The sequence below is a fragment of the Muntiacus reevesi genome, chromosome 6 (assembly GCF_963930625.1).
Source record: "Muntiacus reevesi chromosome 6, mMunRee1.1, whole genome shotgun sequence".
Lineage (NCBI taxonomy): Eukaryota > Metazoa > Chordata > Mammalia > Artiodactyla > Cervidae > Muntiacus > Muntiacus reevesi.
In genome coordinates, this window is record NC_089254.1 from 61873787 (window position 1) to 61998023 (window position 124237).

Here is a 124237-nt window from a genome sequence, read left to right on the forward strand (position 1 = left end):
AGGTTAATCCAGGAGGGCTCAGAGCAGCTGACAAACAGCATAGGGTCCCCCTTTCAGAGGTCTTCACCCCAGAAAGAGCTCACATCTGTGCGGTTTCTCTTTTACACACCAAGGCATCTCACTTGAACCTCACTCCTGACCTGTGGGTCAGACTGAAAATCAGGTCCTCCCGTTTCTCAGATCAAGAAGCAGAGGCCCAGAGAGGCTCAGCCTTGGAGCACAGAGCATGTGGTGAAGCCAGGCTGGAACACAGGTCTCCCGTCACGACACCGACTCCACGCTCCTCTTGCAGTCTGGAGTCCTGACAACCTCCATAGCCAGAGCCCCTCGCCTGCGCAAGGCTGAATGTTTTCTGGTCAGAAGCTTTATTGTGTGTCTTGTTCTGGCTCACGTGCAGGGCAGGCACACACATCAGCAGGCCCATTTCCCCACTCGGGTTTGTAAAGCATCCTGGGTCCCAACACGGCACAGGCACCACGTTAAGCCCACCTGTCAGTGTTTTCTCAGTAGCCCGAGGGGGAGGCTTGACCTGAAGATTGCCAAGTTTCCTCCCAGCAATAGTGCTCTGTGAGTCTCCCCAGAGATACATGAGGAAGGAGTCCAGGCCAAACAGCAGATCAACGGCAGAGCCAGGAGATGCCCAGGTCCCCTATTCCCGGCTCAGAGCTCTTCCAGCAGGCATCCATGGTCATTGGACCCCAAGCAGGAATTTATGATGATGAAGTACTCCCTGCTTTGATTCTAGGGTGGCCTTGAGTGGGTCAAGAGTACTCAGAGAGTTACAAAGAAAGCCTCTTCAAGCTTTCCTCCTGGGAAGGGAGAGTGTCAGGTGAAGGCGGTGAGTCAGCACTCTTGGTGGGTGATGATGGACTTGGGAGTATTTCGAGCCTTGAGCCTGGCTCCAGCTCTCTGGTCCTGTCCCCCAGGGAAGTTGGTTCAGGGAGAGGTGAGGTTAGAGATGGAATCACTGAGGGCCACTGGGTGTTGCTTAGGGTCACAGAACCACCCACAAAGACGGAGAAGGTGGCTTGGCCTCAGGCATGGTGGAGAGTCATGAAGTCTGTCATGCTGGGAAACACCAGAGAGGCCCTGAACCCCAATCCCCACTCTCCAACCCCTCACAGGCTCCCTGACAGGCTCAGCATCCTTTACTTGGCGACCCATCTCCCCCAGGGCTGGAGTCTCTCTCCTGACACTGCCTTTTCCTTGAGGGGACAGTCATGACTGAGGATGAGAGATTTCTTCATCTCAAGAAAAACAGCCTCCCCTGGACAAGTTCTGTCCTTCAGGATTGCACAGAAAAAAACAGCCCCCTTCTAGAGACATGGAGTCAGATAACTCTGCTCCTCTCCAGCCTGGCCCTTCCCAAGGCCCTTCAGCCCCTCATCCTTCAACATGATCCCTACCTGTTCCAGGCCCAGGCAAACACCGCAGTCTTTGCCTGGAGCCATTCCCAGTAGATAGCTGGTGTTTCGACAAGAATTTCAGAGATCCAGTGGGCTACACAAACTGTCTAGTCTTTTGGCCCATTATACAAATTTGAAAAAAAAAAAAAAGGTCAGAGAGGGAAGGGTTATACCCAGAACTTACACTATCCCCCTACTGCCATGACCCTGAAGGACAGCTGCCTACCCTCCTGGAGCAGTCAAAATACATCAACTGCCTCTGCTCACAAGGCTGGCAGGCATTTGTTCAGAGAGAAAAACCAACCAACAGGAACCTGGAGCCTCTACGAGGATGTGGGCTCAGGGCTCAGGTGGCAGCCTGGCATGGGGATTTGGGGTGAGTTTTGTTTTTGCGGTTTTGTGATGATAGATGTATAAAATCAAAGCCTCCTCTTCATGGTGAAACAGGCCTGCTGGTGGGCATGAGGATGAAGAAACAGGGTCCACACTCAGGGACTGCTCCTAGGATCTGGGGGGAGCTGTTGCCCACCCAGCCATGGCACCCTAGTCCGGCCGGGACACGGAGGAGTCTGCATACAGTGCCACAGGCACCTTCCCGACTGTCCCTGGCCTGAGCCTTCCCTCCGGGCTGCCAGCTTCCACTGTGGCGTCCAAATGTAAGGGACAGGTGTCCCTTTTCTAAGAAAGAGAAAATATACAGAATTCCTCCCTCCCTCCACACGTACACAAACACAGACACGTCAGAACCACAGGCGATACACACAACAGTGATGAGTGCCCTTCTACCCGCCTTGGCTTTGAACCGGAGAATTACAGGAGCACAGTGCCTGGAGAAGCCCTGGGAGCCACCTCATCCCACAAATGCAGAAACTGAGGCCCAGAACAGGGAGCGCTATATCCACCATGTCAGCCGCCTGAGCCCAACCGGGACGGATGCTGTCTCTCTGAACTGAAGCCTGTGAATCCTTCCAACCTGAGAGGAACAGGTCTCCCAACAGGGGCCTAAATGCAAAGTGGCCAGAGAACAGCCCCTCCGGTAATACACGAGGCACTCAGACAGAGGGAAGGGCGTCACGAGGCAGGTGCAGGATGGAAGGGCTGCCACTTACCCCGTGGCCAGCCTGAGTTGCCAAGTATGCCCGGGCAGGGCAAGCAGGCTGGTTCTCCCTCTTTATATGGGGCTCATCTCTAAAGCAAGCACTAAGCCCTTCCCCAGTCACTTCACAGGCATTGAGGAAAAGGTCCCTAGGCCCCTTGGGCCCCTTCCTCTTCATAAAGCCAAGCAAAGCAACATTCCCCATCCTCCCAAACTCTCCAAGCATTTCAGAACACAACCACAAAACAAGCCCAAAACACTTGGACAGCAACACCACAAGCTGATACAAGTGAGGCGGGTCCCACATAGAGGCCACGGCACTCTAGCACTTTCCTCCACCTTCCCTGAACCGGGCTCTGCCCCGTTTTAAATTCTCAGGCCGTGGTCTGGTAACTTGCAGCTAGACAATCAGGACAGGAGTCGGGGTGCAGTCACCCCTCTCATCAGCAGCTTCTGCTAACAGGCATGGTGGGTGGGGTTTCCCAGCTCCCCCTCAAGCCCTAGGACACACTGGCGTCCATGCTGACTCAATGGCCAGAGGGAAGTCTCTGCAGAGGTCTCAAGATTTCAGTAGCTAAACCCAAGTCGGAGGCTAACTGGGACTCCTCATGGTCCATGAGGGTGAGCGGGCATGAAGCGGAGCCCCAGTCCCTGGACTTGGGCACATGGAGGTGTATGGTGCTTCAGAATTCACAGGAAGGCGGCTGGTTCATCCTAGTAATGGCTTGACTTCAAGGGAAATGGGAAAGGGGAGGACTTGGGGGCTCTGTGTGGTAGGTATGGTTGGGGAGCAGATTCTCTGAGGCATCCATCTCTCAAACTTCTGCAAGTGATGCCTGGGGACAGGAAGGGGAGGAGGGAAGCTTCCAGAAGAGCCCTTGCCTACCTGGAGTCGGGGTAAAATAATGAAGGTGGGGAATGTCTTCTTTCATGGATCCCTCCAAGCTCTTTGCAGCTAAATCCCACTCACATCCACTTTTCTGGATCTTGGCAATTTTTTCTTGGGCCAAATGAAAAGCACCAGAACTTTTCTCTGGCCTTAGTGCTACATCCAAACTGAAGTCTCTGAATGGTACATCCCTGGAGCTTTCCTACTGTCTGATGCCCAGGAGCTGGGCATCTGGACTGCTGGACACCAAGATGTTGGGTGAGCATGGGTCTGCCGGCACCAAAAAGCTGTCTGGCCACCCAAGCTGGACTTCCGGTAACCTGGGGGACTGGACCAGGCCTGAAAAGGGCCACGGGGTGGCAAGTAGACTCAAAGAGTCCAGACTGAGAATCAGACACTGCAGGAGGGAGCTGTCAGGCAGGCCCAGCCCAAGGCCCCCAAAGCCAGGTCAGCAGCCTCAGCTCATGGGAGGCCTCTCACGCAGGGTCAGGTGATCACTGAGGCTGGTGGGGAGGGGGTGGGGTGGATCTGGGGACCTGCTTGAGGTTAGCAGGGACCCTGAAGAGAGGGGGAGGGATGGGATGACTTTCCCAAAATTAAGGAGTATTTACATGTCTGGGGTCAGGGCCCAGGGGCCCACAGAGGGTGGGGCCAGTGCCAAAACAGGGAGGCTAGACACCCACCTGTGCCCCACATCCTTCTCCCACCTCGGGGGGCCAGGCGCCCAGCCCAGGGCCTGCCCGAAGGGAGAGAAGAGGCACAACATGCGTGGGCTGGCACCCGACCGTAGCCCCAGCCTGTGTACAGAGGAGAGGAGGGGGCAGGGTGGGCTCAGGTGGCCAGGTTGTCGGCCGGGAGGCCAGACATGCGGATCTGGGAGCTGCTCTTGCTCAGGATGGAGAGCTGGGTGCCCCCGTTCACCCCGCTGCTGGCCAGGGACGGGTGCCGGTGCTTGAAGTCCATGGTGAAGTAGCGGTTCACCTTCCAGCTCCGCCACTTCCGCTTGATCTCCGCCTGCACCTGCGGGTGGCAACTCAGGCGGTCACTTCTGGGTGGACACCCTCTCACACCCCACCCACCCATCTGGGCACCCTGGGGCCCTCCCAGGAGGGCACGCCCATTAACAGCAGCTGTGGATGAGGATCTCCTGGAGAGCTTTAACAACTCAGATGCCCAGACCATTCCCCTGAACCGTGACACCCAGATCTCTGGGGTAGGGCTCCCACATGTTTTAAGGCTTTCAAGGGGGTTCCAAAATGATGTTAAGGTTGAGGATGACTAAATAGAGCACCCTTCTGGGTGAACTCCCAACACATTGCTCTTAGCATGGTGCATGCGGGGCATGCCCAGTGTCAGAGTCCACATGCCAACCTCCTCCACCCAGCACCTCTGTGCGGCACCAGTACCCACAGCCTCCAGTTCCAGCTCCCACTTCCACCATTGGCCCTGACAAGCTGTTTGGACTTCTTGTTCCTCGCAGCCACTACCTGTAGGGCCCTGTCTGCCTCTCTTTATCCTTATCTAACCCCTCTGTAGGTTGTCTGAGAAAGTCTTATTTCTCAGATACAAAATCAGGGGAAGCCTGCCATAGTCATGCAGCCAAGACCCAAGCGCTCGGTGCAATGACTTCTGCCCACTCTCCAAAGCCACCCACCCATTCAACGCCCTCTCCCATCTCAGCATCTCTGCTCTGGTTCTGCTCAAAACATCATCCTAACAGGTAAAGCAGGAGGCCTGGCAAGGGAGCATTACTAGAAGATTCCAGGCCTCTCCCCAGGATTAATCAAGTCCACTCTACAGGGGACAGGTCTGAGAAGGCGGGCTGGCGTGCTGGGGCAGTGTCGAGTATTGGACGGCTCCCAACTCAGTACCCCTGCCCAAGAGCAGCTTCATGAACTGTAGGTACCATTTCCTGTGGCCTTGTCCTTCCTCACTTTCAGTTCACCTTTCCTAAGGTTTGTCTTATGGTGAGCCCTCCCAGGCAGGTTTGCCCTCAGAAGTTGATACCTTTATGGGAGGGTCTCTGCTTCTGAGGCTGGGCCTCAGCAAACTGGGAGGGAATCTGGCACCAGGAAAGGTGGTAGGGTTGGGGGGAGGCTGTCATCCTCCTCCTGTAGGTGCTGGGAGTCTGAAGAGCCTTGGTCTGGAGGATCAACCCTGTGTGGCCAGCCAGTCACACTCCTGTCTGCTCCCCAGCAAGCTGCACCTCCACCGCTAAGAAAGCCAGGATCTTACTTACCTCTCCATTCAGAAAACAGTAGAGAACAGCCACCACAAAGCCCTAAGGCGAGAGAACAAACAGAACCTGAGAATGCTAGCAAGGAACCTCCCACGTGGGGTGTGTGGGAGGCAGCAGGAGCGGGGAGCAACACCAGGAGGCAGAAAAATAAGCTGACCGAGATGCAAGCACTTGCCCAGAAGTCTGCAGTAAAACAATCAAAGTTCTCCTCCACGGAGATGGCCACACCCCTGAAGCCAAGTGGCTGGTGGCAGCATTCCCTCTCACCCACAGCCCTGGCTTTGGATCCCACATTCCCTTGCTCAAATCCTTCCCATTCTCAAGGGCCAGCTCTGTCCCACTTTCTGGAAGAGGCCTTTCCCACATACCCCAAAGTGTTCTCCAGGCTCCCAAGCCAGCCTGCAAGCCCCCTGAGGGCAGCACTCCTTCAGGACAGAACAGCCCTGTCTTTATCCTCCACCACCTCCCCACTCTGTTGACCAGACAGCTTCATACATGGAACGCACAGAACACCACGCAGTTCCTGGTACCTAGTAGGTGTTTGGCTCTTCTACATATATTCTTGACTTATATTCTGTGCATTTAGAATTCCTGTGCTAAACAGATAGGAACCCAGGCTCTGACTCCCAGTCTGGGACTTTGCCAATAAACCCCTCAGCCTTGCCAGGCTAAGAACCTGATCAGGTAAAACAACTGAGTTAAAATGGGAGGAGGGAGAGAATCAAATCAGATACACAGAATAACTTTTCAACTATCGAGGTCAACTACTCCTCTAACGAGCTGGGCTTGGGAGAGGCATTGTATCCTAGGGACATTCAAGGGAGCCAACCTTGCCTTCACTGACCCACTCTTGCACCCATCTGTTCACGTACTCACTATGCATCCTTGCACTGACTCACTCTGCTTCACTCACTCATTTACAGCCCTGTCTGCTGATTCCTTCAACAACGGACTTACTAGTCCTCCAGTTTTCTTATTCCCTGGATCACTTATTTACGTAACTGTGTGTCCATCCCCCTGTTCAGCTCATTCAGCTCCCAGGGAACAGATTCTGTGCTGCAGACCTCGACCTGGATAACTCAGAGCTCCAGCACTCAGAAGGGGAAGTCAGATGTGGACAGAGAGGTCTCTTGAGGACACTCCACCCATCCCCAGGGCTAACACTGAGGGAGAGGGAGCTGCTGTCTGCTGTCTCTGATGGCCCAAGGGAGGCCTGGCTCAGGACCCCCAGATCACCAGCAACATGAGAGCACTGGCATGTCTTCTCACGGAAGCCTGGAGGGCAGATCGTACGAAGGGCCCTCCCAGGTCTCTTCTAAGCTAGTACTGTTATTCCAGAAGGGGGAACTCAGAGCTGAGTTAGGTTAACGCCTTAGGACCACCAACAAGGTAGAGGCCAGGGACCTGGCTCCCCACAAGCTCTTCCCTCCACACACACACACACACACACACACACACACACACACACACACACACACACACACACACACACACACACCACGCCTAGGACCTGGCTCCCCACAAGCTCTTCCCTCCACACAAACACACACACACACACACCACGCCTAGGACCTGGCTCCCCACAAGCTCTTCCCTCCACACACACACACACACATACACACACACACACACACACACACACACCACGCCTAGGACCTGGCTCCCCACAAGCTCTTCCCTCCACACACACACACACACACACACCACGCCTAGGACCTGGCTCCCCACAAGCTCTTCCCTCCACACACACACACACACACACACACACACCACGCCTAGGACCTGGCTCCCCACAAGCTCTTCCCTCCACACACACACACACACACACACACACCACGCCTAGGACCTGGCTCCCCACAAGCTCTTCCCTCCACACACACACACACACACACACACACCACGCCTAGGACCTGGCTCCCCACAAGCTCTTCCCTCCACACACACACACACACACACACACACACACACACACACACACACCACGCCTACCTGGAAGGAGCCCAGCCCCAGCTCAAACACGAGTCTCTCCCTCTTGCTGACGTTCTCCGGGGAGAAAGCAAAGACCGTGTAGTGGATTCCAAAGAGTGGGATGAGCAGCAGGGTGGACCTGGCGAGCCGTCTGTCAGGAGAGAGCAAGCCGTCTGCTCCGGGGGCCATCAGGGCTCGGGGCCGGAGCCGTGCAGGGCAGAGAACCACAGTCTCAGCCCCTCCTCTCCCCCAGCACTGGAGCCCCGGCCCGTGGACGCCCTCAGGATTCTCTCCCAGGGCGTGGGTCCTGGGGGAGATGGTGAACAGAGTTCCAGCCTCCAGGGAAGTTCTGGGGATACCTCCCTCAGTCTGTGGGGTCACTATCCCTCTAGGCTACACCAGTCAGTGTCCCATGGAACCACTGAATGTGCACAGGTGAGTATGTGATTGACAGAAACCTCTCTGGGGAGGTGTGAAGCCCTCTGCAAAAATGAAGTCAGGGCAAAATCCTGCAGTGGGATTTGGACAGACAACATGATGCATGCTCAAGCAAAACAAACGTTTTTTAGCTCTGAAAGGAAGCTCTCTGTGCCTGGAAAGAGCAGCCCTAGGGGACCACAGAGACAGTCAGCTTCTCTGAGTCTGGAGTTAGCCAGGGATACTCATGGAGAGTGGTGGGGAGGTGCTGACCACTGGGAGGATATGGGCCCAGAGGGTAGAGCACAGAGGGAGACTCACGGGAGGGATGCTAGGAAGGATTTACTGACTCTGAACGTAAACAACCACCATCTAGCAGGAGGAACCTGCCACCTAGGAAACTGAGTCAGAGGTTGTGAAGAAAGCTTTCTGCAGGGGTGAGAGTGGAACAGGGAAGACAGAAACGGCCCTAGGAACGTCACTACCCGCCTGCGGCCAGCTCTCCTCGGTTCCTCGGACTGCATCTGGCTCCTGGCCCAGTGGGGCGGGACTGTGGTCTGAGAGGGTGGGGTGCAGAAGTCATGGGAAAACATCAAGAGGAGGCATGGTGACGTGTACTCCCGTGGGTCCTGCTCAGGGCAGGGGGGCACCCAGAGGGTCTCCAAGAGGGGGACCTCATCTCCACCCACCCCAGCAGACTGGCTCTCTTTGGGCCTCCTGGAAGAGCCAGCCCCACGCTGCAGGTGCAGTCTGCCTCCTGGGGCCCTCTGAGCTTCAGCCTCACCCTCTCCTGGCAGAGGTCAGTCCATGAGGTGGGCAGCAGGAGATGGGGGCAGCCCTTCAATCTGGGGCAGTTACACCAGGCGCCCGCCCTCTTCCCAACCCCAGCCTTTCTGGGAGAGACTATTCCACTGAATGTGAGGGCTCCAGATTTTCAGAAGAAGCAGAGTCCACAGAGCCTGAGTGATGCCTACTCAGAGGGAAAGGATGGGGAAGGGGAAGAGAGAGGAGCAGAGGGGAGGTACATTAAGAAAGGGGAAGGAACAGTCTCGGGGGACCTCCAGGTGGATCACAGCTCAGTCCTGGAAAAAAGCCCCTCGACCCACCAATTTTCCACATGCTCACAGGTGGCCGGTTCTGCAGGACCTGGGGGTGCCTGGACCAGAGTGGGGGCCAACAGGACCCCACTCAGAGCCCAGCTGTGGTCTCGGAGCACCCTGGCCTCTCACCTCCCCTCTCTTCTCTCTGTGCTCTCTCAGAAGTGGCTCCTTGATGGCACGGGTGGTGCTTCACTTATCTGTCATCTACCCTGGCCAGCGCCTGCCAGGCATGGGGCCCATGCTCAGAAAGTAGGATGATACACCTCAGAGCCCTGGACTGGGCATGACCTGGGAGCCCGGGTCCCACGCGTCTCCAGGCACCCAGAACCTCGCCCCAGAGGACAGCAGGGAGTGTTGGCTAAAGAATGAAAAGCAAAGCGGTCCGGAAACACAGGAGCATGGACATCTTGAGGGCCCCTCTGTGACCCTGACTAAAGAGGTTACTTTAAAGAGCAGCTTAATTGAAGAAGTTGAGGAGGGAAGGCAGCTGGGCCTCCTTTCTCCTCTCCCCAAATGGGTCTGTTTCCAGGGATCTGTCTGTGCAGTGTGACAAGTGAAAGTGTTAGTCGCTCAGTCATATCTGACTCTTGTGACCCCCATGGACTGTAGCCCGCCAGGCTCCTCTGTCCATGAGATTCTCCAGGCAAGAATACTGGAATGGGTTGCCATTCTGTTCTCCAGGGGGACTTGCTGATACAGAAACTGAACCTTGGTCTCCCGTACTGCAGGCAAATCCTTTACCATCTGAGCCACCAGGAAAGCCCTGGAAATCAAAAGGCCAACCCTCTCCAGCATTTGTGGTGGCAGTGGATGGGATGGGTTCAGTATGTGAGAAACAAGCCTTTGGGCACTTCCCAGCCCCTAGCATCCCAGAGGGCAACCCAAGGGCCCTGCCCTCCCTCCCCTGCAGCTCTGCGAAGGCCCAGAAAGAATGAGGGACTTCTGCCAGGGACCCAGGCATCCCAATGACTCCTTCTGACAGATGCAGCAGTGGAGGTGGATGAGGAAGGCACTGAGTCTCAGAGTTTGAGGACCTCTGTCCTTCAGAGTGGGGACCAGAGGAATGGAATGGGGACATATGGTTTGAACCTTAGAACACCTCCTTGGAGAGTCACAGAATCACCCTATGATCTGATTAAGCCAGAGAGACAGTGACACAGGCCCTTAGCCGCTGTCCTCCTGCCCCAAGAAGGTATCGATGGGCAGAAGAGGCCTAAGAAACACAAGGGAGAACGTCCTACAGCCAGAGACACCCAAATGATAGTGGGATACCCCACTTAAAGGGCTTTCCAAATAGGGGCTGAAGCTCCAGCTAGAGATGCCTCGGGGTCTAGTGCTTAGGACTCCCTGGATTCAATTCCTCGCCCTGCCAACTACTGGCCTTGAGTGAGTCATTTCACCTCTGTGCTTCAGTTTCCTCATCTGTAAACAGAGGATAATACAAGTACCCATCTCAAAGGCTTGTGTGGGGAGTAAGTCACTCAGCACGCAAAGTGTGAGTGAGGTGCCTGGGTGAGGGTCCCGGCCCCCGCAAGAGGACAGTCTAAGTGAATTCAAGCTCAAGGTTCTTAGAAATAATCTGACAGCTGCAAAGGCTGAGAACTCAGAGAAGTGGGAGGTTGGAGGAAGACCACGAGTTGAAGCAGCATCGGCAGAGGCTTCCAAGCTGCTTCCTCCTCAGAACCAGCTGCACCCCAGCTGCTCCCATGACGTCCACAGCCCCATCCCCACCACCTCCCCTCACACCCCAGGCCACAGGGTTGCAGAGAACTCACAAGACGCACAGATGTCAACATGCAACAGCCGGGCAAGGGCTCGGGGCTGGAGGCACAGGCTCACTCCCCACTCTCCTCCAGCCTGGGCAGACAGGAGCTCCAGGTGGAGGCAGCAGCAGCATGCGTCCCCCTCCCCTCCAGCACGCCCGGCCACAGCCACGCCACGCACACTTACAGAGTAATGGTGGACAGCTCTGACATCTTGCAAGAGTGCTGCTGAGCCCGCTGTGGCTTGCAGTAGCATTTCTGCACGCAGCTGCTGGGTGTGACAAGATCAGCATTTCTGTCAGCTGGGGGCATTGGGCCATGAGAAACTGAGGTGGGAACTTAGAGCGACATGGTTCACGGGGAGGCTGGAGCGGCTCGGGGTGTAGAGACGGAGCGGGGGCGTCACATGGAGGAAGCTGAGGGCTGAGATGCAGTCAGCTCTGGACATAGAAATACACACACTCCTACATAGACACGTGTGCACACAGACACAGGCGTACGTGAGCATTCACACTGGGAAACCAAAAGGTGGTGGTGGGGTTCACGGGAGAATTTGTGTGTTTAGAAGTGGGGCCTGGCTGGGTCTCAACACAGGACCAGGAGCAGTCTCCAGAGTTAGCTCCAGGCTCGGGGCATAGCCTTGCCAGATATCCCATGGCAAGAGCGGCAGCTGGAAACCGCTGGAATCAGGCCAGTTGTGGGCTTGCTTGTGAAAACCAACTGGAACATTCACTGGTCATCCCCCCACCCTCTCCCTCCTCTGCCAGCACCTTCCTCTGACCGAACCCTGAGCACCTCAGCGTGGGCCTAAGTGGAGAAGAGGTAGGATGGATGGAGCAGATGCATGTGATAAATACTACATATACACCATGTAAGTTGAAATGAAATGAAAAATCCAGTTTCTGAGTGGCCTGAGTCACACCACAGCAGCTCAACAGCCACAGGTGGGTAGTGGTTCCCAGACTGGATGCATTGCCAACACTGCTGAGGGTTCTACTGCACAGCGTTGGCTAGACTTCTTCATAAAAATTCAACGGGCAGGGACTGAGGGCTGAGGGGACACCCTTCGGGCTCTGCTCCACTGATTGCAGAAATGAGTCACCTTAAGGAGCCATCCACAGGTGGTCCTAGGATGCCTGTCCAGCTCTACCTGTCCCCGGGGGAGACACAGACCTCTGTCTCCTCAGAGTCATTTCCTCAGAGAGGCTCAACTTCCATCTCTTCTAGCCCCTCTCAGTCCCGCTTATCCTGGAGCTGGCACAACCCATTTTCTTTCCCCATCCCTGCCAAACATGTAAGAGATGGAGTAAGATCTGTGTCATCTTGTCAGACTGCAAAGGAGAGGCCCATTTCATACACCCTCGTCAGGCACCGTGAGGCAGAGCTCCTAGTAGCTGCTGGTGAACTGACAGACCTGAGGGGGTCTGATGCAAATGAGAACAGATACGCCCAAAAAGCCCAGACCTTTGGTATTCATGGATTTGGAGTGTGTGATCCCAGCTCTGTAAGAGTAAGTCTAAAGGTTCCTCACACATCGTTTTGCTGAGGTGGACATCTGAATCACACACGTCATAGATGAGGCAAGCTGAGGTCCACGCAGCATCCTAGCCTCGGTCAGATGTGTGGTTCTCCTTTAATTAACAACATCTTTCACTTCAGGCCAGATTCTGAGGTGGGTACTACTAGATCCTTCTACAGATGAGGGATGGTATGAAGCTCTGCTATCCAGACCAAGCATCAGTACCACCTGAGAACTTCTTAGAAATGCAGAAAATTCAGTTTCAGACCTACTGCCTCAGAATCTGCATTTCAACAAAATCCTTAGGTAGTCCCCCTGCAAATCAAAGTTCCAGAACACTGTTGTGAGGAAGTCATGGATCTGAGAAGTTCCTTCATGTGCCTCAGTGAATATCAAAGGTCTGTTTCATGTACAAAGAGACAGATGGACACATAAGTATATTTTTCTCAATAATTAAAAGAGCTTAATTGGATATTCAGAAATGGAAACCATTCTAGTCTTTAAGTTTATTCTCTACCTTGCCCAGATTGAAACATTGACTACTCTCTCCTACGGCAAGTGGCCTCACCCCTCAACCTTGGTCTAGCTGAGCCACAAAAATCAGAGTCAGGGAGCCTGAGAGCCCAAACCTCACAGGTCACTTCATACACACCAGGCTTAAACTCTCACCCCAAACTCTAAAGCTTCAGCTGTTCTCCTCCGAGACCTCTTCTCCTTGAGTTTCCAAGTTGTCCCTATTCTTTCTGGGCCCTGCATACAGTAAATATAGGTCCTCTGATTTCTTCAAATGTTGCTAAAGGCCATTTAGCAACAAGTAAGCTGGGAAATCACACCCCAGTAAAGATGAGTGTCTCTACAGGGGAGGCAGGGAGGGTGGATCAAAGGGGACACCTGATGCCTGGGAGAGCTCCCGGGAGAAGGGATGAAGTTAAAGGATCTTCTTCCCAAACACCCTCCTTCCCCCAAACCTCCAGTGACTGTTCAAAAGGATCCAATGAAAAGAAACCTAAAGGAAAGAGGGTGGCAGAAAAGCCAGAGACAGGCATGAGAAAAATGTCCAAATCGCTGAAAAGTCACTACAATTAGTGAAAGAAAAAAAAAAAAAGAAAAGAAATTCAATCAAGAGGAAGAGATTAACCTGGGTGGGCTGATCAGCTCAGTTCTGATTTGGATCCAAGGGAGGATAAGCAACTCAGACAAGGATACCAGGTGGAGGCAGCATAGAGAGCAGCATTGTCGGCCTGAATCAGAAGGCAGCAGACGCCTACAGCGGGTGCAAGGCTGACACCCACATCTGGAGGTCAGGGAGCCCTGGCTCCCAGGCCTGGCTCTGCCACAGCTTTGCTGGGTGTCTGCAGACAGGTCAAGCACTGCCATCTATAACTCAGGGATGTAGCACATGGTTTCTTCTGACCTTGATTTGGTCTCAAGCTAAATAAACTCCACACATGTTGTACTGCCTTTTGTATTTAAGGCTGCCTGGACTGTAGCCCCCAGATATTAGACAGAAACCCCTGCAGGGGAACCTTTTGTAGGCAGGATCCTTGTCTATCTCATCCTACTGATCCTACTGGTCAGCATAACACTAGACACACAGCAGGCCCACAGAACGTCGGGACCTGAAGTGAACATTCTCCATAGGGTCCCTCCTGCTGCTAAGATTCTGTGCCCCCTCAAAGCCTGGCGCAATCCCCAGAGAAGCACTCCCCACCACACTGGCACTCCAACCGGAAGCCCAACTCAGCAGATCTTGGAGTTTCCCTGCCCTCCCTCGTTCCACCCCCCCACAACTGAGGACCTGTCATCCCCCTGTGCCTCATGCCTAACCTATGGTTTGGGGACCTGAGCTCAACAAGGTTTTGTTTGGCCACTGACTTGCTGATCTTAGGTGTTGCCACTTTCCTTCTCTGGACCTCAGTTTCTCCACCTGCGAAATGGGGGCAACCATTCCCTATTGACAATCCATAACAGGACTGTGGTGTTGGAGAAGACTCTTGAGAGTCCCTTGGACTGCAAGGAGATACAACCAGTCCATCCTAAAGTAAATCCTGGGTGTTCACTGGAAGGACTGATGCTGAAGCTGAAACTCCAGTACTTTGGCCAGCTCATGTGAAGAGCTGACTCATTGGAAAAGACCCTGACACTGGGAGGGATTGGGGGCAGGAGAAGAAGGGGATGACAGAAGATGAGATGGCTGGATGGCATCACTGACTCGATGGACATGAGTTTGAGTAAACTCCAGGAGTTGGTGATGGACAGGGAGGCCTGGTGTGCTGCGATTCATGGGGTCACAAGGAGTCAGACATGACTGAGCGACTGAACTGAACTGAACTGAACAGGAGTTGTTAGGATAGGGTACTCCTAGCCAGAGGATGGGGAAAGGGTGTTTTGGAAGAAGACAGAGCCCCATGTGAACTGGGAGCCTCAGGCTGTGGGCTGAGTTCCTGGACTAAGAGCTTCCTGGCTGCACTTCTGCCTAGACAGGGAAGAGTCTGTCTTCAGAGGCGAATGTTGTGCCTCCGACACTGGGTAGGTCACAGCCCTGCTGAGCTATGTACTACATCACAGAGTCTGTCCTCCTTCCCTTACCCCAAGGGGCCATGGAGCTCTGCTCTGTGGGGTCCCTGAGGGGAATAAAGATGAGGTTTCCCTCCCTGACCCAGACTCAAGAGGCGGCTCCAATGCCCATCTGCAATTGGGAGACCGCTGGGAATAAAGCCAGTTCCCCGCAGAGACAGGCCTGAGATGCTCTCAGCACAGAAACCTCACCCTCCTTTTTCTGAGCCAGTCAGCTTCTCACAGAGGTAAACTCTGGTCCCAAGAAAAGGAAGGCTAACCCTGACCCCAGAATGGGGCTGAGCCCTAACCCCTGTCCTCAAACCTTGTTGAGCCTAAGCACAGGCTTAACCTGGACCCAGACCCACACTCCATGCCTGGCCACTGCCCAAGTTCTGAGCCCAGCCACTCCTCCCAGCAGCCAGTGCGCGTGGCGGTGGCTCAGGGCTGCTGCCCCCTGCAGGAACCCCAGCCCCCAACAGGTCCTCTGAGCTGGGCCTGGAGCACCATCTTGGTGTCCAGAGGAGTGCAAACGTCATCATCTGAGCAGCTGGAACAAACCTACAGGAAAAAGAGTGAGTGTGGGTTTGTGGGCATGGGCAGGAGGTGCTCTTGGGTCCTCCTGGGGACTCCCAGGCTTAGATTTGTTCTGGGAACAGAGGGAAAAACCAGAAAATTGTTGTGGGCAGATCTGAAAGGATCTCAGCCCAACACATAACTCTGGGGACCAAGGGGATTCAGACACAGTTCTGAAATCTCCCTCTCCCATCACATCCTGCCCCTTTCTGAATTCCTCCATTGTCTCCTCCTCTCCCCACCCCACAGAAGACACCTCCCAGCTCAAAGCACTCCGGGTAGGGCAGTTTTGTACAAGGCTGGAACCCACTGGGGCCTTTTCTTCCAGGAAGTCTTGTTTAATATCATCATCTTGCCTATAAATTCCTTGAGTGGAGGAATGATGGTGGAAGCAAGCTCGGAGTCAAGGGCCTGCCTGCCTGCACTGTAGCTACGGCTTCATTCTTTCCCACTGGATTCATCCCGCTTCATCGATAACTAGGTCCCTCAGTTGTAAAATGGGGACTATATTTAATCCAGATTTACTGGGTGTCTGTGGGCATTAAATGAATGGCAAGGGTCTTTAAATGTTCCACCATTCTTGGCAGCATGGCCACTTTGATTACCTCTTACGTTCACCAATAGAGTCTCCTTGACCCTGGCAAACATGCAGCTGCACTTAAAACTGATCCTCCTTGTCCTATGTCAGCCATCCCACCTGGCCTCAGACCACATTCTCCTGAGGTTTAATCTTTAGGGCTTGAGATGAGCTCAAGCTTAGATTTCTCTAAAAAAAATTTTTTTAAGAATTTGCTGAAGTTTCACAGGGATTTTTGACACAATAAGAGCAAACCAACTATAAGCATACCCCTGAGATATTGCGGGTTCAGTTCAGACCACCGCAATAAAGCGAATATTGCAATAAAGTCACATCAGTTTTGTGGCTTCCCAGTGCATATAAAGGTTATGTTTATATTATCCTATAGCCTGTTAAGTGTGCAATAGCAAAATGTCTAAGAAAATGTACATCCCTTAATTTAAAAACATCTTATTGCTAAAAAACACTAATGATCTGAACCTTCCGTGAGTCACAGCAGTAACAAAGATCAATGATCACCATAACAAATACAATTTTTAAAAAAGCTTCAATTATTGCGAGCATTACCAAAATATAACACAGAGATGCCAAGTAAGAAAATGCTATTGGAAAGATGGGGCCGACAGACTTGTTCAACACAGACCCAGGTTGCCACAGGCCTTTAATCTGTAATAAAGGCAGTATCTGTGAAGCACAGTAAATAAAGTGAGGCACAATAAAATGAGGTATGCTTGCAGCTGGTTCTTTAAGCATTTGTACTTAAGTGTATAAATCCTGTGTTAGTTATAGACTGTTCTGATCTATGCATTCGGAAGGTCTTATAGGACTCCACGGCTCCCAGTCTACAATACACCTTCAAAACCCTGGGTAAAGAATGTTCTGGGGTCAGCAGAGTGTCCTTATTCAGGCTGCAGCTGAGTCCCTGTGTGTCCCCGTACAGACAGAGAGGAAGCTAGGGGAGCCCCAGGAGGACAAGTCCCAGGGACCTCAGAAGAAGAAACAGATCCTACTAGGAATCAAGAAGGCAGGGAGGCAAGGAGGGGAGCCAAGGTTGCTTAGAGCTCAAAGGAGAGATGACGCTGACTTAGGTACCTGCCAGCTTCAGAGGACATTTGAGATAACTAACTGCTAATGCTGGAGCAAAACCACCCTCAAGTGGGAGAAACAGGCCAGACACATGGACGTGGTTTCTGACGCAGGACAAGAAGGTAGGGGGAGCAGCAGGGCCCTGTTCTGTGGCTCCAGGAGATAAGGGCAGTTATCTCTAACAGACCTTCCAGGTCAGTTATCTGCAGAGAGCTGGCCCCTGCAGTGCCTCAGTGCAGGGCACTTTATGTGGATGAACAATTTTCTACTACATAACACACACATATAAGCAAAGGTTGGTAAATGTTCACAAAAACATGAAAAATAAAAGACAATGAATGGATAGCCAGAAAAAGGAGAGGAAGCAGCTGTCAGTGTAATTATCCTACATGCAGGGAAAACAAGCCTGACCGAGTCAGGCCCTGCGCTGATCCCCACTCCCAGGAAGGGCTGCCACAGAAGAGGTCCCGGACTGACCGCAGGGACCAAGGACAAGCTCCACTGACCCAGGGAAGTCTCAAGGAGGCTGAGAGAAGGGTCCGGGGCCAGTTCCCAGGCACTCCTGCCTCTCCTTCTCTCCAGGAGAATGGCTGGGTGGGGGAGCCTCTGTTGGAGTCTCTCTGCTGTCCCACCTGTCCTCTGGGCAGCCATCGAGGTCCTGAACCCCCTGGTTGGGGTCTCTGACAAAGTTCCTTCTAGCCTGCTCTCTTCTCAAACCGAGGAAGCAACACAGAGGGCTTCCACCGCACAGACTGTTCTCAGTCTGCCCCTCTCTGGCCCCTCCAGCCAACCACAGGGGACCAATCTGCCTCCCCAGCATCAGTGCCCCCACAGCCCACACACCAAGCTGGTCATGGTTACAAGGCAAGAAGGGTGAGATGCAAGATGCTTGGTCGGAGTCAGCCTAGGTGGAGGGCTGGGAGAGGGGTGGGACAGAGCTAGCAGGGATAAGCTGTGAGGGACCTGGCTGCAGAGATACTGTGAGGAAAGAAACCGTGAATGTGGAGAAACCCTACACTCAGCGGTAAGAGGCTGCCCCCGAACACCATCAATCCCAAACATGTCAGCTGTTCCTCTGCCCAGGAAGGAGGCAGTTGCAGGAAGATGACCAGACCTAGAAGTAGAGCTGCCCCGAGAGAAGGTGCAAAGAGAAGTTCTCTTCCAGTACCCAGACCAGGGAGACTGTCTGCCCAACTCACTCACTAGTGGGGACTCAGCAACTCGTACCCACTGGGCTGGGAATGGGGACTTCAGGCAACACTGAAGCAATCATGAGCTCCCCCGAGAACCAAGATCCCCAAAACAACTCCAATTTCTAATCCACCAAGACCCACCCTAACTACCTTGAGGAATCTGCCTTTTCCATCTTGATTTTCCTAGCAAGACACAGGATCTGTCCATCTTTTTCTCTCTCATTTCCATGTTATCACTATGAGTATTAGGGGCTCCTGGGTTGGTCGAAGGATAGATGGGCAACTATATTTTCAAGTCACTTTAATCCAAAAGAAGTCCTGCCAATGCCCATGCTAGGGTACCCAATTAGCAATGCCCAGGCCTTCTCCTCCTGTGTCCTGAGTGCAGGGCCCACCCAGCTGTTAGAATTTAACCAAGGCATTCACCCAGTGGTACTTACAAGTAGATGCTGGACTCGTTGCCTCCCATGTCCGGAGACTGAAGTTTCTGCACAAGGATGACAATGATGCCAATGAAGAGCACAAAGTTAACCTGAGAAGCAAAGAAAAAGCAGTGAAAATGGTTCCGAGCAAAGACTTTCCACACCCCCGCCACTACACAGGCTGTTATTCCCTCAACAAGGCCCTCTTCCCATCAGTCAAGATCCCATCTAGACTTATAATGGCAGCATCATAAGTACACAGAAGATGTCAGCATGAGAACATTCATTCACCTCCCCAGCCTCCCTCCATGTCACTGAAACCACAGAAGAGAGGGATAAAAAGAATTCCATGAGAGTACTGAGAAATAACAAAAACGGTCATGAGTGAGCCGGAAAAGCAAGCAATTTCTGGAAAAGACGGAACAAACAGAGTCAGGGTGATGGAAAAACGACAGTGCAAAACAGAGAAGAGGCTATTGCAGAGGTGAGAGCTGTCCTCTGGAGAAACTCCAAGTTCAGAGTCACTGAATACGGACAACCAGAAAGGAGAACAATAAGGATTATTGATTAAAGGACTGCCTTTGAATAGCAATAGCATTTACCTTCGGACAAAGGTCAGGGACGAAAGCTCTCTAAACAAAGTAGGAAGCTGTGTGGATGGTGAGAGAGCAGGAGGGAGGGGAGTAAATAAATAAAGACAAGGCGGGGAGTAAATAAATAGAGACGATGAGCTTCCCTGGTGGCTCAGATGGTAAAGAATCTGCCTGTAAAGAATGTGGGAGACCTGGGTTCAATCTCTGGGTTGCGAAGATCCCCTGGAGAAAGGAATGGCAACCCACTCCAGTATTCTTGCCTGGAAAATCCCCATGGACAGAAGATCGTGGCGGGCTACAGTCCAAGGGATTGCGGAGAGTCAGACATGGCTGAGTGACTAACAGGAACATAACAATGGGGACTGCACAGCAACGCCTGGCTGAAGTGAAGCAGGGCTCAAGGAAAAAAGGTAGAGACCAACACTAACTTATTAAAAGATAAGAAATTTTGAAAATAAAATAATTAAGCATTCAAATCAAAATTTAGGGAAAGAGTACCACAAGTTTAATTTCTATTTCCTTTAAAGAAGGAAGTTAAAGATAAAAATTCATTAAAGAAATAGGAAAAAAATAGATAATCAATAAATATAAAATTTTTGGTTTTATTTTGCTTTCACAGATCAAGCAGAATGATAAAGGGCCTTCCTGGAGGGCAGCTTCTGTCAATTTTGCCTTCTACTACATGCTCAGCGTCTAATCAGTACTTGGAATTTAGCACAGTCAATACTGCTAACTGCATACGTTAGTCCCTCCAAAAGAAGAAAATGCAATTAAACAAATTGAAGGATGAGAAAGAGGACAAGGCAACAGATGTGTAGAGTATTTTGAATCATCACAAGGAAAAAGATCAGACAACATGGTAAAATATAAATTAATCAAGTCAAATCAAGATGTAGAAATCAGAATAGCACAATGACCTCAGGAAAAATTTAAAAAGTAATCAAAGATGTGTGTATTAAAAGGCACCAACCTAGATCATTTGACCAGCCAGTTTCATAAGACCTTTAGGGAAGATAGAATTTACATGCTACATCATTATTTAAAAGGAAATAAAAAGAAAACCTACCAAATTACCTATGAGGTGAGCAAAACCCTGCTACAAAACCCAGACAAGGACAGAAATCATATTCACACACATGATCAGGCACATGTCTAAAACCAGAGAACTTACAAAGAACAATGCAAAAGCTATAAATTGAATAATAACAAACAAAAAATTTAGCAGTGCATTAAAAGGACAAACAGATCAGGGCCATAAAGGTTTTATGTCAAAAGTGCAAAAAAAAGAAAAAATCCAGTAACATTTGTTGTTGCTGTTTATTCACTAAGTCATGTCTGACTCTTTGTCATCCAATGGAGCCTGCCAGGCTCCTCTGTCCATGGAATTTCCCAGACAAGAATCCTGGAGTGGGTTGCCATTTCCTTCTCCAGGGGATCTTCCCAACTCAGGGATCGAACCCACATCTCCTGCACTGGAGGCAGACTCCTTACCACTTAGCCACCAGAGAAGCCCAATATTTGTTACATTAACTGATTAAAACAATGAGCTATCTTTATCCCCATAAGATTGGTGAACAGTTTCATAATCAAAACACCAATGAAAACAGGAGAAATGAGCACTTTTATACTCCACATGTGGAGGGCAATTTGATGTCCATGAAAATATTAAATGTATATATCCTTTGTCCCAGAAATTCTACTCCTGGAGATATATTCTAAAGACACATTCATACATACTCAATAGTATGCACATATATACCCACAGCAGTATTGTTCAACATGAAGATAAACTGGAATATTACCAGTGTTCATCACTAAAGGAATGAGCAATCAATGTCTCCAAAACACATTTGATAAAAGTTGACATCTATCCCTTATTTTAAAAAATACACACTGAAACAAGTCAGAAATAGGAACTTTCCTAATTCAGCGAAGGGCAGCTGCCCAAAAGTGTAGCAAACATCACCCTCAACAAAACCAAGGAATAAACAGTATACATATTGGAAATGAAGAAGAAAAAATATTTTCATTTATAGGTTATATAATTTTCCATGAGAATCAACTGAAAAGGGATAAGAACCAATAAAAGAGCTTCAAAGGTAACCAAGAAAGGAAAAAATACACAAAAACTAATAGGTTCCCTAAACACCAGCACAAATACACCCACTAGAAAATACAACAAATGAATAATTCCTACATACGAGCACAAACTGGTAAGCACCATAAAGGTAAACTTACCAAGACAACTTAAAAAACACTATACAAAATGACTCTGTAAGAAAGACTAAATAAATAGAGAATCGTGCCATATTCTTGAAAAGGAAGATTCAGTATTTTAAGAAAACCACTTCTCCTCCAAATTTGCTTATAAATTCAGTGGCGTTCCTATAAAAAATCTCAACCAGTCTTTTTCCTTCAACTTGACACATGTGCAAGTCCATGTGAAAAAGTAAATGTGCAAGAAAATTTTGAAGGGAAAAAATAAGGAAAGGAATATTAGCCACAGCAGATATCAAAACATGCTGCCAGATTATGGTAACCAGCACTACAGGGTACTCGCCACAAGAATAGCTACATAGATTAGTAACATGGAGTGGGAAGTCTGGAGCTAAACACAAGTAGAGTACATTGAGTGTTTATAATAAAGTTGCAATTCTACATAATGGAGAAAGGATGATCTATTTAATAAAAGTATTTAGAGGGTGGGATGTCTATCCATTGGGGAAAAAAACAACTTGATAAGATTAGATATCATTTCAGATCAGAGAAATAAAATTTCAGATGGATTAAAGATATACATGTAAAGAAAGTGGAAATGTTAGTGACTCAGTTGTGTCCAACTCTTTGTGACCCCATGGACTATAGTCCGCTAGGCTCCTCTGTCCATGGAATTCTCCAGGCAAGAATACTGAAGTGGGTTGCTGTGTCCTCCTCCAGGGGATCTTACCAACCTAGGAATCAAACCCAGGTCTCCAGCATTGGCAGGCAGATTCTTTACCATCTGAGCCACCAGGGAAGCCCATCATACATGTAATAATCCAAATTATAAAATTGTTATAAAACAATTAAGAATACTTTTATATTCTCAGGTTGGGAAAGACTTCCAGAAACAAGAAATAAGCCTCAGAATTCATGATGAAAAGGCCTGATGGTCTGACTGTATAAAACCATGCAATGCTGGAATTATATCTACAATATGTGTAACAAATGAAGCAGTAAGTAAGTATCAAATAGTAAGAAAGACAATAACTGGGCTAGAAAAAATGAGCAAAGAAATAAACAGATAGTAACCAGAAAAAAAGCAAATTGTCAATAAATGTGTTAAAAAAAATTGCTCTGCTGCACAAGCAATGTGGAGAAATTAAAACAATGAGCTACATTATCTCCCACAAAGCTGTGAAAAAATTTAAACGATTGAAACTACAAGTGCAGACAATGATATGGGATACCCTTTTTGACCTGGCAATTCTACTTCTAGGGATTAATTCTAAAGAAATATTCACACATTCTCAAAACTATGCACAGAACTCTTCATGGCAGCATCTTTCATAATGAGGTAAAATGGAATAAAGACAAGCGTCCAACACTAATGGAATAGCTAAAAAACTTGTACATCCATGTTGCAGAATATAATGCAGCCATGATAAAGGAGGTTGGTTTGCATGGTGACCACTTTATTTCTCCTCCCCCAGACCTTTCAGCCCAGACTTCTGTCTCTCTCCTGCTTCTTGTCCCAAGCACACTCACCATTATGGAGCCAACTACAGGGCCTTTGATCACCCACCACAGAGCCGTGTTGTCATTCATATCCCAGCAGCTGTGAGACAGGCAGAAAGAAGAGAGATGATGCTTGGGAGCGGGGAGCCCTGCAAGACGACGGGGTGGCACGTCCCCCCCTGTGGCTCTGAAGGGGGCTGGCTGAAAGGAGTGCTGAGGGCCTGTACCCCCAAGCCCAATCCTGGCCCCAGTGCTTTGGTTCTCTCTTCTGCTCCACTGTCAAGGCAGCGATTGGAGCCCAGGAGTCAGGGCACTGATGGGCTCCTGGGCAAGGGCCACATTCCCCCTTGAGACCTCAGGTTCTTGGGGATGCTATCCCAGCCTCAATGTTCCTCCCCTCCTCCCTGAAAGGAGAGCAGTCACTCAGAGCGGAGCCCAGAGGAAGAGCAGGGCTCTGAAACCTTGTGCACTCCCTCACGGGGCCCCAGTTGAGATGTGGCAGGGTGCGTCCAGCCACAGTGGGCTCAGGGCATAGTCAGTGCCCAGGGCTGGTGGTGTAGCCAGGCCCGGCATCGGATGGTTTGTCTGAGACAGTCAACATGAAGTTCAGGGCGTTAATGACAGGCTGCCTGGGGCCCCAGCCCTGGCTTTGAGCATGTACTCACCCTGTGTCGTCAAAGTAGAGCCTCAGCATAGCCCACACGGACACACACACCGTCGGCGTCCCTGCACAGAAAGGAAAGGAGCCCCATGATAACAGGAAAACTAATAGGCCCAGTATCCGCCTCAGACCTGGGGCTTCTGGGGGCCAGTGGACCCCTCAGACATGGGGTCCATGGGGCGTATCTCCCTCTCAGACCTGGCGTCCTGGGGACCCTAACTGTCCCTCACACCCAGGCCTTCTGGGGGTCCATATCTCCCTCAGACCCTGGGCTACCTTGCCTCCCTGAGCATATCCCCTCCCTCAGCTCTCTACATGTAGAAGAGCAAGAAAGTATTCAAGATTCAGCAGTATGCCATAGCTATGAGGCAGGGCAGCACCTCCCTCTGCTTCCCTCCTCTGACCGATACTCCCGGATGGTGGGACGAAGGACATCCTGGTCATGGGGCCTGAACCTGTCCAGTTCACAATCAGAGACCTACCCCAGCCAATGATGATGTACCAGTAGAAATATCTCCTCTCAGGGAAGAAGGTCTCCACCAGCAGGGTGAAGAGATACAGGCCCTCGATGAACAGCCAGAAGTAGTTGGATACGACGCAGTAGTGGAAAAAAACCATCACGGCCTTGCATTCCACCTGCAGGGCGAGTGGGGAGGAGGAGGGTGGGGTGCAAGTCCCCATCGAACCTGGAAAATCCAGCCCAGCAGGACCAGGGGGAATCCTGAGGGCCCTTAGCTTAGGCATCTCCGGCTTAAACATCCCAAAGGTCTGAAAGACTCAACATTCCTGGATTCAGAATCTAAAACTGCAGCATCCTATGAGTCTGAATCAAAGCTGCCCATGGAGGCAGCTCTGCATATGTAAGAAAAGGATGGGGATGGGGTGGGGTCAAGGGGTGCACACAGAACCCTCTCTTCTCGCCAGGCTCACTCTGCCCTGCTTTTTGCCCCTTCCTCAGCCCCACTTTCTGCCCCTTCCCCAGCCCCCATAGATGAGGAGAATAGAGAGGATACTGAAGAAGCCTCCTTGGTACAATAAAGGGTTCAGATATCACATAGGTAAATAGGGTACCCTTGGCCCTCCCAGAAGTCTCACAGACACTTGCCTCCATGTGTGCCCTTTCAGGCCAAGGCGTTGTGCTCTGGGCTGTTCTCTCATCCTGCCCCCATCAAAGCCTGTCTTTTCTGCTTACTTCCAAAGCTATCAGAACTGGGTAGGTGGTGTGGAGGGAACCCCAGTCAATCAGCCCCTTGGCTCCGTCCTGGGCCAAAGCAGCACTGACCAAGCCAGTCCTCTCTCTGAGTCAAGTCCCCTCCTTAGTCCAGTGGGACTTGACATCTCCACCTGACCTGCCTCAACTGCGCTGCCAAGTACACCCACAGGCCAAGGAACAGGAAGTGACGTCAAGCCGGGGTCTCACCCGCTGCTAGTAACCTCACGGTCATCCCTGGGTTTCTGTGTTCACGGGGGCCAACAACTCAACCTGCAGGAAAACACCTGGACAGCGGGGCACTGCAGGCAGGACCAATCACGGCAGGGTTCAGTGCACTCACAGTGGAGAGGAAACAGTGATTGCTGTCCTGCTCAGCGTAGAGGATCCAGTCTTTGATGAAGACGGAGATGGCCCTCAGCATAAACGACACGAAGAGGTTCATGTGGATGAAGTTGCGGGTGCAGTGCAGCTTCCTACACCCACGGGCGGGGAAGACAGACGCCTTGAGGTCAGGAACCCCGCAGCCTTCCACCCTCCACGCTGGGGTCCACTTCGGGCTGACTCTACAGCTTTGTCTCAAGGGGGCCGTCCACCTAGACCACCCCTTCTTCCCAGCTCCCTAAGCCCTCACTCACTCCCAGACTCCCCACCACCTGCTTCCTCCAGTGAGGGAGGGAGGCCATACTGCTCCCTCCTGTGACCTCTCTCCACCTAGCCCAGGAAGATAAAGCGAGGGGCGTAGGTCTACTGCCCACAGTCTGCCTTGCTGTGTGTGGCCGTGGACAAGTCAGTTGTCCTCTCTGGGGTCAAGTTTCCTCTTATCGTAGGGGTGGGGGAAACGCCTTCCAAGAGACCTCCAGGGCCGACATCCAGGGCAGGAGTTGGGGGTGGGAGGCACAGGGCAAGGGCTCTGTGCTGGGGTGGGCTGCAATCACTTGAAGGCTGTCGGGAATCTCACCGGAAACGACACAGGATGACCATGGCGGTCGTCAGGGTGACGAGGGACGTGCTGTAGCCAACTGTGTACAGGGCCTTCACCGACAGGTAGTAGTAATCCTGGAGCAGAGCACAAGACATGCAGGGCTCCATGCGGGGCCTGCCCCCGGCCCCCGGGCACGGCACCAAGTCTCCCAGGCCAGGCCTGCCCACCTCTGGGCATGCTACCCAGCTCCTCCTTCCCCTCTTCTCTAGTTGATCACCTCTCCTTCCCTCCCCCATCAGCTCCTCCACCATCCCAGGCTCCCCAAGCCCATTCCCACTGAGCCACCTCCTCCTTCTGTCCATCTGCACTGCGCAGAAGCTACATGCTGGTCCAGTGCAGGAGCCAGCCTTTAGCCTGGAGAAGGATCCAGGGGGCCCCCTGCTGGGCCCCACATTAACCCCACAATGGCTGGATCACAGAAAGGCAGGTGTCCTGGAAAAGCCACCAGGGAGATGGTGGACACGCAGTGGGGGCCAGAGGAGTTCAGGCAGCAAGACAGTTGTTTCTCAGCCAAGAATGAGTGAGTGAAAGTCCTGCCCTGCATGCATCTGGCTACACCGCAGGCACTCATGAATGCTGCCTGGGGACTCGAGTTTCTGCAGTTTCATCAGGAGTCAGGGCCCCTGGGAGACACGTGCTTCCACCTGCCTCCTCGGGCCCAGCCCTCCACCTTTAGGAGGGCAGCAGATACTCACCTGGTCCCCAGTCTCAGACTCGTACTCCTCAAACCCACAGGCATCGAAATAATGAGGGAATGGCTCTGACCATCCATCCTCCGTGCAATTCCGGCTCACCACCCTCATGTCTGCAGCAGAACAAAAACGTGGTGAGGCACAGAAATGATGTAAGAGGGGTATAAAATTCTTAATGGCCTGTTACTCCTTAAGTAGAAATTCCTGGAAATCCACATGTCCATCTGAGAAGCATGGCAGCTGCAGGTTCATGAGATCTTCCAGTGTCTGAGTGAAAATAATAATTGCTTAGCCTTTATACTAAGAATGTCGGATGCAGGAGGGTCCAATGAAAGCTGATCTCTAAACAAGGAGTGAAAGGACTGAGCCAGGATGAATCCAGCCTCCTTCCCTCTAGGAAAAGGCCTGACCCTCTCCTGGAGGCCCTGGAATAGCACAAGAATGACCTGGGGTCACAGATGCAGATTCCAGGCCCAGAGTTCCTGGCCCAGAAATCTCCTTGGGCAGTGGTGTGGCAGGAGCTCTCATCATATCTGGAGAAGCTCCAGGTGAGGCTTTCACCGGGAGTTCTGGGCCTTCCAGCAGCTTCGACGGTATCCAGGGGGCACGTGGCTTGCTTAATTAACAAGGACCAGACCTCCATTAACCTAGCATCAGATCTTATTAAGATACATATTCAGGTTAAAAAAAAAAAAAAAAGACTTCTGCCTTTTCAAGTTTAGAGGTCTGTTTCCTATCACTAATGTACTTTCATTTTCTTTAGCTTGACTTTAAAGGCCATTTTGTAGGACACCAGAGGAGGCAGGAGTCATTTGTTGGCTGCAGAGTGGAGTCCAGTCTGGTTTTCACCCTGCCTGGGGCCTTTTAGCCTTTAATGATTACTCATTTTATCCTCTCTGCTCCTGACTGTCTAAGGGTGAACCACGATGTCTAGGGGAGGGGAAAAGGCAGCAGCCCCCTCTGCCTCCAGCCCAGCCCCTGAGTGTGGCCCCAGGCTGACCCCTCTTCCCCGACTGGCTTCCTGGGAGTTTACCTGGTGTATTAGGACACCTGGGGGTGGCTCTTCCTTTCACAGGATTCAGGGACCAGGAAATCATAAACAAGAGACATCTGCATAAAAGGGGCTCCAGCATCCATGCTGCTGGAAGAACCCCTGCTCAGAGGCCAAGGCCATCTGTGGGGAACTTGGACAGGGACAAGGGCAGCAGCCAGCAGAGATGACTCCAACACTTTTCCAACCTCACGTCCTGCTGATTGAGTTGGAAGATCCAAGGCCAGTTCTTTTCAACCAAGAGTCAGAAATGCACTTCCTGGGGCTCTGGGAAGCAGCACAGGGTGGGTGATCCTGCCATAAAGATAGCTCTGCCCAAAGCGGGGAGACTGGTCTCTTACTGTAGCTCAGATTCTGAGTCGTATGTGACCCAGCACAAGGAGGACGTCTAGCAGGCCCAGGGAGACGAGGTCACTTCTGTCCCACAGTTTAATGCCAAATGGTTTTTTCTTCCAGCAAATCTGTTTCAGGTTGCTGCTGGCAACCTCCTTCCAAGTCCCTCTGAACGTTTCTTTCAGAAAGTCTGCACGTCCTAGGGGACCATGGCAGTGGCCAAGCCCTTCCCTTTCCTGGGTCTCCTCTCTGCTCTGCCCACATCAGGGTGGTGGGAAGAGGAAAGGGAAGCTGCGCTGAAAAACATTTTTTAAAAAAAAGTATCCTGGAGATACAAGCCATTTCCTTTCTTTTATTTTCCTTCTTACCCTTTTCAAAATATAGTGTGGGCTCAGAAAAGTATAAACCTTTTTGTTTAGAACTATTCCATGAATCTGCTAGTCTATTGTTCTGATAGAAATCTCCGGAAGATGGAGTACTCTCCAGACTGCCAACACCCTCCAGTGGCTGCGCCTACTTCACTAGGCTGTTTTGCTCCAGCAACTTCATAGAAGCACAGAATCTTAGGGCAGAGGTTCTCAAAGTGGGTGCCCTCCCTAGACGGGCCCATTAGCATCACCAGGGAGACTGGCCAAAATGCACATTCTCAGGCCCCACTCAGACTGCTCTATCAGAGACTCCGGGGGCGAGGTCCAGGAATCTGTTTTAACAAGCCCAATAGGTGACTGTGCTGGAGAAGGGAATGGCAACCCACTCCAATATTCCTGCCTGGAGAATCTCATGGACAGAAGAGCCTAGTGGGCCACAGTCCACAGGGCCACAAAGAGTCAGACACGACTGAAGTGACTTAGCACAGGTGACTGTGATCACAAAGTATGAGAACCACTGTTCTACTTGTGGGAGCTCCAAGCTATCACGGGCCATTTAAACTCCATCAAAGGAGTTCTTTTACTGAGATCTGTCCTTCCCTGAAATTATATGCACAGTGTTCTGTCTGAGCACTTGCATGCAAATTTCCATGGAGAAAATCCACAACTTCATCAGAGAAGGAAAGTGAGCTAACAAAGATCACAGAGCCACAGAGAGGCATAGCCCATCCTGGAAGGGGGTCCCCAAGCTCACAGGTTACCTCCCTGTGACCTTACGGGTTAGACGACCTCCCTCCAGCCAGCCCATGGTCAATATCAGTTCATCTCTTACCTGAGAGATCCAAGGATTTACTGTCTGCAAAACCAAACTCTCCTGCAAAACAGACGTGGGCATGAGTCGGGACACCTGACCATCAGCTTGCCAGGGCTATCCACTCCTTACTCTGCTTCCTAGAAGGTCAAAGCTGCCCCTAGTCTAGAGATGGTGGGCTGGGGGAGGTGGGGTCTCGGCCAAGAGGAAGCATCGCACGTAGCAGCCACATACACACTGCACCTTCCAGGGCCATCCCATTTGCTTTGTGTTTCTATGATGCTAATGGTGGCTCATGACTCAGTTCTCCCCACTGGACGACAGGGTATAGAAATAAGACATTGTCCGGAGGAGGGGAGAACCTCTGGAGTGAGAGAGGACTGGAAGAGGGTGACTGGCCTTTTCTATTTTTTGTCTGTCCTTGTTGTTTGTCTAACTTGTATAAAATAGTGCATATATGTTCGTGGAAAACTCCTAATTTATCTCTACCTCCACCTCCGCTCTCCTCTTTGATAATCATAAGTTTGTTTTCTGTCTCTGAGTCTATTTCTATTTTGTAAAAAAAAAAAAAAAAGCTCATTAACCAGCTCTTTTCAGGAAAAAGGACAAAAAATAGCAATATGGGTTTTGAGCTTGGGTTTTTCGTTTGGTGTTCAACCCTTCATCACAGCCCACAAACCGCTCCCATCAAAGGAACCCCAAAACTCCAAAGATTTCCTCCTCAGGCATATTTTTCTCTTTCTCTTCCAATTCTTTATTTCCACCTCCACCTTTTTTTAGGCTGAATCCTCTGCTAGCAATGAACTCCCATTTCCCTCTACTTTTCAAAATTCTGTTTTCAAGGTCCAACTGACACGTCACCTCCTCCAGGAAGACTTCCCTGACACCATCGTTAGTTTGCCTGCATGTCACCTGGTTAGGTCTCCTCTGCCCCGGAGCCTGCCAAGCATCCCGACTCCATGGCCCTGGGATGTCAGTATCGGCATGGGCTCACACACACAGAAGCTCATGCCAAAGCACACAGATGTCCTTGCTTGCTGAGCCCTCTACAGGTGAGTCCCATCTTCTCAAACAAGCCCATGAGCACCCTGAGACCAAGGAAGGGCTGCATCTCTCCATCTCCCTGTGTCTCCCCAGCCTCCAGATGGCCAAAGGGAGAGGGCAGGGAAAGGAGGGATGAGCCCAGCCCCTGATGAACCTCTCGTTCTACCCCCACCCACTCCTAATAGTCAGCTGGGCTCCTGCTGGATGGGAAGATGGACAGATGGACAGATGATCAGCAGTCTGTCCTCTCCAAGGTTCCTCTTACCGATGGTTTCCGTCTCCCAGACTGAAACAGAGCGAGAGAGAAAACACAGAGGTGAGCAAGGTCGGCTAAAGTCAATCTGCGCTCTGAGCCCTGCTGATGGTGCCCTCCTCTGTCCTGGGGCCCCAGAGGCCTGTGAACTACAAGCTGGGATTCTACTGTTCTACTAGAGACTTCTACCATTCCTGCAAGAACAGGGCACAGTTACTGAGAAAGAGAGGCATTCCAAAGGAGGAGAGAGATTGCCTTCCTGCATCTTCAACAGTTGCAAAGCAGCAACTATTACAACGAGCATGAGATTCAGCCCTGGGAACCAGGAAATAAAACGAAAACTGCGGTTCTCAGCTTTCTAAGTATTTAAGTCAAGTCTAACTTTGTGAATGGAGATGCTAAAAGGCCCTGCCTTAATGAACCATTAAGAGGCAGGTGTAAATAACACATTCATTGTGCAACTGCCAGAGGGAGGCATAGAATCTGAAAGAAAGCATATCTTAAGAAAATTTCATTTTACTGCTGATTCATTTTACCTTTTCTGTGCGTGGTGGAAAAGTAGTCCTGCCACGGTACCTGACCCAGAGTAGATGCTCTGTCAACTTTAAATAAATGACTGAATGAAAGGAGTACGTGAATGGAGGAAGTGATTAAGTTGGTCTCTATAGGAATGAATTAGGAATCGGGGCTGAATCACCGGGCTGCCACCCCGTGACGTCCCACCATTCACACTGTGCCTCTCCTTTCAGCACTTTCTGTTCTACTCTGGGTTGCATCCAGTCCTCACGCCACTGTCAGGATGGGAGAGTTTAACTGGACTGGCCTGGATTGAGATTCTGGAGGTGGGCGGTATGGCTGACGGGCCCAAAGAGAAAGTCAGGGAGGCGAGATGGGGACAGCATAGCTAGACCTTGCCTTCTCTAGTCCTGGGTGGGGAGCCAGAGATGGGGCCAGGCATCCCCAACACACAGCCTCTGCACCACCTCCTCCACGCAGACTCCCCTGCAGGCAGAAACAAGGCTGCTGGGCTTTCAGGTGTGAAAACATTTGCCTCTGCCTCTGGCACATGGGCTAGAGGACAGTGGAGTGAAACGCAGCTTGGAGACTCTCTACTTCTAGAGGGACGCTCACCGAGACCTTCAGCAGGTGAGGGAGGAAGCTGAGGCCCAGATCTCAAGGGACTCATGCATGGCCACACAAGTGTCTCAGACCCTCTTGTCCCTGCAGGGGTCCCTACCCTCCTTCCTCAAACCGAGGCCCCAACCCAGGACTCGGTGGTCCACGTGTGGTTCTCAGTACATCGCCTGCCTAGAGCCCAGTCCCTCCATCTCCCTCTGCCCAGCCTAACTCAGCGCCCCCCAGCTTGCCACCCTGCTTCCTGGGACACCCACAGAGTCGGGGTGGAGGCCCAGTCTGGCTCCAGGCCCCTCCCAGAGTCAATGTTCACTAAAAGCAGACACCAGCCTTCTTTGGGGGGCAAATGAGTCTCTGCCAAGGCAGAAATAGACCTGGAGAACCCACCAGACTCACATCCAAAGGAGAGATCCCTCGGAACCCTTTCCCCTCAGGTCCCTCCCCATGGAGAGCAGTCATCTGGGCCTCCCTGTATGAGTGATCATGGTGATAACATCAGCTCACACTTATAACTGACCATCAGGCTGCACCCAGTTCTCCTAAGGGACTTCCACTTAAATTCTCCCAGTCACCATTCCACATCCCCATCTGATAGACTAGGAAACGGGGGGACAGAGGGGTGACTGCCCTGCTCAAGGTCCCCAGCTGGGTTATGTGATGGAGCCCACATCCGAGCGCCTAGCCTTGCCCCAGCACAATGACGCGCCTCTACGGGGCCTTGCTGTGTGTGAGGGGTGCTTCTGTGTCCCTTTGTGCACGGGGGTCCCTGATTTCCTCTCACCAGCTCAGGGCTCTGAAATGGGAACCACCTCCCCGCAGGGTGCCCCCGGTCTTCGATGCTTGTCCCCCAGAACGCCTGGGGTCTGACTTGGGGGAACAGGCTGGACCGAGTGCAGCCTAAAGAGGCCCGGGGGAACCCACCTTGGTCTGGGTTGAAGATTCGGAAGAGTTCAGGGCAACTGACGAGGACCATCTCACCCACGTGGGCGGGCTTCCAACACGTGATGTTGTCCCACATCCCGGGGCACCCTGTGGGGATGAAAACCATGGTGAGAGCACATCCAGCAGTCCCCCCCACACACACACACAGAGCACACACACTCACAGAGCACACACACAGAGCATACACACACAGAGCACACACACTCACAGAGCGCACACACAGAGCATACACACACAGCACATACACAGAGCATGCACACACTCACAGAGCACACACACAGAGCATACACACACACATCACACACAGAGCACACACACACAGAGCACACACACAGAGCACACACACACAGAGCACACACACTCACAGAGCGCACACACAGAGCATACACACACAGCACACAGAGCATGCACACACTCACAGAGCACACACGCAGAGCATACACACACACAGCATACACAGAGCACGGACACACAAAGCATGCACACACACACAGAGCACACACATACAGAGCACGCACACACACACAGAGCACATACACTCACAGAGCACACACACAGAGCACACTCACAGCACACACACACAGAGCACACACACAGAGCATACACACACACAGCACACACACACAGAGCACACACACTCACAGAGCACACACACAGAGCATACACACACAGTACACACACTCACAGAGCACACACACAGCACACACAGAGCACACACACAGAGCACGGACACACAGAGCACGGACACACACACAGAGCATACACACACTCACAGAGCACACACACAGCACACACAGAGCATGCACACACTCACAGAGCACACACACTCACAGAGCACACACACAGAGCACACACAGAGCATGCACACACTCACAGAGCACACACACTCACAGAGCACACACACAGCACACACACAGCACACACACAGAGCACAGACACACAAGCACGGACATACACAGCATGCACACACACACACAGCATACACACACACAGCACACAAAGAGCATACACACACACAGAGCACACACACACAGCACACACTCACATAGAGCACACACACACACAGCACACACATACACACAGAGCACACATACACAGAGCACACACACTCACAGAGCACAAACACACAGCACACACACACAGAGCACACACACAGGGCATGCACACACAGAGCATGCACACCTAGAGCACACACATATGCAGAGCACACACACTCACAGAGCACACACACTCACATAGAGTGCACACACACACACACAGCACACACACAAACAGAGCATACACAGAGCACACACACTCACAGAGTGCATACACTCACATAGAGCACACACACACATACACAGAGCATGTACACAAACAGCACACACAGCACACACAGAGCACACACACACACAGAGCACACACACACAGAGCATAAACACAGCACATGCACACACAGCACACACACACAGAGCACACACAGAGCACACACAGTCACACAGAGCACACACAGTCACATAGAGCACACACAGTCACATAGAGCACACACAGTCACAGAGCACACACAGAGCACACACAGAGCACACACACACAGAGCACACACACACAGAGCACACACACACAGAGCACACACACACAGAGCATAAACACAGCACATGCACACACAGCACACACACACAGAGCACACACAGCACACAGAGCACACACACACAGAGCATAAACACAGCACATGCACACACAGCACACACACACAGAGCACACACACACACAGAGCACACACACACAGAGCATAAACACAGCACATGCACACACAGCACACACACACAGAGCACACACAGAGCACACACAGTCACACAGAGCACACACAGTCACATAGAGCACACACAGTCACATAGAGCACACACAGTCACAGAGCACACACAGAGCACACACAGAGCACACACACACAGAGCACACACACAGAGCACACACACACAGAGCACACACACACAGAGCACACACACACAGAGCATAAACACAGCACATGCACACACAGCACACACACACAGAGCACACACAGCACACACACACAGAGCACACACAGTCACATAGAGCACACACAGTCACAGAGCACACACACAGAGCACACACAGAGCACACACACACAGAGCACACACACACAGAGCATAAACACAGCACATGCACACACAGCACACACACACAGAGCACACACAGAGCACACACAGTCACACAGAGCACACACAGTCACATAGAGCACACACAGTCACATAGAGCACACACAGTCACAGAGCACACACACAGAGCACACACAGAGCACACACACACAGAGCACACACACACAGAGCATAAACACAGCACATGCACACACAGCACACACACACAGAGCACACACAGAGCACACACAGTCACACAGAGCACACACAGTCACATAGAGCACACACAGTCACATAGAGCACACACAGTCACAGAGCACACACACAGAGCACACACAGAGCACACACACACAGAGCACACACACACAGAGCATAAACACAGCACATGCACACACAGCACACACACACAGAGCACACACAGAGCACACACAGTCACACAGAGCACACACACACAGAGCACACACACACAGAGCATAAACACAGCACATGCACACACAGCACACACACACAGAGCACACACAGTCACACAGAGCACACACAGTCACATAGAGCACACACAGTCACATAGAGCACACACAGAGCACACACACACAGAGCACACACAGAGCACACACACACAGAGCACACACACACAGAGCACACACACATAGAGCACACACACAGAGCACACACACTCACATAGAGCACACACAGTCACACAGAGCACACACAGTCACAGAGCACACACACAGAGCACACACAGAGCACACACACACAGAGCACACACAGAGCACACACACACAGAGCACACACACATAGAGCACACACACAGAGCACACATACACAGAGCACACACAGAGCACACACAGTCACATAGAGCACACACAGTCACAGAGCACACACACACAGAGCGCACACACACAGAGCACACACACAGAGCACACACACTCACATAGAGCACACACACTCACACAGAGCACACACACAGAGCACACACACAGAGCATACACACACACTCACATAGCACACACAGAGCATACACACACACACAGAGCATACACACACAGCACACACACAGAGCACACACACTCACAGAGCACACACACTCACAGAGCACACACAACACACACACAGATAGTACACACAAACACAAAGCACAGACACACACAGAGCACACACACATAGAGCACACACACTCACATAGAGAACACACACACAGAGCACACACAGTCACATAGAGCACACACACTCACATAGAGAACACACACACAGAGCACACACAGTCACATAGAGCACACACAGTCACAGAGCACACATACTCACAGAGCACACACAACACACACACAGATAGTACACACAAACACAAAGCACAGACACACACAGAGCACACACACATAGAGCACACACACTCACATAGAGAACACACACACAGAGCACACACAGTCACATAGAGCACACACAGTCACAGAGCACACATACTCACAGAGCACACACACACAGAGCATACACACACAGATCACATACACATAGAGCACACACACAGAGCACACACACTCACATAGAGGACACACACACAGCATACACACAGAGCATACATACAGAGTGCGCATACACACAGAGCACACACACACAGAGCACACACACATAGAGCACAGACACATACAGAGCACAAATGGAGCACACACACAGCACACACACATAGCACCCTGCATGAGCTCTTCCACACCCCCAGGCTCCACATCACTGTGAGGTCCAGCTTCAGATCAACCTCCTGGGTGGAGGGAGAGGCAGGAACTGGCTGGCCTGAGGATGTTCCATTGCCAACACTACCCCGTGCCCCGGCCACCCACTGCCTTTCAGGACAGGCCTGGAGCAGAGAGATGGAGTGAAAATGAAGGAGGAACCTGAAGGAGGAGCACAAACTGGTCAGATGGGGTTGGGGAGGAGAGCACAGTCAGCCAGATAGAGACCTACACAGCCAAGCCCCCGGACTATGAAAGGACTCGGAGCACAAAGGGACAGGACACAGGGACCCCCTCAGAGGCCACCATGGTGGGGACCCACGCCCAGATCAGGTGAGCACCGAGGGATGGAGAGGAGTAAGGACAAACTCAGAGCTCTTTAGGAATTGTTAAGACAGTGACTCACAGCACGTGAGCTGCCCAGGAGGAGGAAGAAGTCAAGTTTGAAGGCTAGATTTTCAGATTTGGGGCACTCAGTAGATCCTCCTACCCCTGTGCCCACACTCCTTCCAGCCCCTACCAGCCTCCTGGTGTTGTTCTCTGCACTCCTTGTCACTCCATCCTCACATCCCCTTCATGCTTCACCCCTCGTCTGACTTCATCCCTCCTCTCCACTGGGAGGCCTCTTGACCTTACTGACCTCATCACCCTTACTGACTGGGCCCCATCTGACTGAATGCAGGGGCTTGCATCTGTCCTGCCCTCGACCCTTTGCTCCACTCATCTTAGACGAGATCAACAGACTCAAAGCTTTTCTTCCAAGGAGCAAGTAAAATTAAAGAAAGAAAACTTTTCTTCTTGGAAGAAAAGTTATGACAAACCTAGACATCTTATTAAAAAGCAGAGACATTACCGACAAAGGTCTATATAGTCAAAGCTGTGTTTTTTCCAGTAGTCATATACGGATATGCTAAGTCGCTTCAGTCGTATCCGACTCTGTGCAACCCCACAGACGGCAGCCCACCAGGCTCTGCCGTCCCTGGGATTCTCCAGGCAAGAACACTGGAGTGGGCTGCCATTTCCTTCTCCAATGCATGAAAGTGAAAAGTGAAAGTGAAGTTGCTTAGTCGTGTCCGACTCTTCGCAACCCCATGGACTGCAGCCCACCAGGCTCCTCTGCCTATGGGATTTTCCAGGCAAGAGTACTGGAGTGGGGTGCCATTGCCTTCTTTATGAGAGACCATAAAGAAAGCTGAGTGCCAAAGAATTGATGCTTCTGAACGGTGGTGTTGGAGAAGACTCTTGAGAGTCCCTTGGACTGCAAGGAGATCCAATCAGTCCATCCTAAAGGAAATCAATCCTGAATATTCATTGGAAGAACTGATACTGAAGCTGAAGCTCCAATAGTTTGGCCACCTGATACAAAGAACTGACTCATTAGAAAAGACCTGATGCTGGGAAAGATTGAGGGCAGGAGGAGAACGGGACAACAAAGGATGAGATGGTTGGATGGCAACACTGAATCGATGAACATGAGCTTAAGCAAGCTCCAGGAATTGGTGATGGACAGGGAAGCCTGGCATGCTGCAGTCCATGGGGTTGCAAAGAGTGAGACACGGCTGAATCAGTGAAATGAATTGAACTGAACCAGGCTCAAGGGCTTCCTGACAGAATTATACACCCAACTCCCAAGCATGTCTCCTGCACAACCTGAGGACTGCCTGTCACAGCCAGGTGCCTGCTGGATATCCCCACCTTGAAAGGCCCAAGACAATCCACACCCAGCCTGTCTAAGACTCAACTGAGCATCTCCTACAAAACCTGATCTCCTGCCTCAGCCCCAGTTGGAGCCCTGGAATCACTCTCACTTGTCACCTTTTCCTTCGTGCTCCATAGCCAATTGGTCACCAAGTCCTGCTGGTCTGAGAGTCCAATATTTGTGTTCCCTGGTGACTCAGAGGTTAAAGCATCTGCCTCCAATGAAGGAGACCCGGGTTCGATCCCTGGGTCGGGAAGATCCCCTGGAGAAGGAAATGGTAACCCATTCCAGTATTCTTGCCTGGAGAATTCCATGGATGGAGGAGCCTGGTAGGCTACAGTCCACAGGGTCGCAAAGAGTCGTACACGACTGAGTGACTTCACTTTCACTTTTCACTTATCCTACTCTCTATCCTTGCACCTCCACCTGGTCAAGAGCAGACCACTTTTCCCTAGGACCCTGGTTACAGCTTCCCCACTGGTCTCTTCACTCATCCCCACACACCTGTGACCACAAGCTCTTCCAAAGAAAGATCTGACCAGGTCACACAGCCACCACTATGGGTGAGCGCCAGCCAGTGGCCCTATCACCTCAGCTCCTTAGCACAATCCCTGAAGCCTGGTCCTTGCTCTACACCCCAGCACATGGGCATGGGCGAGGCCACGGGGTGAGAGGTCAGTCAGGGAAAGGACACAACATGAGAGGAGCAGGGAACGCCACGTCTTCCAGGTGGGCAGAGGAAGTGCATGTAGTGATATAATCATGACAGAGGGGCAAAGGCACAGATGGGAGGCAATATGTGGTCTGTCCGACGGCAGAGTGCAGACTTCCAGGAAAGGGACCACACCTGGCTGAGCAGGCTCTAAATCAGACTTTGGAGGGCTCCTCTGCCAGGTACAAGACAGCCTGTGCCTGTCCCACCCCCAGGGCTATGGGAAGGATTAATGAGTTCATACATGAAAAGTTGTCGGAAGAAAGGCAGACTCACTCAGTGCCTGGTCACCATTGTTATTACCACTAATCTCATTATTTCACTTAGGTACCCCTGGGAATCATTCCCCTGAGACAGACCTAGGCAGAGAGATGAAATAGAGCCCAAGCAGGTGAGCAAGGCCGGTGGAGGGTCACTGGGCAGACACAGAGGAAGCCTGGCAGGCACTGGGCAGTGGTGGGGGCTTGGGGTGGGCCTCCTGAGCTCACAGCCACTCTGTTGGGGCCGATGGCTGACTTTCGGGTCATGTTGAGATCAGAAAGTGTCCAAGGTTGCCATGTGCAAAAAAACCCCTATCTCTTAGAATTCAGACCTGGCTACTTTAGAATGGTTAGATAGCATCACTGACTCAATGGACATGAGTGTGAGCAAACCCCGGGAGATAGTGGAGGACAGAGGAGCTTGTCGTGCTGCAGTCCGTGGGGTCACAAAGAGTCAGACACGACTTAGTGATTGAACAACAACTTCAGAACTCGCATGCAGTCACATTAGCCCATAGTATACTGCTTCCAGAATGACTGCATTTAGGAGCTAGAAGCATCACAGAAAGCTCTGAGGATGACAAACCAAGATGATGAAGATTCTGAGGGCCACATGAAGGGAGATGGGTCCCAAGCCTGTTACTGATGACTCTTGTCCACCCATTACAGCAGGACTCCCCCCTACACGTGGCTAGTCATGACAACATGTCCTTGGAAGAGACCTAACAGTACATCTTTGGGCAACATGGCCCGTGCTGACCACATGATGGCCATGGAGCGTGGCTGTGTATGGCCCACACCCTGGGAGCCCTCGCCAACAGATGTTCCTTAATGTGGAACACTAGGCCCTGGCACAGCCAGCTGCTTCTGCCAGCTGATGTTCCCAAGGCCCAGAACTTGTTAGATGAGCGAGGGAACATAGTCACAAGGGCCGAGGGGCTCAGGTGTAGGTGGCACAATGGGGGAGGGTTCCCAGGTTGAAGGTCAGAGACATGAAGGCAGTGAGGGATCCATTCTCCCAACAACTGTTTACTGAGCAGCTAGCATGTGCCAGCACTCATTAGGCCCAGGGCTACAGTGGGGGAGAAAACAAATTTGAGAAGTTCTCATTTGAGGGCAGTGGGAGGGAAAGGACAGGCGCCCCCTCCACATCGACAGGGTGTCACAAACTCGAGGTTTGCCAAGGGCTCACAGCATGATTCTGGCAAGTCTCCACACCCTCCAGCCTGACTCAGTTTCACATTTAGCACATCAAGGGCTGGGCGACTGAGCGGTCTCCCAACTCCTTGAATGATTAGCGCTCAGATCTGGAAGAGAGTCACTCAGGACCTGCTGGGATCTGGGAAGGATGGCCAGGAGGCTGGGGCTGCCTTCCCTGGCCCCAATGCCAGGACAGACATCCTCAACAGGACATCTGCCAAGGTCCCCTCACTTGCCCCATGGCCCACCACACTCTACAAGCCCTCCTGGTTCCTGACCTGCCTTCCCTCCGTAGACTGAAGATCCTAGTGGGATAATTCCTGTGGCACCAGAGCATGTAGGAAGCCTAAAAGTAGAACCCAAACCTTAGAGCCCAAGTCCAGTGTCTGGGTTTAGGAGACTATGATATTGTGATAAAATAAATTTGATATTGGGATATAATAAATCACAATGACTCTGATATTGTGAGACTATGATATTGTGATATAATAAGAATTACACATTTGTTCTTCATCCCGGATTCCTGACGGTTTGGTGCTGTTCAGTCACTAAGTTGTGTCCGACTCTTTGTGACGCCATGGACTACAGCACACTAGGCTCCTCTGTCCTTTGCAATCCCCCAGAGTTTGCTCAAACTCATGTCCATTGAGTCAGTGATACTAATCATCTCATCCTCTGCTGGCCCTTTCTCTTTTCGCCTTTAATCTTTCCCAGCATCAGCATCAGGGTCTTTTCCAATGAGTCAGTTATTTGCATCAAGTGGCAAAGTACTGGATTTCAGCTTTAGCATTAGTCCTTCCAATGAATATTCAGCGTTGATTTCCTTTAGGATTGACTGGCTTGATCTCCTTGCCATCCAAGGGACTCTCAAGAGTCTTCTCCAGCACCGTATTTCAAAAGCATCAATTCTCTGGCACTCGGGCATAGAGCTCCTAAAATCCTGGGAATAACCTGAGTGATAGTGTCAGAGGAGCAGCTTTCTAGTCATAAGCCCCTTTCAGCCATACCTGAGTGTATGCTCATGACATTGCTCTTGGAGGATAGGGACTGGTCCACAGGGCAACCAACTGTGGGATTAAGGAACTGGAACTTTCAGCCCCACCTCTCATGTTGGGGCCAAAAATCGAGTTAATCATCAAAGGCCAACGATTTAACCCATTGTGCCTACATAATGGAACATCCATAAACCCCTAAACAATGGGATCTGGAGAGTTTCTGGGTTGGTGAACACATCCACATGCGGGAGAGTGGCACATTCCACAAAGACAGAAGCTCCCGCACTTGGGATTCTATTGGACCTCCCCCTATGGACCTCTTCATCCAGCTGTTCATTTATAAAATCCTGGTTCATTTATTTTAAAAAAAAAAAAACTGGTACACGTGTTCTGTGAGCCATTATAGCAAATTATTGAGTGTGAGAAGGAAGTCATGGGAACCCCTGATCGGTAGCCAAGTCAGACTGAAGTGTGGGTTACCTTAAGTGTGAGGACCCACGATGTGCAACTGGCATCTGAAATGAACCTGAAACTGAACCTTCACCTGTAGGGTCTGTGCTAACTAGATAGTTAGGGTCAGATTTGAATTAAATTGTAGGGACATCCAGTGAGTGTCCATAGAAAACTGGAGAATTGCTTGGTATGGAAAACGCACACGTTTGGTGTCAGAAATGTTGTGAATAGATAAACAGTTTTGCTTTATGGGACAATGTCCCGGATCCATAGGGAGCTCTTAGACGTCCACCCACTGGGGTCAAAAGAGACGCAGGTCTCCTCAGGGCTTCCCAGGATGCCTCGTGCACATTTTTCCTACAGTTATCACCTCTCAGCTGGACCCAGATGAGAAGGGAGATGAGGTCTGTCTTCTCTCCCATTCTCGATGGGTCGGCTCTGGCCTCGGGAGCCTCGGAGCCGAGTGCTCCCAAGAACACTTTCCAGGGAGATGAGAACTGGGTCTGGGCTCCTGTGAGCACCTTTTTTTTTTTTTAAATAAGGACGACAATTCATCTTCCTTCCACACCCACGCAATACGTCCAGCTTCTCTTTCCCCATCTGTTCCAGACTCCAGCCCCAACAAAGCTTAGTGCTGTTGTGGCTGGAAGATTTCAAGATGCCTTTTCTCCTCCTCCCTCTCCTCCTTCCTCTCCTCCTTTTGCCTTTTTTTCATCTTCTCATTTTCTTCTTCCCTCCCTCTTCTTCACTCACGTATTCAAGAAATATTAAGTGTCTATTAAGAGTCAGACACTGAAAAGCAAGAGTGGGATGAATAAGCACCCCTGGTCTTGCCTTGCCCCAGGGCTTATAGTCTATGATCACGGGAGTAACTCTGGATTTAATGCCAAAAGCTGAAGAAGACCTTGGATGGTGTATCACTTTCCCGTTGCTGCTGTAACACAGAAAACTTAGTGGCTTACAATGACCCAATTTCTTGTCTCAAGGTTCTGGAGGTCAGAAGTCAGAAAGGGGCCAAAGTCAAGGTGTCAGTATTTCTTCTGGAGGCTCTAGCGAAGAATCTGTTCTCTTATCTGTTCCAGATTCCAGAGCCCACCCACATCCCTTGCCCTGTGGCCCCTTCCTCCATCTTCCAAGCTAGTAGCATAGCATCTTCAAAACTCTCTCCTCTGACCCTCCTGCTGCCTCCTGTCACTTATAAGGATGCTTGTGATTATACTTAATAATCCAGGCTACTCACCCAACTTAATGTAACTATACCTGCCAAGTCCCTTCTGTCTTTTAAGGCAACACAGTCCACAGGCTTTGGGGGATGAGGACGTGGGCATCTTTGATGGGGGCATTATTCTACCTCTCTCAGACGGGTTTTAAGACAAGGAGGCATGTGGCCTGATTTGGTTGTGTGGGAAGGTAATACACTTCAAGAGCAGGAAAGCAAACATGAAGACACGTCTGTCAGGATGTGGCAGCAGCTGGGAGGAGGGTGGTGGGGCTCGATGAAGAGCGATAGCAGCCGAGATAGAATGGAGTGCTGTGTAGGAAGGTCTGGAGGCAGGACTTGGTGACAGACTGGCTGGACACAACTGGTGAGTGTGCCAGGGGCCCTTCATGCTCATCCATCTCATGTGACTGAGAACTCACTCATGGTGAGTGGGGCGGGGGATGACAAATGGGTCTCAAAAATACCCCTTGCAGACTCCGCAAACTCTCTCTCTTTCCCCTCTCTGCAGCATCCCTGGAGGCCACATATCCAGTGTGGCAGTGTTCCGAGATGGATCTCTGAAGGACCAAGTGGAGTCAAACTCACCTCCCCACTCTGCCCACCACACTGGCCTGTGATGTGCAAGCAATAAACATTACAGTACTAAGTCTCTGAGATGTTAAGGTTCATTTGCTACCACACCATGGTCTAGGCTACCCTGACTTCTGCAGCGAAGGGGAGAGAGGCATCAAGGATGGCACCTGGGTTTGAGTGTCTGGATGGCCAGCTGACTGAGCCACCAGCCACAGTGGGGAGGGCTGGATGAGAGGCAGGTGGTGGAGGGAATCAGCAAGCTGGAACTCAAGAGTGTCACCTGGGGTGTCTTTAGTTTGAGATGATGCAAAGAGCCAAGCAGAACTAGATTTCAAATAGGCAGTTAGATAACATTCTAGTGTTCAGAGGGGAAATTGCCACTGGAGGAAGAGAACAAGAAGCGGTCAGCACAAGGAAGTTATATAGGGCCATGGACCCAGATAATATGTCCAGTGAGAGGGTGTAGATTTGAGAGGGAAAAAAAAAAAGAGAGAAGAGACTAGGGCCTGGCCCCAACAAAAGGAAGGTCACCACTCAGAAGAGAAGTTGGCAAAGAAGACTTGGAGAGGTGGCCAGAAACACAAGGAAAACTGGAATATACTGATGACACAGCGGCAAGGAACTCTGCTTCAAGGAGGAGACGGTAAGTGCATCAGACGTGGTTTCTGGGTCAAGAGAGTTCCCGTCCTCTTCTTCCCCGTGCAGAGGAAGCCAGAACCAGTGTTCTTACTGGGAGAACTCTCCACTCTGACACCCCAAGCCTCCCAATCCTCCATGAAGCCTGCCTACACCTTCCTGGCTCAGTCTATCCCACTAAAAGCCTCGATGGGGACTCGGTGAGAAGAATTCAGGCCCAGGGGGATTTCTGCTGGGGTGGGCGGTGATGGTGGGCACACTCTCTGGAGCTGCTCCCACCGAGACACTAATACGCACAGCGGCCAAGGAGATGCAGTGCCTTGTGACAGCAGGAGGGGGAAAGACCACTTGGGCAGGTTGAATGGAGAGAGAATGCAAGAGCCATTAGCCCCGACTGGAACAAAATAAGGAGCTAATCTCGGGTTGTCATGGCGATGAGTCCGGCCGGTTCCACACAGCGCTCAACACTCGTGAGACCAGGGGGAGTCACACAAAGGCGCAGTCCCCTCTTTTGAAAAGCTGCCCGAGGGTGCCTGGGTATTGTTAGAACAAGTCCCTCATCACAGCGCATGATTCAAGAGTAAAAAATGATTCAACATACTGAAATTTACTTTACAGCCAATGTTGCTGATCCATAAAATGAGGACCAGCTGCGAATTCGGCGCTAGGGGAGTGGAGGGAGGACTAAAGACGCAGCCCTTCTCTGTGGGTGTCAGTGGTCCTCAAAGCGTGGACCCCCAAGCAGGAGCGCCACTGGGAGCTTGCCAGAGGTGCGGATACTCGGGCCCCATCAGATCCACTGGGTCAGCAATCACTGGGCCCAGCAATCCAGGTTTTAACAAACCTTCCAGCAATTTCTGATGCAGGCTTACGTGTGAGAACTACGGGACCAAAAGGAAACAGGTTTGGACAGAAACTGAACCCTGTGTCAGATCTGGGAAGTCAGTTCCTCAGAGGGAGGGCCCCTGCAGACCCCCTTGCTGGGAGTCTGTTCATTCTCAGAGCTGCTGGGAGGCGCAGACAAGAAGCTGATCTTGCTCCAAGGATGGCGAGCCTGGGCCCAGCCTTGCAGAGGTTCCCCCTCCCTCCTTCAGGCCGCTCTCCTGGTGAGGGTGGAAGTGGAGGCTGGGATAAGCACTCTGCACCCTGGACAGGCCTCAGCGGCTGGGTCAGAATAGCAATGAACAGGCTGCTTGTGTCTCCTCCAAGCCGCTTTCGTCCTGCTCATGCCAAAGCCACTGCTGGCCTCCCTCTTCCATATCCTCCAGAGTATGGGGCGGGGGACCCCCAAGGAGAACCACACCTGACCAGCCCACTTAAATGCAGGGAAGGCCTCCAGACTGATGCAAGCCCGCAGCCTCACAAAGAAGAGGTGCTGGCAGGACTCACCGGGGCTGGCAGGGCTGCCTGGGCTGAACAGAGAGAACAAAGCAGCCAGCCCAGCGGGCGGTGCCTTTGCCCTGCGTGGGCCTGGGAACGCTTCAGAGAGGCGACTCTGGTTCCCACGCACAGGAGTCCTTTCTCCTTGTATCTGGTCTCCCTGTCTCCTAGCGCTGCCCGGCTGGGACATCAGACCTGGGGCCAGTCCCAGAGCTGGCTCCGGCCCTCAGTGTGACTTGGCCAGTGACGGCCACCTCTGGCCTCGACCTCTCCGCGCGTCACAACGATGAAGCCGGGCTTGGTGTTGTCGCAAGATCTAGTTCACACGCAGGGGTTTGGAATGAGGGTCAAAACCACTAAATATATCGCCTCAACAACGGTCCCAATAAACATCCTTAAAACCTGCCAAGGATTGTGCGGATGAAACCACCCAGTCAGAAACTTGCTTTCACTCTCCATGATCTTCCCTGTATTTTCTACTCGCTTAAGCCCTCTGCCGAGTTCCAATGCCCCTCCCCAGCCTATCACTGTCCCTCGGCTTCCACTCTGAAGGCCACTATATATATTGCCATCCCATATTCTCTTTGGGGGTAGGGGGTGGGCATCCTGGGATCAGTGAGGAGTAAAGATTTAAGTGGATGCAGATGTCCACCTGGGAGCCCCCCACCTACAGCTACACAGCTACAACATGCCACAGACACATCTCGTCCCCCACAAACCAGTGTCATTCCAATGCACTCACTTTACTGGATATAAAAGATCATGGGGACATACAAGTAATATGCTATGCTGTGCTCAGTCGCTCAGTTGTGTTCAACTCTTTGAGACCCCATGAACTGTAGCCGGCCAGGCTCCTTTGTCCATGGGGATTCTCCAGGCAAGAATGCTGGAGTGGGTTGCCTTGCCCTTCTCTGGGGGATCTTCCCAACCTAGGGATCTAACCTAGGTCTCCCACATTGCATGCAGATTCTGTACCATCTGAGCCACCACGGAAGCCCAAGAATGCTGGAGAGGGTAGCCAATCCCTTCTCCAGGGCATCTTTCTGAACCAGGAATTGAACCAGGGTCTCCTGTATTGCAGGTGGATTCTTTACCAGCTGAGCTACCAAGGAAGCCCACAAGTAGTAAATATATAAATATTAGTACATGCTCACGCTCAATTGCTTAGTCATGTCCAACTTTGTGACCCTTTGGACTGTACCCCACCAGGCTGCTCTGTCCATGGGATTCTCCAGGCAAGAATACTGGAGTGGGTTGCCATTTCCTCCTCCAGGGGATCTTCCTGATCCAGGATTGAACCCACATTTCCTACATTGCAGGCGGATTCTCTACTGCCAAGCCATCAGCATAAAAACATATATAAAAGTGTTGTCATGAATTCACACTCACAGTCATTGGAACAGGCTGACAGATTTCCTTGTTCAGGTGTGTTTCAGTGACACTGGCTGACCCTTAACCAATGTTCCATGCATAGCGCACACACTTGGGACAGAAGGGGCAGGGAAGGTGCAGAGAAGGGGTATAGCAGAAGAGCTGGTCTCTCTCCATTCACCCCAGGCACAGATATCAATACCAGAATACACAACTGCTGGCCCTTGGTTACTGTCAGATTGGACTCTTGGCTCCCAGACGGGTTTGCCTGGACCCTGAGCACTGCTCTCTGGCCTGAGCTGACATGAGCACCCTGGAGGATGGTCTTCTCTGACCGAGCCAGTGGTTCTAAAACTAGGATACACTCTAGAATCATTGAGAGGCTGATGGAGTGAGCAGAGGAGATGGGCAAGATCCCACACCCCACGCTCTGAGTTAACCAGGTGCTCTCTAGCTTGGCCACCAGCAACAGCTGTGTCCCTTCTGCCACGAGACCCAGGCTGCCTGCTAATGAGCTCTCTGACAGCCGTTGGCTGCTCAACCCAGACACCAACTCATTCTCGGCCCCCATGGGAGAGAAGGCGGCCACGTCCAGTCACCTGGAATAGCCCCTTTCAGAGGGAGGCATCCAGGCAGGCCATCCCCAAGGAGGGCAACCCCAGCATCACTGCCCAGAGCAGATCCAGGGTTCCATCGCCCCAAAGGGCTTTCTGAAGGACCCAGGGGCCTGTATCCTCCATCAGTTTCTGTAGGCGGTCAGAGGCGGGGACATCAGTTCTAAGGCTGACCTTAGATGTGCCGGGGGTGATGGCCCTCCCCACCACCATCCTCACCTGGGGAGGAGTCATTCAAGCCCATCAGGTCATTCACCCTCTGGATCTTCTCCAGGCACATGGCTTGTTCCTTCTTGAAGATGCAGTCAGAGTGCATGGCAGTGGCCTGCAGGGGACACAGGGGATAAATGGTGAGGAGCAGGGAGGTTCACTGATAAGCCCGGCTACTTAAGCCTCAGGGGCAGTGGGGGTGGGGAGCAAAAGAAGCAGGAAGAGGACAGTGACTGAGAGATTTCAGAAGCAGCGGTGCCTCCGCTTTGTCACAAATGCCATGAGGACTCTTCCACTTTACCAGCTCAATGTGGGACCCGGGCAGATCCCACCCCCTTCCCTGGCTCTCAGTTTCCACGTTTTATCATAACATTAGCAAATACATAGACAGCACCATACTAAAGTGCGTGCATTACTCTGTCCTATCCATGAATACATACATATCAAGAGTACTACGAAGTAGGCACTATTTTTACCATTTCCCATTCAATAGATGTGAAACCTAAGCACAGAGATGTTAAGAAACTTGCTCAGAGTCACAGAGCTTAGTAGACTGAACAGCCAGAATTCAAACTCATGCAGTCCAGCTCCAGAGACCCTGAGGCTATGACTGCATTTTAGGGGAGCAAGCAGCAGGTGAGAGAGAGGAGAGAGTTGAGTTGCCTGAGAGAGTTCATCCGTCCTCTCCACTGGGGGCCCAGGAGCTGCAGGCAAAGGACAGTGATAGCACTGCATGGCGCTTACTAACCATGCTCATTCACTCCTGCCCCATTTTACAAAAGAGGAAACTGAGGCTCAAAGAAGTTAAAAACAACTCCTGCTCAAGGTCATACTGCCTGCTGGTTAGCGGCAGATACTGGATTTAAGTGTAGGATCAAATAACTTCAAAGCCCATGAATGCTGTCACGACAGCTGCATACTTATGCTGTCACTTCTGCTTAAAACTCCAGGGCAGGGATGGTTTCACAAGGGGATGTTGGCAAGTGTGGAGGCAGGTGTCAGGCATCGCAGGCTGCCAAGAGCAGGGCTCAGGGACCCAGTCTAGCACTGACTGTTCACAGATGTGTAGGGAAAGGGCTGAGCTCATCTGGAGTCACACAGTAAGACAGGCCAGAGGCAGGACTGGCATCCAGGGCTCTGAAGAGAGCTGAATCTACGCTGGTCAGAATTCCCAGGTAGAAGAGCAGGGGGGCAACGCCTGGGAACCGTCCACCCTATCCCTCTTGGTCAGGAAGAGGCTTCTGAGCTCTAGCCTGCCAGAGACTAGTAGGCTGGGAACCAGGATCAAAATTGCCTTCTGCAGCCCTAATGAGGGCCCCTGAATACAGTTGAGCAGGTTGTATACTGCATAACTCTAAAGGCTGCCACAAATGTGTATGTTAGTCACTCAGTCATGTCCGACTCTTTGTGACCCCATGGACTATTAGCCTGCCAGTCTTCTCTGTCCATGGAATTCTCCAGGCAAGAATACTGGAGTGGGTAGCCATTCTCTTCTCCAGAGAATCTTCCTGAACCTGGGTCTTCTGCATTGCAGGCAGATTCTTTACCATCTGAGTCACCAGGGAAGCCCACATATATTACTATCATAATCAATTTGTAAATTATGTAACAATTTCTTGTCAAACTGGTACAAGGTCTTGAGGAAGAAGCACCCTTTTTCATGCACACAATGGTGTGGGATGATCCAGTGGGGGTACAGGCAGAGATACCAGCCATGGGAATTGAGCTTGGCTGAGAGGACACAAAAGACACAGGCTATCTGAGGTGGGGGCTCAAGTGAGCCTGGGGCTCTGGCTGGTCATGGCGGCGGCGGGGGGAGGCAGGCGCGGGGGGCGGCGCGGGTCCCAGGTCCTTACCATAGGCAGCAGGAGGAGAGCAGCCAGGGAGGCCTGCGCGATGCTGGCCATGACGCTGCTCAGCCTGGAAGGCGGCTCAGGCCAGTGCCGCCCGCCTCTCATTCACAGCCGCCACTGCTCAACCCCAGGTGTCTACAGGCTAGAAAGGAAGGAAAAGCATGAGTCCCGCAGGTTCGGGGGCACAGGAGGGGCAGGGACAGTCCCTCTCCCCTAGGCGCAGCAAAGCCTGCAAGGGTACCCCCGTCCATGCCTTTGTATGTGCGGTTCTTTATTCTTCTAACACACAAGCAGCTGCCGAGCACCTGCTCAGTACCAGGCACTGGGGCCACAGCAGGGAACCCGCTGGCCCCAGTGCCCATCGGACTACGAGAATGGTCTGGATGGCTTTTTCCTCCGCAGCAGATGACTGTGTCTCTGGATCTCCCTCCACAGGGGCAAAGTTTTAGCTGGCACATACATGCTCCCCAGAGAGGACACTTCTGGGTCCCTCCTGCTCTTGGGTGCAGGCATGTGATGAATTTCCCACCTATGGAATGTGGATGACATGACACGTGCCACCTCAATACTACCTATCCCTAAGGCAGCACATGCTTGCCCCTGCTGCTCTTCCCCCGCCTCAGACCCAGTTTGGACGGATTAGTCAGGATAACACCTGAGGGATGAGGAACAACTCGCCAGTGGCAGCCAGGATGATGGAGTGGGCCCCGGGGCACTGAGCCTCCCTGCCAGCCTGAAGGCCCACCTAGCTGCCGGCGGTTCCGTGACAGGGAGCTGCTCTTCTCTCCAACTCACTGGCTCATAAAGGGCCGCTTTGTTCCAGCAGCCAAGCCTGGTCCCCAGCAAACATAGCATCCTTTCACCCTGCCTCAGCCCACCCGGCTTCCAGGATAAAACCATCACCAATGCAACAGACAAAACGTGATGCTACGGAGGATGTGCTCAGACCTCGAGGATCTCCTCCTCAAAGCTCCCAGGGACGAGACAGGGCAAAGGGGGTCGAGTGAGGAGGTTGAGGGAGCTCCAGCACCTGCCCAGAGAAAGAGTTTGGTCTGCTTCTAAAATCAATGAGTAATTGATATGCCTCACATGCCAGCAATTCGGCATCTGGGTATCTATCCCAGGGAGATAACTGCACTTGTACAGAAAGAAGCATATGCAAGAATGTTCAGCATCATTTAAAAGAGCATCAACAGCAAAAAAAAAAAAAAAAATGGGGCAGCCAACCATCCATCAGGCAGGCACTGTTAATAGACCCCTGCATAGCCATACAATGAAGTACTAAACAGTAATTAAAAGCTATTATTACTATTAAATTATTACTAAAAATATTGACGAGGCCCATATCAGGGCCACCACTAACCCACAGGTGCTGGGGTTGCATCCATGGGGAGACCCAAAGGGCTGCATCCCAACCATGAGTCCTTGCACACCCCTATCAATGGGCAGAGCAGCAATCACTCCAGGGCCCTCTGTGGCCCCGGAATTTCTACCTCCTCATACCTCCTTCCTCTCCTCACCTCTTCAATCTCAATCTGGTGACAAATAAGCACCCAAAAAGGAGAAAGAAAACCAATTTTAGGAAGGTTCAAGGAAGGGGGGACCTTCTCTACCTACCTGCTGTTCTGCCTTTTGGGGGTCACTTGGAAATACTTGGGGGCCTGGGTATCCCCAAGAGATGCTCTGAGAAGGCCAGAGGGGCCTCAGGGATGCTGGCCCAGTCTCTCCTCTGCAGGTCAAGAAGGACTAGGCAGGCTGGGGAAACACTGGCCCCAGCACCCCAGGCACAGGCTTCAGCCTCTGTACCCCCTCCCAGAACCCTCCATACTCCTGGGGCCACCAGCTGCCTCTGGCACGACGTGGCACTGGTGATCCCCGGGGGGATCCGTCATGTCCACTAACCCTAGGGAGGCCAAAGCCCTGTCTTCAGACAGCTGGTGCTTCCTCCACACCTGGCTGGAAGAGAGGAATGCTGGGCCCACAGTGCCTCAGCAGATGCTGGAGACTAAGGGCTCAGAAAAGCTACTAAGGCAGGAAGACTCCGATATCTGGGCTGAGTCTCCCACACATGCTGCAATGCGGAGCAAAGGCTGATGGGGCCTGGGGTCAGAGAGGCTTCCACCCAGGACAAGGCTGGTGCCCCCCACACCTCCGCCTACCACCCTGGCAGTCCTCAACTTGGGCTGTCCAGCAGAATCACTGAGGAGCATTTAAAAATACTCCTGCCCAACTGAGTCAGATTCCCTCAGGCTGGGCCTAGGTACCAGTGTTGTTTAAATTCTACAGGAGATTCTCATGTAGAGACAGGATTATAAAGCCTCTGCTTTAACCTTAATAGAACCAAAAGTGTTAACCTAGAAGAAGAGCAAGTGGCTGGCCCCATTGTGTTTGTTCTAGGGGGCAAATGGGTGGCAGCAGGCAAGCAGAAGAAATTTGTTTTTGAGGACTGGTGTTCTCTTTCTCTCTCTCTCAGACACACACACACACACACACACACACACACACACACACACACACAGAAACAGGTCTACAGAGAAGAGTATAACGACACATCAATTCCACAGAGACAGACTTTACCCCCAGGGCACCCACCTGAAGGCATCAATACAAACACCCAAGTGTGGAATAATGAAGGTGGAGACTCCTTCGGGGATTGACAGACAACACACACCTTCACAGAAATGCCAAGGCACCCCCACAGAGCACAGAACAAAGGTATGTGCAGATGCATCACCCAGAGATTTACATCTTCAGGTACCTTTATCAAATTATTAACACATATAACCACAGACGCACTCATTCTGCAAAAGCATTCAGATATTTAGAAGCAACAGATTTATCTGGATTCAGATGGAACTGTAGGTACACACACATGAGTATATGAGCATGCACACAAAGACACACAGACAAACACATCCATACACACACATACACACACCCCACACACACACACGATGCCCTGACTTGCAGGATGCTTATCCCTGCAGTGGATTAAAAACAAGCTGAAGCAGAGGCCCCAGCCTAACTGCTTAACCATCCCCCAGCTCTCTGCTTTGTCACCAGGCTGCTCAGACAATGTGAGAACCAAGAGAGCAGTGTAACCCCCACCCCACCCCCACCCTGTGCCGCAGGGTAGAGGGGATACTCTCAATATGAGGCCTCCTCTGCAAGGAGAGCTGGGTTCCTGATTCCCACTTTTGCCCTCTCTAGTCCACCTTCCGCAACTACAGTCTACCCTCTGCCGAACAGGACACAGACATCACTCACCAAGGCATGGAGAGAGGGAACCTGCCGGCTCCCAGGCCTTGATCATCCCCCTCCCCAACCTCAGCTGGGAACCTGGTCTCAAGATGTAATCCCAGGCCCACCTCTTTTCCCAGACCCCCACCCCAAGACCACTGTACAACGCTTAGAGTTTACAATGTGAGGCCACCTGCCCCAAACCTCATATACATCTGGACCACATGGGTGGGGGGGGGGGGTCCTCTGTCCCAGGAAAGCCCTTCCAAATGTAACCCCTGGGTCTGCCACTCCCAGCCCTGTCCCCTGCTCCCTGTCAAGGTTGCCTTCCTCTTCTGGACTCCCCCAAGTTGTCAATAACCTTCATAAGGGCCACGGTCAAGCCTGGCCACTGCAGCCTGGGGTTGGATTCTCCCCTCCCTCAGGATGGATGCTGGGCTCTTTCAGCCCCACCACACATGTGGCTCAGGATAACCAGCTCACCGATATTCCCAGGTTTTGTCTCTTGGGTCCAGGCTCTGCTGAGATAAACCGGCTTTTGAAATTGATCTGAAGGCAATTAAACTACATACTGACATTTAGTATGGTGGACTTGAGAACCATTTTGCTAGAGTTTTAAACTTAAAGACCTCAGGCAAGCCACTTAACTTTTCTGTGCCTTAATTTGATTATATGTTAAATGAGAATAATAATACCTACTTCATAGACATTACTAGGAGGCATCAACCAATTCATGTAAGTTAACTATAGACAGGGCTTCCCTGGTGGCTCAGTGACGAAGAATCCACCTGCACTGGGGACCCGTGTTCAATCCCTGGGTCGGGAAGATCCCCTGGAGAAGGAAACAGCAGGCCACTCCAGTATTCTTGCCTGGGAAATTCCATGGACAGAGGAGCCTGGTGGTCTATAGTCCACGAGGTCCCGAAAGAGTTGAACACAACTTAGCGATTAAACAACAATAAACCATAGACAGTAGAGTATATCCTGGCTCCCAATAAGGACTATCCATATGTTAACTATTATTATCCTACCACCTTGTGTTCAGGGTTTTTTTAACCATCCTACTGTCATCTCTACTCCCATGTTATTCCCTCAGTCGTGTCCGACTCTTTGCAACCCCATGAACTGTAGCCCACCAGGCTCCGCTGTCCATGAAATTCTCCAGACAGGAATACTGGAGCAGGTTGCCATTCCCTTCTCCAGGGGATCTTCCCGATTCAGGGATTGAACCTGGGTCTCCTGCATTGCAGACAGATTCTTTACCATCTGAGCCACCAGGGAAGCCCTCTATCATATTCAAAATGGGAACATCAGGTCTGCTGCACTTTTATTCACTAATGGCTAACATTTATTGAACACTCAGTACATGCCAGGCACTATTCCAAACAATAAATATACATTAACTCATTTCACCTGCCCCAAACCTATGCCGTCATCATCCTCACTCTACGGCTGAGGAGACTGAGGCACAGAGAGGGTAAGTGACTTCCCCAAGGTCACACAGCAAGCATGTGGTAGAACTGGGGAGTGAACCGAAACAGCCTGGCTTCAAAGCTTGTGCACTCCATCCCTATGCTCCCACCACTCTCTGTTATTGCTAAAAGGAAGACCAGCTCAGAATCCATGGGTATCCTAATAGCAATCCCTCTCACAGCCCCTGGGACTAGTGAGGCCGTCTGCTACCCCTCTGCCCACATTTCTGTCTGAAGCACCCTCCTTAGGAAGAGTTCATGACAGACATAGCATTTCAGACGTGAAATGGACTCTGAAGGCCACCTCCCCATGGTACTGAGCCTCCTGTGGGGAAACTGAGTCCAGAGTGGGGGAGACACTTCCCAAGGTCACCCAAAAGAGAGTCCCAGAGCCTTGCCTGGCAGGAATAGATGAGTGACGAATATGCAGACTTCAGGGGAGTCGGCTCCTCCTTCCAGACTTGGGAGGGCCTGCCCTCCTCAGGACCCACAAGCCCGTGACTGGCCTGGGGCAGGAACAGGTGTCCTCCAGCAGCCACTGCGCCAGGCAGTACAGGAAAACGGCATCATCAGTCAGCACACAGGAGCCAGCGGTGACTCACTGGGCTCCGCATGGAGTGGGAGGGGACATGGAGACCCTGCAGCATCTCCCACGATGGCCAACCCTGCATGACCCTCTCTGTAGCCCTCCGTGCTGAGATGGTCCAGTGCCTGGGCTGGGGAGCTCAGCCCTCTTTCGGACCCTCAGGGGAAGCTTTGATGTGTTTCCACCATATCCTTCCAGGCCAGCCCTGAGCAGCACAGGTTCTTCTGCCTCTTGGGAGCACCCACTGGAGGAGGGCAGCATCTCACTCTTCCTCTCCGTGGAGCTGCAGAGCCCTGGGTCCCTCTTCTGTCCTCATGGAGTTGGGGCATCTCCTATTGGCATCTCCTCTGGCCGTTCAGCATCCGTCCCCATCACGGGGCAGTGCCAAGCCTGGACACCAGATCAAAAACGACCCAGAGAAAGTGGACCATTCACCTCCCTTTCTCTACAGAAGCTCCATTTACTCATGAAAGCTGAGCAGCACCCACCCCCCACTTCCTCCTCTCCCTCCTAGTACAGGGGACCAGTGAGGGAAGGCTGGAAGATGAAACACTGCCCCTCCAGCTCACCCCTCAAATGGAAGGAACTTAACTTGTTTCTGGGAAAGAAGAACCTCTTTTCTCACCAATAAGGTCAGAGCTGATAAAGGTCAGTGCCCAATGCTGCAGTGAGGGGTGTCCTGGCAATGGACAGATTAATCATTAATGCGAATGTTCTTCTTTGATGTTCAGATGTTCCCCTTTCTAAGTCTGGTTCCTGGCGGCCTATGCACAGCAGGAGACAGAAGTCATGTCCCTGAAAGGGTCTCCTACTATTCTTACACATAGGGAACCTGGGTTCAGGAAAGGCTGGGCACGCATGGGCACTGGTAGCATGTCTGTGTGTGTGTGTTCGTCACTCAGTCATATCCAACTCTTTGCAACCCCATGGATTGTAGCCCACCAGGCTCTTCTGTCCATGGGATTTACTGGGCAAGAATACTGGAGTGGGTTACCATTTCCTTCTCCAGGGGATCTTCCCAACTCAGGGATTGAACCTGGGTTTTCTGCATTGCAGGTGGATTCTTTACCGTCTGAGGCACCAAGGAAGCCCACCCATTGTTAGTAATGTCCTGTTTCACAGGTGAGGGTTTGAGGCCCAAAGTGACTCAGAGTCTTTCCCAAGGTCACGCTGCCAAACCCTTCCACACTAGCTAGTTCAGGTGCATCTCCTGTCCCTTAAGGGTCCTGGGAATCCTCTCTCAGGGACAGCCCCCCAGGGCCTGGAAGAGGAAGAGAGAAGAATGGAAATAAGGAAGAAGATAAAAGAAAGGAGAAGGCATGAGTAGGGGCGAGAAGTGATGGAAGGCAGTGGGAGGTGGGGGGTGGGGAGGAGAGGGCAGTAGTGGGGGAGCTGGAACAGGAAGCAGGCGCTGGTTTGCGGATGGGTGACTGTGCACCTCCCAGGCAGGGGCTGAGGCTCGGGGCAGGTGGAATGGAGAGCGTGCCATCTGCACTGCCCTTCTTGCTAACCAGCCGTCCCTCTGGAGGGGATGCTGACCCCTGGAAGGGAGGGCCAGCTCTGACTGGCACCCAGCACAAGTCGGGCACTCGGTGGGCACCCTAAAACCCTGAGGGGTGCCTGGTGATGAGCTTAGAAAGGTGACTGAAGAGTGTTGAGGGACCCAGCAAGGTGGGGGGTGGTGAGACGGTGGAGGTCGGTGCCAGTCTGGGATGCCAGGGACGCAGCAGCCTAGTTACAGGAGAAAGGGCTGGGGCACTGAAGAGTTTCACGCAGGGGACTGAGGTGCTAAGCTTCTCATTTAGGGAGTATTCCTCAGAAGGCTGGTGAGCTGAGTGGAAGGAGAAAACACAAGCAGAAAACCTGGAATCCAAGTAGAGGAGATGGGGGTGTGGGCAGGGAAGGGCAGCTGGAATGGGAAGTGGAGGACAGAATCCAGAGACTTGAGAAAGTGGGGAAAGATCTCTCAGGCCCCTCCTCTGGGGAAATAGCAGGAAAGAAATGTCAGAAGGGGACAGGAGGGATAAGAAGAAACTGAATAGGACCCAGTCTACCACACAGCCTTAAATCAGAAGCTGGAACATTCATAGGTATCCGCAAAGGAACTCTTATGTTTTATTCCCCAGCCAGCCCTCTGTGGTGCCCATTCGTCATGGGAGAAAGGTGACAGCTAAGGCAATGCATGGAGCTGGGATGAGAGAGTCCAGGTATTCCACAAGACCAATACAGCCTCCTATCACCACCTCCAGGAAGCCCAGCCTGGCTGCACCCACCTCCACTGGCCTCACTCTCCTCTGACAACTACCAGCCCTAGATGAGGAAACCCCTCACCCCTGCCTGGGCTGTTTCAGGTTTCATCCTTGTCTTTGTGAGTTTGAAGTCTTGTCTGAAAACAAGGGGCATGTCCAGGTCTCCCTGCGGGTTTTCCTCCTGGTGGAGGTGGGCATGTCCTTGGCCAACAGGGTGAATGGGAGAGGGGCTCAGGACCTGTTTGGTGAGTCCACTGACATGATATCCTTTCATTTTCAGGCATGAACACTGTCTCCAGGAGTCCTTAGTGTGGGAGATGTATAACATGAACCCAGCAGAAGCTTGTCTAGGATAGGATGCTGAGGTCAGGTGTTAAATAGATGGGTACCCTGAGCTCCAGGCAGGGTGAAGACAGGCATCCAGGGCCCCCTAGAGCACTGTGGGCTCCCAGGACTAAAGCTCTTCCCTCCTTCCACCTCTTAAACCAAATTCTCTTTGCTAACCTATAGCCCAGGAGATCACAAACCCTTCCAGCTGGTTGGATCCAGCCTGTCACCTATTTTTATACAGTCAGGGAGCCCAAAATGGTTTTTGCATTTTCAAATGGTCAGGAAAAAAAATGAAAAGGCTCATATCTCATGACACAGGAAAACTGTGTGAAAATCAAATTTGTGGCCATAAATAAAGCTCATCAGAGCACAGCTCTGCTCATTTGCATAAGTAGCATCTACGGCTGCTTTTACGTTATGACAGCAGAATGAAGCAGTTGCAACGGAGTGTACAGCCAGCAAAAGCCTAAAATAATTTACTATCTGGCCCTTTGCAGAAAAAGCCTGCCAACCCTCGCTCCAGCCTCACGCAACACACACACTTTCTCCATTCACTGTCAACGCCGTGCACGTGGACACTCATCAAGGAAGACTGTGATCTTCGTGGAGCAGACACCTCTGTCCCCAGGCATGTTCAGATTTGTGTGAGAGGGTGTGTCTCCATGTCCGTGTGTGTGTCCCCATGTCCCTACGTGTGTTGCTCTCTGCTGTTGCAAGCTTGCCCTGGCTTTCTGGCAGGTGTCACAGGAAGCCTTGAAGCCACCCCAGCGGTGTGTCACTGCCTCCCTGTGTGTCACTGTGGGGGTGGCTGCCACCACGTGCCTCTGACGGCATCCAGGGCTCAGTACAAACATGCTGCAGCTGATGAGTTTCCAGACTGCATGTTGCCAGGCAGCCAGACCACTAGCCCCAGCCCATTCAGACCCCAGACTCATAGACTCCTCCATTCAGGGGTAATCAAGGCTTCCAGGGGCTCTAGGCCTACCTGTCTGGGGTATGGAATCTCTGCTCACACTCCTCCCCAGACAGGAAATCCACTGTCATCCCCCAAGTGTCAGCTCCACGCTGGGGTGGCTCTCGGGGAAGAGACGAGGCCTCTCTGGCACCGAGCTGAGCTTGTGCTCTGTGACTGGCACTCCTTGGTTCTGCCCTCCAGCAGACACCACAAGTCCTCCACCTAGTGCCAGCCCTGGTCAGGGAGATCTGTGAGACTGGATACCTGGGACACATAACCTGAGGCCACATCCCCAGGAAGAAAGCCACTCTGTGGCTTGAAGTCTTGACACCCTAGCCTTCCAGGTGTCTGTTGATCTGTAAACCCCCATTTTGTTTTATTTGGATTATTCAACACAAATTGAGGGAGTGTCCCAAAATAGGGGCATGGCAGAGAGGGGTGGCCGCATAAAAGGGGTGGATTCCCGTGTTTCTCCAATCAACTCCCTGCCCACCTGAAACTGACAGAAAACAGCACTTAATGGATCTTTCAGCCTGATTAGTTCCCAGAACGTAGGCAAGGGTCCTTCAGGAATCTCCCCATAGACATTCCCTCTCATCGCAAACAGGAGCAGAGTCATACATCCTGTCCCAGGCACAGAATCATGGACGAATGACCCATGGCAGGGGCAGGAAGGCAGCGGGTTTGCCTCCCTGGTCACCCCACACACACTTGTTGATGAACTGTTTGGAAGATCCGGCCAGGGCCTGCCCCAGTGTGTTCTATTTCTAATTTATAAACTCAAATTTTGACTGGCGTCCAGACTGGCACCTCTGCTTGTCCTCCCCAAGGTCAGAAGGCAGCAGGAGCCCCAGATTCATCTGGGTAAGGGACTAGGGGTTCTGCCAACCCCACCCGCACCCAACACCAACTCAAACTGGCCTTCTGAGATAATCTAAGTGCTGCTCCTCCCCACTTGCCCCTACCCCTCCAAGGCTCATATAGTTTTTTAATCCCTCCAGAGGCCCACAGCCACTCAAAAGCCTCTAGCCTGACCTTCAGAACGCCTTTCTGCCCCTCTCCAGGGAAAGTTGCCCCCCTCTGACTGTGTAGCCCCCTCTCACTCTCCAGCTGCCCCGCCCCCCCAATCCGCAGGGCTGCTCACTGGAAAAGCCAAATGCCATGTCTTTTCTTTTGGTAGTGGGGAGGAGGGTGCTGGAGGAGATAAAGGAGACTGATGCACCTGTACTAAAAGCATAGAAATCCTCTGGAGAATTGGGCAGGGGTCCACCCTCCCTCCCCCAGCAGCTTTCAAAGGGGGTCTCAGCACCTTCTAGGGGCGAGCTTCCACTCCCAGCTCCACATGAAATACACTCAGTTCCTGGCTGGGCTCCCTCCCGAGTGTCTAGCTCCATCCAGTGGCACTCCGGCCGCTTCTAACCCACCACCCCCGCTTCCGCCCCCAGCCCCGCCCCGAACCCCCTCCTGCAAACCTGCAAAGGTCCTGCCAGACCAGGTTGCGAGCCCCTGCCTGCCACAGCTGCAGCGGGAGCCTGTGCCTTTAAGGAAGCGGGCAAGGGTCTCATCTCAGGCGGGCCCACTTCAGCCAGGGGAGACGACTCGTTTCTCCCACAGGCTCCCGGGGACGTTTCCTCGCGGAACCGCAGAAACCCAGGCATCCCGACCCCTGCCTCTGCACCGCGGGAAGCCCAGAGACAACGCTCTTTTGAACCATTGCGAAGGTGTCACTACTCGGGAACGTTATATACGCTGGCCCGTACCTCACCCTCTACACAGCTTGTCCCGAGCCCACCCCTCAAACCCCATGAAGACTGCGGTACCCAGCCCCCAGGGAACCCTCCAGCGTCGCCTTCCCGATCGGATCCGCGTAGCCGCGTCCGTCTGCCTCAGGAGTAGGTAGACAGGTCCCTCTGGGTCCCTCCGGTCGCAGTGCCTTCCCGCCCCGGGTCCTCCCTCCTGGCACGAGGAGGGGCGCCCGGGAGCTAGCCGATCCCACCCCCTGCGGGCTGCAGGGATCGGTCTCTCCGGAGCGCGATCCCAGACACTGGGTGGAGGGGGGGTGGCTCGGGACGGAGGGTGGCAGAGTGTCGCGCAGGAAGGAAGCAGCGGCGGGAGAGGGCTTCATTTCGGTTTCGGGAGGTTGGCCCCGCTCTGGCCCTGGCCCGCTCTCCGTCGGTGAAGGACGCGGCTGGCGGAGACAGCTGAGCTGGAGGAGGGGGTCCCGAGGCCCCGGAGGGGCGAAGGTTCTGGAGTCAGGGGAGGGCGGACGGGGCGTAGGGGGGCAAGGGCGGCGGGGCGGCGCTTACCTGCTCACCCAGGGGCCTCGCGGCGGGGCCGCGGGCTGCGGGTCTGGGCAGGCTCCGCGGGGAGGGCGCGCAGCGGCGAGTCCGCGCCCCGCTCCGCCCAGAGATGGGGAGCTCGTGCGCTGAGTAGCGCGCGTAGAGCCGGATCTCCTCGTCTGTGGGTCCGCCGGGCGCCGGGGTCCGTGGGTCCCTGCGCGGCGGCGTGAGCTTGTGCGCACGCGGGGACCACGCTGGCCTGGAGCCGCCGCCGCCGCCGCCGCTGTCAGTCGCCGCCCGGGGCCCGACCGCGGGGCCCCCGGCCTGCCCTAGCCCGCCCCGCGCCGCTCGTCCGCCCAGCCTCGTCTGCCCTGCCGGAGAGGCGCCGCCTCCACAGCGAAGCCAGGCCGGGGGCTGGAGGGAGGCGACCGACCACCGCCTCCCCCCGTGCTTCGCAGGCTGGGGGGGTGGGGTGCAGGCCAATGGGCGCCCGGGGGAGGGGTTAGGGGAGCCGGACCCCGCCCGCCGCAGGCCAGAGCAGGAGCTTTGGCGCGGAGACCTGGGGGCGAGGATGCGGAGGCGACAATCCCCCTCTGTCGCCCGGCTTCCGGGACTCAGTCCCGGGGTTCACCTCCTTCCTTTCAACCCTCTCGAAATACCCAGAGCGAGAAACCATCAGTCTTCTGCCTCCCACGTCCTTCTGATTCCCTGTCAGAACCAGTTCCTCCTCCTCCAGGAAGCCTTCCTTACAGGGCAAATGCCAGACTCCCCTTGGGATTTTTCTTTGCCCCCACAGCCCTGGCCTGGGAACGTCAGCTAGCTTCCGGGAGCCTGTCCGAATGTCTTCAAATGTGATCCCCTCTAAGGCCAGAAAAGGGAGGTGGGGTGCCTTACAGGGGTGCCCTACAGCAGCTTAAAACAACAGTGCTCTGGGGTCAGATTGCCTGGCTCCCGTCGCGGCTGTGCCAGGGTTAGCTCTGTGAGCTGGGGCAAGTGACTCGGTGTCTCTGAGCCTCAGCTACTTCCCTGTATAGGGGCATCACAGTGCCTTCCCCCCACACCCCCCACCTCCTCACAGCATTAAACAAGACCGGGACTAAGTAGGTTTTCACTGATTTTATTTCCTCACTAATGAGTTAATTACTATTGCTACACGAACTCAATGGACATGAGTTTGAACAAAATCCAGGAGACAGTGAGGGACAGGAAAGCCTGGCTTGCTGCTGTCTGTGGGGTCACAAAGAGTTGGACATGACTTAGAGCCTGAACAACTATTACTGTACTGCTCAACCTCCTCCTGGTACAGATGGATAAGCTGAGGCTTAGTGAGGGGAACTGACTGACTCTTTGCAACGCTAAGGACTACAGCCTGCCAGGCTCTTCTCCATGGCAGTCTCCAGGCAAGAATACTGGAGTAGGTTGCCATGACCTCCTCCAGGGAATCTTCCCAACCCAGGGATAGAACCTGTGCCTCTTGTGTCACCTGCATTGGCAGATGAGTTCTTTACCCCTAGTGCAACCTGGGAAGCCCCAATCAGGTCAAGGTCAGGTAGCCAGTTGGTGGCAAAGCCAAAGCCCAACTGAGAACAGTTAGTTACATACTCCCATGCCAAGCACTTACCCTTTGTCCACCCCCACCAGCCAACCCACTGCTCCTACCTGCCCCTGCTCATGGTTTCTTGGTCTTACCCCAGGTGTCAGCATCTGAAGAGCTCCCTCCATACCCCAGCCCACAGCTCTGCAACCAGGCTCTGGCTTTCCTTATTCCAGTAAGTTACTGCTTGCCTTCCAAGTGGGTTTGAGTTTTGGGTATGCCACCTTGTTGAGGAAGCTTCAAGAAGGAGGAGGCGGGAGAGAGAGACTTGAGCCTTTCCTTGGGAATTCTTGCCCAACTGAAGAGAAGAATGAAGGATGGAGCAGGACTCCATAAGGGTATCTGAGTGTCCAGAAAGTCTGCTTAGTGAGCTGGTGGTTTCTTTCTACAACACAGTGAACCCTGGCCCCCTCTGGTACGCCACACTGTTTGTCTGCATGGATCACATTTCTTTCAGTCCAGGAAAGCTTCCTGGAAGAGGAGGATGTTAGTTCTTATCTGTATCAATAAAGAGTGAGACCCCTCTGGAGAGAAGAGGGCTCGGTGCCTTGGTCAAGTCAGACAGACAAGACCAGCAGAACTTCTCTCCAGACCTGAGTAGACCCATTTCTAGATTGTTGCCTGACCCCTGGCAGCTTCCTTTCATCAATCTTCAACCCAGTTGTTTGAAGATCAAATGAGATGCTGTGTGTGGAAGTGCTCTATAAACTGTGAAATGTGAAGAGAAAAGAGGGGCTACAACAATCTTAGAGTCAGGAGGGAAGCATGGAACTCAGGACATTAGAGGCACGAAGTGTGAGAAAGGTCACCTGCGGCAAGCCAGCTGTCCTTGGAAATGTCCATGGTCAGGCCACTAGATGAGGACCCTTGGCTCAGAGTCAGCCTTTGTTTCAATGTTCACTCTCTTTTCCATACTCCAGGTCCCCCTCTGGGCTCTGGAACACCTGCTCTCTGTCTTGTGTCCCAGATGTGTGTCTTGCTTGGTGTGGGCAGTGAGCAGGTTGAGCATCCCTTCCCCCCTCTGCCTGGGCAGCCAGTGGACAGGAATTAACCTGCAGTCCTCCGCTCACATCCCTTCCCTTCACCTCTTCCCCCTTTGCTGTCAGGCTCCTAGCCAGAGGGCAGGCTTCTAACTGACTACAGCTAGGGGTCAGCCAGGGCTCTGGGTCCCACTGTGCCATCCATGCCCAGCATGGAGCAGGTAGGGGTAGAAATCCAGCTCCTGCTCTGCCTGCTGCCCACTAAGCCAGGCACACAGGGTCCACCATAAGGGACACTTCTTAGAGTTGGCTCTGGACAGGGCACCTCTCTACTCTCTCCAAGGTGTTGCAGTCCTTATAGATGGCCTCTAATCCCTGCTGTACCTAATGACATCAGCTTAGATGAGCCACAGGAATGAGCATCATCGGAGCTGGGATCCAGGAAGGCTGACTAGTCCCCTTCTCTGTGAATGAAGCACCCAAGCCTGGAGGGGCCACAGGACTAACCCAAGGACGCACTTAGACTGGGGACTAAAGTTTGTGTCCATGTGCCCAGTTTGGTGTTGTTTGACCTTGCTAACAGCCCCGATCATTCTGGAGCAGGCTGGCCGCTCATGCTCCGGATTGTTCTCCACACATGCAGGCATACAGCTCTGGTCTCTCCAGACAAGCCTGTTTCTCCTTCAGCAGGAGCTATGCCAATTCTGGTCTCCCAGACTGGGCCTCCCCACGGACAGGACCAGACTTCCTTCTTTTTCCTCCTCACCCGGCCTGCCTGGCTTCATTCAGGGAAACTGGAGGCCGAGCGACCACCCGTGGGACCACCCGCTCCTCCCAGAGGACCCCTGGAGTTTTCTTCTCTCCCCTGGGGTTGGAGGCTGGGGTCTCCTCAACAGTTTTTCCCTCCCCTGAGGTGCTCATTGCCTCAGCTCCCTTCCACAAGCCAGCCAGCCAGGCGGGCAGCAGCCGAAAAAGATGGATTTTAATTCAATTTTCTGAGATGTGGCAGAGGGAGATGGATGCCAGGCTGCCCTACCCAGCATTCATCTCTCCTGAGCACTGGTTCCCTCCGTGACTCTCAGCCCCCACCCAGCCCACCCCACGCCAGCCACACCAGTCCAGCTGCGCAGGCAGGAAGAACAGCGCATTCGAGGACACCGAGGCGTGTTTATTGTACAATAAACAGCTGACATTTGCTGAGGGCTCACCTTATCTGGAGCCAGTGCTTCTCAACCCTCCGGTGCTACAGAATCCTTGGGGAGCTTTAAAAATGTCCCCATGCCTAGGTCTCACCACCGAGATCAGTAGACAGTCTGTGATAAGGCCTGGGCAAACGGGTTTTTTTTTAAAGCTCCCCAGTGGATTGTAATGCGCAGCCAAGGCTCAGAACCACTATCATAAGCCCTCTGTTAAACGCCTTCCTTGTGCACGTCACAAGGTGGCATGCTCACATGTCTGGAACCCTGAGAGGTGTGTCGAGGGACCGTTTCTCAGTGCACTCAGCAACCGTCAGCAGCCTCTTTTACTTCCTCTGGGAACTATTCATATACATATGTTTTTGTTTTCTACATGCTCCAGGCCATGAAAAGGATGGGAAAGTAACTGCCTTCTGTGCATTTGCCCATCTAATTCCTGTCTTGGGAATGTGCTGGGCCTTGCATGGCGGGCTATGGAGTCTGGGTTTCTTTCTATGAAGGAGCAAAATGCTGACCCTGGGCCACTTCTCACACAAGCCAGTGCACAGTTCCGGGGAGAGCTTGATACTGAATGGCCCGTGGTCACCCTCTGCATCTATGCTGGAGTCAGACAGCCAGGGAGGCTCTGAGTCGACCCAAGTGCATCAGGGAGTGGCCCCTGGAAGGCCCAGAGACACAGCGGGGTGAGCAGGGAGGCTCTGGAAGGTCAGTCCCATGATGGTGCGTAGGGCAGGTCCAGTGCCTCTAAAGCTCCCCTCTCCAGCAGATAGGCAGTCTGCAGGGACATCCAGGTACAGGCCTGGGCTCTCCGGGGAGAACATCATTCCAGAAGCAGGCTTGTACCTTCTCACCCAGGGGGCAGCATCCTCGCTGGATAAACCGGTACCCTCCAAAGCCTTTTCAGCTACCCCAAGGACCCTTGAAATTTTCTAAGAAACCAAGGCAATAAACACCAGGCTACTTAGACCTATGGTTTTCAGACTGTTCCCCAGGAACTCTAGAATACTTGAAGCTGCCTCACCAGAAACCTGGAGCACAGACAGGAGGAAGGCATGTTCTCAGAGCCTCCTGGGAGCTCCTCAGAGCTCAGGAGTTCTGCATCCTCTCTGTTCCATGCCCACAGGGCATGGTGATGGATGAGGGTGAGCAAGGGGAGGACTGTCAGAGGAGGAGAAAGAGACCAGGGGTCACTGATTTGGGAATCCTAAATTCTAAGTGCAGACTTGACTGGTTAAGCACCCCATTTCACAGAGAAAGCAAATGAGGCTCAACAGGAATGATTGGCTCAAAGTCATAAAAGCTAATTAGTATCAGAGATGAGGCCACATACCAGGTCTCTGGATTTCAAATCCTGAGTTCTCTCCCCTGAACCATAACTCTAAGAAAGGAAGAGGTGCTTCCTGGGAGGTGGAAAGTGTAGGTAACTGTGAGTAGTCATCAAAAGAGGTAAAATGAAAATGGAATATTACTTGGCCATTAAAAAAATGAAACAATGCCACCTGCAGCAACATAGATGGACCTAGAGACTGTCATGCTGAGTAAAGTCAGTCACACAGAGAAGGAGAAATATTGTATGACTTCTCTTATATGTAGAATCTAAAAGGAAATGATACAAGTGAACTTACAAAACAGAAAGAGACTCTCAGAGGATGAACTTACGGTTGCTGGGAGGGAAGGATGGGGCATGGGATAATTAGGGAGTTTGGGATGGACATGATACAATGCTATATTTAAAATGGATAGCCACCCGGGACCAACTGTGTAGCACATGAACTCTGCTCAATGTTATGTGGCAGCCTGGATGGGAGGGGAGTTTGGGGGAGAATGGATCCATGTATGGAAGAAGGCAATGGCACGCCACTCCAGTACTCTCTCTCTTTTTTTTTTTTTTTTTTCATTTATTTTTATTAGTTGGAGGCTAATTACTTTACAATATTGTACTGGTTTTTGCCATACATTGACATGAATCAGCCATGGATTTACATGTGTTCCCCATCCTGAACCGCCCTCCCACCTCCCTCCCCATCCCATCCCTCTGGGTCGTCCCAGTGCACCAGCCCTGAGCACTTGTCTCATGCATCCAACCTGGACTGGAGATCTGTTTCACATTTGATAATATACATGTTTCGATGCTCTTCTCTCAGATCATCCCACCCTCGCCTTCTCCCATAGAGTCCAAAAGTCTATTCTATACATCTGTGTCTCTTTTTCTGTCTTGCATATAGGGTTATCATTACCATCTTTCTAAATTCCATATATATGCATTAATATACTGTATTGATGTTTATCTTTCTGGCTTACTTCACTCTTGACTGGAAAATCCCATGGATGGAAGAGCCTGGTAGGCTGCAGTCCATGGAGTTGCTAAGAGTCAGACATGGCTGAGCGACTTCACTTTCACCTTTCACTTTCATGCATTGGAGAAGGAAATGGCAACCCACTCCAGTGTTCTTGCCTGGAGAATCCCAGTGACGGGGAAGCCTGGTGGGCTGCCGTCTATGGGGTCGCACAGAGTCGGACACGACTGATGCGACTTAGCAGCAGCAGCAGGATCCGTGTATCTGTATGGCTGAGTCCCTTCACTGTTCACGTGAAACCATCACAATATTGTTAATCAGCTGTATTCCAATACAAAATAAAAAATTTTTTAAAAAGAGGCAAAAGTGAGAGATACATGTGAAGAGCCAAATGTCCTATCTCCATCCCCCATGTACATAAGTACCCAACTGCAGCCTCTGGCCTGGAGAAGGATTCTTTACCAGCTGAGCTCCAAGGGAAGCCTCCCACACACGAAAATACACATACTTATCGCTGCGTGGAGAGGGTGGTTTCCAGGTGGTGCTAGTGGTAAAGAACCTGTCTGCCAATGCAAGAGACATGAGACACGGTTTCGATCTTTGGGTGGGAAGGATGCCCTGGAGAAGAACACAGCAACCCACTCCAGTATTCTTGCTTGAAGATTCCCATGGACAGAGGAGCCTAGCAGGTTACAGTCCATGGGGGTTGCAAAGAGATAGACATGACTGAAGCGACTTAGCACGCATTGCTGCATGGGAGTATTCACGGCACAGGCGCACATGTGCTCCTCTGCCCATGATGTATGCCCAGAGGTGCATTCACTGAGGGTCCAAACATGCTCTCAGGCACACGCATGGGCACTATCCACAGATCTGCCGGGCGAAAGTACACCGTCTCTACCAAGAGAGGCCTTTTCTCTCTTGCAGGATTGAGCCAGGCAGTGGGCCACTCTGCAGAGGCAGAGCTTCATCACTGTCGGGCAGCTCTCTTCGTAAAGCAGAGTTTCCCATTCACCTTCTGTAGTCGCCTCCCCAGGGACTCAGCTGTTTACCCACGAGAGCCGAATACCCTGCGGGAACTCTGGTGAAAGGAGAATGTATATTTCCATTCCATCTCCAATTCTCTATTCACCGGACTTTCTTTTCTTCCCTGCACCTCCATCCTCCCCATCTTCACTGGCACACTCTGGAGTTGGTGTGAGGTCTTCCACTGCGAGAAAGGCCGCCTCCTGGGCACTCTACAAGTGGGCCTCACTGCTGGTGTTCAAGAGCCACGTTGCTCACGCCTTGCCCTCTGCTAGCTGCTTGCTCACTGCCCTCAGTCTGGCTCCAGCTCCTGCTGGGTTGGACACCCACCCACCTCGCTGGCCCTCCCCATCCCCTTGCAGGTCCCACAGAAAAGGCCTGGTCCTGCTTGTTGTTGTTCCAGTTTCCTCGGAGCCTGACTTGGCTGCCTGGAAATTAACAGCGCACCTGGCCCAGCACAAGTCCTGGCTTTCACGCGGGACCCCAGCAAGCAAGCACGGAGGTGTGGAAATGACAGATAATTCATGTGGGAGGAGGCAGCAAGCGTGAGGCATGGATCCAGCCGTTCCCAGAAAAGCAACTCGGGATAATAGGGGGCCTGTGATGGGCTGAGCCCTGACTCGGTGTGGTGCAAACGATGCTGATAATTATATTAAAAGTAGGGCAAATAGAACGTTCTTTGACAACCAACTTTGGGAGCAGGTTGGCAGCTGATGAAACAGTTCTTTGCCATGGCTGATGGGAGCTTTGTCTGCTGGGAATTCACTGGGAGTGCTGGGGGCTCTGGGCCCTGAGTGGGGGCTGGGAAGATAGAGCTGGCAGGGTGACCTTGACCCAAGACCTTGCAGGTACTCAGGGGCGGGCTATGCAGATCAGGCTTCTACTGCAGGGAACAAGTTCCCGCCAACTTGGCAGTTTAAAATAATGCACATTGATTATGTCATGGTTCCCCTAGGGCAGGAGTACAAGTGGGATCCCCTGCTCAGGGTGTCATAAGACTGCAATCAAAGTGTCAGTCAGGTCTGGAGTCTCATCTGAGGCTCAGGGTCTTCTTCCAAGCTCGTCGACAGAATCTATTCCACATGGTTGAGGGGCTGAGCAGTCAGCTTCCGGGACCCCATCTGGTCCTCTCTACAACATGACAGTTTGCTTCTTGAAGGCCAACAGGAGAGAGACTGATGCCTCCGTCTTTGAAGTCTAGACTCGCTCTTAAAGGGCTCTTCTGATTATCTCAAATTGTCTTGGGTTAATCTCCCTTTTGACAAATTTAAAGTCAAAGCATCATGTGTGAGTGCTTAGTCACTCCATCGTGTCTGACTCTCTGCAACCCCATGGACTGTAGCCCGCCAGGCTCCTCTGCCCAGGGAATTCTCCAGGCAAGAATACTGCAGTGGGTAGAGCCATTTCCTTCTCCAAGGGATCTTCCTGAACCAGGGATCTAACCCAAGTCTCCTGCATTGCAGGCGGATTCTTTACCATCTGAGCCACCAGGGAAGCCAACAACCTCTGAAAAATCCTTTCCCCTTTGCCATGTAACTAGCCTAACCAGGAAAGTAACGTCCATTCTATTTCTATGTCCTGTCCGCATCTGAGAGGAGGGGCTTGTGTGGGCTTGTATCCCAGGGAACCTTACAGTCTTGTCTACTGAGGTCCCTGCCATCTAGAGACTGAATGTGAGAGATGGGGTGGGAACAACCGGCTGACCAAAGATCTCTGAGGGAACAACCTGTGTCAGTCTTGTTCCATCCAAGTGTTTGGCATGAAATCAGTGCTCAGGAAATATTTTCCAATTGAATAAGTGTGTCACCATCTCCTACCTCCAATGTGCATGTGGGGAAGCCAAGACTAGAGAAAAGAAAGTACTTTTTCAAGTCATCCAAGGCAACCGATGGCAAAATGGGAACAACAATAAGTCCTGCCATTAATTGAGCAGTTGCTGTGTGCCAGACATCACGTTTGGTTATTTTACCAGCTCCTTGAATTGTCATAAAGCTGTGTGATTAGGAATGATGAATATCCCAGGTTTACAGATGAAGAGACCAAGTCTCAGGGAGGCGAAGTAATTTTTCCAAAGATGCTGCTGGCACCATCACAAATCAGGACTCAAGCTTGCTCAAGTTGATCCCCATGTCCCTGGGGCTCCGTTTTCCATGCTGAGTTGTCTGTGTCTGCAGGTGGGATAGACTGAGAGCAGCACCAGGAGGCCATGTGTGTGGAGATGCTTGAGGATGCTTGGTCACCTTCCCCCGTGACTCTGCCCGCCGCTCCCTCTTCCTTCCCATGGGAATTAAGTTATCACTCTGTTTCACACTGGGCCACCCAGAGCCTGACAAGGCAGGGAGGTCTTTCTAATTACTCATAATTAGCAAGCTGATTAGTCCTGTCACATGGGACTGTCTCTGTTAGCTCTCTCCTTTGTGTTCTGGGGACACTTCTCTGGAAAGGAGGGGACCCGTCTGCATAACCAAGAGAAGAGGATGCAGGGGAATCTGACTGGCATTGGGCAGTCAGGTCATTCATGACCACAGAGATAAGTATCTCACCAAGCCTACCCCTCCCACCAGATCCCCATGGGAGCCTTTTTCTCCCCCAGATCCAGAGCACAGAGAACACGTTGTCCATCGTGGGAGACAGGACCTGCCTTACTCCACAGGGGAGCATCCTTCCCCAGAGGTCCTCACACATCACTGCCTCTCCTCTGTAAGTGAGAGTTGCTCAGTCGTGTCTGACTCTTTGTGACCCCATGGACTATACAGTCCTTGGAATTCTCCAGGCCAGAATACTGGAGTGGATAGTCTTTCCCTTCTCCAGGGAGCTTCCCAACCCAGAGATCAAACCCAGGACTCCTGCATTGCAGGTGGATTCTTTATCAGCTGAGCCACAAGGGAAGCCCCTCCTTCTTAAGGCTCTGGTCAAATGTCACTGCATTTATCACTGTCCGGCTCCTGACCCCGAGTTATAACACAGTGGGTAAGCCCAGATTTTGGAGTCAGACCGCTGGGTTCCTATCCTGGCTCTGCCACTTGGACAAATTATTAACCTTCTGTGCCTCAGTTCCCTCATCTATCAAGTGGGACTAAACAGTAGCATCACATTATTATGATTGTGAATAAGTTAATATATGTAAATCATTAGACTTCCCTGGAGGTCCAGTGGTTAAGACTCCATGCTTCCACTGCAGGGGACCTGGGTTAGACTACTGGTCAAGAAACTAAGATTTCACATGCCACATGATGTGGCCAAAAATAAATAAGAAGAACATTAGAACAGAGTCTAACAGAATAAATACACTAAAGTGTTAATAATTCCTTTGTTCTTCTTTTTCTTTCTAGCACTTTTCACTATCTGCTATGCAACAAATAATATGTTGCATGTTATTTGTCTATTTGTTGAATATTTGTCTCCCCCAAGAGGATGGAAGCTGCTTGAGGGCAGGGCTTTTCTTTGCTCATTGCTTTATTCCAGCAGCTGTTGAATCAGTGAGTGAATCTCACCTTCTCTCTTCTCTGGCAGAGGTTTCATGTCTCTCTGTGTACTTCAGAAATTCTCAAAGAGAATAAAGATGCAACTTCCATCATCTTCTAACCTCTGTCACCCTGATTCATGACCACAGACTTCACTTCTGGAACCACAAGGTGACTCTGTCCCTCAGTAACCAAACTCTACCCTGTGATGAAATGGTCTGAAACCTATGTCATAAAATCCTGGAAGTCTAGAATTCATGGATTCCTAGAATGGACTCCAGGCCTTGGAGAATTCCAGAATGGAACTCTGGAAGCTCAGAATGTAATCTGAGATTTGTTGATAGAGCCTAGGAATCTTGGAGAGGACACCCAGAATTTCAGAAGAGGCTCTCAGAACCGGGTCTTTGAGAGAACCTGGTGAGACCAGGTGGCCCTGCATTGTTGGCGTCTTTGCAGTGATAAAAACAAACGTAAGTTGGGCTGGTGTTCAGAGCTGAGGGGCAGGGAGAGGGGCCAGGACAGCAGTGGGAAAGGGCTCCCCTGTGAGGGTTGCTAGGCGCTGGCACCGGCTGAGACAATGAGGCTGGCCGGGTAGGTGGAGCCTAAGACTGCATCCTAATGAGGACGCAGGAGGAGAAAGGGAGGGAGGGGATTGGAGCAGCAAGCAGGACCTGGGCTTGGCCCCCCCAATCCCATTACAGCTAGCCATCCAGCTGCCAGGGCCGGCAGGGCTCCAGGTCTGGCTCTGCCCTCCCCTCCAAAGGCAGGCTCGGGCTGCACAGTGCTTGGGGTTCAGACAGGTGCCCCATCCTGTTCTGAAGTCCACACCCTAGAGCAGGAGTGTGGTTAGGTTATGAGTCCCAGGAGACCCAGGGCTAAAAGGGGGAAGGTGGCCAAGGGGCAGAGAATGGAGGAATCCCTCAAGAAAATAGATTAACCTAGAGTAGAATGGTAGACCTAGGGTAGACTATATGGTACTTGATGAGAAATTCTGCGTATTAAACAGAGGTTCAATTAATGGGCCCCTGACACTACTTCTACCCTGAATATTGACTCAATCCCAGTCAGCCCTTTGACCTGGGCTAGACACTGAACCGTGAACTTTTCTCAAATTAGGCCCCAGTCCCAGTCCCATAGGAAGCCCCTATCCCAGCTACAGACTAACCTCTAGATTGAGCCCTGATCCCAGCTACGTGCATACATGCTAAATCGCTTCAGTCTTGTCTGATTCTTTGCAACCCTATGGACTGTGGTTCTCCAGGCTTCTCTGTTCATGGGGATGGGCAAGAATACTGGAGTGGGTTGCCATGCCCTCCTCCAGGGGATCTTCCCAACCCAGGGATCGAATCTGAGTCTCTTATTTTGCGTTGGCAGGCGGGTTCTTCACCACTAGTGCCACCGATCCCAGCTACACTTCCCTCCAAACAATGTTTCATGAGTCCACAGATCCCTGAAAATAGAATTCACCTCAAATAGTCCAGAGGCCAGGAGGATTCCTTAAACCGTAAAATAGCCCCACACCTCTAAAGCATGCTGGCTTCAAGAAACAGCTACAAAGACCCGGGCTGATCTCCTTCTCAAAGCCCAGAGCAAGTGGACTCTCCCCTCCCTGCTGTGGGAAGGGCTTCAGTTCAGATGTAGTCCTGCTCCAAGCTGAGCTCTTTCCAACATGAGAAGGTGAACCTGGAAGGAGGTTGGTGGACCAGATCCCATCAAGACACTGCTGGGAATGGAGATGCAAACTGCGGCATGAGAGCCGGAGGAGCATCGGCAGAGGTGGCCCTGGTGGTATTGGAGGTGGAGATAGCTGTGATGATGCTTGCCTGGGTGGTCTTGACAAATGAAGATGGTGGTATCGATGAACATTTGTAAGTCTGGTGATAGACACGTGCTTCATGCAGGTCTCCCAACGTCTCTGCTCTTTCCTCAACTGCACTCCTTTCTGCCCTTCTGCCACTCACCATCTTGGCTTTGATTGGCCTGGTTTTAGTGTCTTGGAATAGGTCACTGTTTTTCCTTAATGAGCCCAGTGCTTTTGGAGGAGGAACTCTGTAATAATTCAAATAAGTTGGAGTCTTTGTGTATTCCCTGCTTCTGCTTTTAGCTTCTCCAAGGTGGAAGGACAGCTGCCTTCTTCCCATCAATATGGTGCGCAGCAGAACTGGAGGCTCCCCGCCTTAGGCACTTTAAAATGTCTGACACGCACACTGCTCACTCCCAGGAAGGTAAGGCAGTGAAAGGACAGATGGACCCACCAACCTGTGGGAGCTGCAGTCAGCTGGACAAAGAAGCAAGAAACCATCACCCATATTCCGGGGGCTGCGGCAGTTCCTCTACTAAGGTCCAGCCTCACTTGGCTCAGATGACCACAAGATATGAGGGTCACAAGGAAAAACCCTCTATCCTCTGGGCCATCTTCCCTGTTCAGTGCTGCACAAAAATCTCTCCACTGAGACTCATTTTCTTCTGGAAGGTAGAGGAAATATGCAGTGCAAAGAACTCTGGTCTGATGAGGAGAGGCCTTGCATTCTAATCTGGATCACAGTACTGCTTCTAACCCATACCTCTGCCACATAACCTCACATGGTGGGCATCCTGGTTAGGCTACTTCTTTGTTGCCAGACTTTGCCTTGCAATGCACACCATTAAGCATTAGTCCAGTCCCCAGTTCTAGATGCTGACAACATTGCGCAGTTATTGTGACATTAAAAACCCTCCACTACCCACTCTCTACCCGCTTGAGAATTATTCAGAGACATTGTCTATGCAGTAACTGCAAAGGGAAGAGCCTCAAACCTATTTAACCAGCATCAGCCCACCACCACCTCCAAGCTATATGAGAGAAGATGAGGAAGACATGTTAAAACTATTGAGGATGTGTTTGTGGTGGGGGCTCCCAAAGGAAGGCACGTAGAAAAGGGCACTTGCCCTCATTCCAGCTCCATGAAAGGAGCTTGAAAAGACTCTTGGAGAGCTTGGCAGTTTTTGCTGAAATTGGATGGCACGGAGACTGACAGCTGATTGCCCAGAGACGTGTCCCAGCCCAATGTGTAGGAAGAATTACACCAAGAGATTGATCTTAATTATGGAGGATATAGAGCCAGGGAAGGGCTTAAAGCAAGGCATGCTAAACAGAATCATTTGGACAGCAGGATAGAGGATGCATGAGAGGCAGGGAAACAGTTAAGAACCTACTGAGATAGTCCTGAGGACAGGTGATGAAGGGCTGAATTGGACTATGACAGTGGACATAGATGTGAAAGGATAGGGGTGGATCTGAGATAAAAAATAAGATGAATCAATAGAAACTGTTTGTGAAGACTCCAAGAGGCAAGACCCATAAGAGGAGCTTTTGTTATCATTATTGTCTTAAAATATAAAACTTTCTGGAGAGGGAATAGCTGAGTGCCATTATCAGTCATTAACACTTTAGTATGAATTAGCCATTCATCCATGGAGCTGTTGACATTTAGCAAAAGCGGGTTTTAAGAAAACCTGGTGGGGAAAGGCAAAAGAAAAATGTACCACCAGGAAAATGAAAGACACAAGAATGAAGCTGGACATCTGGAGAAAGTGATGCAGACAGAACAGACTGCTCCGGACAGAAAGTCTGGGGAACCGAGTTTATGTCTCTAATGGATCCGCAACTTACCAGCCCCACGGTCCTGGCAAGTCACTTAACTTCTTGGAGTCATATGTGCCTCACAGATGATACTATTTATCTCACAGGATTGAGTTCTATAAAGGACCTTTTAAACTGTCAAGCTCTGTGAAGGGTTATTATCCCAGCAGGTTGCTGAAAGTTAGCTTTGCCATGATCACCCTTCACCTTTCACTGAAATGCAGACAGCCCACCAGCTGTCTTCTTAAAACTAGTCTTTTCCTGTTCCAGAGAAAACTTGAGTAGTCATAATGAGTGCAAAAGGGAAAGGGCAAGAGAATGGCAGAGAGAATTAGTACCGCTGGAGAGTGTTACAGCCCCCAGATCTTCTTCCCCATCTACCTAGGGGGAGTGATACTAGCTAGCCTCCCTATATAAGATAATCCCACGTCTCTAAACAAAGGGGCTATAGTTGTTCTTCTTTTTGCCACCAAGTAGCTGTGATCTTGTTTTGACTTTTTTATTGCCTTGGTTTCCCCTGGGTTTCCCAGGTGGCTCAGTGGTAAAGAATCTGCCTACCAATGCAGGAGGCTGTGGGTTCGATCCTTGGGTCAAGAAGATCCCCTGGAGAAGAAAATGGCAACCCACTTCTCTTGCCTGGGAAATCTAATGGACTGAGGAGCCTGGAGGGCTACATTCCGTGGGGTCGCCAAGAGTCAGACACAACTGAGCGATTGAACACGGTTTCCCCAGCTGTACAATGTGAATAATGGCACATGGAGCTGTTTTAAGGATTAAATGTGTTTCTGTGCCTAGCGCCTAGGGTGATGTCTGAAATGAGTGAAGCTCTATAAGAGCAGCTATACTATTCTGCCACTGCCACCATCATGGTTGATCCCCAGGCCTCATGGGGATCCTGCCACCTCACGGATGATCCCACATCCCGTATGTGTTTGCTGAACAAGGCTGCTCATGGGTGTAGAGCGTGGTGAGAAGTGTGCACTATCCCCACCACTCCAGCCCCTCCATGCTCGCTGTGGTTGCTACCCAGACCCTCAGCTTCCCTGACAATCTAAGGCCTCGAACAGGCTCTTTTAAGAATAGAATTCAGTAGAGAAAATTGCATTAAGGAGTTCTTCTGATACCTCTTTCTCAATTCCTCTCGTCTAAAGTTAGACACAAGACCAGGACCCCTATTCTTACCACCCTCCACCCCCGCCAAATGACTGCCTTTGTGGCAGACTTGACCCATGATAACCTTCAACCAAGAGGAGAATCCAATGTCAGTTGATTCAAGTTATACATCTCCCTGGAAGTCCAGGGTCACTATCCAGCAGCCTAGTTGACATCCGTGGCCCACCATTTCCAACACTGCACACGGGGTCCTACTCCAATCTGCACCCACCTCCCTGGGCCCTGACTGCACGTTTGCTATTCAGTGTGAGCCAGAAACCTGGGAGTCATTCTTCACACTTTGCCATGCCTCACAATTCACCCAGGCAGCCAATATTTAGTGAAGACCATTGTGGGCCAGGCAGCATGCCAGGCACGGGGGTCACAACAGTCCCTGCCCCCATGGAGCTGTGGGTCAGATGAGGGGCACTGAAGTTAAGCAATGATCACACAAGTAACATTATCCAACCTGTGACACTGAAATAGAAGAAAACGATACAGTAAGCCTAAGTAACAGGTGGCCTGATCTTATCCACGCAGTCCAAGAGGCTTTCCAGAGAAACGGTCCACTTATCTTGGTTCTAAAGGACAAGGTCTGATGGGACTGGGAGTGGGGGGTTTAGGGGGTCAGGGTGGGGAGAAAATACTACAGCAGAGAAAGCAACAAGAACCAGGACCATGAACAGAGAGACGGAGCCAGCTGCTCTCAACCCACTGGACTGAGACCAGTATGGCTGGAAGACAGACCACAAGGGAGAGAGGCTTGATCTGAGGCCAGAGGACCAGGTGAGATCATGAGGGCCTCTGGGACTTATCCTGAGAGCAATGGGAAGTTGCTGAACAGATGATCCGGTCTTGTTTGCTTTTAAACCTTATCACTCATTTGCATTTAAAACCAGGCTGGAGGATGTGGGGAGACCCACTAGAAGGCTCTTGCAGTAGATGAGGTAGGAGATTATGGGTTGGACTAAGGGGATGGTGGAAGAGGAAGTGGAGGAGCCGGAGACCATCTGAGCAAATGAAATCAATAAGATACATTTCCCACTTTTTCTTGCAGCCAGGTGTGGGCCTGTATCTAGATTTAGGTCAATGGGATATGAGCAAAAGTGATGTGAATGACATCCAACTTGTGCCCTAAAGGGCCGTGACCTCCCCTTCTCCCTTGCCCCTTTCCAATGGCTGGAATTGGGACGTGACAGTGGGAACTAAAGAGACCATCTTGGACAAAGATAAGAAATCTGCTCATGCTGGAGAGCAAAGACATGATTGAGCGGCAGACAGGGCCTCTGGTGATTATGGAGTGGCCATGCCAGCCCTGAATTTTCCACCCACCCTTTTACGTAAGCTTTATTTTGTCTGGGCACTGCTATTTGGGTCTCTCTGTTACAGCTGCGGAATCATATCTTCATAGAACGACAGGTTGGACATGAAGAATACGGACACAAGAGACAGGGCTGCTATCCGGTCACTGGCTTACACCACTGGATGGTGGGAGTCAAGCTCACTAAGACAGAGATCCTGGGGGAGAAACAGGCTTCAAGGTGCACGAGGTGGGATTTGTCCATATTGTGAATGTAACTTGGGCAAGTTTCCTGGAAGGAAACAAAAAGAGATGTCCAGGGAGCAGGTGGGAAACTTAGAAGAAAGATTGGAGTTGGAAGAAAGTATGATCAGAGAACGAATTTGTAGTTCTTAGCCCTTACTGCACAAGGGCATTTAACAAATTCAGATACCCAGGCCCAACCCCAGAGATTCTGATTTGTTCAGTCTGGGACAGGGCTTGGCATCAGCATCTTTAAAAATCCCCTCTGGTGGTACTAACGTGCAGCCAGAGATTAGAACCAGTAGTGTGGATGGTAATGAAGCTGTGCAGATGGATGAGATGGCCAAGGGAAGGAGTAGAGAATGACAAAAGAACCCATCTTCCAGTCCCATCAATTCCAGGCCCTCTCACACCACCTGGACCCACTGGGAGAGGCGAAAAGAGCAGACAACACAGAGCAGCTGCCCAGCCATCTCTACCCCAGTTCTTACATGACGCAAGGCAAGGAGAGGCAAAGAGGCGACGCAATAGCCCTCTCGACGTCACCAGGCTCTGAAGTGACAAAATAGATTCTCCTCTCTCCCTTCCTCCCTCCCTCCTGGGGTTGCTGGCCACCACTCAGGAAGGTGCTCCAGTCCTCACAGCTGTGCTGGCCAGAAGCTGCAAGGGAGGAAATTCCACCTTCCCTGCTGGGGTGGAGGCCCTGCCCCGGGGAACTCCACCAAGGCTGTCGCCATAGCTGGGCTCCCTGTCTGCAGGGCCCAGCTGCCTGTGCTGTGACCTCACACACAGGGAGCCCTCCGGGTGCCTACTGCTCCCTTTCTTTCCAGACATTTTGTTTTTCTGAGCCTCCGATTTCTCTTCTATAAAATAGCCTAGTTCTACTCATTCCTACCAAGACGGTAATTTTTTGGTGAGCATCAAAGTGGCCAGTAATGAAATTATAAGGATTTATGAACACCTTTTATCTCCCCTACCTCTGCTGCTCTCCAGGTTTGGTGGAAGACAGAGGGAGGGAGGGAGACAAAGAGAGGAAATGGACCCCTATGCTTACAGAAGAACGCACCTGACTTCAGTGAAAGCCATGAAGGGGGAAAGCCCTTAGCATTTGCTCAGGAGGAGCCTGCAGTTCAAGAGGGCAGAGGTCATGATAGGAAGTCCCCCAGAAGGATGTCCCAGCTGCAGCATTGTCTTGAAATCAAACATGTTTTTCCTTCATCTGGGTCCCCCACAGCATGTGACCCATGTCTGTCCTGGGAGGTCAAGGTGGAAGGTGGCAAGGAACACCAGACCTATTCGAATATCAGTGCTACCAACCTTTGATTATGTGACACTAAGCAAGTTACGAAGCACTTATCCTTCGGAAGATGCTTCTTCATCTGCAAATCACCTCACATAAAGCTTAGACCATCGCAGTAGCCAGTAGTAAATATTAGCTATGTTTGCTGTTGACAGGATTACACAAAGGAAATTGTGAATGAATCAGGAAAAGGCCTGACCCAGAGTAGCTGCCTATCGGTTCTTTTTCCCTTACATTAATCAAGTGACTGTTCAGTGTGGTACAAATGTAAAATCTGAGGACTATGAGTTCCCTGTAACCAGGAGATTTCTGGCAACATTATGGGCTGGCAGGAAGAGGACTTACGGATCCAGCCCCTGAAATGACCATCTCCAAGGTGAGAAATCAGTTACTCCACCTGGGGTGTCCAGAGAAGATGTGAAAGGTCAGACACACGGCCAGAAAGTATTGTCTGACACAAGGGAGGGTCCACAGGGAATAGCATCGACAGCTCGTGAGTGGGGAAGGAGCCCCCTGGGCAAGAGACAGTGGGGTGAGGGTGGTAGCGGCAAAAGCAGGACAACTAGGAAATGTTCCCCGGATGAGTCAGTGGACAAATGAATGGGATGATGGAGCCCGTGTCTGGCTGGGACTAGAAGACCTGACAGGCGTGGGCAGCTGATGCTGAGCCCCTACCCTGATGTTAACAGGCTGTCTGGCCACCGTCTTTGACCGTAGCTGCACCCCTGGGGCCGGGGTGGCCTGTCCTACCCTGTGGGAGTTGCTCTCCCCATGTCTGGACTGGGCCGCTCCCTGGAACCCTGAGTTGGGAGGCTCTCCCAGGGCCAGCTGCAACCCCAGCCCCCAGTCCCCACACTCAGGCCTGTGGCAGGGCCTGAGTGACTTGAAGGAGGGCTCCCTGCGTCCTACTCCAGATTTTGCTCTGCTGGCCCCCTCCATTCATTGCTCCTCTTTTTGCTCCCAGAGACGGTGAGTTGGGGTCCCGGATGTAGGCTGTGTCTCCTTGCCCTCTGCCTCCACCCTGCAGGGCATCCCCTGCTTCCATCACTCCACACCGAGCCTGCCTTCTCAGTGACCCAGTCTCCTCCTCTGGGTGCCGAGCCCAGCCACAGTGAAGGGCCTTGGTGGAATCTCGGGGGTTCTCAGAGAAGACAACCAATACCCACCTGAGCCCAGTGTCCCTGAGGCCCCCTGGTGTTACAGGCACTTCCAAAGGTCTGGACCAGTGAACTTGGGAGCTGAACGGCAGGTTGAATCTGGTCTTCACGGTAGCCAGACTCAGGAGGGGAGGGGAGACCAATTGACTTGAAGCCCTAGAAGCTGTTGCTTGAGGCTCCTGAAAGTTCTGGCACATGGACAGAGCTCAACTAGCATTTGTTGCATCAATTATATACCCAAAGGACCTTTAACACCATCAATCCAAACTCCCTCATTTTACAGACTGAGCCATGGAGTCACAGAGCAGCGCTAACCCACTGGGACTAGGAAATAGGGCCATGGTCCCCTCGCATCCCTGGACACTCTATACTCAGAGTCACAAAGCTCTCCTCTGGCAGGACATGTTCTTTCCCAGCTGGCCATGGGTAGATCCACTCTAGGTGTGAGCTCTGAAGGTGCCCTGAAGTCTCCCTCCTGCCCAGGACATCCTGCTGACCAGGTGGCCAGCCCTACAGCCCCAGAGGCATGGACGTGGATGGTGGAATCTCAAACAGAGCCCTGCTATCCTGGTGATATCACCTCCTCTGGCCAGGCCCCTTGGGTGTGAGCTCCAACCAAGAGATCCTAGCCACTCAGCAGAAGCCGAAGCAATCAGACTGCAGAGATCTATGAAAAAGAATGGATTTTCTTACTGCACTCGGAGTCTTTAATTTCCTGTGTTTGCCCCCAAAGGAGTTTTTCATCGACAAAGCACTTGGTTCTGTGGGCAATGCGGTTGAAGAGAAGCTGCTGATGAAAAGATTAGTGACTGGGGGCATGCAGGGGCTGATGCACTGGGGAGATGGCTCTGATGAAGCCACAGGAGAGCCCAGACTAGGCATGGGCTCCAGGCGGGGGCTGCCCGAAATGTCCAGGGTGGGTACACTGTAAACAGAAGCCAGGTCGGGCTGTAGTCAGGAGCCAGGTGCCAGCGAGGAGGTTGCCAAAGCAGAAACAAGTGCTCTTGAGAACAGATTCCTGGACACAGAGAACTTTCAAATCAACTGAAAGAGACAGAGGGAAATAAGGTTGGGGGTCAGAAGCTTCTAGAACAAGAGACAGGACACTGGAAGCTCAGATCAGTTTCTACCTACATCTCCCCATGTGCCCTAAATTCCATACTCTGAGCTCTGAGCTAAATTTATGGGTTATTGCAAAGAGGAGCAAAAGAAGCAGTAGTAGCCCGGGAGAGAAGGGCTGATGGATTTATGAGAAGGTGGAGGGGGAAGAAGCATCTTCTGTCTCCAGCCATAAAAAGGATGTGTATGAGGGCATCTGCTCAGCTGAGCTACCAAGAAATGTTAGGCTAACTTTGAAGCCCCTAGGATTACAGTCAGACATAAGGGAGGACTTCCTGGTTGCCAAACAAAATGAACTGTCTGGCTCCCACTCCCACACTCCAGGGCCTGGCTCTCACTTTAGCTGGGGGCACTTGGCGTGGCCCCTCCCTGATCTTTCCAGGAGCCAGGGATGTCTCGCTCTGGAACTCACCATGGGTCTGGCCAGCCTGCAGGGCTCCAGCTCATGGGTGAGCCCAGTGCCCCAGATGTCTTACCTTGGGCCAGCGAGTTCTCCTCCTGTCTTGCTCCAACCATCCAGAGGCTCCCAGGCTCCCAGGTCAGCCTGATTACACTCTCTTTCCTGAGATCGCTTCTTTCCCTGTCTAGTTTTCCTCTTGCCTCACTTGTTTCTCTCTCTCAGCCTCCTGTTGAGGCTCCTTCTCCACATCTTCCCTTCAAATGTTGGTGTGCTCCAGGCTCCATCCTAAGAAACCCTCTCTACGGGGTCACATTGCCCCCTATGGCTTTAAATTCCATTTTTCTACTGCTGACCCCCAGTTGTGTATCTCTACCCTAAATGTCTCCCTGTAAACCCCCTGCCTTCTTGGTGTCTCCGATTGGATGTCTACAGTCATCTCAAGCTTAGCAGGACCACCAGGAAGACGAGTCCTCTCCCATGCCTGCTTCCTCCCCCAACTTCCCCAACTCAGTGATCAGCATCACCCTCCACCCGCTGTTCAAAGCAAACCCAGTGAATCAGCTCTACACTTACTCCCTGTGTGCCCTTGGACAAGATAATTGACCTCTCTGAGCTACAGCTTTCTCACATGGAAAGTGAAAATAATAGCAATATATCCCTGATGAAGTCATTATGAAATTAAGTCAAATGGTGTACATAAAAAAGAATAGTGCTCAGCACATAGGAAGTGATTAATATCATCGCTGTCCAACTCAGCACCGACCAATAGAAACATAATAACCTGAGCTACAAACAGAAGTTGTACATATGATTTAAAATTTTCTACTAGCCACATTATAAAAGATAAAAAGAAGTGGGATTAGTTTTAATGTTTTATTCAACCCACTATATGTAAAATATTATGATTTTAACATATAATCAATTTTAAAAGATGAGTATTTTACATTATTTTTTTGTACTATTTCTTAAATCCAGTGTATGTTTTACACTCCCAGCATATCTCAGCTGGGCCTACCCCATTTCAATGCTCTAAAGCCCCATATGGCCAGTGGCTGCTACCGAGGCCCGTGCAGGTCTAAGTATTCTCAAGGCTTCCACTCTTCCTCTACAGCAGAGTTTTTCAGCCTCTGCACCATAGATATTTTTTGGGCAAGTGGTGGAGACAGAATTTTAACCCAGAGTATATAGAGAAAGTGCTGGAAATGTGAGTACAGGGGCCCTGGATTATCCAAAAAGAACAGCAGCCTGGGGAGCACAACCTCAGCGCTATTGAAATTTTGGGGCAAACAGTTCTTGGTTGTGGGGACTGTCCTGGGCCTTGTGGGATTTTTAACAGTATCCTTGACCTCTACTGGGGCTTCCCCGGTGGCTCCAATGATAAAGAATCTGCCTGGAATGTGGGAGACACAGGTTCAATCCCTGGGTAGGAAAGATCCCCTGGAGAAGGGAATGGCAACCCACACCAGTTCTTGCCTGGAGAATCCCATAGACAGAGGAGCCTGGTGGGCTACAGTCCACGGGGTCGCAGAGTTGGACATGACTAAGCGATTATACTTTCTTTCTTTCCTGACCTCTACTCCCTAGAGGCCAGAAGCAACCCCACTCCCACCTTCCTTCTCGTTACTCAGGCCTCAGTGTACGGCTCTATGGAGACTGTCAGACATCTCTACCCACCTCCAAGCTCCCACTGCTCTTCACTCACTCCCCACTCCTGGAATGTAAGCCTTTGCACGCTGACTGGTGTTTTCCTGGGTTACTGTTGTCTGTTTCTTCACTCTGAAACGTAAGCTTCGGGACCACAGGGACCTTATCTGTCTTGGTGACCACTGTCCTCCCAGCATCCTGAGGGGATCCAGGGCCAGGCAGAGTAAGTTCACTCAGCTCAGACTAAAGGAACCAATGCCCTTTCTCTCCCAGCCTCCAGGCCTCACTCCAAGTCCCCAACCCTTCCCCACACAGCTGTGCCAGGAACCCCCTTTGACTCTCCAGGGGCTTGGTCAAGCGTCACTGCCTCTCCAATTGCTGCTTGGCCAGCAGCTCTGGATGGCAATTCAGGTTCAGCCCTGAGCAATGGCCACCTGCGCACGTGGCAAAGAGAGAAATCCATGTACTGCAGGGCTAGGTCTGCCGAGGCAAGGAGTCTTTCTCTATTTCACACGAAGGGGCCACAGGGGCTGGCAGTATCCTGACCTAATGCTGTCAGCTGCCCAGTCGCAGTGGAACTCTCCATAACAGCGATGGTCCCTTCTAGTGCCCCAAGCCTGGCCCAGGACCCAGGGAACTCAGCCTGGGTGGGGAATGCCTGCCTCTGTGCTCTGAACCTGGCAATCTGCCGGGGGTGGGATGGTACCTCCTTTCCCTGTCCTTGTCTTGTAGATGCTGGGAGGTCTCTGCTCCTGCTGCCAGCTATTCATATACCAAAGCAACCATCTGCAGGAGACTCTCCTCTCTGTCCATCCCCCTCTGGTCCCAACTCCCTGGGCCAGCTCAAACTTCCACACCTCCAAGAACGGGAGTGGGATAGTGGCCTTAATGCAGGAGCGACTCTAAGAAACAAGAATCTGGCCCCCAGAGCCTTCCAGTCCTGGGAGTGGCAGCTAGGAGAAGGCTCGTCACAAGGCGTGTTGAGTGAGGAGCAGAGGGTAGCTTCTGGACCTTGGAGCAAATGCTCCTGGAGACTTTGTCTAGTAAATGCCATGGAGAGATATACCCTCTGATGTCCTGCTGGGGCAGCTAGCTGTCCAGAGACTGTTCAGGGCCCATTCCCTAGACCTCTGACATCCCCACTGGGCTCTTGTCTCAGGCCATTAGTGTCTGCAGGGCTACAGATTGGCCCCCATCCCTTTGATATATGGGGAAACTGAGATTCCAAACGCAGTGTTCTAGAAAGCAGGGGTCACTGAGAGGGCAGTGTTAGGAGGATGAGGCAGGCGGAGGGCAGTGCAGCCTCTGAGTCACTTTCCCAGGCCCCCTGCCCCGGCGCCGCCCCTCTCGACCCCGCTCAGCCTTTGTCCGATTTGCTCCTGTGACAGCTGGGGAGGCTGGGCCTCGCCCTGGCTTCTGCCATCAGCCATCTCGGCGAGGCACTAAAGATGTGTGCGAGAGCCAGCCCTCGGCAGCGAGCTTGGCAGGCGGCTCGGTGTTGCCTTGGAGACCACGGAGAAGGAGAGTTGCTTCACACGGCTACCGAGGGCCAACGGCCGCTGGCCCCAGAGGTACGTCTCCAGGGGGCCACGGCTGCGGGGACGCCATGCAGGTCCCTCCTCCACATGCAGGAGGCAGATGGGGAAACTGAGGCACCGATGGGGGAAGACCTGACAGGTTGACACCCTGAGGGTCACTAGTGGGGGAACCAGGACAGAGCAAGGAGCCCCGCCCCTCAGCCTTGGACTCTACAGACCTCCAGGGCCCACACCCCAAGAACACACAGCCAGGGGGCATACAGGTCTCCACGGCCAGGTCTCCCATTTGCATCCTCCGGAAAGACCTCAGGCTTTGTTAAAGGTCCCCACTAAACCTTGCTCCCTGGGACCACTGGCATGTGCACCCACCGAGTCTGAGGAAATCTCCCAGATCTGGATGCCCTGGAAGTGAATAAGCAAACACTGAGAGATGGACACTGGGCCCCGAGAGGGGAACCAGAGAAGGGGTGCTGAGATGGGGGCAGCGGGACCTTGGAGCCAGTCAAGGCCACCCCCTTCCTTCCACACAGCAGCAAATCAAAGGGTATGTTGGGTTGAGGGGAAAGTGCAAGCCTCTGAGAAAGGCTGTATGGCCAGGTTTGCCTCCTTAAAGCTGGTGAAGCAGCTGTGGGGCCTCCCACAGACCTGCAGAGACGAGGTCGAGGTCGCCGTCCTCAGGGTACATATGGTTGTCTTGCTGAAGGTGATTCTAAGATAGCCGTCCTCGGCCCTGCTGTCTTCAGTACTCAAGCTCTCCAGTCAAGCACTTTGCTGTGCCGAGCAGTTCAAGGGCCTGGAGCCGGCCCTCAAGCAGAAGAGTGGCTCATCCGTGGCCTGCCTATGGAGACCCCAAGGCTGGCAGGTGCCTCCCTTGACCCCTAGTTCATGGGTCCATGAAAATTCCTGTCTGGGCTGGAGTCTGAGGCTGGGCCTCTCAGGGTTGTGGGAGCACATGGGTGGGGCCATCAGCAAGGGATGTCTTCCCAGAGAAGGGGAGGGAGAGGGGGCATCAGGTCCTTCCCTGCAGGAGGTGTGAAAAGACCTGGCATAGCTCCAAGCACAGATCTTGATGGGTGTCTTTTCTTGGAGGAAGGGGTGGCAGGACTCAGGCATGAGACAGCCAGGCAGGCTCTGGGGTTCACGTAAGTCAGCTCATTGCCCTGCAGCCTACTCCTCCGTGGTGCCAAGAGAAATCCCCTCATGCCCCAAGTTGTCACCCAGACAGCAGCATCATTTGGTTCCCTCAGAGCTGCCTGCAGCCCAGGGCCTCCGCCCCCAGCCCCTGCCTGCTGCCTGAGCTGTCAGCCTGACTCCCAAACAAGCTGATTATCCTCATCTGGGGAAAACAGAACTGCCATGCCTGAAAAGAGGCCTGTCTTCTTAGTGAGAAGTAATCTGAGGGAAACTCTCAGCTCTTATATGCAGTACGAAGTAAATGATCATCTGTTTAGCTTGGCTTTCTCCTGACACAAGGGCAGGTTTCCGTATGTATTACCTCCTCCGAGAAGACTTCCAGGCCTAGGCTGACCCTACCCAGGCTCACCACAGCCTTCTCTGGACCCTCCCAAGGCCTGTGATGAACTTGCAGTCCATATTCCCCTGTGCAGTCCTACAGATTTGGTCTGTATATTAAGAAATTCCTCCAGGAAAAATTCTGATCTGGTTGAATACGGTGATCTAAGCAACCAGTAGGGATGGAGCAGAGTTTCAGGCTTGCCTCATTTTGGGGAAGAAAACTTCGCAATTTAGACCTACATTCAGTCTACCAAACACTCTTCATAATTCCCCACCCCTCCCCTTGCCCATGAGCTCCCTGCATCTGGCGTGCCCTTCAACCTACCTGTCCTACCAAAATGTCTTCAATCAAAGCTGTCTGTCAAACCCTAACCAACCAAACCAAAACAAAACCCCTACCCTCTCCGGCTTAAAGGGCCCTCAGCCCCCATTATAGCTACACTTGACATGGTATTCAGTTAAGGGGACATCTTCACCCGGCTTCCTCCAGTCCGGGAGCTCCCATCGGCAGAGATTATATCCGCCCAGGACCCAGCCCAGAAGCCAGACACAGTTCTTGTCCAGTTGCTCAGTGAATGAAAATGAAAGTTTCCAATGTCTCACCAGATGTCTCTACCTGCTCCCATCTCTTTTAGCTCCTGGTGCTGCCACTGCCAACTTCTCCCCAAACTCTAAAGAGAACTCTTGTGTGAAACATTACCCAGGGTTCTCCTACCTGTTTTCTTTGGGAGGGGAACTAATATTTTCCAAATGCCTCTTCCAGAATGCCAGGTAAAGTGACAAGCATTTCACACATTGATCTGATCTAACACTCACAGCACCATGGTGTGGTTGGTATAATGCTCCCCATCTTACAGACGCAAAAACTGAGGCTCAGGAAAGAAACAGACCTGCCCCAGTGGCAGAGTAAGGATCTGAGTTCCAAGCCTCTTGCTTCTGAGGTCAGCACACTTTCCTCTATATTCAATCAAGGTTCTAATGACCAAGCCTCGGGCAAGAAGTGCTGCCTCTGAGACAGCTCACCCCACAGCACCTCCTTCAGGCTAGATGCCCCACCTGAGCCCACAGGAACCGAGTCATATCACCATCATCAGCTGACTGTTAGCAGCATTTACCACCTGCCAAGTGCAGTGCTAAGTGTTTTGCATGAATTGATACATGATACATTTCATAATAGCTCTTTGAGGTTTGTGCTTTTATAATCTTTACACTCAGATGAGGAAACTGAGGTACAAAGATGTGAGCAAACTTCTCTGAGGTCATAGCTATTAAGTGGCAGAATCCACATTCTTAATAGCATTCGGGCCAAAGACACAGGAGCTATGACTATGCCTCTGTTCTGCAGCTAGCCAGAACGATGCCCCGGTGGTGTCTGCCACACTGCCCCCCTCCCCAGCCTGTCTGCAGCTTCTGAGGGTGGACCCAGAGTTTGCCACCCTCTCTCCCCCAACACCCCACCCCGACTGTGAGCTTATCAAGGGCACGGACCAGATTCATCCTTTTATTTCTTCCCACGGGGCAAAAAAAGGAGCATAATGATTTTACATATGCATTGACGACCTTCACTCTGCCTGCTTCCAAAGCAGATGTAAGATGGTTTAGAATATTGAGATGCATAATTAGGACAATAAAATTATTCTTTAAAACAGAGCTGTTGGAATCCAATCAGCAGTCAGGAAGATGGAGTTCTCTCAGGCAGCTGGGAGGCCCCAGGCTGGGATGCAGGAACCGGGGTTCATGTCCTCGGCTTTGCCACAAACAACCTCGTGTAGATCATTCCTCCTCCTCAAGTCTCAGCGTGCCTATCTGTAAACCAGGCAGGCTGAATATATCATGCAGAGATTGAAGCTGATACAGACAACTTTTCAGACTGTGCTACCTGGAGTTGCAGGTGTTAATCACAGACACTCCAGGGGCTGCTGTGGGGTCGACAGGGACCCCAGCCCCTCACCCCCCGCTGCAGTCACTGTGACTACTTTCATGTACTTGAGTCACTGCTAAAAATGTTTGAAAACCCACATTAGGCAAGACACTCTCCAGATCATTCCATATTTAAAGCTCTCGACCTCTCTAAATGTTGCCAGACCACCTACCCACAGCAAGCCTCCATTCTGGGCATAGCTGGGTACATCTGATCTTGTTGAGCTCAGGTTGGGAGATATGAGTGTCCCTTAGGGAAGGAGCTATAGTTTGGAGCTATCTGTCAGGGGTTGCTGAAATAGAAGCAAAGGTACTTTGGATCTCTTTGGATAAGAACTCACCCTGTGTCTCTAAGACCCGAGTCTTGTGTGTTGGTCCTTGACCACGGGTTTCAGGGGCCTCCTCACCCTCTCCGCCCATCTCTGCAAGGCATCCGTGCTGCAGGCCAGTGCCAGGGACACAGTCTCCTCCAAGAGATCACGTCAGACACAGGCCGGCAGCGGGTGGCCCAGATAAGCTCCTGTCCACCAGTGGGCACTGGATGTTCCAGCCACGGCAGCTTCAGAGATGACTCAGCCGCTGCCCAGACCTCCAGGCGCCCCTATGTGGACCTGAGGGACTGTGCATTCAGCTGCCCAACGCCCCCGGTGCTGGCTGTCTCCCTCAGCTATCGGGTGGGTGGCAGAGACCATCCGCTCTCCCAGCCAGGGTCCCGATGGCCAACTTACTAGTACACTTCATCACCTCAGAACTGGCCCAGCCTATGCCTCCCCCCAAAGTCTATCCACTCCCTCACAAGACCAGGAATGGCTTGTTTATGCTATAGGAAGTCAGAACTGCAGCGTAAAATTCGGGTTCAGTCTGCGTGGTACTTCTGCCCCCTTGGAAAGGGGGAGCTCTGGGGCCCCGGAGTGGGGTGCAGGAACTGGTAACACACTCAGGCCCGGGGTGGCCTAGTCTTCTGGCTCTGAAAGTGTGAGGCAGGGAGGAAAGGGACTAGGAGGGCTGAGAAGACAGATGGCCAAGACCTGGGTAAATGGGCTAGGAGAGGGAGAGATGCTGGCTAGTCAGCTGCCTCTTCCCATGAGCACAAGATGGAAGGCATCCCTAGGGCTTTGGGGGCCCACAGTAGTGCACCCTACATTCCTTCCAGAACAATTTGCAGAACCAGTGGGAGCCAGCCACAGTGGGAGTGACTTGGCTTCTGGAACATGGGCTCTGCTGGCCCCATGATGTAACCCACACCTCACTGCACTCCCCTTGGCAACACAGACACCTATGACTAGGATCCTGAACTTCCTTAACCCCTCCTCTCTTAGCCGCTCCTCTCTTAGCCACTACCTCTTAGCCACTCCTCCTCTGCTCCTCCAGTAAACGATGGTGGCCCCAGGCTGTGTCCCCACCCTCTTCCCACTCTGTAGCAGTACTTAAACTGGAGTCATAGCGCAGTCTCTGTGGAAGGGGGTAGAGATGTCCCCCATGGCCTCTGATACTCCTACCATACACCCACGCCCACTCCATTGAGCATCACCCTATATCCCCATCTATTTACCAATGAGAACAAATCCATCATTTGAGCCCCACTCCTCTCTATCCAGTTATCTACTGGGCATCTCCACACTGATGCCTCACATATACTTGGCAGTCAGCCAGTCCAAAATCCAGCTCATCTCTGCATTCTCAGTCCTTGTAAATGACCTAATTGCCCAAATCAGAAACCTAGTTAAGAATTAGCCTCTTTTATGAACATCACTCCTATCCTGTTCTAATCCAACCAGTCCTGTCCCTCATTTACATTAGAAAGGCATTTTGTTTCTCTTTTCTGACCATAAGGAATTGCACAAGCCAGGGACTGTTACCTCCTACCAGTTGCAACATCTTCCCCACAGGTACCAGGCCTCTACCCTCACCCACTGTCCCACCAGGAATTGAATGAGTTTTGCCACCTGCTAATCTGACCAAGCCATTCCCTTGCTCTAAAATCCTCAGTGGCTCCCTATTTCCTATTGCATCACACCTAACTCTCTCTGCCATCAGCTTTCAAGTCTGTTTTCTCTATCCTGATTTACTCTCCATGCCAAACTTTCTTGATCCAATCAGGTGGAGCTTTCCTTCACCTTCCCCCATCCTTTCTTGGTTCATTCTCAACTTTTGCCCCGACTCATGTTGCAAGACGAGAGCCTCCAATGAGGCTCTTCTGCCTCAGTTCCCATGTCCAAGTCTTGAAAGACCAGCTCTATCCAACCTCCTACAGGAGTTTCCCAACAGCCTCAACCCCCATGGGCCCCCCTTCTCTGAAATCCCATTGTCCCAAAGGGCTGAGCTCTCCCTTCCAGACTGGCTCTCACCTCAGCCTGGGCTCTTCTCTGACTGACAAGCTGGTGAGGCTGGTCTCCCCACCAGCCAGGGACTTCCTGAAGGATAGGTCACAGGTCTCCATCCCAGTCTTTCCAGGAGGCCAATAAAGTCAAGACCAGGACTTAGAGGACAGAGTGTAGAGCAGGGTCTCCTTCAACTTTCAGAGGAACCACTCATGCCTTCCACCTTTCCTTGGCCTGGACAACTACATTTACTGTTCTCAGAGGAAAACTCTGGGATCCCAGTGGTCTTGGATGGGTTTTGCACCCCATCTTCTTGGGGGAGCAGTTTGGGAGCTCAGGTCTTACAGCTGAGAGCCTGGGTCTAAGTCCTCTGACTCCTGGCATTTACCTCCTCCCCAAACATGGACTTGGGCCTGGGACTGCTGCCTTCTGAGGCCCTGGCAGTGTGAACATCAATTCAGAGGCTACTCTCTTCCTCCTTGATCCTGATCATCCCTCCCCACCTTACCTACTCCTAAACTGTACGCTGAACGCTCCAGACCATTTTAGTCTGGAGATCTGAGACCTGATGTTCTGAATCAGCAGGGAGCAGTGTGTGGGTCACATGAAGAGGGCTACTGGGCAGGGATGAAGCAGAAGCCCCTCATCTTCCTCCTGCCCTCACCCTAGACACCTCCCCAGGTGGGGATCTAGAGGAGCCCTCCCTGCTCTCCCCAGCAGAGCCTGTGACCCTGGGCAAACCACCTACCTTCCCCAAGCCTCAGTCTCCTCATCTGTATAATGGGCATTTACATCTTCTTCAAAGGATTAGATGAAGATTAGAAATAATATAAAAAAAAACCGAGGAGGAGGCCATTGGAATTATTGGAAATTATTACTTTTCCCATCCATCATCAACTTGAGTTCTCTCACCATCCTTGGCAGGCAGTCTGAGCCAGGGTCATTCTCTCCCTTTTGGTGGATATGATCACCAACATGCGGATGTTAAATGTTTGCCTGTTGTCCCAAATCCATTCTGAGAGCCCCAAATAAAAATAGAGCATATTTATGGAGACCTTATGCTGTCCCAGCCTCAGCATATCTCATTCAGCTACTTGGATTATCTCATTCAGCTTTCATAACACCACCATGAAATAGTCTGATTATTATCTCCAGTTTACAGATGGGCAAACTGAGGCAGATTGTGCTTAAGCAACTGGTCCATAGAGGCACCTAGTGAGCAACTGTCAGGGATTAAAACACAGGACCTCTGATCTCTTAGCATGCCACGCTCTTCACTACCTTGGCCCCCTTGAGTCTAAGGACTAAGAGGGTGAGCCTGAATGGATCCGGTCAGCCACACCCCAGGCATGGATCGGTGCCTTCCTCAGAGCCCACAGCCTACGGAATGCACTGTGGTAGTCCTCACCCGTCTGCAGAGGAGATGGCCAGAGTCAGGGAAACAGGAAGTGGCTCCTGAAGGAGAGACACAAACAAGTAGATTGTGCTTTGTCAGCCCGGGCATGAGGGAATGGGAGAGGAAACCCCTCTGGATCCCCCATCCCTGCTTCAGTCTCCCTCCTTCTGAGTCTCTTTCTCTTCTTCTGGTCTCCACGCCCCCCTGGTCCTCCCTCTGGTTTCCTCCACCTGCCCCCATTTCTCCCCAGAGCAGACCCAGGCAGGCTGAGAGGAGTGGGGCAGAGCTGTCAGTCAGCCTGGGGCAATCCCCACACACTAGAGCAGGAAGCCTTATCCTCAGAGCCCACCACCACCCCCATATTTCCCGCCAGGCAGAAATGAACCCAGCTGGACGGAACTGGCGCTTCCACCCAGCCCTTCCTCCAGGGCTCCCGCCCCTCCCCTCTCTCCTCTGCTCATCCTACCAGATGTATTCACTCATTGAGCAATGAGTGGTCAAATGGCCACTCTGTGCCAGGTAGGAGACCCAGTGCTGGAGTCTAGGGGTGGAAACGGATACAGCCCAGCCCTGGGCCTCAGTGAAGGTGACCGTCCCTAGAGCGCTCGAAGGGCTGGACCAGAGGCACCAGCAGGGAGGCCTGCGGGAGCCTAGGTAACAGGCTGGTCTCTGTTTGGGGCCAAGGTGTCAGGGGACTCTTGTTTCCGGGTTAATCTGACCCACCCCTTCTCATCTGAGAATCCGTGTGACTTTCTGACCTCAATGACACAGCTGTTGAGTCCTGGGGGAGGAGCAGGGACTCCCGGTGATGAAGGTGATGAACCCGCTCCCCTAACCTGACTCTGTGCCCACTCCCCCACCTTACACCCCGGTACCCCACATCCAAGCACTGATTCCTCCATGGCCAGTTTACCGAGAGCAGGGTCTTGGGGCTGGTGACAGGGTGGGGTCAGGAGATGTAGGACAAGGAAGAAGTAGTCCAGAGACCCACCAGGCATCACCTCCTGCCCCTTCCTTACCCCACCGTCAGCAGCTTCTCTTGCTCCGCGGCTGGTACTGGGGAGGAAGTGTGGGTGAGGCCCGGAGCCCAGTGCTTGGAGGGGCAGGGGAGACCTCAGAGATTGGCAGGGGCCCCCCAGGCAGGCAGCGGAGATTCCCGTGGGGACCAGAACTCAGAGTCCTTGTGAAGGGAATGCCCAGTTGGGAGCTAGGAAAAGAGGTTTCCTCTCTCACCCATGCCCCCAGAGGACTCAGCTGCTCCTCACCAGCAGGAAGGCAAGGTATGGACCTTTTTATGTTACAGATGAGGACAACTAAGATCAAAAGAGATTACCCAAGATCTTTAACAAGGTCATACAGTGGGGAAGTGGTCCCGGCATAAAACACTGACACAGACCAAGTTACTGGGGATGGTCCAATTGATTGGGGGACCCCTGTGGCTAGGTGGTGGGCTGTGGGGTGGGCATTGCTACCCACCGTGATTGGTGCCATCTCCTTCCCCAGGCCACAGAGTGGAGATGGCCCCCACCCAGGGACTGCAAAGGAGGAACTGGCTTTAGCCATCTGATGAGCTCAGAGAATACAAGGTCAGTTCATGGTGGTGCCAGCTCCAGCAAGACTTTTCCTCCCCTTGTCAGCCCCACCTCCCTCCTGTCCTCCCACACCCAGGAGGAGTCAGAAACTGGCTAGCAAGCTGGACAGTAGCTGAAGGAGGGGAGAAGCACTAGCAGAAGAACAAATTATCTCTTCCCACGGCACATTCTATACCTGAGTTGGGTCAGGGGTAAAGTGCTGTTAAATCAATTTCAGAGTTTTAATTCATGTCTCCTCTGTGGCCTAAGAGAGAGTGGAAAAGGCATGGGACCAGCCTGAGTTTTCACTGGAGCAAGAGAAAATGTCCTTAAAAATACATTTTAAGATGCTATGAGATACGAAAATAAATTTATTTTCAATAGGTAAGTCCTGCTTGTTCAACATATACATGTAAAGAACCAAGACAGATGCCTGTCCTAATAAATATGAGCTAAAATGATATGGTCCCTAGGTCTTCTCAGCCCATCTGATCCCGACGGGGCCAGGTGCTCATTGAGTGGTCCTGCAGCACATGTATTCCTGGGCTGTCTTTCTGTTTATCCACCTTGAGTACCTCCAGCTGCAGCCCTGCCACTAACCTATTCAGTGCCATTAGCCAGGCAGGTCTCAGCCCTGTTTGGGTCCCAGTTTCTCTGTCTGTAACAGGACAAGGCAAATGAAATCTTTTCTAGAGGCTTGACCCACTTCAACTGTTTAAGAGATCACAGGGGCCTCTTTGTCTATGATCTTCGGAAGTTCTTGATCTAGGTGGGCACAGCACTACAGTGAGGAAAAAGATAAAATTCAGGAAACTTCACATAAAATGGATTTCTGACTTCTGAGCAATTGACCCAGGATTTCCACACAGCAGCAGTCAACCAGAGTGGGCAGGCGCAGGGCCCATCATCCTGAAAAAGGGCTCTCCATTTGGCCATGGTCCCCACCATTCCCCATCGTCCCTTATCCCTAATGCCAGATGCCATTTATCACCAGTCATCTGCTGTTGTTTTCATAGAAAGCTGTTACTCTGTCAATGTGTCACTGTCAGAAGTGGAGAATTGAATGTGAGGGACATATGTTTTAAGAAGAAAATAGCAAAGGAGACAATTTCCTTAGAAAGACATTTAACCATCAAACAACGATTCTGTGCTCTTCTTTGACTTCCTGGCCCAAGGCCTATAGTGATTGAGTTTATGTTCTCCGGCCACCCAGAGGACTTCCTAGCACTGGCCCACCCCATGGCCACTGCCCCAACAGGGTTAAGAGGTCAGCACAAGCTCCCAGGTCCTGGATGTTTCTCTGGGGCTCTCCCTCCCCTTTCTTCACCCCCATTAGGGTATCCTTCTCTAGACCCAGGATGCCATGTGGCAGCGGGGAAGGCCCATGTCGCCCCCAAGAGAAGAAGCGTGGAGAAGTGGTGGTGCAGAAGCCAGCTGGGAGCCAGGCCAGGCAGGGAGACATGGGGGCGCCCAGGGCCTTCCTCTGGCCCCTCAGTCTCCATCCTCAGCAGATCCCCTCTTGCAGAACCAGCTGACAGTGGAATAAATTCGCCTCCCTCAGGCCCTCTCCCTCCTTCCCTCTCCTGGGGTTGCCATGACAACCAGAGTTCACCCTGGATGCCAAAAACACTGCAAAAACAACAACAAAGCCTCCACCCTCAGCTACAAGAAAAGAGGGTAACAGCCGGTGTCAGAACAACAGCCAGGGAGGCTGTGGTCCCGTGTTCTACCCTCTCCACAGCCCCTCCCAGAAGAGTGGGAACCAGGGATCCGCAACCAGCTCCAGGCAGAGTGGGTGGGGCGGAGTTTTCCTCCATTTCCCGTATCCTCCCCCACAACTTGCATCCGTCCCAGAAACTTCTCCACAGTCTCCACCTAGTCCACCTCCATCCTGGGGTAGCAGGCTGAGAACAGAACCGGCGGCCCATGGCCCAGAGGACCACTGTAGGCTCAGGCTCCCGGTCTCAGCCTCGCTCCCGCTGGGTGACCTCCAACAAAAGCATTTTCCTCTCGGGTGCTCTGCATTCCCACTCTCATCATTAACAGCTGAGCTCGGGAAGGCGGGAGGCTCTCATTCACACCGAGAATGACGACTGGTAGGGCTTCGGTCAGGTCTTTCCCAGAACTGAAGCATTTTAGCATGGCCTTACTCTGAGGAGTAGACCCCTGAGAGTGGCATTTATTTCTCAAAGGGCTAGGCTGGGGACTGGATTTCTATCTGAGCTGGAATAGACGAGTGAGGGAGTCCTTGGACTCCTTGACCAATCCTGGGCACCACCCATGTACTCCCTCCAAGGGAGACTCAGGGCAGCCACTGTTGTGTTAACACAACACTGTTTTCCCAGAGTGTGGCCAGATGCCAGAATGGTCACCACTGGAGCTCAGGGCTTCTACCCTCGGAGGCATCCCCTTAGGATGGACCAATTTGTGATAGGCAGCAGTCAATTGCATGAGGGCCTTGAATACCTATGGAGGGAGGAGATGCTGGGGCGAGAAGGTTGGGACTTGATGGATGATGGGAAAAGGGCAGAGGTCAGCAACATGTCCTTTAGCCAACCGTTTCCCCTCCCTCAGCTCCACTTCTTGATTCTGAACAAGACAGGTATGGACAGAAGGATCATGGAGAGCACAGCTTGAGACAGTAGGACATAATATAGTTTTGGGAAAGGAAATGTGGATGGTCCAGCAGTACCTGCCAAGGCAAAGTTGAGAAAGTGGACACGTACATGCCAGTAGAAAAGGAAAACAGCAAGAAGCGAGCCGGATTCTACCTTGATGCTTGGAAAGCCTCAGGACGGAGAGTGGCCAGATGCCTCTGAAAGCAGGAGTGAGGATGAGTGAGAAACAGTGAAAGTCCCTTTAAGAAAGGACTTAGACCCACCCTCTCCCCACTCCAATCTCTGCAATTTTCTTCCCTATTAGCTGAGGATGGAAAGAGAATTTCTTAGTGACCCTGGGACTGAGCAGTGGAGGCAGGAGATGACGTGCCATACTGAAAATGAGGGATTGCCTACAGAATGGTGGATCTCCAGTCCCAGCTGCTACTCCACTGAAAAGACTCTCAGTAGGATAGGAGAGAGCCCCTCTCTGGAGAAACCAATCAGCTCAAGAGGAAAGATCTAGAGACAGTAGCTTAGCTCCTGATTCCCCCAGGAAAGCCCCTCTGAGGACAAGCCCTGCCCACAGAGTCTGCAATCAGATGGTGGGTGCCTCTTTCTTAAACGAACTCCTGCCAAGGATCCCCAGACATATTGGAAATGCCTTCAACATGAAAGGCACTAAACAAGGAGTGAGAAGCAAGAGAGGCATCAGGCAGATAAAGAAAGAAACAGAGAGACATAGATAAGTAGAGAGGAAAAAAACTAAAAGTATAGATAATATCCTCGGAAAACTGATAGAATATATTACATCTATGGGAGAATAAAAAGTATACAATGCTTTTTTTTTTTTAAGGAAACTTTCAAAAAATAAGCAATAGCTCATGGAAAGTAAAAAAGAAAGATATTATAGATAAAATCAGTGGAAGAACTAAAGGAGAGTTTGAAAACATCTTTTCAAAAAATAGACCAAAATGACAAGGTGGAAATTAAGAGATAAAAGATAAGAAATTGCAAGTTCAAGTTATCTTAGTGACAGGAGTTCTAGAAAGAGAAAAGAGAATAAAGGGGGAGAAAAATTTCAAAGATGATACAAGAAGCTTTTCTAGAACTGAAGAATATGAGTCTCTACATTGAAAGCGCTCATGAGAGCCTAGCAGCAAAGAATCATAGAAGATTCATTCATTCAAGGCACAAAGCAGCAGAGACAAAAGAAAAAAAATCCTGAAAAATTTAGGGAAAAGGAGAACAACAAGTCACGTGCAAAGACTTAGAATGGCAATAGACTTCTCAACAGTAATACTGGAAACTAGAAAATAATGAAGAAATGTCTTTAAAACTTAGAGAAAATTTATGTGCAACATAGAATTCCATATCTAGCCCAACTATCCATCATGTAAGTAAAATAAAGAGTAAATAAAAGGTAAAATAAATACATATTCAGACATTCAATGATTCACAAAATTTATCTCCTGTGTACACTTCTTAGGTAGTTACTGGAGAATGTGCTACCCTAAAACAAGGACGTTAGGTAGGAAATAGAAAGGCACTGGATCCAGGACATAGTGAGGTCAACTCAAGAGAGAGAGAAGTAAATCCTCAAGATGATAAGGAAGGACAGCTCTACAATGATTCTCCTTAGCTGGGGAAGAGACGTGGAGAGTACCACTTCCAGGCAGGAATAAGAGGTTCTAAGGGGCATATCTTTCAAAAAAAAAAAAAAATCACACTTTTAGCTTATCTAAGGAGGTTGACGGAATCGAGAGCATTTTTATGTTTTGTTGGAAATTTGAGGAAGAATTTGTGGTAGGTACATGGAAACTAAGAAACAAGCCAACAAAAAATTAGTAACTTCAGGGAAAAACAAGTCCTGTGGATTCCACCTCTGAAACCTCTCTCAGGTGTTTCCCCTCCAGTCCTCCTGGATTCTGGGAGGCCAACAGCCACACACAGGATGTAGGAGTCTTCTCAGGAGATCTGAACAAGCCCATAAAATAGATACAAACAAAATCTGACATATAGGTATCCCCCCACAGAAAAGCAGGCTTGCCATCTGACCACCTCCAGTGGAGTCCTTCAATAGCTGAGCCTGGCCAGGCACACAGGGCTTTAGTCAGCCTCTGGGGAGCTCTTCCCAGGTGGCTCAGTGGTAAAGAACACATCCGCCAATGCAGGAGCCACAAGAGATGTGGGTTTGATCCCTGGGTTGGGAACATCCCCTGGAGGAGGACATGGCAACCCACTCTAGTACTCTTGCATGGAGAATCCCAGGGACAGAGGAGCCTGGTGGGCTACAGACTGTGGGTCACAAAAAGTGAGACACAACTGAGCAACTGAGCATGCACTTAGTAAGAAACGGTACCCAAGGATCATTAGACATCTGACATTAAAGACTAAGGTCCAAACAAAATACAAGATCCAAACTGCAAAGAAAGAAACAAGAAGGATGGAGAGAAGAAAGAGGGAAAGGAAGAAAGGAAGGAAGAAAAATAGAGCCTATGCAGAGAACAAAAGAAAACTTTAACAATGCTAATCATAACATTCCTAATGAGAAGAAAAATATCACATCCAGACACAAGGAAGTTTGGAAAAAGGAACAGAGAACAAAAATGAGTTCTCAGAAATTAAAATAAAAAGAGTGATAAATTTAAAAACCAAGATATGGGTAGAAGATGAAATATGAGGAATCCATTCAGAAAAAAATTCTCTCTAAGAATATGGGGGGAAATGTTAGAACAGAATTAGAGCTTCATTTGAGGAAGTCCAACATTTGGCTAAAGGTAATTCAAGAAAGCAAGGACAGAGAAAATGGAAAAGAAGAAATTACCAAAGAAATTATACACAAAACCTCACCAGGGTTGAGGGACAAGAATTTCCAGAACAAAAGGGTTCACTTGGGTCCTCGTATAATGGATGTGAAAAGAGTCATGGGTGAGAATCAGAATGGTTATGAATAGATCTTAGGAGCTTCCGAATGACAGAGCAGGTCACAGGAGAAAAGGGATGGCATTGGGTTACCAGCAGTTCTGGAGTTTAGAAGTCAATGGGCAATGCTTTACAAGAGAGTGTTTCCAGTTAGAACTTCACACTCTGGGAAACTATCAACAAAATGTGAGGATACAATAAAGACGTTTTCAGATATAAAAGGATGGAGAATTTTACCTCCCAGGTGCCTTTCTCAGAAAACTATTGGAGAACAGGTGCCACTAAAATAGGGGAACAAATGCTATTTTGGAAGAAAAAGAAAGAGATTCCAGGAATGAGGACGTGAACTGAGATGTGCAGTGAAGTATGTCTCGGCATGAAGACGAAGGCCAAGTGTCCTAAGAAAACATTTGAGTCCCACGCTTAGCAAGTAACAAGTCAGCTTAAAACAAGAAAACAGAGGGAAAATAAAACCAATGTGTTTGATCGAGTGGAACTGCTATTGATAGGTAAGAGGCAGAGACACTGAAAAAGTTAACAATAGATACCTCACATCAGATAAATTAAAAAAGTTGTATTAGCTCTAGGTTATACAGAAAAGAATGCGGTTATACTGTACAACTGCGCTCGGTAATGCTTTCTTTTTCGTTCAGTAAAAAAAAAACTGGAAAATAACCATGTTGGAAGGATGGAGGGAAAGCAAACAGGAAGAAGATGGGAGATTTGTCTTTTTTTTTCTTTTTTTTTTTTTCCACCATGGCAAGAGTTCAAAAGTGAATGCCCAAACCTGGTAAATAAAAAAATTTGTATGCATAGATTTAGGAAAATGGAACTAAATACTAGACAAAACACCTACAAGAATTAAGGGTGATAAGCGCTTAGAAATGATACTGAACTTGGAGAAGTTTGGACCAGAGGTTGCTGCTTTTCATTCTAAACCTTCTGGTATAATTTAACTTTTGTTATATGCTGGCATTATTTTGAGTTCCCCAAGCACAATTTTTAAAATTCAGTCCTTATCCATAATCCAGACTGGCACATTTTAGGTCCTCAAATGTGTATGTATGGAATGACTAGAGGGAGAGATTCCACAGACAGAATCTTAATAAACTGGGGTTGGAAATCTGCACAGGATTTAAATAAGTAGAGAGAAAGACTCCAATTATCTAAAGTGGAAACTGGGGAGCAGAGGGTCCGCAAAGACTCAACAAGTTAAATTATTGCGTTGCTTAATTATTCCAGAAGTTTCTGAGTTCTGAAAGAAAACCCACAGAGAAAGCCCCAAAGGAATAAAGTTGGAAAAGCAGAATTTCAGTGCTCTGTGGGTGGGGCACTGTCTATCTGTCTATCTACACAAAACTCAAACAACTGCAATTAGGGGATCGCATTGCATCCCCTCTTTCTCCTCTGCAAACCTCAGACATGCCTGCATTTGTTACTTCTTTCAGAGCAGGGGAACTCAGCTCTCTACACAGCAGAACTACCTGCAGAGCTTCCTGCAGATGGTACCTCTGTCTGGAACACCCTTCCCAGGGAGTCTGACTCTACTGTCTGAGAAGGGACCTGAGCTTCAGTGCTGGGACCAGAGTCAGGCAAGGGAGGCACTTACTCTCCTGTTGAGGAGGGACAGAGTCCATCTTCATTCAAATGCATGAGTGATGTTTTGTTCATCATGGATTTTTAAATTAATTTTAATGTCTTGAAATATTATTTATCTTGGCTACTGAGTTTGGGGAATATATGTGTGCTAAGTCGCTTCACATGTGTCCGACTCTTTGTGACTCCATGCCAACTCCTCTGTCCATGGGATTCTCCAGGCAAAGATTCTGGAGTAGGTTGCCATGCCTTCCTCCAGGGGATCTTCCTGACCCAGGGATCGAATCCACATCTCTTATGTCTCTTGCATTGGCAGGTGGGTTCTTTACCACTAGAGTCACCTGGGAAGCCCCCACGGAGTTTGAGGGGGCCTCTTAAATTTTACATCTTAGGAGTGCCCCACTCTCCTCACCCTAGTTCTTCTGATCCTGGTGAGTGGTAGCATTTTTACTTAATGCCTTGGCAGGGACTGAACCGTGGGGGGTGTAATCATTGCTCCCGGAGGTCCTTGGATGGGGAGTGGGGCTTCTCACAGCACTAGATACACTGCTCAGCTGAGGGTGGGCTGCAGTTCAGGGCAGTCCTGGGCTTCTGGACCTTCTAGAAGAGAACTGGCAGCATCCTGACTCAGATGGCTCCCTCCACTTCCTGTGAGCAGCTTCAGGGTGAGCGGAATATCTCTGTTGCCCCTGTTCTGGGCTGGGAGACCTCTACAGAGGGAAGAACGACATCTGTGTCACCTTCTTTTTCTGGAAAACCATCCAAAGGGTGTCCTGACACAGAACGTTTCGATTTGCTGAGGGAGTAAATTAAATGCCTGCTTGTTTCTTCTTCTTCTTTTTTTTTTTGCCTGCTTGTTTCTTGAATAGCTAATCTCATTCTGGTTCACATTGGTTTTAGGGATGCTTGTGATGCAGAGGAGCTGAATGTTGCATGATGGCTAATTATCACTCACTACGTGCCAAATGCTATGCTGGGCTTTGGGAGAATGATCTCAGTGCATTCTCAAGCCTCATATGAGGAAGATACCATTGGTACCCCCAATTTACTGATGAAGAAACTGATGCCTCGAGAGGTCAGGTAACTTTCTGGAGGTCACACAGCCAGCAGAGGATGGAGATGGAATTGGCACGCTGTCATCCTCACCCCCGTGCTCAGAAGAATCCCCATCATTCTGACTGTATGGGCAGAAATGCCTGGAGTGTAGACTGGAGTTAGGAAGCCAGGGTCTCTGAGTGGAGATGCACATGAGCCTGGGCAAACACACCCTCCTGTGTGCTGTATTTGATCCTCAGTTTCCTCATTTGAACCGAGGTTGCTCTGCTCAGCAGCTCTGACTCTTACGGCCCCAGCACTCAGGGGTCCTGTGACTGGACCATCTGGGCCCATGTTCCCAGCAGTGTTTCCTCCGAAAATACTATGGGGGAGAATGACCCCAAGTCACAGGCTTGACCTCAGATTCTGAAGGAAAGAACAGTGGTAATATCTGGGCCACGGTCTTGCAACCTGTTCTCGTCACCTTCTCCAGGATCTCCTGGTCAGAGGATTCAGCTACTCCAAGCCCCATTGCCCCAGGATCTCCTAGCTCGGCAGGTGAAGGAGAGGTAAAGACTGAGTCCAGGCTGGAGGTGGGAAGGGAGAAGATGGTCTTGGAAGTAGACAGGTGGAGTCAGAGAGGCCTGGGGTGGCCAGACCAGGAGGGCTTGGAACCCCAAGCTCTCCAGTGTCTGGGAGAGAACAACCCTCAGGAAATTCTGGATATGTGCCTTACCTTGAGGCGGGAAGGAAAAGAGGCGAGGAAAGGACCATCTGAGGTGCCTCCCAGCCCATCACAAGGGGGAGGGGGAGGGGAGTTTCAGGAAGCTAAGGTGTAGCAAAGCCTCTCCTATAGGAAACATGGCCAGTCCAGGAAGCTCAGGTCCTCCGGTGGTCAGGCACAAGGAGCTCTGAGGAGCTGGGAGCTGAGCAGGTGGCCTAGAGGTGTCCCTGAGAAAACAGCTGGAGTATGTGCCAGGTCCTCCAGAGCCCGAGGGAGCCCCAGAAGCTGTGAGCTCCTGAGAAGCCACAGTTGGGGTGGGCCTCCAGAGAAGTCCATGTCTGGTCACCAAGAACATAATGGGTCTTGCGAGGATGCTTCCTGCTTCCTCGAGGCCAGGTGTGAGGTCAGCAACAGGCTCTGCCCATGACCTGCTGCCTGGGCCGTGTGGTCTTTATGTCTGTACCACCTTTCCCCGCATAAGTGTGTTTTGAGAGAGTGGGGATAGGCAGCATGTGGCAGGAGTAACTTCAGGAGGCCTCTGCTGGGTGGATGAGCCTCCTAACGAATGGCCACCAGGGTCTCACTCTGATGCTCTGTCCCTCCCTCCACTGGAAAATAGGATGGCCACCTTGTTTTAGGCTGAACTGGAAACCAAGAGGCGTGCCCTCTGTCACCACCTCTTCATTGCCCTGCTTGTGGTCACCAGACAAGCGGGCCGCAATCAGTTGTCTTAGAGCGTCTTGGTCCATTGAAAGCCCTGACTCTGCAGGTGACTGTGTGCCTAGACTCAAACAGTCTTCTCTGTGATGAGATCAAAGGGGCTTATCATGACCACTGCTCCCTGCCTCTGACTCCGGGGGTCTCATGACCCCTCCTACTCTTGCCGGTAGGACAGCCCCCTCTCCTTGATCAGCCTTGATTCAGAAACATTTGATTCTCCTGCAACATCTCAGGACATCTGTCATGTGAAAGATTCAGAAGGGAGGTGACCGGCCCTATGAAATGGACTCACCAACCAGGCCAGGAACACACTGAGCAGGCCCAGCTCCCTCTGAGCTATAACCTTTGGGCCACAGTAATGTCCCAGCGCCCCACCCACCTCCTTTTCCCTCCTTCCTGGCCCTCCTTCCAGAGCATCTTAGTCCCCAATTATTCAGAGCCACAGGAGGCCTGCCAAGGAAGAAATTAGAGCTACACATCAGCTCTTCTATATTTACCACCTGATGGCTGAGGAGGATCTATCTTCTACACAATTAAATGAAAAGAGTTTTAATATCGGCAGGCAAAGGACTCGGGCATCAATGGAGAATTAGGTTAGAGCCAGCAATTGGATTAGCGCCCAGCTGCAAGTGAAATGAGGACTCGGACACAGGAGGGTTATCCTTCTCCTGGCGACAGGCCCTTCCTAGGTGGAGGGCGGAGAGGCTGTGTTCCTGAGACCCGCAGGACCGCCCCCCAACCCTGGGGCCCAAGACAAGGAGGGACAACCTTTGCCAGAATCCTCTGTGAGGAGAAAGCCCTGGGCTGGCTGCAGCAGACGAGGGCACACCGAGACCCCCAGGACCAGTCAGACACCACATCCCCTGCTGAGAAGTAACCTGCATCGCGTCCCCTCCTTCATGCCTCCTCTCTCCTGCAGCAGCCGCTCCCAAGAGAGCTGCTTTAGCCCCTGTCCCCCCACTGCCTCCCTTCTCCCCTTCCAGGCCCCCCTGCAATCTTCCCTAAGCCGCCTCCTTCCTGAAGCGGAGGAAAGATATACGCAGGTGTCCCCTGGTGACAGCAAAGATGCTAGTCAAGTACTTGTCCCTTTGGGTTTTTTTTTTCCAATTTCACACTAACTTGGTTTCTCTGGATTTATTAAATGGGAAGAGCATGAACACAACCTATTTTTTCCAAGAGTTGATTTGGGAGCAAATTCCAGCACTTCGTGGGGAGCGACCTCACACATCCGTCTCCTTGTTTCTGGCTACCTTCTACCTTCCCGAAGGAGACACAGGTTTGATCCCTGGGTAGGGAAGATGCCCTGGAGGAGGAAATGACAACCCACTCAAGCATTCTTGCCTGGAAAATCCCATGGACAAAGGAGCGTGGTGGGCTGCAGGCCACGGGGTCGCAAATAGCCGAACTCAGCTGAGCGACTGAGCGCACGCACTACCCTCCCCCGGCTGCCACAGCCTCGCTGACAAAACCACCTCAAATCCTTGGTTAGAAACTACGGCAGCTCCTTCCTGTCAGCTCCCTGAAGGTGGACGTCACATCTCTTTCTCCAAACAGAACCCCAGGAGAGACACTCAACAGCCCAGCCTCATGACCACACTGAGCCCCTGACCTCCAGAAGGAAAGACTCCTCGGCCAAGTGCGTCTCCGCTGGCTGCGCTCCCCCTTTCTCACTCACAGTGAGTTCTTCCTTCCTCTTTCCTAAGTTCTCTGGTTGGAGTCCAAGTGTGCTGGCATCACCTCAGAGGAAGAGAGAAATCAGCTGGCAATTGCCAGAGAAGGCCAGTCATCTCCCTCCAAACCCGAATCCGACAGCCCTGAGTGTGAACTGCGTCCTGGTTGCTATGCCTCTTGCAGAGGGGAAAACTGAGGCTCCGGGAAGCATCAGTAACATAGCCCCTAGGAATTGGTATACAATGAACTGTCCGGAGACTCCCTGGTCCCCAGGTCAGAGGGTGAAAAGGACACTTGCTGACTGCCCGTCAGTCCACAGACTGCCCAGTCCTGAGCAGAACTGGGGTGGGTGTCAAGAGCAGTGCAGAGACTGATACATTACCCTGTTTGTAGCTGTTGTTTAGCCACTTAGTCATGTCCGACTCTTTCGCAACCCCATAGACTGTAGCCCACCGGGCTCCTCTGTCCAGGGGATTTCCAGGCAAGAATACTGGAGTGGGTTGCCATTTCCTCCTCCAGGGGATCTTCCCGACCCAGAGATCGAACCTGGGTCGCTTGCATTGGCAAGCAGGTTCTTTACCACAGAGCCACCTGAGAAACCCCGTTACCCTGTTTATAAGATTACAAGTTAGCCTGCTACTGTTACACAGATGCCAGCCAAAGAGCCCAGATTCGTAGGTCTGAGACAAAGGACTTCATTACGCAGGCAAAAGCAGTCCCCAGAGCACTCTGATGCTTGGCTCTGGTTCTCTGCTGCTGCTCAAGTCCCACAGAGGCATTGCGGGGGGCCCAGGATGGGTGGGGTACTCAGTGGCTAGAGTTAACAGGAGAAGAACACTGGCCTCGGGGGATTTTCCACTTTTATAGAAAGTGGGAGAAAGACTGCCCTTTGCCTGGTGGGAGATGTTACCTCTTCTCTCAAGATTGCTTGTGGCAAGCATGACTCTGAGGAGTGGCCCAGGTGAAGAGAAGTCAGAGCCTGAAATTTGCGGAGTACCCAGTAGGAATGTGGGAAAATGCCCAGGATTGCCAGAGAGTTGTCTGTCTCAGCAGGAGGGAAATGCAGGAGGAGGGTGGGCATGGTTCCTGCCCCCAGGATGTCCCAGGTGACCACACAGTGTGCGGCCTTGTGGGCTTCTCCTTGGAGGCCTTGCACACGTTTACTACCGAAGCACATCATAAATAAGGGCTGGGTCCTCTGGGTATCCCACAGTAAAAACAAACAGCTATAAAGAAGAGTGAAATGAGGTCTAAGGAGACCATACAGAAATACCAGAGAAATATAGAGAAATACATCAAAACGCCCGGGCTAAGACTGGACTCGTAGTACTTGATGAGTATACCAGTTGGGAGGAGGTAGTAGGCTAGACTGCAATAACAAATCACTCCCCAAACCTCAGCAGTTCAACCCGCACAGAGTTTTCTCCTTGGTCCTGCTGCAGACTCCTCCTGGTAAGCAGGGGCTCTGCTTCAGGCCTCAGACTGATGGTATAGCCGATATCTGGACCTTTGCCAGAAACCAAGGCAGAAGGAAAAGAACGTGTTGGGGAAGCTTGTGCTGGCTTTGCCAGCTTCTGCCCAGGAGTGACTCCCATCACTTCCACTTACCTTCTGCTGACCCAGGGAAGTTATGTGGCCATAACGAACTTCATGTGGGCTGTCCTGCCCACCCTGTACACAGCGAGTATGAACCAGCCCACACCCTCACTGCTCTGCATATTAAAGAACCAGAACAGGAAACCAAAGATGAGGCATTATGGGTGTGGCTTATTAAAAAAATATATATAGATAAACTGGAGTTCCAGTCAGTGGACTTCTGCTCAAAGAAGAGGCATTGGTCATATATCCAGAGTGATTAATACAGGCATGCATTTTAGAAATTGTCCCAAAATACGTAAGATCCATGTGCCATTGTTTATGACTCTCCACTTTGACATTTTGAATTATCTCAACAATAGTCCCTTAGGGCTTATCTTCAGATTGAATACTCCCTGGACCCCGATAGTGAGTTATGTAGTTCTTCACTGAAGGGTTCCAATAAGTGTTCTGAAGTCACCTCAACCTGGGGGGCTAAACTTTGGAGGGCAGCCCATGCGTTTGCTACTCTATGCCTTCACCTTTCCTTTCTTCAAGTCTCTTCTCCATCTAACGTTATCACTCTTCCTTCTTACAAGCTTTGTGATGTTAGCCAAGTCGTGTGATCTCTTTGTGTCTTGGCTTTCTCATACATGAGACAGGGGCACAAATAATGCCTGTCTCATAGGGCTTTGTGAGGATTAATGAAGATGACTTATGTAGCATGCTTAGAACATGGTCTCTCATTGACGTCTGAATAGAAAAGGAGTAGCTGTTGTAGTTGTTTTGTGGACGCACACCTTGCCATCCAGATTATGAAGTTTCAGAACCCACTACATCCTGGAGATGTGTACATTGTGCTGTCTCAGGCACTTGCTAGATGTTCATAAGTTCCTCTTTTTATAGGCTTTCTATTGATTCCAGGTGGGAAGAAAACACCTCTGTCCCCTCCAAGAGGAAGACAGTGGTACCTTTCTGGTTGGTCTCTGTGCTGGTGATGTTGTATCTCATTTTCACCTATATTCCTAAAGGCAGATACAACTCTCCGCTGAGAACTGATGCCCTGTCTAGTCTCCTTGAAGAATATCAACTCCTCCAGCTTCTCCAATCCTTACCCTAATCCATGGGAAAGAATAATCCAGGAGTATAATCCTAAAGGTATATTTGCCTATTTTCTGGCAGAGCATCTGGACATGGGGTTCTCCAGGGGAGCTGAAAGTGACCATGCTTAAGGCATTGCCATATTAAAATAGATTTGCACCTATATTAGTTTGCTGAGGTTGCTGTAGCAAATAGCACAGGCTGAGGGCTTAAAAGACAGGAATTTATTTCCCTACATTTCTGGAGGCTGGAAGTCCAAGACCCAGGGGTCGGCAGGGTTGGTTTCTCCTGAGGCCTCTCTGCTTGATTTGCAGACGGGCATCCCCTCCCTGTGTCTTCACATGGCCATCCCTCTGTGTGTTTCTGTGTCCTAACCTCCTCTTCTTAAAGGGGCACCGGGCACATTGGATTAGGTCCCAACCATAAAACCCCCCCGTCTTAACTGAATCCCCTCTTTAAAAGCCCTGTCTCCAGATACAGGCACATTCCAAGGTACTGGGGGGTAGAACTTCAACATAGGAATTAGCAGGCCCCTAGTTAGGCCCATAACATCTCCTACCCTCATGTCTTAACCCCAGGAGCACTTGTGGGGGGAGGACAAGCTTTGACCCCTCTCAGTCTGGGGTGTGAATCACTCACTCTGTCATCCCCACCCACCTGTCTCTTCCATTGCCCCAACTATTGCAGCTGCTCCCAGTCTGGAACACCCTGCGGGTGGCCTCCACCCCTTTACAGCCCACGCTCACCTTTCCACCTCTCAGACCGGTCCCAGCGTCCCCAGAGAGTGAGCTCTCATGGGAGCTCAGTTTGTGCCCATGCCTCCCAGCCTGGCCTTGCTCCAGGGAAGCTGACATCCCCATGGGACCTGGCAAAGGGTGTGCCCCAGGTGGACACGGTCCACTCTGAGAAGCCAGAGGAGGCAGGCAGGACCAGAAGGGTCCAGCAGAGAGGCTGGGGAGGTACCACGCCGCCCTGGGTCTGGAAGTGATGTTAGGGATCTGGGAGAAGGAAGAGGCCTCCCCGGCCCCACCCCCAACCCACTCAAGCCCTGGCCCTTTTCCCTTGGTGGGAGAAGATGGCTACCAGATGTTCCAGATGCTCCCAAGGGCTGCACAGCCTCCAAGTCCAGAAGAAGGCCAAAGGACAGCCTTGTAATTTCCCGGCAGAGGAACTGTACTGACCATGGGGCCGGTGGTTTATAGCATTTCCATGTGCCTCATCCCACCTTTGTTCTGAATACTTGTGTTCTGTGTATCTATCTCTTTACGGTAGTCTGCCCCTCCGGCCATCGGTCTCAGAGCTGCATGAGGCTGTGTGGTGAGGATGGAGGGTCTGTGTCAAGGACGGTTCAAGTCTCTGGTCTGATATTTATGTTCGTTTTCATTAGTATATCCTTAGTGCTAAGGACCTGGTACATAGCGGAACACACATCCAGTAAGAATTTTTTCAAGAAATGAATGACAAAAATCAGCAAACCTCATCTCGTGCCCTGAGTATGCTCATTAGAGTGGAGAGGGGGTGACAGGAGGACAGAAGTCCCCTCTGTAAACACAAACAGACAGCAAGCACATGAGGGTCCTTAGAAGCACCCGTGGGAAAGGCAGGAAGGGTCAGAAGCAGAGAACCTGAAGTCTAAGGTCTGGGTTCAGAGATCAGAACAGAAACGGTGAGCAAGAGAAAACACAAACTGATAGTGACTCCCCCGTCATTGGAGGTATGTAAGTCTAGCTAGAAACCTGGACTCCAGGATGCTGCCCAAATGAAATACACCAGAATTCCTGAAGGAGCAAATATAATCAGACTTGATGATGATGCAAAACTCTGACTCCAGGCCTGGCCCTGTCTCTGTCCCCCCGGGAACTTGGGCAAGCCTCTTGCCTGCTCTGGGCCTCAGTTTCTCCTCTACAGTATGTCAGGAGAAGGTATGACTTTGAATTTTATGACAGCCCCTCTGGGCCTAAAAATCTGTATTCTTGAGCCTTGGGAGAGTTTACCCCAAAAGGGTGGGCCATACCCACCTCCAGCCCCTGCCCCCCAACCAGAGCTGCTCTCCAGAGGAAGGCAGTACAGAACCCTGGCAGAGGCACGCAAAGGCTTCAGTGAGAACTGGCTTTACCCCGACTCCCACGCCTCTAGCCAGCCCCCACAGGCCCTCAGCCCTGAGTTTGGTGGCCCCAGGGGTGCAGAAGGAGTGGATACAGGCTTAGCAGGGTCAGAGGTCATGGCATCTTCCGGGAACCCAGGCTGAAGGCAGGGGCTCCAAAGAACACATGTTTGGCAGTGGAAGGGCCTCAGGCTGAGAGGCAGAAGGCCTGGTTCCCAGTCCTTGCCCAGACCCTTAATTCTCTGTGTGACCGTGAGCAGCTCACTCTCCCTCTCTGAGTCCCAGCGTCCTAACCAACAAAGACTAGTCTGAGATGGGGTCAGGAAGGAGGCAGGATGAAGCTGAAAGGGTCTCGCCTCAGGACCCCTGGACGAGACTGAAATTTGGGATGGAGGAAGAAGTTCACACAGGAAGGGATAAACATGGCAAAACCTGTGAAATGGATTTACTGATCTCTGCCCTGGCATCTTGCCTGTTTTTGAAGAGTGAAAAACAAAAGTCTCTGCATGTCACATCTCAGGACTGGATGGGCCTCCAGTTCTTCATCTCACTTGATCTAGAACTCAGCACCCCCGTGAGGAAAGAGACTCTAAGGAAGTTACTACCCGCACAACCGTTTCCTTTGTCTGGGGCTCTTTCCCGTTCTGTGGGTGCCCTGGTGCTCCCCTGCCACACACATCTCATGGCCTCTTGTCTTAGCCTCTCCACCAGGCTGGTGGGTGGGGTGGGGCGGGGCTTTCTGGTTTGCATTTGCATTTGCAGGGCCCAGCTTGGCTCCCAGGAGGATGACGGCTGGGGCCAGCCACCGGGTCAGAGTGGAAACTCACCCAAATGAAGACCTGGAGCAAAGCAGGAATGTCCAAGACCGACTTCTTCAGAAGATTTTGGTTTCAAAGAATTTGATATGGATGCTTCAGGGACTTCACGGAAGAAATCCAAATTCTGAATCTCTTTACACATGCTGAATTCTCTCTCAGTTTTTTGCATCTTTTTTTTTTTTTTTGATGCCTACTTAGTGTTAGGCACTGCTGAACAAAGAAACAAAAAACCCCACCCTTGTGGAGCTTACATTCTAATGGAGAGAGATAGATGATAAACATCTTTGGATAAACAAGGTAGATGAATAAGTCATAGAGTATTTTAGTAGGCAGGGCTTCCCACGTGGTGCTAGTGGTAAGGAATCTGCCTCCCAGTGCAAGAAACATAAGAGACATGGGTTTGATCCCTGAGTCGGAAAGATCCCATGAAGGAGGGTATGGCAACCCACTCCAGTATTCTTGCCTGGAGAATGCCATGGAGAGAGGAGCCTGGCGGGCTACAGTCCATAGGATCACAAAGAGTTGGGCATGACTGAAGTGATTTAGTGTGCAGGAATATAAAGTGAGACGGCAACATAAGACATGCCAGGGGCTGTAGCTGGGGCTGAAGCGTGCCTTTGGATCAGGGACCCTCACTGAGGTGAAGGAGTGATCCATGTGGGTATCTGAGGGAAGATGGCTCCAGACCGAGGGAACTGCAAGTGCAAAGGCCCTGGGGCAGAAAAGGCAAGAGGTCAGCATGGCTAGAGCTGAGTGAGTTCAGAAAAGAAATGAGACGTGTCCAGAGAGTAGACATACAGGACTTTGAAGCCCCTTGTAAACCATTGTAAGGCCTTCAGCATTTTGCTTTGAGGAGAATGGGGAGCTACTGGAGAGTTTGTGAAATAGCAGGGTTTATTTTAAATTCATGTTTGTTGGAGGAGGAATAGGCACCATACTCTTCTCTGAATCCAGCCCTGGTGTGAACCCAGGCCCAACTAACTTCAAACTCAGTGCTCACTAGGTCCCCACACCTCTGAAAAGGAAGAAACTAGGAATGGAAGCCACCTGTTAGCCCTGAGGGCCCAGCCCTGGGTCAGAGGTTTGGGCTGGGGCAACCTTGCTGGGTTCTGAGCAGCTCTGGGAAGGAGTGTGGCTCCTGTGACCATTTGCCCTCAGCAACACAAGGCATGTTACCCTCAGGTGCCAGCTATGGAGTGTATGGGGAAAGGAAAAGTCTGGGTGAGGTAGATGTGTAGACCCAAGGTTGCACAATAGACTTTGGAGTCAGGGCCAGGCTCTCCTCAGGCAGGACCCCTCCCCACATTCCCAGCAGGCTTCCCAAGTCGTTCCACCCTGGGATCATGGAAATCAGAAACCGCTTCAGAGTAGACCCACAGAATCCCACAGGCCCTGAGGGAGGGGGTCTCAGGGGAACTTGGTGGCCGAGGAGCTTGGGTACAGAAGCGAGGAGGAGGGGTCCCCAGAGGTGAGGTGGCGGGGTCAGGGCGCCTTCTCATCACTGCCTGCCTGTCATTAGCACCTATATATCCACCATCCAGAACCCAGTTACGATGTGTATGAGCTGCAGGACTGAGTAAGCACATAAAACTCACTGAGTTTCAGTTTCCTGATCTGTGGAAGGCAGAGACCAGGGCCACTTACTTCATGAGGTTTGAGAGGTGATGCAAGCAAAAGGCTCAGCACAGAACCTGGCCACCGGTGGCCTACAATACACAATAGGCCCTTTGCTCATGGCTCAGTCGGTAAGCTGAGTGTTCTCCTCCAGGTGCCTGGAGCTGGGCTTGGCTCTGCAGTGCGGGGAGCAGGGGGACTTCCAGGCTGGGCCTGATTCAGATGCTGGGCTGGCTTCCATGGATGCAGGAACCTAAGTGAGACAAAAAGAGTAAGAAGGTAACCTCTGGGAGGTTCATCAAACTTGGGTTTTTTACTTCATTTTTACTGTGACTCAGCATAAATGTATGAAATGGAAATAAAAGTTTCATGAAACAGTACCTAGCTTCACCAGGCATGATGCACTCTATTTTTATTCTTCCATTTCATTGAAAATATTAAATGCTGTCGTTGTTGTTATTATTTAGTCGCTAAGTCGTGTCTGAGTCTTTTGCAACCCCACGGACTGTAGCCCACCAGGCTCCTCTGTCCATGGGAATTCCCAGCCAAGAATACTGGAGTAGGTTAGCCATTTCCTTCTCCAGATTAATTGCTAGTCACAACCCAAATGCAAAAATTGGTTAACAAACTCACATGAAATGCAGCCCGGGGTCTGGCAGGCAGTCGGGCTCACGGAGGGTTCCCTTCAGCCCTTTTGAGAACAGCTCAAATTGGCAACCCACTCCAGTGTCCTTGCCTGGAGAATCCCAGGGATGGGGGAACCTGGTGGGCTGCCATCTGTGGGGTCACACAGGGTCGGACACGACTGAAGTGACTTAGCAGCAGCAGCAGCAGCAGGATTGTGAAGTTTGGTGGGTGAGTGTGGCCGTTGCCATGTGACTGTCCTCTTCAGTCCCCCATAGGGACACAAGAGGCCTGGTGAGCAAACCCAAGAGGCAGATGCTCCCAAGAGTCTGCTTCAGCCTCTCAAATAGGGCCCTTCTGCCCAGCCAGGCTGCGTGCAGGAGATGACGGGGGCCATATCAGGCAGAGACCATACAGGCCATTCACCATACAGCCTGCACAGTGTGTGTCTGCTTTGGGAAAGACCAAGGGACTGGGGACTCTGGAGGCAATGTAGCGTGGTGGTTAGCATAGGACCTCTGCTGCCACACTGCCCAGGTCTAAATTCCACCTCATAACCATCCAGCTCAAGTGGGCAAACCACTTGATCTCTCTGTGCTTCAGTTTTCTCATCTGTAAAATGGGGATAATGCTAATTCCTCAAAGGAGTCTCTGCAAATCTGTGTATGTGAGTGTTGTGTGTATGTGTCCTAGAAGAGCCCCTGGCACTATTAATATTTTGACTGCTATCAGATGAAAGTACTTATTGGCTGGAGGCCAGTCCAGTAGTGTGCCAACATATGTCACATGGGGCCTCTGGGTTGAGTTTTCTCTCTCCATGGCACCCAGGCCAGTGAGCCAGGCCCTCCTTGAGACAGTGGCGGGGCTGGGGAGAGGGGAGAGGGGAGGCTGCTGCTCACCCAGAGAGCCTGGTCCAGACAGCATGGATGACTGTCTGCTCAGTCCAGCTCTGCCCTCTGCAGACGGAGTTCCCTGCCCCACCCAATGGCCCTCCACAGACACAATCATCCCTCACTGCTCACTAATAACCTGCTCGCTGGCTGGGGGCTGGGGTGGGGAGGGCAGCTCTCAGAGTCATGTTTAGGGCCTTCTGGGGCCAGGCGTGTGTGCAGGGCCACAGAAAAGGAAAAAGGAAAGAAGACCTCAGCTGGGAATCCAGAGCCCGGGTCAATGTATAGCTTCATGCCATGTCCCCTCAGCCCCACCCATATGAAGCCGGATGGCTGTGCTGTGGGCGGGGTCACCCTGCACCTGGAACAGGGTCCCTTAGACTTGATGTCAATGTGCATGATTCATCTGTTTTCTTCCTGGAGGGATATGTGGGCTCCCAGGGGGCCACCTTCACCCTCAAGTATTAAGAGGTATGCCACAGACCACGTGACAGACGGGAGAGAGACAGGATGGTGGATGGGGGTCTTCTTTCCAGTGTTCCTTACACTAGACACCAAATACGAAAAATCAGAGAACCCGCCTCCCACTCCCACAGGGCGCCCCTCTCCCCCCCCCACAGGGCCCCTCAGCCCTGGCCCTGGAGTCAGTCAGCCCTGCATTCAGACTCCAGCTCTGCCAGTAGCAAGCTTCACAACCTGAAGCTCCTTCCTCCACCTCGAAGGCCAGGTCTGGTGTCGGTACCCCAGGACCATTCCTGCCTGGCAGGGTCACTGTGAGGATCAAATAAACTGAAGCGTGAAATTAACAAGCACAGTGCCTGTCACTTGGTAGGTGTATAACAAATTTAAGAGGCTTCCTCTCTCTGTGGCCTCTCTGCTGGGTCCTCACCCTGTCCTCCCCAGGAGTTGCAGCTCCCAGCAGAGCCTCCCGAGGCCTCTTCCGGGAGCTTGTCTTTGTAAACAGGTCCTGTGGCAGCAGCAGCAGCAGCCTTAATTTTAGTTCTGGGCTCGGTAATTTCCCGTGATTACAGGCCTGTCAGTGCAGCAAGCTCTGCAGCTGCGAGGAAGCCAGCAGGCCTCATCGGGGCAGGCTGGAGCCCGTGCTCACACACGTGCTTGTGAAGGGGCTTGGCACCCACATGCACACACACACACCATCCTCCCAGGACCAGACGCAGGGGTCCTCAGCCAGGCTGTATATGTACTGCATGTGTCCGCATGGGTTCCTATGGGGGAGGAGGGGTTTAACAACACGCTTGCACACACAGCTAGCCCCAGGACTTGTACGTAAGGAGTGGAGGCCAGGAATAGCATAGGTTTAGGACAAGAATGCTCACCTACCCCTTCTTTCCAGAATCTTCCTTCTCTCTCTTGCCTGCGGTGCTCAGAAAAGAGATTCCCCATCTTCTCAGCTCCAAGACCTGACAAGTACCCTGTGTTGTAAGTGCATGTGTGCGTGTGAGTGTGTGTCTGTGTGTGTGTGAAAGAGAGAGAGGCAGGACAGTCAATAAATATTTATTAAGCATCTGCTGTGAATCTTGACCTTGACCCTGTTTGGTGCTGAAGATACAGCAGTGAATAAGCAAAGGGAAGTCCAACAATAGACACGAAACACTTAAAAATAACAAACAGTGGATCCTCACTATTTGCAGATTCCATATTTGTGACTTGCCTGCTCCCTGAAATGTATTTGCAGCCCTCAGTCGATACTCACAGTGCTGCCACAGTCATCCTTGGACGTGCCCTGGGTGGGGAGAACTAGAACAGCCCAATGCACGAATCCCCAGCTGGGTTGCACCACAATGACCTCTGCCATCTTGGCTCAGTTCAGACTTTAAAGTGTCCTTTCTGAGGTTTACTGAGAGCTATGTTTCTTTACATTTTGGAGCTTTTTGTTGGTGGTTTCACTGTTTAAATGGCCCCGAGCCCAGGGTAGAAGTGTTGTCTAGAGTTCCTTGGTGCAAGGCGTCTGTGACGTGCTCTCCAGAGAAAATTCAAGGGTAACTTAGCGTCTCTCAATCATGAATAATAGTGCTGTTGGCCGTGAGTTCAATGTTAATGAATCAGCGATATATATTAAATCAGGTGTCTAGAACCAGAAACACACAGAAAACAAGGTTATGTATTGATCTGTTGACAAAGCCTGGTGACTAGAGGCTCACAGGAGCCAGCTCTGTCTTTCTTCTGGGAGCAATGGTTCCATATTTACTAATTCAGTGTTCGAGGTGACTTTATAGAATGCCTGTGAACAATGAGGCTCTGCTGTAACCACAACCAAGTGCCACAAAGAAAATAAAACTTGGAGATGCCGCATGACCTCGAGCGATGTCACTAGGTGGTTAGGATGAGCCTCCCTGGGGCGGCGACCCTGGTGCTAAGTCGGGACTCGGTGGAGACTGCAGCTGGGGAAGATGCGGCAGGCAAAGCATCCCAAGCAGCAGTCATTCTGGAATGAGCATGGGCCCGGGGACTCTGGGGACCATGAGACGGCCAGTGTGGCCAGGGCAGAGCCCAGGGGAGAAAGATGAGGGAAGATGAAGCTGGGGAGGTCCAGGCCACACCGGGCCCTGTAGGCCATGGAAAGAAACTGGAGGCTGTGTCAGGGCATCAGCAAGGCTCCTTCTAAGGGGATTTCCTGCTAACTTTCCCCTACCTCACCCTCCAGGAGACTTTCTGTGCCCAAGCAGCCCAGAGCTAAACCTGGAGAAACCGCTACACATACACACACACAGATATTCTCTTTTTTTTGAAAGACCTAATCTCGTCAAAGAGGTCGTGTGCTCTGGGTCTCCCCACCTTCATGTCAGCTGCTCCTCCTCCCAGGATCTTTCCCTGCCTCAAATCTTATTCATCCTCATGGATCCAGCATACCACTGCCTCTCAGGAGGACTTCTGTGACTGCTCTGACCCCCACTGACCTCTGACATTTGAACCCCCATAGTCCAGCTATCTTGAATCCTACATGCCTCTATCCTCAGGGTGTGAAAGTGAAATTGTCAGTCACTTAGTCGTGTCCGACTCTTTGAGACCACGTGGACTATAGCCCGCCAGGCTCCTCTGCCCATGGAATTCTCCAGGCAAGAATACTGGAGTGGGTAGCCATTCTCTTCTCCAGGGAATCTTCCCAACCCAGGGATCAAACTCAGGTCTGCACTGCAGGCAAATTCTTTACTGTCTGAGCCACCAGCGAAACTCCTGGTGCGTATTCCTCCCAAAACAGGGCTTAGGTCTCCACTGTGAGATCCCCAGGGCACAGGCCTAGCATGAGAGAGTGGAGGAGATGCGAACTCTAAGGATGAGGCTGGGTCAAGGTCAAGATTTCCGCAGGTTGAGGGTTGAGGAAGGGGCTGTGGACAGAGTCAGTTCTGCCTGTGCTGAGCCATCTAGTATGGGGGCGTTTACTCCCATGACCAGCCCCCACCCCATGGAGCCCTGGCCACTGGGCTGAGAGGCTGACGGGGGTCTTCAGGCTTCCCCGAAACTAGCCCTGGGCTGCTTGCCTCCTGCCTGACTCCACAAGCCACTGAATGCCCGGGAGGAGCCCTGCCTGGCAGCGATCTGTCCAGTGAGAACCCAGAGCTGCTCTGTGCCAGCACCATGCCAGCTGAGCCCTGGGCCATGCTGGTGCCATGGCGATGCCACCACCGCCAGCGTTTCCCAGCCCCGTAACCATGGGAATGTGCGCGGGGCTGCGGCTGCTTATGCAACATCTCCGAGCTGGGAAACGGACTGCCCATCAACCTCATCCTTCCTGCCAGCCTGACCTGCTCCCTGGGAAGCCGGCAGACAGGCTCCATGAACTTGGGTTGTGCTGTCCCACCTGTCATTCCCCAGACACCCTTCACACACACAAACACACACACACACACACACACACACACACACACACACGGCATCCTGTCTGTGGCAGGGACACCTGGGGTAGAATAATCTAGAGAGAAGACAGTGAGGAAAGAGAGAAAGACTTGCTGAGGGGGGTGTGCAAAGGGAACCAGGATTCTGACAGAGCAGGTAACTGGCCATCTGGATGCAAGTGCAAAGCTCCAGCCACCTCCAGCCAACCCCAGCCCCAGATGACCAGTATCACAGAGACAAGCCAGCTGCCTAATGGGTTGGTCCTTCACTTCCCACAGCTGGAAGCTGGAGCCCCATAAAGTGGAAGAAAGAGACAGAGAAAAACAAAAGGACAGGGACAGAGGGAGAGAGACATGCACACAGAGACAGATTGGGGGATGACCCAGAAGAGAAATAATCCACCAGGAGATTCACACAGATGAGGGAGACTCCACAGACCACCCCCTTCCCACAAAATCCCCAAACATCTACGGCTCTTGGCTTCTCGCTGTTCTCCAAGGCCCTGCTCTACCTCCCAAAGCAGTCCTGCTCCTCATGGTTCCAGGGCCCAGCTGCTGGCAGCCCCAGAGGATGCTGAGGGCATCCCAGGACAGTTGGGCAGGACGGGACACATGCGGGTTCTGGAGAGTGGGCAAGTGCCTGGGGCTTCTCCTTCCCGGTCCTCTCCATCCAAGGCTTTGTCCTATATCCCCCTCCGGTGTGCCCTGTCCTCCTCACTGTGTCATCCCTCCCTGCCTGAGCCCCTTTCTGCCATCGCCAGCCTCCCCTCCTCACTGGGGACTCTGGCTCCAAGTCTTCCTTCCCTTCCTTCCCTTCCAGCCTTCTTGCTGGGCGACTGCGATGCCGGGCCCACTGGCCAAGCAGCCCCTCCCGTCCTGCCCCACCCTGCCTCCTCCTCGACTCACAGCAGCTCTTCCCCCGCCCAACGAGGAGCCCTTTCCCCTGGGTACAAAAGGCAAGGCAGAAGCTGCAGTCCCCTCTGACCATGTCACCTGTCCTTCCAGTTCTCTCCTCAACGCCCCCACCCACACAGCGGACACTGCCATACCCTGGACCTTCCATTCCCAACACGGCTCAGATCACAGGGTCGTCAACACAACCCTCATTTGCAAACATGTCCTAGAAGCCACTAGTGCCTCGATCTCCTGGGCAAAACCACATCCTGAACAGGCTCCCCTGGGCCTTCCCTGGGCCAGACACGCTCCTCAGGGGAAGTACCGTCACTCCAAATTCACCTGCCCAGCTTGCCACATTTCTTGCCAGCTTGTTCTCCCACCTTCTGTACTGCTACTTCCCACTTTCTGCCTTCTCCTCAAGAAGTCCAGCTCCCCTCCCTTCCCCCGCAGATCACCATGCCTTCAGAGTGAACGGCCAGCCTTCCCCAGCCGTCCACTCCTGCCCCTCCCATCGCCTGCATCCCCCACATCCCCGGGGCTTCCCAGGAGGCACTAGTGGTAAAGAACCCGCCTGCCCATGCAGGTAGACGCAGGAGACCCGGGTTACATCCCTAGATCAAGAAGATTGCCTGGAGAAGGAAGTGGCAACCCACTCCAGTATTCTTGTCTAGAGAATCCCACGGACAGAGGACCCTAGTGGGCTACAATCCATAGGGTCACGCAGAGTCAGACATGACGGAAGCAACTTGACACTCACACACCACATCCCCAGGGGCAGGGACCCCCTTCCTCAGACAAGGTACCCTCCTCTGGGCTCAGAGGCTACCTTTACAGTGAGCTCGCTCTGCAACGTGCCCTCGCCTATCCTTCAGTGATTCCCATATCCAGCTCATTAGCATTTATCCAGATTGTCTTCTTATAACAAACCACCCTCACATGAACCTCACATTCTCCTCCCAAAACCCTTTCAGCTCCCCTACCCCACCCCAAGCCAACTTGGTCTACACATCCTGCCTCTGTGTCCTCATGGCTCACTCACTTTTCAACACCCTCCAGTCTGCTTCCGAGTCTATCCTCTGCCCCACACATTCCCACCCTCAGCTGTGCTCCCAAGTCCACCAACAATTTTGCAAGCCCAGTCTCAGGTCTCAGGGCTGCGAGGCAGGGCTCAAAGCATCCCCGACCCCAGTCCGTCTGTATTTCCTCCCAGTCTAGTGCTGCTCCCTCCAGCCTGCTCTGGAGTTTCCTCCTCCTCCATGAGGATGTTCAGTGGCTCTGTCTCCACTCCTCACTCTCACCCTTCGGGAGTCAAACACCACCACCGATATTCCCACAGCTCAGGAACTCCACTCCAGAGCCAGGCCTGTCTTCTCAGCTCCAGCCTGCACCCTGGCATCCAACTGTCTCCCATGCACCCAACACCGGTCGCGCTCACGCTCCTAAGATGTGGTCTTCCCCCTAAAATGTGCTCTTCTCCACTACAACCTGTTTCAGAAGAACCTTCCTAGAAATCGCCCTTCTCTTCACCTCACATATTAACTCATCACCCAGTTAGACATCTTTATGCTGGCCTAATCTTTCCTACCACCATCCCCTGAACTAAGCCTCTCTTTTCTCCCTCCCTGCTTCCAGCTGAGGTCTCCACCAGAAATTCAGTCTTCCTATCCAAACCAGTCAGAGAGGTTATTGCAGAATTGGAAGTCTCATTACATCACACATTTCCAATAGCTCTTGAGATAAAACCTCCTCAATGTGATTTCCCTGACCCTGTGTGAGCTGGGTGCTGCCCAAACTTCCTCATCGCAGGTTTTTCTCACTCCAGTAACCACAGTAGCAACTTTCAGTTCCTGCCAAATGATAAGCTCCTTTCCACCTCAGGGCCTTTGCACATGCTATTTCCACTATCTGGGATTTTCATCACTTGCTTATCTAGCCAAGTTATACTCGTGGTCTAATCTCAGCTTACATGGCACTTTCTCCAGAAAACCTTTTTATTTTTTACATATTTTTAATGTATTTATTTTTAATTGAAGGATAATTACTTTACATTATTGTGTTGGTTTCTGCAAACATCAACATAAGTATACATATGTCCTATGGACATCAGCAGTAGGTATCCATATGTCCCCTCCTTCTTGAACCTCCCTCCTACCCCCCTCCCCAGCTCACCCCTCTAGGTTGTTACAGAGCAGAAAGCCTCTTTTTAAAGAACTCCCCCAGGCTAGATTTGGTCTTCTAGATGTTTCTTCTTTTGGTACTCTGTTTCTCCTATGCACACCATTATCATGCAATTGTTTGAGCTGCAAGACTGCCTCCCAGTATTGGACTGTCATGTCCGTGGCCAGCTTATTCTGAATGTCAGTCTTATGTCTGAGGAACATGTAACAGTGTGCAGACTCTCTCTGGGTAGAAGTCAGCAGGGGCTCTCCAACACCCCCTGCCACTAGCAGACAGCGTCAAGGCCAAGGCCGTGCCATCAGAAGTAGCTCTGTGTGACTTGGGTTGGGTAGAGAACACCAAGAGGAAGCCAGGTGCAGTCGAGCTTTTGGTAAGCAGGCCAGTGGAGGAGTTCGACTTTTCAGGACAGCCATGTTGGGTATCTGGCATTTCATTCCCAGTATGAGCAGCTGTGTCTGCAGCCAAAAGCGGTGGAATGGGGAATTCGCCACAGTGGTCCCCTGGTGGGACATGGGCACTGCCTCTGACTATTCTCCCTGACATCATTGACTACATCATGTTTCTACTTAACCCAACCCAAGAAGTTCTATCTTCTGACCCATATCCTCACTAGCCAGACCCTAAACCCTTTGAGTAGGGCTGTTCTGGAGCTGTTTGCACCTGTGTTTCTAGGCTCTACAAGCTGTCTGCCACCTAAGCAGGTACTGAGCAAATGGGTGGTGGCCCTGCGGAACCCAGCACTCTAACAGGAATGCCCATGAATATTCCTGGGGAGAACAAAGTCTCTGTCTGATGCCCACCATCCTGTCCTGAAGACCCTTCCTCCAAACATTACTACCCAACTTGAGATCAGCCACATTCTTGCTTCCCGCCCAGCAGATGGTGGTGCTTGGCCTTGTGGAATTCTAGAGTTTATACAACCAACCTGAGTCCCCTCCCACAGGAAGCCTTCCTTGACTGCTCCTGCCCTCACCAACACCCTGTTCTCTGAGTTCCCACAGCCCAGAGAATTTGAGCCCCGCACACCCTTTCTTACACCAAGTTTCATCCTTGGGGACAACTTCAACACTCCCGCGGGCTCCCCAGGGGCAGGGAACGAGCCCCTCATTTTTACCATCACTCCTTCTCCCCACAATGGAGAGGACACAGCAGGAGGGAAGTAGAGTTTCCTCCTTTCCTTTAGAGAATGCGGAGACCTGTGGACCTGCGGAGAGTGTGGCTGGAAGGAAAATGCTGCGGTGGGCGGTGGGAAATCCTACTCTACCTGCGCAGAACCAGGGGACCAGGGAACCCCTCCCCCAATCTGCTGTGAATCGGGTAGGAAGACTCCAGTGAGCACTCCTGTCTCCTCAGCTCTTATTCTTCTTAACAGCTTCTTACTCCTCAAGACTGAGGTCAGAAGGGCTTGGGGGCATCCCATTCCCTCCCTCCTCCAGGACCCTCCTGCTCCCCTATGCTGGCCAGCTCAGGAGCCCCTTTCTCCATCAGCCCTGCGGGCTCAATATGCCCAGGCCAGTCTGTGTTGGGGCCTCATCCAAGAAGTTCTGTCAGCCCGTCCAGGGGTCTTCGCTGCAATTGTTCTGCCATCTGGTGGCCAAGTTAAGCATTGCTCGCCTCAATTCACCTGCCTGCAATTCAATTTCTCTTTTGTAGAGAACTCAGAGGTCACTTACTGACGGACGTCTTTTCCCATACTGATGGGGATGCTGAGGCCCCAAGAAGGGAGGGGTTTGCCAATCAAAGGGCATACATAGGAACCCTTGATACAGTCCCAATCCAGGGATTCTTGTAATGGAAGAGGCTAACGAAGTAGTGGGAATTTGAAGCTCCAGTAAACTGGAAGGAAGCAATAAGTAGGCTTCGGGGCATAAATGTAGCCTCTAAGGAAGGACTAGATCATTCACAAAGTGAGCTTCTGCTTCAACCACTGTTTCCAACTGCTAACCTCTGTTTCCAACTGCTAACCTCTACTTAATACCAGTTAAAACTTCAGGAAACCACTCTTTGACTATTAAGCTGATGAAGATACTTTTAATAGCAATAATGAAGCAGAGAGACCATCACATTCACACTGCTTGTGCAAGAATACACTGAGTCAACTTTCCTGGGAAGCAGTTTGCCAATAAGATTTAAAATACTTATCACTTGCGTTGTATTGGCTAAAAAATTCTATGTTTATGGGTTTACGCCAATGTTTTTATTTATTTATTTTTTGAGTTGTACATGAAGAATTACATGCAAAGAAGTTTGTCATAACAACTATTAAGAAATTAGAAACAAAGTTCACCAATAGAATATTTGTAAAATAATTATTGGTTAAATAAAGAACATTAGATACATGAAATAAAACTGGAAATATTGAAGCTTTAAAAAGACTATTAGGTAGGCTTTACAAACCATGAAGCAGAACATAGGTCTGCAAGTGTTCTGCAGCAAATATTTGTTTACTTTTTGAATAACAATTTATTGAGATATAGCTCACGTGTCAAAAATTTTACCCTTTTAAGGTATATAATTCAATGGTCTCTAGTATATTCACAGAGTGTGCAACCATTACCACTATCTAATTTTAGAACATTTCATCCCCCCTAAACGAAACCTGCTACCCATTAGTAACCTATCCTCCCAACCCTGAAAACCTCTAATTTGTTTTCTGTCTCTATAGATTTGCCTGTTCTGAGTATTTCATATAAATGAAACCATATAATAAATAATCTCTCATATCTAAGTCATTTCACTTAGCACAATATTTTTAGGGGTCATCCATCTTGAATCATGTGTCCATATTTCATTCCTTTTTGTTATTCACTATATGGATATAACACCTTTTATTTATCCATTTAATAATTGATGGACAGTTGGGTTTCCATCTTTTGGTAGTTATGACTAGGGCTTCTATGAATATTCATGCATAAGCTTAGTACAGTCATGAGTTTTTCATTCTTTTGTCTATATGCAAAGTCACTTGGTAAATAAATGTTGGGCTTTTCCAGAAGAGCCAGACTTTTTGCCAAAGCAATTTTACCACTTTACATTTCCACCAGCAAAGCATGAGAGTTCCAATTTCTTCACATCCTTGTGAATACTTGTTACTGTCTTTTTTTTTTTTTTTCATTTTAGCCACTCTACTGGGTATAAAATGCTATCTCATCATGGTTTTGATTTGCATCTTCCCAATGACTGATGACATTGAGCATCTTTTCACATGCTTGTTGTCCATTTTTATATATCATTTATGTTCATTTTAAATATAAGAAATGACACAAATTTATGAACATATCATGACCTCGAGATGTTTCAAGAAGCAGAGGAGAAAAATCTTTTAGGAAACATACAAAAATAACAGTGGTGATTGTCTTTGGGTAATGAGATTATGACTGATTTTTTAATTTAATGACTTTTTTTTATATGGACCATTTTTTAAGGTCTTTACAGAATTTGTTATAATACTGCTTCTCTTTCACGTTTTGGTTTTTGGCTGTGAAGCATGTGGGATCTGAGCTCCTCAACCAAGAATCGAATCTGCACCCCTGCATTGGAAGGCAAAGTGTTAACCACTGGACCGCCAGGGAAGTGCCCAGTGGCTGATTTTTATTTTCTTTTAAAATCCCTTGTATATCTCCAAAATGCCCTGCAAATAGGATGAACTACTTTTATGATTTGAGACTAAAGGAAGAAAAGCATGCTGCATTACTTCGGGGGCAGCACTTGGGCAGAGGACTTGGGAGGAAGAAGCAGGCTGGGGACACAGGAGGGCAGGCAACAGAGAAGACATACGAGAAAAACCTAGACCTAAGGAACCTCCACCCTGGAGAA

At 51.4% G+C, this 124237-nt stretch overlaps 1 protein-coding gene across 1 annotated transcript; it reads right to left on the reverse strand.

The window, feature by feature from the left end:
- Window positions 1–3964: 3964 nt before the first annotated feature.
- Window positions 3965–61067, reverse strand: ADCYAP1R1 (ADCYAP receptor type I). The gene is made up of 17 exons (XM_065939191.1): window positions 60771–61067; window positions 49636–49774; window positions 47789–47894; window positions 32581–32688; window positions 30538–30558; window positions 29250–29291; window positions 26669–26778; window positions 25950–26047; window positions 25332–25464; window positions 24261–24414; window positions 23783–23843; window positions 23148–23217; window positions 18826–18917; window positions 11066–11149; window positions 7620–7749; window positions 5631–5672; window positions 3965–4411 (listed from the first exon to the last, which is right to left on the reverse strand). Exons 2-17 carry the CDS (start codon window positions 49735–49737, stop codon window positions 4223–4225), a joined length of 1542 nt encoding a protein of 513 aa, XP_065795263.1. The 5' UTR covers window positions 49738–49774; window positions 60771–61067; the 3' UTR covers window positions 3965–4222.
- Window positions 61068–124237: the final 63170 nt, after the last annotated feature.

What these genes read in the sequence shown, in the direction of transcription:
- ADCYAP1R1 (XM_065939191.1), bottom strand. Translation starts at nt 49,737, where the DNA reads ATGAGAGGCGGGCGGCACTGGCCTGAGCCGCCTTCCAGGCTGAGCAGC. An exon ending in CTCTCCTCCTGCTGCCTATG is followed by an intron (nt 47,895 to 49,635) that starts GTAAGGACCTGG and finishes TGTCCCCTGCAG; the next exon opens with GCCACTGCCATGCACTCTGA. An exon ending in CTGTAGTTGGCTCCATAATG is followed by an intron (nt 18,918 to 23,147) that starts GTGAGTGTGCTT and finishes TTTGCTTCTCAG; the next exon opens with GTTAACTTTGTGCTCTTCAT.